This window comes from Peromyscus maniculatus, chromosome 10 (genome assembly GCF_049852395.1).
Source record: "Peromyscus maniculatus bairdii isolate BWxNUB_F1_BW_parent chromosome 10, HU_Pman_BW_mat_3.1, whole genome shotgun sequence".
In the NCBI taxonomy this organism is placed as follows: Eukaryota; Metazoa; Chordata; class Mammalia; order Rodentia; family Cricetidae; genus Peromyscus; species Peromyscus maniculatus.
Window position 1 is genome coordinate 60,381,894 of NC_134861.1, and position 144,179 is coordinate 60,526,072.

Sequence of the window (144,179 nt, forward strand, 5' to 3'; positions counted from 1 at the left end):
TGACTAAAACTTAAGCATCTGGAGAGCAAGGCTCCTGACCCCACAGGCAAAAGAGTCATCTGTGGCATTTAAAGTGTGCCAGGGAAGAGATAAAAGCCCGAAAATAAAATTGCCAAGTGCTGGCACTTGCTAACTTCTGAAAGCTGTTGGGTCCCTGTTTTAAATGAGGAAAAGGCCACAGGCTAGCGAATGTCCTGCCAGGCCATCAACAGCCTTGTTAAAAGTGCCACCTGGAAAGACAACTAGTAAGCTGACTGCCCCCAGGTGCCAAGACTCATGGGTACATCAAGCTAAGACCTCCAACAGACCTAGGCTTGGCTACAGACATGGCAGGGAACCCAGAACGTATCAGGGAAGTGATCCGTTTCTTTCTTTTGGACACCAAAAGCACCGACTCAGTCCTGGGAGTTTTGGGATGCCACCTCTCCTTTCTCTATTGTTGGGTACAGAGGACAGCCTTGCCCACCTCACCAGATTTAATTGCACTTTCAGAGTTACTTAATGTTTCTCATGTGCATACAGATGGGGCCCTGATCTTTGCCTTGTCCCTAATTCCAAAAAAAAAAATTCTCATGCACCACAAGCTTTTCTCTTCCCAGTTCCCTGCTCTAACTCACTGTTCAGCCAATGATACAGGACCACCACCGAACCGGAGTCCAGAGATCATCAAGTAAGAAACTGTAAAAGCTAAAAGGTATTTACACCCCCAGACCCAAAAGCGTCTGGGCGCTACAAAAAAGACTTTAATATAAACATCTATTACTGTGAGATGCTTTTAACAATTGATCCCGTCTCCTGGATGCTAAACTAGTAAAGGAAACAGGTGCTTTAAAATAATCTGTCTCTGATAAAGCTTAACATGTTTCAAAATCCATCTGAACAGGCCGGATCTACCAACATAAAATAGTAATGATTCTTTTCTCTCTAAGTTTTTTCTTTGTCACCAGTATCTTGTCAAACAGAAAGTTCCCAGGCACAGCCAAGAGGGATACATGTCTCCAGAGCAAACAGATGACAGACAACATCCCACAACTCCTGTCTACCTCGGAAGACTCCCCCAAGAGCCAACCAATGTCTAAAAGTCAGCTGGAAGCAGTTTTTGAAAGGACGATGCCCCTGCTTTTTTTTTTTTTTTTTTATAATAAGCAAAAATCTGGGATGTAAGGATTATGTCCTTAATTACGTCACCAGCCTGTGATAGCATCCCAGCCTAAAAAGCGGGAGTGCCCTCTGTGTGTTCTCTTTTCTACACTCTCTCCTTCCGTACTCCCCCCTCCACATGGTCCTCCTCCTCCTCCTCCTCCTCCTCCTCCTCCTCCTCTTCTTCTCTCTCTCTCTCTCTCTCTCTCTCCCTCCCTCCCTCCCTCCCCCTCCATCTCTCTCCCATATAAAGCTCTAGAAAGGTAACTGTGGCTCACGACTCTTCCTTCATCGATACATCCAGCACTCTGCTCCGTTGGCATGGCCGCCACATAACCAACACAGAAAGAGAAGCCTGAGGAAGGAGACCAGTCCCCACTGGGAAGAAGATCCTAGAAAAACCAGAAAAACGAACCTGTGTAACCCATAGTCCCATCCTGGACAAGGATGTCAGAGAACCATCCTAGAAAAGGACACAGAAAGGGATATTTGCTATGGCCTGAAATACACGTCCAAGGAGCTGGAGGCTCAGACATCCTCCAGTTAAGGCAATGTGGGAGTAAAATTCATCTGATGTCATTATGGGGCACCCCATAGCAACAAGAGATCTAGAAGGGCACCAGCATGCTTAGATAATCTCATGAGTGAAGACTGGATGCCTACTGCATAACACCATGTCGGTACAGAAAAAGCATACACACTCAGAAACCTACCTCATGATGACATTCCTACTCAAAGACATAAACACATTAAATGGGTGCTAGCAGGAGGGAGAGCGGGAAGGAAGGAGGTCCACAAAGCTAGAGAAGATCTAAGTGCAAGAGCTGCGTGTGCTTGGGTGTGGCTTGCGTGTAGATGCCGGGAGGTGTGTACCTGTCCCTGGCTGGCGTCCCAGAAGAATGGTTGTAGACAGCTGCACACACAGCCACCGTTATCCATACACGGTCACCCCACCTGTCCACCAGGTCCTCCGCTTCAGTCTGTGTCCTCACTTGTTTACTTCCCTGCGGAAATGAGGCTCCCCATCAGGGGGTGCACCTCCTGCAATCTTCATTCCCAGGTCCCAAGTGAGAATTAAAGTAACCCTTGGCTCCAGCGTGGCACCTAAATGCGACTTTCATTTAGTTCGACTCACTCAATTATGTGCAAAGTTTCGTAGAGCAGATATTTGATGAAGCAAAGGGCAGTAGTGGAGGAGAAAGGGTAGGGAGCTGAGATCCCTTCTCCGTGTCCCTGGGGCTACTCCACACAGCACAAGCGAGTGCACACAGCCGCAGGCTACCCAGGGCAGCCACAGCCACACAATTAACAAGTAGTCAACTGCTTGAGCCCAGGATCAACAAGAGACAGGTCAAAGGTCACACCTTGGTTTTTACCTCAACTTCATAAATTCTCAGCAAGTGCAAGCCATTTTTTTTAAAAAAGAGGATTGTGACCCGTGAAGGGAAAAGGAGAAAATTAGCCTTAAACACACCAGCCAGAAAGACCCACTGTTTCTAAATTGTTTTCCCTGATTTTTATATAAATCGTGTACACATACATATTTACAAAAGTTCCTACTAATGCATACATTTAGTTAGCTTCCCCACCCCTAACTATTCATTTAGACCCATATTAAGGAAGGCCTTACTATATGCCCTTCATCCAAATAAATCATGTTTTTTGATACAGCTGACCTGATTGTTTGGAATTACTATAGTTCATGTCACTAATCCCTGATGGAGGGGTATCCAGAGTGATTCCGGCTATCCACAACATAAGTAGTTAAAATCAACACACACACACACACACACACACACACACACACACACACACTTTGTTTGCTCTGGACAAATAACGTTTTTTTCCACGCCAAACGCAGATGGGCAATTCCCAGGCCAAAGAGAATAAACTTGGGCTTTGCTCCCTATTTCCAAGTTGGCCTTCTAAAAAGTTTGATTGATTCCTTTTGTGCTTGTTTTTAGTAACATCCCGCTCCCACCGATGACGTGGTCAGAGAATTCCTCCTAACTTAGAACCCGGGGATCCCACAGTGTAGCCCTGGGGACCCCTTCCTTAAGAACGTGGAGGGCTCTCCCGGTGCTTCAGGCAGGAAGGCAAGGGACCACCGAGCTGGGACAGCTGAGTTCCCTGCAGGTCCGGTTGCAGTTGGGCCGGCCCGGGGCGTGGGCGGGCGGCCCCGGGGCGGGGCAGCTCGGCCGGTCCCTCCCCTGCAGCCGCGTCCCCGCTGGTCCTGCCGACGTGGCGGGGCGGGACCCGGGGCTCCCGCGCGCACTCGGCGGCCAAGCGGTAAGAGCCCGGGGCGCCTTCTCCCCATCCCCTTCCCGGGCGGGCGGGGACCCAAGCACCGCGACCCCGGGTCCTCTGTGGGTCGTGAGAAGCCGTCGGCGGAGACGAGGTCCGGAGAAACCAGCCTGCTTGGGGACGAAGGTCGGGGGAGGCGCGGGCGGCGCGGCCGAGGGCCCTGCGTGGGTGCGGGCGTGTGAGTGTGTGTGTGTGAGTGTGTGTCGCTCGGTGTCCACGCTCATGCACACACCCACACGCCCGCACGCCGGGTCTGCACCCTCGTCCCGCCTGGAGCTCCGCGGAGCCGGCTGCCGGAGTCTTGGCACCAGCTAGTCTGAAAAGTTTCCCCAAGTGTCCCAAGTCGGGGGCGAGCGCGGTAGGGTGCTCCCAGGGCAAGGCACTGAGGGATCCGGTCCCTGCAAGGCAAAGGCCTCCGTCCCTAGAGTGTGCCTGCCCTCGCCCTCGGGAAACCAAGCTCAGGCCCTGGTCTCCATCCTGGTCCACCACCCCTCCCTGGCATGCCTGCTCTCCTGCCCAAGCAACACCGTAGGCTAGCACGCATGGATTCCCCTCTTGGGTTCCCTCTTCCCCACCCCTAAATACGGTCCCTCTACCTAGCCAGCTTGTCTTCTCCAAGGAATCTGGTGAGTATTTGCTAGTCAGCGCCCGGATCCCACCGGCTTTTCTTTTTCTTTTCTTTTTTTTTTTTTTGGTTTTTCGAGACAGGGTTTCTCTGCGTAGTTTTGCGCCTTTCCTGGAGCTCACTTGGTAGCCCAGGCTGGCCTCGAACTCACAGAGATCCGCCTGGCTCTGCCTCCCGAGTGCTGGGATTAAAGGCGTGCGCCACCACCGCCCGGCTTCCCACCGGCTTTTCTTAAAGGAGGACTTTCTGCGGGCTATTGGAGAACTCTCTGGGCCATACCAACCGTTTCCACCCTGAACCTCTGGATTGAAGCAGACGGCTTTTAAAATCATTACCCCTTGAACTCCGCCCTGGCACACCACAGCCCAAGCCAAGGGTCATTCTGAGAGGCGTCTCCAAGCTCCCTGGACTTCCTAGAGGCTCCTTCCTCCCCAACCCATATTCCTAAGCTCTCTTCATTTCTGCTATTAATGCTGAGCTGTTCTGATTAACTTCTTACATTGAAAGCTGTCAGCGAAGGAACGAAACCCTAAGGGTGGAATCTGAAGCACCAGCGAGCCAGTGCAGAAGGAATCTGAAGGGGGGCAGGGGGGACCTTCCTGAATCTCGGGGGTTCAGACGTGTTAGTAGCCGTTTCTTCCATCAGACTAGGCTTATGTGAAGCATCGTTTCTTTGAAGTCAGGTATCAAACGTGAAATATTTCGGTTCAGTAAATATTTGTGGGTCAGAGTGAAGCAAGGTCCTGTGGGTCACAGGCCCGAAGGATGATACAGAAGAGAGACCTCGAAAGGCAATAGAGAAATCGGTGAAGGTCTCAGCACGGGAACAGTTCATTGTTTGGAGGGTGTGGAGCAGACAAAGAACACTTTCAAAGTTAAGGGCGACACTGGATGTTGAGTAGCTAAGGGATTGGGAATTGGTCGTGACATCAGGGGAGGCAGCCAGCCTGGAGGTCTAGGAGCAGTGTGAGGAGTGAGGACCCGCGTGGGAAGGCAAAGGTGTAAGAAGTGTTGAGTTGCCAAGAGGTAGGGTGGCCTTGGATCATGAAGGGCCCCCGAATATCCCTAATATTTATTCATTTATTTATTTACGTGTGTATGGGCGTACATGTGTCTGCAAGCCATGTACATGCAGTGTCCATAGACCAGAAAAGGGAGTTAGATCCCCTGGGGCTGGAGTTACAGAGGGTTTTGAGCTGCATTGTGGATGCTGGAAATCCAACCCTCCTGGGTCCTCTGGAAGAGAAGCCAGTGCTCTTAACCACTGAGCCATCTCTCCAGCCCAGCTTTTGTTTTTGTTTTTTTGTTTTTGTTTGTTTGGAGACAGGGTTTCTCTGTGTAGCTTTGGAGCCTGTCCTGGATCTCACTCTGTAGACCAGGCTGGCCTCGAACTCACAGAGATCCACCTGGCTTCTGCCTCCCAAGTGCTGGGATTAAAGGCGTGTGCCACCCCCGCCCGGCCCGGCTTGGTTTTTAAACAAAACAAATATAGGTCTCTCCCGTGCTTCAGAAAATGCCTGTCAGGTGTAGAGACGGGCCTGGGTGCCGAGAGTGTGTGCTGTGGAAACCGGACAGGTCCGGGAGCCTCTCCTCTGTAGATTTACCCTGTCCTTCTCTGAGCCTCACTCAGAGAGGGAGATCTGGGACAGAGCATCAGGTTACCACATTTGCATCTCATCCCATGAGGCCATTTAAAAAATAAGTCACTGCGTTTTCGCCGCATTTTAATACCAAGAAAAGCATGAATGCTAAATGGCGCCATGAAGGCGGAGCTTTACTTTGAATAAATTTAGATTTATGAAAACCTGGAAGCCCTGTCCTGATGTTTCTCTGCAGTCAGGACTTGGGAACAAAGTTTCCAGATCATGTTATCCCACTCCAGCTTCACAGAGGAAGGAGCAGGAAGCCAGGGAGAATGAGCAAACTTCTTGTTTGCCTGCAAAGAGACACTGGAGCCAGACCCATAGGCCAATGCTCAGCCCTCTCCACTTCAAACAGTCTACCTAACTGTTCCTCCATGCAGCCACACACGTCTAGTCTCAGCCACACAGATGTGCATCCTGACTGTCTAGGCTCATTTCCGACCCTGGGTATTTGCCCATATTCCTGCCAGCCTGAATACTTACGCCAAAGCTGTGGTCAAGAGTCTCCCTTAACGATAGTTCAGGGGTATTGTTTATCTATTAGGCTATTTTTCATAGTTCTCTTTCCATTTTTCCTTTGTTCTGTTAATTTGATTTTCATTTTTTTTTTCATTGTTCGGAATCAAACCCGGTGCCTTGTGCGTGTTGGGTAAGCATTCTCCCACTGAGCCGCACTCCATCCCTGGATGGCTTTTTATGGTTTTGTTTTAGCCCCTCACACATTTCTCATTTCTGAAACGTTGTCCCCCTGCCCTCTGCACTTACTGGGGGCACTGTGATATAGCTGCTCCGATGGGCCTAGGAGCATTTTTGGTGATGCATAAATTTGCTCATGAAAAACTAACTTCTTCCCACCCTACAAAGGCTTCATTATGTGTCCCCCTTCCTCTCCTTGGAGCTTCCTGAAGCAGCCTCCTTGTTTGTGTGGGTCAAAGCCACGGACATGGCTGCAGCGATCAGCTTACCACACCAGAATCAGAAGAGACTCCCAACTGTGCAGATAGGAAGTGATGCGCCAATCCTGGACGGGTGGCTCTCACTACAGATGAGTCGTGAGGGCCACCCCAGTCCCTGCTCAGAAAGAGCTGTCCGTTCAGAGCACAGTTTCTGGTGGTGACAGACAGAAGGGCACAGTCTTAAAACGGATGACATGTCCCCCATCACAGTATCATCTAGAACCAGTGACGGGTCTATCAGAACGAACAGACAGAGGGCTTGGAATGTCGCTCAGTTGGTAGAGTGCCTTCCTAGTAAGGCCTGAAGTTCCATCCACCCCATCCACTGTAAAAACAGACGTGTTGGTGGATGTCTGTAATCTTACATTCTCGAGGCGACAGCAGGAGAATCAAAGGGTCAGGGTTATCCTTGGCTGCACAGCAAGACCAGGCCAGCCTAGGCTAAATGATATCCCGTCTTTAAAAAAAAAAAAGCAAAACAGAAAAAAAGGTGAAAAAGATTGTTTTGTTCTTTGTCTTGTTACGTAATAGAGAAAAATCAGACCTATAACAGAAATCAGAAATAAATTAATGTAAATAAATAAATAAAAAAAAAAGCCAATTAGGAATATAACTAGACATTAAAATAGGGCCCATCCTTATAACATTTCGGCCTTTCTGAAGTGTAGGCATTCTGTAAATTCATTTTAGCAACCCCCACTGAACTTGTGGATTATTCTTTGCCTATTTCCGAAGGTCTGGTGTTTGTTGGTTGAATACAACACGGACACCAGGAGACCTGTAATTGCAGCAGTTTTTCTGCACTTGAGAACTAACCAAAGGCAGTTTGGCCACCAGAGGCAGCTGAGGGCTGGGCTGCTGTCCTCTGCCGCTTCCCTGCAAGACTGGCATTCCCTTGAAGTCCTCCTGGGCTTCTGCTGGATGCCTGCATGTATGCTAGCAAGCAGGGTTGGTTCCACCTCCTGTTCCTGTAAGCCTGTGGTCCTTGCTCACCATCCTTTCAAGTCTTTGTTCTAGAGACAGGGCTGGGCCAGTGCTCGGCTAGCTTCAGGCTTCAGAGTTCTGCAGTCAGCTAGAAGCTCTAGAAAAACCCAACTCCAAAGGACCATGGACTGCTGATTTGGCATAATCTTAGGCCCTGGGCATGGAAGGACAGGGGACATCCATGCATCATTTCTGCCAGGAGCACATGTCTTAAGGACTTGCTATGTCATGTGGAAATGGATTTCTATATTTATGCAATTTGGCATACCCTAAAACATACAACCAAGAGGCTGGTGGCTGAGACCTCTCAAAGGGTAGACACCCAGTGATAAACTTTGAATGCCTACTAAAGACCTCTGGATATTGTGTCCCTAGATAGAGCAATATAGGTATTAGCCAGTCACTCAGGATATAAATTAAATTAAATTAAATTGATTAAATTAAAATTTATTAACATGCATGTAGTTCATATGGCATATGTCACAGTATGTTAGAATACTTGTAAGTGTTACAATAACACAAATAAGACAAATCACAGAAGTATCCATTGTGGTTTTCATTTGCCCATTAATGTTTATCATGGCCACATTTGTTCTCATATTCCTGCTAACAGAAAAGTTAAAATTGCTGTACATGGTGATACACACCCTTAATCCCAGCACTCAGGAGGCAGAAGCAGGCAGATCTCTGTGAGTTTGAGGCCAGTCTGGTCTACATAGTGAGTTCTAGGCCAGTCTACAAAATAAGACCCTGTCTCATAAAGAAAAAAAGAAGAAAAAAAAAGACTAGAAAAAAGTAAAGTAGATTGGTGCTTCTTAAATGGTCCAGACTAATAATAAGGGTGTTCAAGTTAGTTTACAAAGAAGTAAGCGTGTCAGAGTAGATAAAGCTGGCTGTAGTTGAAAAATAAAATAAAACAAACAAACAAAAAACCAGAGATAAAAATGATGTGGATGTGTGGAAGTGCTGTTTCTTCTGGAAAGATGGTCTCTGGAAGATCAGGCATGGAGACAAGTGTAAGAAAGAGACGTCTTTAGGCCCCCAGTCTGGGGCTGTGTAGCGTTCTCTGTATAGCCAGAATGGACAGGAAGTGTTTGCATATCGGTTTCTTTACAGCCACGTGGTTGGTGTTATGTCTGCAGTGATTTGCCATTATAGAGAAGCAATAATGGCATGTGAACAGAAAGGTTCATCTGTGTCCAATAAAATTGTATTTACCCACGCAGGGCAGGGCGAAGGGCAAGATTCAGCAGCAAGTTGTACTTGGCCAGCCTCTTACCCTAGGCCAGACCCAACTCACAAAGTTTTCATTATTGGCTTCTAAGTGACAATAGCTTTTCAAGTGTCCCTTGCTGGCCAGTCCATTCTAGCCTACTCCTGTGACCCAACGCAACAGCCCCCTCTCAGCACGGTGGCCTTGAGTCATCTTTACTGCTTCAACAAGGTTTTGGATGGATGTCTTGGCTGCCCACAGCCAACACTGACTGCCTTAGACCTCACACACCAGCTAGAGAGAAGTGAATAATCTTTGCCTTTCTCATCTGTAGACTTACTTATAGGAGTTTTGAAGTTCCAGTGCATACGTGGGTTTAAAAAGAGATATTCTAATCTAATTTTAGAGTTTATATTTAAAATTAAGTTTTCTTCCAAGGCTCATGGACTCATAGCTTAGTCCCTGTCTTGGCACTAAAGGGAGGTGGGAACTTCAGAAGTGGGGACCAGTAGAAGGGATTCCAGTCATCGGGAGTATGCCCTTGAAGGAGAGAGAGAGAGAGAGAGAGAGAGAGAGAGAGAGAGAGAGAGAGAGAGAGAGAGAGAGAGAGAGAGAGAGACCTCAGTTCTTCTATTTTGTTTCCTGACTATGAAATGAGAGGTTCAGGCCACAAAGTGACATCCATTCTTGTTATGATGTGTAACTTGGCTCAGAAGTTATGGGCTAACCAGACATAGACCAAACCCTCCCAAGATCTGAGTCAAAATAAAACTTTCATCTTCATAGGTTGATTATCTCAGGAATTTGTTATGGTGACAGATCTCATCTGAGACGTGAAGGAACATCTCATCATAGAGTCATTTAAAAACACCTGCCATAAGCACATGGGCATTCTCCACACAATCTTAAGTGTTGAGAATATTTCTTGAGCTTCCTAATATATGCAGAAAATGCATGTGTAAATTATTTTTAAAAAATCAAGATCCATGTCTTCACTGAATTTACAGTATAAGAACAATACTTCAAGTAACCATAATCAGATCATTGTAATTGTCCAAGATGAGGTAGAAGCAAAGCACTCTGGGAATTCAGAAGAAGCATTACATCTAGTTGGGAGCCACAAAGAATGAAGGATGTGATCATTTTACCTAGACCTTAAATATATAAGCAAAACAATGTAATTGGCCCAATTCAGAGAGAATAAACACTTAACAGACTTCTTATCTGATCAGTCAGCCATTACCAAAGCCCACAGAGTCACACATGTCATCTTAGACTTTCCTTTCCTGTGCTGTACATTATGGTAACTGCGTACAGCTCACCTGGCCTTTGGTGAGTCAACGCTGCCTTGGCAACCAGGCTACTCCGGGCCCAGTTAAATTCATTACATTTAATTCGTTCCAACTGAGCAGCAGTGTCTTCAGCCCCGAGGTCCGGTAAAAGGAGAAGAGCCCTGTCAAAGCCCTTCGAACGCGCTGGTGCCTCTCACCATTCTGTGTCTGACAGTGTTAGAGGAGGGCATGTCTTCTGGCCCTCCCCTTGTGGAGGGTTAGGTTTTCATCGCCGCTGGGCTGCAGTCTGTGGTGAACGTGTCTGCAGATCGTAGCATCTCACTTCATGTTTGGAAAGGAACAGTGGGAGCCGATCCTGATGGGATCGGAGCGTGGGGCCTCAGGTGGAGGCAGGAGGAGGGTATGGCTGCACCTCAGTGGAGCTGGGAATGGGGAGTCTCCGAGATGTAGGCAGGAAAGCCATATAATTAGACCCAGGAGGCAAGGACGGTGGATTTGGGGAATGGCCGAAGGGGAGAAGGAAACCCAGAGGGGAAATCATGAGCAGGTCCAAGATGAGGAACTGGCAATGAGTAAGAAGGAAAACGGCCGTGGCTTCTGAACACCACAGGCTCTGATGGGGTTCAATCTCAAGGTCAGTCGCTTCTCAAACTGTAATTCTGTCATTTACTGAAGGGGTGCCCTCTAAGCCTCGGTCTTCTGATCTGCAAAATGGAGCTTACCGTATCTAACTCACAGAAAGCAATACATTTGCATAGCCTGGCTACTGTAAGCACCCAGCAAATCATAGCTCTGGATGTTTTATATTCTCTCTTTTAATTTAAAATTTTAACTTTAGATTTTTATGCACGAGTACCTTATTTACATCATTTCCACCCCTGTCCCCCCTTCCAACTCCTCCCATGATCCCCATTCCCTCTAAATTCATGACCTCTTCAATGATGATTACATACTTGTGTACATATGTGTGTAAATATGCTGAATACAACCTGCTGAATCCATTCAGTGCTGCTCATATGAATATTTGATTACGGCTGACCACTTGGGTTTAGGTAACCAGTCAGGGGCCCATTCCTGAAGACCGAGTCTCCTCTCAGCAGCCATTAACTGCCTGTAGCTCTTCATTGAGGGGCGGAGCCTTGTGAGATTTCTCCCACCCACTCCCGCTTGTCAGCTGGTGTTGTCGTTAGGCAGGTCTTGATTGGGTGACTATCTTGTTAAGATTTCCTGGGTGCAGCCTCCCTGGCATACATGGCAGACACCACCTCACAGCAGCCGTCCTGGTCCTCTGGATCTTACAGTCTTTCCGCCCTCTCTTCCACAGTGTCCGGAGTCTGAGGTGTAAGAGTTGTGTTGTAAAGGTATTGACTGGGGCCAGGCACCCCACTGACCAGTTTTGGCTTTCTGAAATGATCTTCATTGGCTGCAAATAAGCATCTTTGATGAAGGGCAAGAACCCCTTACCTGTGGACATAAGGATACGTATTCAGAATGCAGCTGGAAATTATACTGGCTTAGGAAAATGGCAGGAGAGGTTCTCTTCAGGGTCCGTGGCTTTGATATACTATGTATTCTCAAAAGGGTGAAGGTTTCCTGGACAGCAGCACTGAGATTTTAAGCCTGTTGTTGGCAGAAACAGGATTTATTGTGAGAAACACACAAGACAGGGAAGCCCGCCATTAAGAATAAGACATGGAGAGATATCGAGTTGGCCACCAGAATTGCTTACCCTGGCATCGACCTTTCCCTGCGTCAGCATGTTAAGCTGTAATTCACAGATCATAAAAGCCACATTCTATGGAGTTGGCTGTTCTTAGGCATTCTGGTCGGTGGTCTTTGGTGTGTTAGCACACCTATCCAGACACCACCACTCTTGTCCCCTCCCAGGGGACCCTCATCTTCATCAGCTGTCACTTCTCATTCCCCTTTCCTTGAGCCCCTAAAACCGGCACTCTCCTGTGCCGTGTCTGTGGAGTGGGGCAGGAGTTTGAGAGCCACAGCAAGTGCTCACCTGTTACAAAGGACCGTGGTCACCAGGAGCCATGTGTGTCCCTAAGTCCTTCTTGTGTGTGTTTAATGATGTCGTAAAACTAATAGCACTTTTTAAACAAGTTCACGGATAGATACATGTTTTTCTTGAAAGAAAAGTTTCCTAATTATTTATTCATTCATTCGTTCATTTGTTGTGTGGAGGGGTCCCCACTTGCGGTAATTCGCTTGTGGAGCCAGAGGACCACTCACAGGAACAGACTTTCTGTTTTCATCGTGTGGGTCTGGGATCAAACTCAGGTGGTTACCAGCCATTCTTCGTTCTTTTCATTCTTATTTACTCCTTTGTTTTGTTTTGTTTGCTTTTTTGAGACACAGTCTCTCCATAGGTAGACCAGGCTGGCCTCAAAATCATTTCCCAGATCAGAAAACTGAGGCTTCAAGGGCACACATTCAGTAAGTGATAGAATGGAAGTTTGAGCCATGAGTGACCTGGAGACTGAGTCACATCAGAGCCTCTTCCAACAGACTCCACGACTCATACAACACACATTTACTCTCTTACGGTTTAGGGGTCCGGCATCAGACATGGATTTTCCCTGAGCTTAGAACAAGATATAGTGGCAGGTCTGTCCCTCCTAGACTCTGGAAGGCAAGAATGGTTTCCTTGCCTTCTTCAGCCTTTGGAAGCTGCTTCAACCTTGGCTTGTGGCACCTCCCTTTAGTCTCAAAGTACATCACTTCAATCTCTGTGGCTGTCATCATGTCACCTTCTTCTCCGCATGTCACTCTGCTTCTCCATCATGTCCACCCCTCTTCTGTTCACTCTGGAGAGGGCACTTGTGACTACAGTTAGGGCCACTCAAAGAAATAAAGACAGCCTTCCCATGCCTAGATCCTCATTAGCAACCAGAGTTCTTCTTGCAATGTAAGAGCACTCAACAAGGACCAGGGATAAAAGATAGATATCTTTATAAGCCATTATTCTGGCTACACAAGGTCACGTAGAGTTACTATGAAGAGAGCTTACCCCCACTTGGCATAATTGAATTGAATGGATGTTGCCAACACAAGTGTTTGTGATCCCCTTCGACAGATCTTAAAATGTCTGATGGCGCCAGTGACATCATAGCCAATGACGTCGGAGAGGATGCGGCCGAGATGCCCCCTAGTGACTCCCCAGCTGAAGATGCCGAAGTGCAGTGTGGTCTGGCTACCGTGACTTCAAATGAGCCGGCGCCAGCCGACCACGCAGGAGAGCAGGATGAGACCACAGCTGCATGTGCAGAGACTGTCCCTACGGGGCTTCTAGAGCAGTCCGAGGCCAGCGCTGCCGAGGAGAACCCCCTCGACGGAGAGGTGGCTGAGGACACGCTGGCTGAGTGCGTTGATTCCGTCAGCCTCGAGGGAGATGCCGGATCTGACATACCTCTGAAAGAGCAGAGCGATGAGGTAAGAGTCGCCATCTTTTAGCCTAAGCTCTCCCTGACACCCAGTCTCTGGCTGCTCACTGCTGCTAACAACACAATGTCACAGATTGGATAAATTACCAATAAGAGAGGTTTATCCTGATTCACAGCTCTACACCAGGGTTGAGGGGTTATATAAGATGATGGCCTTCGGGTTGGGGATTTAGCTCAGTGGTAGAGCGCTTGCCTAGCAAGTGCAAGGCCCTGGGTTCAGTCCTCAGCTCCAGAAAAAAAAAAAAAAAAATGGGGCTGGAGAGATGGCTCAGAGGTTAAGAGCACTGCTTGTTCTTCCAAAGGTCCTGAGTTCAATTCCCAGCAACCACATGTTGGCTCTCAACCATCTGTAATGAGATCTGGTGCCCTCTTCTGGCCTGCAGGGATATGTGCAGACAGAACACTGTATACATAATAAATAAATAAATCTTTAAAAAAAAAAAATGATGGCCTTATCGCTGGCAGTGTCCCAAGGTAGCTCAAGGCATCACTTGGCAAAAGATAGGTTGAGCACGAGACGCCTTGCCAACTGGTGATACCATATTCAACCCACCAAGCTCAGCACTTTATGCCAGACTCTGCCACCGAGACTTGAGAGTTCAAAATGCGCTGCGACACCGCATGTGTCCTTAAAGCATGCTGTGTGGTGGGAAGGAAGACATTCAGAAGAGGAAGTTGTGGGTCTGATATTTGTATTTTGTTAAGAATCCTGATAGCCATCAGTTACTGGACATAGCCTGTTTGCCAGGAGCTCTGCCAGCCACCTGATGTGCTGTGCGGTTCACTCCATGCAGCGGTTCAAAGCTAGGTACTTCTGACTTCCAGCTGATAGGTGAGGCACCTAAGCTCAAAGATGACAAGCAGCCGGTCCTGGGCTGCTCCGTGGGGAACGAAAGATAGTATAGTGTTAGCCTTAATGATTCCAGGTGACAAGGACCAGGAGCCTCTGGATAACCCCTGGAGTTCTACTGCATAACAAAAAGTCTACTGGGGAGACCTTCAGCGTTTAGATCACAAGTTTATCATCACTGGTCACCTTCCTGGGAACCAGAAGCAGAGCTCACTTGGTGCCCCTCCCCCCAGGGCCTGCCAGAGTATCCCTGTGGGTACCTCTTTTTTTTTTTTTTTTTTTTTTTTTTTGTAGGGAGAGGAGTTTTTGAGACAAGGTTATGCCATGTTCTCCAGGCTGGCTTCCAGTCCTCCTGAGTGCTGGAATTATAGGCATTCCTCATGTTACAACAACATGACCATCTAAGCTTGGTTTCCTGGTGCCTTCCCCTCCAAGCATGGCACAGAACAGAGGGCATTTATCATTGTAGAAGACGAACTATTTGGGTGGTCTAGAATGACGGTGTGTGAGAGGGTCGGGGTCCAGCTTTCACCAAGGGCTAGCCTTGTTAATCTCAAGGTGTGCACCTCAAGCCACTTAGAAGCGACTGAGTGGAATGTTCTGAGAATAGACATGAAACAGGGAACCAAGACGCCTGGCCATTCATTTACCAGTGTGTTATTAACTGTGTTAGTGTGGTCAAAAAACATCTATTCTCTTTGTCTCAATTTTTTTTTTCTCTGTAAAATGAAGACTTTTCACAGGAAGACTTTGGTGATTGCTCCCAGTGTTTTATGACTTGTGCTCAAGGTGTGGCTTCTCTTTATCTTCCTCAAAGGTTTGACTCTCAGACCTGCTCAAAGGTAGCATGAGCTTTGAGAGGGAGGAGGCTTTGGTTTCCTATCACCGGAAGCATCCAGCCGTTGGCATAGCAACAGGTTACCTACAGAGTTCCCTCTGTAGAGCCACACAATCACCAAACTACAAAACAACACCAAAAACCACCAAAAAACAAAAAAATCAGAGCGATCGCACAGTGTCTCAAGAAAGCTTACAGTTTTGTGTTAGGTTGCATTCATGGCTATCCATGGCTGTCCTCTGGTGCAGAGTGGACAGGCCTGGAGTTCTAACCCAAGCTAAACGGTCATTCTGTGGGGATGGTGTGGAGGACACTTGAGAACCAGCTGGGCATTTGGATCAGACATGGAAGATATACACTAAAGTTTACCCGAGACATTATGTACAAGGCCTTTGAAGCCAGCCATGACCTCCTCAAGGACCACAGACTCCCAGACCAGAGCTTCTCAACTCTAGTCAAGCATCCCAGCCACTAGGGATGCTTACAACATCCTTACTCCTGAGCCCCACCCTAACGGAGTCTGATTCACGGATGGGGCTCTGACGTATGCCTTTTACGGAGCCTCAGATACTTCTCATGTTTGTCTAGGACTGAAAATAATTGTTGCAGGCCAAAGAACCTTAAGGAAACTTTTAGTGACACCTTGAGTAAGTGATCTCTTGGTACCACTTCAGCTCTAAAATTCTGTGGTGCTAACCCAGCGCTTCAAAAGCATCTGAAGAGGATTGGGTGTTGGGCACAGTGATGGAGCATTTGACTAGCATGGGCATGGTCCTGGAATAGGATCCTCAGCATCAAAAAGCTGAAACTAAAGATAATGTCATTTGGAGAGAGCAAGCCAATTCATCCTTTCAGTGCTAGGTAGCTTTTGAAAATTAGTCTTTAGATAGCTATAACATTCCCAGAAATAAGAGTGGGACACACCTAAGCTCCAAACTGGTAAATTGTACACTATTAAGTAAGTACAACAGGAGATCCTGTTCTTCACCCAGAATAGAGCAAGGAGGAAGAGTGGGGATTCAAGCCAAGTCTTCCTAAGTCTGAACCCATCCTACATCCTTGTTTCTACTGCAAGAAAGAGATCGGAAACTGTAAGTAGCACTGCTGATAGACAGGTACACAGTGAGGGCATTGCTCAGTGGGCAGAGGCTTGCCCAGCATGCTTGAAGCTCAGGGTTCGACCCTAGGGTCAGAGGAAACTGGTAAACTCGGCAGGATGAAGAAGCAGGAGGATCAAGTTCAAGGTCATCCTGAGCTATAGTGAGGCCAGCCTAGGCAAGATGAGACCCTGTCAATAATAATAATAATAATAATAATAATAATAATAGCAATAACAGTAACAATAACGATAATAATATAGGTACAGTTTAAAAAAAACACATCATTGGTTAGGAAAGATTTGAAGAAACCACACCAAACCACTTACAAGAAATTCCACTGGGGGCTGGAGAGATGGTGTGGCAGTTAAGAACACTTGTTGCTCTTGCAGAGGACCCAGGTTCAGTTCTTAGCACCCACATGGTGTAACTCCAGCTGCAGGGGATATGATGCCTCTTCAGATCTCTTCTGGCACCAGACTGGAGCATCTCCCAGGTACCAGGTCCACACTTGATGCACAGACATACATGCAGACAAAATACTTATACATATAAAATAAAACTTTAAAAAAAAATCTACAAATTTCTCATTAAAAAAATGGCTCTGCTAATTCAGAATCCATGTACTGATGAATAAATTACACATTCCAACTCCAGACTTCTGATAACTGTAATGGATTGTTAGTGAAAATAACAGTTAAGAGACACCACTCCTATATAGTGCTCCTATTATATCTGCCTTCACAAGTGGCTTGGACAAACAGAGCGAAATGAGATGCAACGTGCTTTGAACATACCTTATAAAGCTCTACTGTACAGGAGCAGAGCTGAATGGCAACAAATATCCCACCCTTTCCCCTACACCACACACACACACACACACACACACACACACACACACACACACACACGCCCCTCCCCGCTGGCATCACAGGAACATTGGAAATGTGTGTCTTTCTTCATTTAAAGCATCCCACAGATGTCTAGATGGCTGTATTGAAGCTGTCCGTAGCCCATAGTTCTGGGTCCGAGGCTCTGCATGTGTCTGTGGGGCATCCCAAGCTTAGACAAAACCGAGGGATGAGGGCAATGCTTGTGTGCATACTGGTAGCCAGGAGGACAGAAAACAGAGAGGGCCTGGAGGTCAGTCCCAGGTCAGGTTTTCTTTTCTTTATTTTTGAGAATTTTATACATGTGCACAATAAAATACGATCACACCTACGCCCATTTCCACCTCTCTAATACACCCATTTCTCCCAATCCCCGTCCCTACTTCATGGAGTTTTAAATAACTTCCTGAGTTAGTTTTGTCCATTTGTTCACGGGTGTGGAGCCACCCACTGAAGCATGGGAAGTCTATCAGAGGCCGCACCCTCAAAAAAGAAGGGTCCGTAACCCCCAGCAGCTACTCACTACTAACAGATCTTCAGCAAGAGGTGCGGCCTGGAGGCCTCTTACTCCATCTATGCCGCAATTTTGCCTGGCTTCATCTTGTACAGGTAATCATAGCTGTTATGTACCCATGATTGCATTAACCGTATCGCATGTCCAGAAGACAGCACCCCTCAAAACTCTTCCTCAGAGTTCAGTTCTTACACTCTTTCTGCCTCTCTGATGTCCCCCAAGCCTTGGGGTCGGTGGGGTTAATATAGAGGGGTCATTGAGGGCGGAACACTGAGTCTCTTTCTCAGCACTTTGACCAGCTACATCTCTCTCTCTATCGACAGCTGTCCACTGCAGAGAGGCGCTTCTCTCCCAAGGTCGAGGGACTACAGGTAAAATCAGAACTGGAAGGGACGGGCTAAGGCCAAAGGAAGCAGGGTATGCTATGGAAGCCTACTCTCTCAAAATCAACTTAAAAAGGAAAGTGGAAGGATCGTAGGACACATGTGAAATGGAAGAGGAAGGGGAAACAATTTTAAGGATTAAGTAGGGGTGGGAGCCAGGGAATGGGGGAGAGGAAAGGGTAGTATTGGGTTAGGGAAAGCCAAAGATCTATTAAAAAAGCTTTACTGGTAAGCTAATTTCAAAATACAACTCAATAAAAAAGAATTTTAACAGAATTTTACCCTGTATAGCTGGACAGTTGCTCCCAGAAGACAGGTTATTAAATGAATATCACCGTTCAAGGCAGGCCCCTGAGCTATGACAATAACCATTGTCCTTGGCTGTCCACCGCCGTCACTACATGGTATGACTCTGTTGCTGAAGACATCACGCACTTTGGCTGGAGAACGTAGAGAAATGAACCTCAGACTTACTGGGGAAGCTTCTTTCCCGTTGGCCAGCTTTCGTAGTGCTGGAGGTTTCTATGCAAGCTGCTGGGGGAAAGATGACGTCAGTGGTCTGACTCAGCACTGTACCCTGATTGCTGCGGTCCTGACCTGACGGGCAAGATGTACTGCTGGTGCAGTAGTGGCATGGGAGTAACCAGAGTAACCAACCACTCTGATTTGCCATGAGGCCCGCTCCACAGGAAAGAATTTCAAGTCTGGTACTGTAATCCTAGTCAAAAGCTCATGGCTTGGGCAGTCATAGGCTCTAAGGCAGAACTTGCTATTATTTTGGTAATGATCATGCGATCTCATTGCCTTCAAAATATTTACGTTTATACCCCAGGGTCAGATTTTTAACCCTTCTGTGTGGAGGCAAATTTAGTCTCACTTCAGGAATTACCAGGAAAGTACATTCTACTCTCTCCCTGGTAATATCTTATCCTGAGTTCCTTAAGTTGATATTAGAAGTGACCGATTTTGTGCCTAATCTTCAAATGCTGGTCATTTGTTTTATTTGCCTTTTGTTGGATATTTACAGGCAGTCTTCTTGCAGTGACGAAAATAACTCTATCAAGCCAGATAAGAATAAACTCTTCTGAAAAAAAAAAAAATAGAAGCAGGCAGACAGGAAGGAAGTCCTTGAAATAGAAGTTCGTTTCCAAATTGGTTACTTGGCTACTGAACACAGGTTCCTTAGTAATGAAAGATTCTATTGGGAAATAGTCAAGCTCAAAAGCCTCCCTGAGCCTAAGGTTTCTAAGCCTGATAAAGGCTCATCAATCCCTTTAAAGAAGTTTCTGTAGGAAAAAACATCTTCTGGAACACATGAGATTTTCGTCACACTGTGCATAGATGTCTGCTTTAAGTGATCCGTTTGTGCATAGTTGCTGTGAATCTGGGTCTTACCAGTGTGCTCTCTTTGACCAGAGTGAGTGGAGTGACCAGGACAAGGCCAGAGAACAGGATGTGGCCAGCAGTCTACCTGGTGACGACTATAGCAGTTATTGAGTGAGGCTGTGCACAGACACCCAGCACAAACAACCTAAGGAGAGGGAATATTTACTCTGAGCCATAGTTTCAGAGGACTTGGGCCATGGTGACTTTGTCCAAACCTCACAGTGGTGAGAGCATATGACAGAGGACATGTCTCACCTTGTGGTAGACAGGAAGCAGAGATAAGGAAGGTCCCGGAAGAGGTTAGGACCAATCTAGCTCCCCAGGGTATCCTCCCAGTGACGTCCCACTTCATGATTGCCATCTAATAATGCCTTAATGTTATGAATCCACCAAGGATAAGTACACTCACGAGGTTGGTGCCCTCATGTGTGACTGTCTCTGAAAACACCATCAGACACACTCACAGACATGCTTTAGGCTATCTTTGTCCAATCATGTTGTCAACCAAGACTTTCCATCACACTGCTCTGAAGGATCACACCATTTATGCTCTCAAGGAAACTATCTATCTTCAGGACAGGTAGCCATGGAGCTAAGGCTTTCTGCATGATTTACTCAGGACGTCTGTGAGAAAGAGTCCCCATCCTCACTTGAACATCGGATGTTGGGATACCTCCTTTTACACCCTCTACCAGCTGCATGCCACCAGGAAGCTGAGAAATGTGGCATCTATAAGATTCTGCAGTCTAGCTAGGTCGGGCAGTCATATAGGAGCAATTATAGCTGCTGCATGAGGGAAGCCTTCAATGGAACATTTATTTAAATCAATCTTGGGGATCAGGTAAGTCTCACATCAGTTCTGAGAGGTTTGTCTTGGTTCAGAATGGTACTTGCAAGATTTGATGACATACCAGCCTCGAGACCCTTAAAAGACCCAGCCCAGGTCAAGTTTCTCTAGATTCTGGTGTGTGTGTGTGTGTGTGTGTGTGTGTGTGTGTGTGTGTGTGTGTGTGTAGTATGTACGGATGCACATGTGCATTACAGTGTGCACACATGTAGAGGCTAGAGGTTAACACTGAGTCCTTCATCTTTGTATTCCACCTTATTCTTTTTGAGACAAAATCTTTCACTGAATCCAGAGCTCACTGATTGGCTAGACTAGCTGGCTCAAAAGCTTTTCTTATGCCTGGACATATAACAGTGGGAAGACTCTCTTAAATATCTTTAACCATCTATAAATCTTGAATACCTTTCTTTTCAGATATTCCGGGTGCTAGTAAAAAGGACGCTGTGTTCACCAATTAAAATCCATTTCTGCAATTCAGAATGCTAATTAGTAAAGCATTAGATTGCTGAGAGCTGCTGGTAGCAATGGCTTTACCAGAGGCCACGGGAGTATACAGCAGGTGACAACTAGTGTTCAACAGGTCAACCCACCAGATGAATAACTCTCTGTTGGGGAACATCCCCACCTAGGCAAAGTCCGTGGGGTCACTGGCTGTGGAAACTGATTGTTTTCTGTCTGTAACTTTCTCATGTGCCACCACTCACCTCCCCAAAAGAACAGCCGTGGGGTTCTTTCCCCAGCCCATCCGTGTGTGGTTCACATCTTTGGGCACACTTACAGCTGTGGGTGATCAGGAAGATGATTTCTGTTTAAGCTGTGTAATTCTGATGGATAGAAAGAAGACACACTAGAATATTTTTCTTAATTGTCACAGGAAAATATCAGTATTCTCAGTCTCAAAGACAGCTAATTTTAGACTTCAGAACAAATTCAAAAGAGGCTAAGCTGCCCCTGCAGAAAATACACAAAGACCAGTTCCCAGGTGTTTATTGTTAAAGCAAGGTCAGGCTGTTTACATTGAGACATAACCCCCTCCAGTGATTGACTGCACCATCCCTGCCACTCAAGATTCTGCTAACTGTTACTGTTAGTGTTTAGTCCTGAACTTCAATGTCATTTTCTGTCTGGGAACCCTAACCAGCTCAGGCTACCTACTTGGCCAAGTGTTTCTCGCTGGCCAGTCAATGTGACCCTCCTAGCCTGAGAGAAACCGTGTGGTTCCTTATGTGTATCAGTTTGGCTCTGTCTCTGATTGTTTACTAAAGAAATGCCTTGTGACCCTGAAAGTGTAACTCATAATTGTGCTGAGTTTGGCTGTGGGGTGGGGGGTGGGGGCTGTGAAAAGCTATGGAAAGAACTGCTGTGAAAAGAGCTGTGCAGAGGGTGTGTGTGTGTGTGTGTGTGTGTGTGTGTGTGTGTGTGTGTGCTGAGTGAGGGATGTGAAGGAACTGTGTACAGAGCAGTGAGTAGTGAGTGAGTGAGTGAGTGTGTGTGTGTGTGTGTGTGTGTGTGTGTGTGCTGAGGAAGAGATGTGAAGAAACTGTGTACAGAGCAGTGAGTAGTGAGTGTGTGTGTGTGTGTGTGTGTGTGTGTGTGTGTGTGTGTGTGTGTGTTGAGTGAGGGATGTAGCAGAATGAGCAGAGAGAAAAGAGTGAGAGATAAAAGAAGTATGAGAGTAAGGTGAAAATGATGAGTGAGTAAAGAGTGAATAAATGATGGACTATGTGGAGGAATGTTAACAGAGTAGAGAGAAGAAATGTAATAGAAGAGAGCTATGGAGTTATATAAAAACGATGTAACTGTGCCAGAGAGGCATATGGCTGTGTGGAGAATTTACGTGGCGACAAAGAGATTTTTTTTCTGAGAGGATTTTTTAAAGATGAAGTAAAAGAGTAAGTTACCATCAGAAAACATGAATGTTTCCTTATTTACCCCTAAGACAGATAGAAACGTATTTCTAAATACCCTCAGGTAAAAAAGTTTCCCAAAGCCCTTGCTACTCTGAGGTCTTCTGTTCACAGCCCTGGAGCGGTTCTCAGGAGCTGGCCTCCCTGTGGACTGTGATATCAGGTGTTAATGGAGGCAGAGATAATAGAATTGCTTATTATGGCTGCCTCTGGAGCATGGCCTTCCTAATGAGGATGCCCTGCTGACCTGGACCATACATATTTGATTGGATTAACTTAATTGTAACTCAATCTAAGAAGCATACATAATATCATACTATGCATGTAAGAATGTTCTAAAAATAACTGAAATCGAAATACTAAATGCTGACCATAAATGAGTAATAATGAAAAGATAGGGCAAAGGCAGTGCTGTTGGATATAGTTTGAGATGGATCTCTGTGGTAGATTGAATGTAATTGGCCCCCATAATTTCACAGGGAGTGACACTATTAGGAGGTGTGGCTTTGTTGGAGTTCATACGGTTTTGTTGGAGGAAGTGTGTCACCGTGGGGGCAGGCTTTGAGGTTTCCTATGCTCAGGATACCACCCAGTGTCTCAGTCAACTTCCTGTGGCCTGCAAGCTGTAGGACTCTCAGCTACTTCTCCAGTACCATGTCTGTCTGCACACACCGTCCATGCTCCCCGCCATGATAATGGCCCGAACCTCTGAAACTGTAAGCCGATGCCTCAGTTAAATGTTTTCCCTTATAAGAGTTACTGTGGTCATGGTGTCTCTTCACAGCAATATAAACTCTAAGGAGGACAATTTCTAAGGGATAAGGTTAGAAGATCGGTTCTCAGCGTGGCGATGATGGAAAGCTGGACCTTTGGGAAGTAGGGCTCAATGGACATCCTTTAGATTCCTGGGGAAGCTGTCCTAAGAAGGGATTAAGGCACCTCTCATGAGACTCTTGAGCTCTCACAGGAATGAGTGGTTAAGGTATGAGCCTAAGCCCTGAGTTGTTCTCTGGCTTCCTGTTTTGAGAAGTAATTCCTTCCTCACATGCTCCCACTACTGGGGACACCATTGTCCTTGAGGTCCTCAGCAGAACTGAGCCAGTGCTGGAGCTTACCTTGAGATCTCCAGAACTGTGAACACCTTTTCCTCACAGAATGTGCCAGCCTCTGGTATTCTGTGGTAGTCAAAGAAAACTGAACTGGTACCGATGTAAGAAACCAGAGTGCTTTAAATCTAAAAAAAAACGGTTAAGCTTCAAATCCTCCTGGGAGGTCGACTAATCAAGGCTAGCGTGAGCCCTTAGCTCGACAACAAGGAAGCCGCTGTGACTTTGATGCAATGACTCCATAAAGTGGTGGCAGGAGGAGTCTTGCTGTGTGATATGGAGGAGTGGTGACAGTCGTAGGTACAGAAGATAGTCATCTCCCTGAAGGGGTGGAGAAGAAAGATGTGGAGCGTAAGCCAGAGAGGTTTGAAACCCCTTGTTTCTGCTGTGTTTCTGTGATGGAGACACTGTAGACATCATCAGATGTGAGAAGTCACCATATGGAGAAAAACAGAGGTAGGAGATGGCGAACCATCTGACTTCAGCCCCGAGGGGGCCAGGTGGAAAAGACAGTGGTCCCTGAGAGGACGACACTATTTCCATGGCAACAGAAAGGACAAAATCATTGTCAGTTGGCTTTGGTATCCTTAGATTTAGGTTTAGGTGTAAGCTGGTATGTATATTGTATATATAAAAAAGATCTGCTCAGATGCTTAGTTTGATCAGTTAGTGTTTAGTTTTATTAAGACTGCAATTTTAAACACTCAACTCTTCCTTGGTTCATCTCACAAATCATAATTCTGTATACAGGTCCAGCAAAACCGAGCAGTCACTTTCCAAGGAGGTTCGATTAATGTTTGCTCCTTCCCACCCCCCACCCCCCGTCCCCAAGTTGAATACATGCAAATATTTTAAATAGCAAAAATGTGATACATTCTATTTCCTTGTTAAGTACCTCATTTATCTATAGAATACAAAACCTTGCTGAGTACTTAATGGTTATAAAGCTATTAAATTTATAAAGTAGGCTTAAAGAACTAAATGTTAATGTAGTATTCCTAAATGTGGGACAATTTCAACCTGAAGTCTCTAATGTGATAATTCAGCTATTCATTGTAAATTGGTTTTCAAACCTTGTCACCCTGTTAAGGTCCATAAATATTAGTAGGACAGAAAAGGTCAAATGTGCACCAAAAAACATTAATAACATGGCTTTGGTGCCTTGGCCTTTTGACACTTAATTTTTAAATCTTCCCAGAGTTGAATTACATTTACTTATCAGGGAAGAAAATGACTTGGAACTAACTGAGGCCATTGTGGGCCAGACCTTCTGACAGGGCTGTGGTACCCAGAGAGCTTGCAACCTCCCTGCCACACTGAGGCTCTTCTTAGAGTATCTATGCCATGAGTTACAGAACTCGGGGAAGGCTTGGTCTCCTGGGTCCAATGGACGACATCTCTGGTACAAGATATACACAGTACCTGATTCCTCATCTGCCTTGGGGATGGGACATCCTGGTTGGTCTTTTACACTTAACATAGGAGTGTATATTTTCCATCTAAATGTGGATGGTCTTTGTATTTGATGGACTTCTCAGATTTTTTTTTCTAAAATTTATTTATTTATTTTATGTATATTAGTGCTCTATCTGCATGTATGCCCTTATGCCAGAAGAGGGCATCAGATCTCACTATAGAGGGTTGTGAGCCTCCATGTGGCTGCTGGGAATTGAACTCAGGACCTCTGGAAGAGCAACCAGTGCTCTTAACCATTGAGCCATCTCTCCAGGCTATGAGATTTTTTACTTTGTCTATGTATAGTTTTGAATACGTTCACCTAAAATAAATAATAGTTCATTGTTTTCCTAGAAATCGAACCCAGGGTTTCACACAAGCTAGGCGAATGCTTTGTGACTGAGCCACATTTGCAGCCAGAGTAAATGATGTCGTCACTTTGTTGGTGGTAATGATGGTGTTAGGGATGGAACTTGGGGCCTTACTCTGCCACTAAGCCACAGCTCCAACCTAAAAAGTACTTTTTTTAAAAAATGTTAAGTGGGATGCTAGGTATTTAAATGCCTTTTCTAATTAAGGAACTTTGAGATCCTTGGAATCTTGCATTGTTAAATATTCTTAGGACCACACAATGGTTGCTGTTGTTCAAAGGACCAACTAGGTTTTATTTTTTATTTATTTTATGTATATGGGTGGGTTTTTTTTTCTACATACATGTCTGTGTATCACCTGCATGCCTGGTGCCCACAGATTTCAGAAGAGGGTGTTGGATCCTCTGGGACTGAGTTATAGATGGTTATGAGTCACCATGTGAGTGCTGGCAATTAATTCCAGGTCCTCTGAAAGAGCAACCAGTGCTCTTTACCACTGAGCTATCTCTCCAGCCCTTCTAATGAGGTTTTAGATGTCCTTGATAAATCCAAGCCTGATTTGCTCCTACTAGACAAGGTCATTTTTCTGAATCTGTGAGAAGGAAAAAAAAGTGTAGAGAATTCTCATAGGATGATTTCTGCTTTCTGAGTTAGGCCATGATGGCCTCTGTTAAAGGAGGTGGAGATACATGGGTGAAGGGTGAGAAGAAAGCTTTATGGCAATATTTAACCATGTGAGATACGAGTTGACCCACTCTGCTTATCTTATTTTTACTTGAGTATGGATGTGTGTGTTTGCACATGCCCACATGCCATAGCACACATGGAGAGGTCAGAGAACTTTGTGGGGAAGGCTCTTTCCTTCTGTCCACATGTTGGTTCCAGGACTTGAACTCAGGTCACCAGGCCTGCATCTCATCTGAATGATCTCACTGAACCATCTCATCAGTCCTATGCTGCAATTTCATAGGCTTCTAAGTGTGTGGCATAATGGCCAGTTAGTGGAGACAATATTCATGATGACATATGTAATTCATGGTTAATATTTAGTTTATATTTTTTGTTCTGTGTGCACAGCTAGCCAGTTGAGGATTTTTCTATCGATTATAAACATCCCTTGTAACTCGTCAAGAAGCCCCGGCTCAATGTCAAGGACTCTAATGAAGCAGTTGAAGTGTCACTTATTACATGGCAATAATAATTTTGTTTGCTGGCCAATTACCAGCAGTCAGGGCACATTAAATACTGTAGACTTGAGTCAGCCGCTGTCACCCTACGTGTATTGTTCTTCCTAATCACGGGCAGTGGTTGGCCATATGAAAGAATGATGTTAGTCATCAGCTTACATCTGTCTTCCTGATGGCACAAGATTGCCCCTGGATTCCACTGCCAAATCAGGTGAGCAATGTAGGCACCACAAACGAGTTCGGACAGTCACGAGTCATGGGTGTTCTGCTCATGTTAACAGACCTCTCTCTGTTTCCAGACAGAAGGAAAAACTGACAGCCAGCTTGCAAATCTCTCTCCTTCACAGTCTTAAAGCTGGTGTTTCGTGTTGTTACTACCTCACATCCAGGGGGTGTTTATATGACTGGGACTCCACTCACAACTTTATATGACATAATTCTTTTGGTCTTCACAAAGCCTGTGAGGTTATTGGTTCTGAGATATATATGATATATGATATGTGTGTGTGTGTACATACATGTGCATATATATTCATTGAGTATACGCCATGTACAGTTTCATAAAAGTCTACGGTAGAATTGAGTATATTCTCCTACTTCCCATTTTGGGCTCTCCTCTGCCGTGTCTTGCATTTTGTAATGAATGAATGAGCATATAGAAGAACTTTAGCAACTCATTGCCCAGAATGGCAGAACCTCAATTCAAGCCCAAGCAATTTAATTCTGTGACCTTTTCTATTGCTCACATCTCCCTGCTGAATGGATGATGTTTGGTATTTACTGGGCACATCAGTTAGGAATGCATCGAGACACAAATAATTAAAATCCAACACATAGGGATTTACAGAACAGCGATGTATCTTTCTCCCGTAAAACAAAAGATGGAGACAAGCAGCTCCTGGCACTGGCCTAGTGCTCTGTCAGCATCAGGACCAGGGATGCTGTTTCCTTGACCTCTCCTTGAAGCAGCAAAAGCAACTGCTTCACTGTCAAAGCATCATTTCCACATTCAGGGCAGGAGAAAGAGTTGGCAACAGCTATCACTGAAAATTTATCACAAAAGCCAAAGCTTCCCCGGTTATACGTGTCTTTGGGCAACACTGGTCATGATAACACCAATCTACGGATTATATAGGCCTCCTCCTCTCCCTCCCTCCTATGAAAAAAAAGCTCTAATACTTTGCATGGTTGGCTCCCAATGTATTTCTTCTTCCTGTGCTTTCTATGGTCCATTTGTAGACAGTAAGAGAAAGCTGTGCTTCCGATAACTGCGTCAGGACTCACTGGATATGATTAACAGAATCTATTGCAGACCTAAGCGAGAAAATGGAAGAATAACAGTCAGTTATTCAACAAATATCATTAAGCACTCTTCTCGACCCTAGGGATGGATTCGTGACCAGAACAAGAAAGAAAGGGAAGGAGACAGTGAAAAGGGATCAAGAGGCAGGGAGGGAAGCAAAACTGAGGGAATCTTCTAGAACACAAAGATGGGCATGCAGCCGGTCCCAAGACGAGGAACCACAGATCTGAGATCCTTCAGCAGATCTATGCCACGGCCTGGGTGCATGTCCATGGCGCATACCTTGCTTTCCCTTTGCCAGCTCGGCAAACGGAATAGGGTGCCCACGTTGCTTGAAATTTCACACTCTGTTGAAACAACTCACACCGGTCCACAGTCTCCAGTCTGTAGTTCGGAAACCAGGGAGACGGAATGTGGCTGCACAGGCCAGGGACAGTTTCACCCCTGCAGGTGGGGGCTGGAGTGACAGGGTCACTGGAGGTCATTGGAGTGAAGTCAACAGCTTGAATACAAATATCCCACTGAGTCAATGCTGGACACCTCCAGCCACCAACCACACTACCGTTCCCTCCCACACCCCACGAGTCTGGAAGTTAACCGTCTTGTAAGGCACACTTATTTAGCTCTGTCAGAATGGGCTAAATCAGGGTCTTAAACGTTTTTGACGTTTTTGAACGTTTTTGAATCACTTTTGTGTTCTAATGTGTTCCATTTCCCTGCCCCCGACTCCACTCCCCTAATCTCTCTCCTCACCCCTGCCAGCCCTTGTCCCTGTCTTTCATGGAATGGCAGGAGCACAGCTCCCTTCTCACACTGGGCCAAGTCCACAGGAGCCAACACCTCCATTTCTCAGTTTGGTTCCAAAGTACATGCCGCAATGTGGGTCATGATACTCCTTTATGACCCATATAAACTGTAAGCCCGGGAGATACGGTTAACTTAGTGGTTTTTGTTCCCGAATCTTCTCTGCATCTCCGAATGAATGTGTTTCCATTCAGAGGCAAGCATCTGACCTGCTGCTAATTTGTTCTGCAGGCTGTGGACTCCACACCCCGGGCAGGAGGATGGGCAGGCTGGGGATCCTGGGGAAAGTCTTTGCTCTCATCCGCGTCAGCCACAGTAGGTAAGTGTCGGGTGTTGTAACAGAAGAGAGTTCAGAAGCTGGACGGGACAAGGGATGGTGGCTTTGTATGTATTGATGGAGTTTAACATTTGCCCGTGAGAATTCCATTTTCAGTGTCTCATGCTCTAAGAGCATCACGTACATTAATATGTTTGTTCCTTACAGTGACTGTGTGAGGAGATATTCTTACTCTCTCCATTTTACAGATAAAACACTGAACCACTAAGAGGCTAGGACATTGTTCAAGTCAGGATTGTTTGGGGTGGGATTTGGAAACCACATAATGTGGTTTAAAACCACTATCTTATATTATCCCTTGAAGTATAGATTTAAGATACAGATTATATATGCATATGTATGCACATATTTATGCATATACATAGATATAGATACACACAGGGTTTTTTTGTTGTTGTTGTTTTTAAGATTGAGTCTTACTGTATAGTCTAAGGCTGACCTTGAACTTGTGATTCTCCTGTCTCAGCCTCCTGAGTGCTGGGATTACATGTGTGCACCACCACACCCAGCTCACTCTGTTCTTAAAGCGGTGTGTTTATCATCCAACTCTAATAGTTGTTGCTTGCTTGTTTTATGTCATTTTGGTGTTCTGTTGTTTGAGAGATGGACTTGCCATGACCTGAATGTGTTTAGCTGAACCACTCTCTTATTCTCTAAAAGAACTTGAAGTATCTTGATAAAAAGCATTCCATAGCAGAGCATTACAATAAAAATAGAACAAAACATACAGGTAGGAAACACATATTCATATCCCAGGGCTGATAACGCTACAGTAACTGAGTACTGACCTTAACCTTGAGAGCCCTGGCTTCTACTACATTGTTTATTTCTAATTGAATGATAAAATTAGCTTGTTTAAGTAAATCTATTCTCCTGGACTTACATTTTATTTGGTGCCTGTCCTGGGTCTTGCTCTGTAGCCCAGGCTGGCCTTGAACACCCAGAGATCCGCCTGGCTCTGCCTCCTGAGTGCTGAGATTAAAGGCGTGTGCTGCCACCACCAGGCTCTATATTTGTTTTTAAATAAAAAGAAAAAATAATGGCTAGTGTCTTTCCCAGCTCAGGTTTCTTGGTATACTCTTACATCCTAAATTCTTTTGTTTTTCCTCCTTTTCTTTAAATTGAATTTTTTTCATACAGTATATTCTGATCATAGTTTCCCCTTCCTCACCTCCTAGTTCCTTCCTACCCATCCAACTCTGTGCCTTCTTTCTCTCTCTCTTTAGAAAACAAACGGGCAAACAAAACAAACCAACCAGAATAAAACAAACAGAAAACAAAACAAAACAAAAAGCACAAGAAATACCCATGCACAGCCCATAAAAACATAAAATTGGTAACCGTAATAAATAAGCAAAAGACCATTAAGAGACAATCTCCAGTCTCCAAAATACCTTGAGTTCATTTTGTGTTGCCTGTCTACTGCTGACCATGGGGCCTCCCTTAAGTGTGGTTTGTATTCTCAGCAAGACTTCACTGGAGAAAACTACATTTCCTTTGTGAGCAGTTGACAATTGGAGATAGCTTCTAGGTTAGGGATGGGGCTTTGTGTCCACTTCCCCTCTCAGCCCTGGGGCCTCATCTTGCTTGGATCTGTGTAGGCCCTGTGTATGCTACCACAATCTCTGTGAGTCGTGTGTGTATCAGTCCTGGTGTATCTGGAAGGCACTGTTCCTTGGTGTCTTACACCCCCACTGGGCCTTAGGTTTTTCTGCCTCTTTTTCCACATAGCTCCCTGAGCCTTAAGTGGAGGAATTTGGTGAAGACATCCCATTTCCCCCTTTTTGTTTAAAATAAAAAACAAAGGTTTTAATTAACATAGAACAACTATACACAATAAGTACAATAACTACATACAAATACATACAGGCAATAATTACATTAACAATGTCTAGTCCGTTATCATCTGACAAATTCAAAGAAGATACTCCATTGTCTGTCCTATCCTGGTGAGTCCAAAGTGCTGTACCTATTTCACTTTCTCTCCTACTTGCATTACCAACCCCAAACTATCTTTTTTTTTAAATTTTTTTTGAAGATTTATTTATTATGTATACAGTGTTCTGTCTGCCAGAAGAGGGCACCAGATCTCATTACAGATAGTTGTGAGCTACCATGTGGTTGCTGGGAATTGAACTCAGGACTTCTGGAAGAACAGTCAGTATCCTTAACCGCTGAGCCATCTCTACAGCCCCCAAAACTATCTTTTGATGATTCCCAAACTTATACACTTTACACATCTTATGTGAGTGTCTTTTCTTAATTTCTTAAAAAGGAAAACTAACACTCTAAAGTCTTCAACTCCATCACAGACCTAAGAAGGATATAATACTATCTGAGTAAACAGGAAATGCAGAGCAAGCAACTTCCAAAACTATAGAAATGACAAAAGCAGCTGTCTACCTAGACCGTCACCCAAGTTTCCTCTGCACCGTTGGGGCATCTATCTTTGGCCTATAGGCCTAGATTATCTGACAGACTTTTCTGTGAAGCAGGAACTTTGAAGAACTGTCCCTCCTAGTCTTGGCAAAGTTCGGCTGTCTTTTTCTTTTGTGTCCTCCTTGTCCAGTTTATACAGCATACTGTCAGCAGTCGAGGCAAAGGCAGTTCTTGCCCAAATGGCTAACTTTGCCAATGAAAGCAAACTTCATGTGGAGGTTCTTCAACACCCATCATCCTTTTATGAAGTTGATTGGTGCTGCCAGGAACAGACGTGACTCACTGTCACGAAAAGCCCTATGTTAACAAAACATTTTAAATACCATGTTCTGTAGGTCTTTGAAGTGTTTGAAGACCGTCTAGCTATCTAAAATGTATCTCTATGATCTTAAAAACATACCTAACATAATTACAAGCTTGGTTGTTATAGATGACTGACTAGTACTAATATTACTCGTCACCACTTGTTGTCACTGCCCCAGTGACTATAGAGGAAATGTCATTGAATGCTATTCCTAGATTGCTCTCAAGGCATATTTTATAGACTTCTGGTCAGTACATAGTGTAGATCTGCAATGGCCTGTCATAGCAATGGCCTCTCATAGTGACCTTTGTGTCTCTGTGGCCAAAATACCTGAGGATAACTTAAAGGGAGGAACCACGCATTGGCTCAGGGTTTCAGAGGTCCACTCTGTGGTCACCTGCCTCAGTGTTTCTGCACCCAGTGTGAGGTTAAACACCATGGTGGCAGGAGCCAGTGACAGAGGACATTCTCCCCATCACCTCATAGAAGACAGGAGGCGGACAAAGGGGAATTCAGGAGGGAGACAGAACAGGACAGAGTTCCAAAGACACACTCCGTGAGACTTATTTCCTTGACATAGCCCCCTTTTATCACCTCCCAGCAATGATGTTATTTTGTGAATTCGTTCATGGTCTAATCCATCAATCTTCTCTGGGAAACACCACGAAAGACACATCCAAAGGCATCCACTATTTGTCTAGGTGTTTTCTTAATCCAGCAAAGTTGATAATCAGAATTAACCATCACAGAGCCCAAACAACAGCAACATATACTGTTTTTTTTCTGTCCTTGAATCTGTTTATGTGCTGTGTTTACATGGATTGATTTCTGTGGGTTGAACCATTTTGAGATCACTAATACCTTAAACATAGATAAATTTCTTCAAAGTCCTGACGTAAGAACTAAGTTAAACAGCATGAGAGGAGATGGTGTGAGGGGTCCCCAGGCTGGAATCGGAAAGCAGTGGTCGGGAGCTGGATTCCTAGAAGACGATGGAAAATCACAGCCGGAAGTGGAGGTTGGAGTGGAACCATCTGTGAACAGGGATTCTGTAAAGTTATGGATTCCACACTGCTCAGCCCATCAGGCTCCAACAGATGACTCCAAACCCGTGGTCACACAGACAGCCCTGGTTAATCTCAGTGGGACACGCCCACCCACACCAGCCCACCCACCCATACACACACACACACACACACACACACACACACACACACACACAGACGTGAATGGGTGAGAGAGATTTGTGGGGAAGGTGGAGGGTGGACAGGAATGGTAGGACATCGGAGGTGAGGTTAGTCAGTAAGTGTGCGAAGTGTACATATGTAAAATTGTAAAAAGTTGAAAGATTAAGAAATAGAAAAACTTTTTTTTTTTAAAGTTATGGGTTTCTGCCTGAGCTGCTGACTCAGTGTTGAGGGGTAACTTCCATGACATTCAGAGAGAATGTCAATCCCAGGGCTTTGTAGCACTAACAGTTTATCATCATGGGGCAACGAAACTTATTAGGAAGCAAGGCACTCACAGCCACAGAGAAGCTCTTGAAGGTTTATAAATTGCCTGCAGAAAGTCAAGAAAGAAAATAACCACATTCAACTGTGATTGATTTCCACTCAAAGCCTCATGTTACCCCCAGGGTAATTCAGTTACAGACAGGCAGCAAAACACAGTCCTTCACATAGGGCTGGCTACAGGACTAGAAACAAAGCAGAGCTCACAAAGGCAGAAACTCTGCAGTACAGCCGTCGGAAGTCTTTAGAGTTGTCGGGAAAGTGAACAGAGAATAGAAACATTTGGAAGGAGGTGCCTTCTTGGAATCAACACTGATTCCCAACCACGCGTGCTAGGATGGGAGACTCAGTCTCGGGGACTTCCGACCTGTCTCGGGAAGTCACTGACTCAGGAGCTGCACCTTGTAGGTGCTCTTTGTGACACCCAGGTTCTCTGTTTGAAAAGGAGAGGCCGGGGGAACTTGAGAAAGCCTAAGGTCCCTTCCCACGTTCCATCTCGTGGCTACCTGCAGAAGGAATTCCGTATGTGTAGCCACTGTGCCCAGTGGAAACACACAGCGCACTGATTGATCTTTGTCTTCTCTACATTGTTCTAGCTTGTCTTGTGGCTTATTACTTTGATGCTAAGGGAAGAGGAAGTGAGAAGAAGCTATTGTCCCAATGTATATGTGAAATCAAATATTTCTCAGCCAACAGTTCTTTTCGGGAGGACCCTCCCTCTTAAGAGGCATCTGCGTCACTCACAAACTGTGTCACAGTCTAGGAAGACTTAATCATCTGCCACTCATGCCTGTGGGAAAATTCATAAAATGCAATAAAAAATCTTTGTCATTCCATGTAGAAACCAAAATGGGGGAATGCCAAAACTACAGAAAAATGACCAAAAAATTGCTAATATTGGTAACTTCAAAATGATATTATGAAAATTAGCTATAACTTCCCACAAGCACATTGTAGACATAGCTTACCTTTAGAATGTATTGCTAAGAGTAAAGTGATGGCCCCATTGTCAGAATAAGAGCTAACAGTGCCAAGACATAAAAATTTCAGAGTCAAAGCTCTACAGAACGGAGCAATTTATTCCCAGATCCGCTGAAGGCCTAAACGCTTATTTGAAAAGTTGGTTGTGACAGTTTCAGGACTCTAAACATCTAAGGCAAGACTATCTGGTTGGGTGACAAAGGGAAGCATCTGATCATATTAAGGTGTTTATTTTCTCAAAATCCCTGTTCTTCTTCCCATCCCTGCCCAAGTTGCAGTTTTTTACATTCTAATGACATCCTCTGCCAGACCTGTCCAAATAGCATCCGTGTTCATTACAAAGAATGGCAAACTCATCAGAACTGTGCTACTGTGGAAACTCCCCTCTGTACAAATTATCATTGACTGCAGGGGAATCTTTATCTATGTATCTGCCTATCTATCTATCTATCTATCTATCTATCTATCTATCTATCTATCTATCTATCTGTCTATGTATCTATCTATCTTGAAGTGATGCTGAGGATATAAAAATTCCTAAGGGTTAGGAATTTTAGAGAACTCTCTATCGGCCAGGGTTCTCTAGAGTAACAGAACTTATAGAATGGACGTGAATATATATGGAAATTTATTAGAGTGACTTACAGACTGTGGTCCAGCTAGTCCAACAATGGCTGTCTACCAATGGAAGGCCTAAGAATCCAGTAGTTGTTCAATCCATGAGGCTGGTCATCTCAACTGGTCTTCTCAATCCCAAAGAAGTAGGCTCTAATGCCAGTGAAGGGATGGACTAGCTTCCCTCTTCCATGTCCTTTATATAGGCTGCCAGCAGAAGGTGTGGCCCAGATTAAAGGCGGATCTTCCCACCTGAAAAGTTCTTACTTAGAAGTGAGTCTTCTAACTTCAAAGGATTTAAGAAAAAAATCCCTCACAGGTGTGCTCAACCATTTGGGTTTTAGCTCATTCTAGATGTTGTCAAGTTGACAACCAAGAATAGCCATCACAGGGGAATCCATGAAAAGGGGGATGGCATTAATGCTACCGTTTTCCACAGTGCTTTGCAATCTCTGTATTAGGAACAAAGTTGACGGATTTCTGGTGGACTTTGATGTGAATGTTGTTAGCTCAGTAGCACTTATTGCCAATCCTGACCCTAGGGTAGGGGTGTATGTGAGCATTTGACTATAGAGAACCTTGGTCATCATTTTGGAGAGGGAAGAGTTTTCCAGAAGGAGAGTTGATTGGCATCTTTTAAAGCTGCATTTAGTTTGCTTTAGTTGATCATAGCAGCCTCAACTGTGTGTGTTTCTAAAACAAACTACGTTCTGTTACTTGTTACAAGAAGAGGACTTAGGAAGGAAATGAAACTGGTGTGTGGTATCACCCCATACCTCACGGCCCCAAGCCAACCGCAACCCCACATCATACAGCACAGGGGTGATTCCAGACTACAAGCCCCAGCCCTGCCTGCAAGGCACAGCTGGGACAAGACAGGGTGAGGTTACACTGTGAAGGTGAACTTCACCTTGCTCTGTGGTCACGGTGAGGTAAGTCAAATTCCAAATCAAAATGTTTTAGAGGAGAAAGCTCTCGTTCAAGGCCCTGACTCCCGAGGAGTTAGAGAATCAAGGTCAAAATGGCCCCCCACTATGACTCACACAGAAAACTTCCTCAGTTTAATGTCAGGTGTACACATGTTAGTCCTGGTATCAGATGGACTGGGTTTGAATCCTACCTCCCACCCACCAACTTGGGGACCTTTGGCCGGTGATGTCATCTTGACAGGCCCCAGTTTTCTCGGTTATGGAAGGGGTGTAACACCATCTCCTAACACACTGTTATTAAGAATAGTAGATAATGTGCTAGTCTGAACTTTTTAGTACAGTGTCTGGGATACCCTAAAGGTTCAGGAAATGTCCACAGTGGAGGGATTTCCCGCATTACAGGAAAGGACATAATATAATCCTCCTGGTAGAGAAAGCATGGCAGCAGAGACACGGGAGGTGAATTACTGAATGATCATCAGCTGAGAAACGGAGGAGCCCAAGTTCCTAGGTTGACGTCAGTGTAGATTGCTTTTCTTGAGCGTGTAAATACAGGTGACTGAAATACCAGCCGGCCGTCGACTGTTTATAAGTGATGCTGTCCTAGGACTCTCCTGCAGGCCTGTTTTGATTTGGGTTTGTTGTTTTTCTTTTGGCTTTGGTTGTTTGTTTTGCTTTCCAACGCTCACCTACTGCAGCACGAAAACCAGACCCAGTTCCAGCTCCAGCCTCAGAGCCTTGGGATTCCGGGACTGTCCATGTTTTAGGATGTTTAGAGTTCGTAGTGACGTGACGTTAATCCACAAACTACACTAAGCAGTGTCATATACATTTGCTGGTAGACTCCAGCCACTGTCTCTGGAAATGGAGTCATCGAAGTACCAGCGGGTCTGTTATGATTTCCTTATTCCGGGCACTAGATGTCACACTAAGTCAAGCTTTAGAAGTGACTCGGCTAAGTAGGGTGTGGCAATCTCCTTACCTATGAAAGAATTCGAGCTTTTAGGTAAATGTGAAGCTTAACTTTGAATTTCTAGCAGAATTCAGAAAATATTTTCTTTTACTCACACACCAAAAAAAAAAAAATTAGAACTGTTAATCAGAAAATAGATAATAGCTTCTTGGCATCTCTGTTCGATTGATTAAATACATCTTGCTCACATGCACATAAAAACTGTTTCATTCCAAAAACAAAGGGATTTTTCTAGAGACAGTTTATGCACACTTATATGTGGTCATTGGTGAGGCTCCCCCCACCACACACACTTTGTTGTTTTTGTGTTGAGACAGTGTATCATGTGGCCCAGACAGGTCTTGAACTTGTTAAGTAGCTGAGGCTGGTCTTGAACTCTTGATTCTCCTATCTCTGCCTTCCAAATTCTGGGACTACAAACTGATAGTCCTTTGTGTTTTGAGATGGTGAGAAACTGTTCTTCCCAACAAAGAAACAGACAAGATTCTAACCTGCCAGGAACAGAGAAGGCCAAGGAGGCAATGATGAATGTCAGGCTTACTGAGCTCACACAGAAGGCTGTGTCGTCCCCCCCCCACACACACACTCTGAAGCTCACTTACACTGGTTTTGACTTTCAGAAATGTATAGCTGTGCATCGTGGGTGCAGATTTGCCTGTGCAAATTTTCCTTTTGGAAAATATGTAGGTTTTTGTTGTTGTTGTTGTTTATTTCATTAAAAACAAAACAAAAACAAAACCACGACCTTAAGGAATCGGAAGTCAATGACTTGAATGTTTGCTGAAATTTCGATGAAATTCTATTGACATGTTTGGAATTCATTGGAGGCTAGAAAGAATTAATTCAAGCCAGATTGAAAGCTTATAATTAAGTCTTAGGCTTAGCAGTTTGTTTTTTCAAGTAACTCAGTAATGAGTCTGAGCTGTGTTTAATTATCTGCATGAGTGTAGGCACATATTTCTATTGTAATTAAAGTTGTAAATCATGTTTCCTAGGTTTTCAGGGTCTGTAGGTAATATATGATGACAAATCACTTTCACTGGAATGAACCAGTAAATATCATCGTCTTGTGTTGAGGTTGCTTTGATAAGTCAGGTTATAATTGATAAAAGAGCACTTTGTGTGTATGATGTGTTTGTATGTGGGTGTGCATGTGTGAGTATGTGCAGAGGCCAGAGTTAGTCTCAGACGCCATTCTTCAAGGATGCTGTCCACCTTGCCTTTTGGGACAGCATGGCTCACTTTGCCTGAAATTTACTCATTCAATTAGAATGTCTGGCCATCAGGCCCCAGGGGTCTACCTGCCTCTGCCTCCCTCATTCTGAGACTATAAGCTTCATGGCACCACACCCAGATTTTTTTTTTTTTTTTTTGATTTTTCGAGACAGGGTTTCTCTGTGTAGCTTTGCACCTTTCCTAGATCTCACTCTGTAGACCAGGCTGGTCTCGAACTCACAGAGATCCACCTGCCTCTGCCTCCCGAGTGCTGGGATTAAAGGCGTGCGCCACCACCGCCCAGCCGACACCCAGATTTTTACATGCATGGGTTGTAGGCATTGACATCAGGTCCAAACTACTAGTCCTTGGATTCGCCTGTGTCTTCCTCTAACTCTGGAGATGGATGAATGGTCATTTGAACTGGTTTTTTTTTTTTTTTTTTTTGGTGATTTGTGATTCTGACTGGCTCTGTTCAGCTGTGGAGTCTCCTCTGACTTGGCACTTTGCTCCTAGGTGTTATGATTACCACTGCCTTGGGTTTGTACAACCCAGGGTCCCTGGAGACATCCTTCCATTCTTCTCACATGCCAAGGAAGGGGACAGGCACTCACATGGAGATAGCAGGGCTGTCTTTCCTTCTAGATCTCCAACAGCCATGAGGTCCATAGTGAGCTACTCACGTTTTGGTTGCTGCATCCTGTCTGGAAATACAGAAAGGCTAGAGCCCATCTGAGTGGAGGATGTCAGGCTGTCTTTGGATGCAATGGGGACAAGACTTTCCTACAAAGTCAAGGGTTGGTTTTTGCTCAGTGGATGGGAAGGTCTGCTCTGTATTCATCAAGGGCTTACTGAATCCCAACTGCTCCAGTGTCTTGGAAATAAAGGACTGTCCCTTTTTGGAAATACAGGTGTTACCTGTCCAGTGGAGTAAAATCAGTGACCTTCAGTCTGGTTTGCACTATTAATTACTGCTTCCTGGCTTTCTCACTGACTGACTTTTTTGAGTTAGAGCCTTCAGGTCAGCTCCAGATCTTCCAAGGTGCACGTTTAAGTAAATGTAGTGTTTGTTTGCTTGCTTGCTTGTTTTGATTTGGGGGCTTTGTTTATTTTGTTTTGTTTTGTTTTGAGACGAGATCTTGCTAAGTAGTTCACACTGGCTCGTCTCAAACTTCCATCCTCCTGCCTCAGCCTCCAGAGTGATGGGATCATAGGCATGTGCCACCATGCCTCGGTTCACACCTAGAAATGTACTGAAGTTCGTCTGACTTCAATTCAGCCAGTGTTAGCTGAGCACCTGCTATGTGCCGGGACTTCAAAAAACAACCATATGATGACAACCATGACAAACACGAATGACAGATCAGCCAGCCACGTGACACTTAAAAAGCATGAGGAAGACAAGACAGCCATGCCATTCAAAGATGCTGGCTTGAGTTTGGAATGTCAATGTGAAAGACAGCCAGTGTGAGGTGCAGAAGGGAGAAGGGTCTGGAAACACAGTAAGGAAACTGAGTCACTACAGGACGGTGGCTTCTTTCAGGTCATTCAGCCTTGACCAGGCTGAGCTCATCTTTGGGCCCTACTCCAGGGAATCTAAATACCCTGCTGTTGAGTGTCTTGTTTCATTCAGGGTGGACACCCACCAGGCCAGATGTTTTGTGAGATCAACCTAGGGGTGATAGACTGTGTGGCCTTCTAATGTGTCTGTGAACTATATATTTATTTCCCTACAGGTCATGGATTAACAGCTGTCAAAGAAAAGGCCGGGGCGACCCTCCGAATCCACAGTGTCAATTCCGGATCTCCTGAAGGGGCACCCACTGATGCCGGAGATGGATTCTCTGAAAGTGAGTGGTGTGTTCACCTAGTGTTTGGGGGGATTTTATTATGCCGTGTGCACAATTGCACAGTGGGAAAGAGCCCAAGTTCAGATCAGCAAAACACACTCTAACAGGGGCCTTCTTCTCTCTTGCCGTGACAGATGTGACTCCAGATCAGGACCCCGCCGGAGGCTCCCACCCTTCTCCTCCACCAGGGGCGGCAGGGTCGAGGGGCATGCTGTCAGCCCTCACCCACGTGGTTCAAAACACGGTGAGTCCCTGGCTGCTTCCTGTTTTCCCTAGTGGCTCACTCGTTTTGATCTCTCCATCTCGTGACCCAGATACATGAGAGAAAAAAAGGCAGTCTTGCTCACAGCTTTGGAGTACGGTTTGTTATGCTTTCTGCCACAGAGTAGGTTTAACCTTGGATCTGAAATAATAAGGGCGAGATGAAATGCGGCCCGTGTTTAAAAGAAGAGGTTTAGAAGGGACATTTTTTTTTGTTCCCGATCTGATTTAACAGTGTCCTTTCCAGCTGCTGCAAGGACGGCCTCTGGGTGGGGGAAGGAACCCAGAGCTGGGACAGCTGTTCTTCCTGGATCGTGGCTGAATTTCCTTAAAATTACGTCTACATACAAAGGACTAGCAACAAGTCTGGAGGAATAGTCCAGATCCCTACCCTGGCAGATCCCTACCCTGGCAGATCCCTACCCTGGCAGATCCCTGCCCTGGCAGATCCCTGCCCTGCCAGATCCCTACCCTGCCAGATCCCTACCCTGCCAGATCCCTACCCTGGCAGATCTCTACCCTGCCAGATCCCTGCCCTGCCAGATCCCTACCCTGCCAGATCCCTACCCTGGCAGATCTCTACCCTGCCAGATCCCTGCCCTGCCAGATCCCTACCCTGGCAGATCCCTACCCTGGCAGATCCCTACCCTGGCAGATCCCTACCCTGGCAGATCTCTACCCTGGCAGATCCCTGCCCTGCCAGATCCCTGCCCTGCCAGATCCCTACCCTGCCAGATCCCTACCCTGCCAGATCCCTACCCTGGCAGATCTCTACCCTGCCAGATCCCTGCCCTGCCAGATCCCTACCCTGCCAGATCCCTACCCTGGCAGATCTCTACCCTGCCAGATCCCTGCCCTGCCAGATCCCTACCCTGGCAGATCCCTACCCTGGCAGATCCCTACCCTGGCAGATCCCTACCCTGGCAGATCTCTACCCTGGCAGATCCCTGCCCTGCCAGATCCCTGCCCTGCCAGATCCCTACCCTGCCAGATCCCTGCCCTGCCAGATCCCTACCCTGCCAGATCCCTGCAGTTCCCACTGTGCCTTTCCCTGTAGGACCCTAAATGGATCCCAGCAAGTCCTACCCTTCCTGTTTATTTTTACACTTTCATTTAGGATTAAGTTGATTTTTTAAAAGCCAGCTATATAACCATCTCACTCTCTTTGTTTGTTTGTTTGTTTTTTTCGAGACAGAATTTTTCTTGTAGCTTTGGAGCCTGTCCTAGATCTCGCTCTGTAGACCAGGCTGGCCTTGAACTCACAGAGATCCGCCTGCCTCTGCCTCCCGAGTGCTGAGATTAAAGGCGTGCGCCACCGCCGCCCGGCACCATCTCACTCTTAAAGGAAGCTTGCTTCCGACAACAAAACACTGATTTGGATCGAAAGAAAGCAGAGGCACCCAGAGTGGGATGAAGGAGCTAGGTGGTCCTCAGAGTCAGGGGAAAAAAAGATTCAGTGTACTATCTAGAACAAACTAACTGGATTTTCTAGAAATCTGGCTCATGTCCTTTTTCAGTCATTTACCCATTTGTGATTTTAAAGAGAGATGATTGCTCTCACTGTGTACCAGAAACCTCACCAGACTCTGGCCATGAGCTGATGCCAGATCTTGCCGTAGTAAGTCAATTCAACCATGCACTAGGGGAGAGGAGGGGGCTGTAGATGAGCAGGGAAGGTTATTTTACCCAGATGTCGGGGCGAAAGTATGCCAGGAATAAAGAAAATGACCGTCCTGTGCTTGCTCCTTGGACTGGGCGGGAAGAAGGAGACATACCAAGAATGTTTTAGGAGTCATCCAGCGAAGCAGTTCAAGGGCACCCATGAGAGTGGGCGCAGCTCACTCAGTAACTCTGTCGTAAAAAAATGAACTCATGGCTTGTCGCCTCCCTTGTTTTTAAATTAAATTTTTAAAAATTATTTATTATCGTGTATGCATATGATGGGGGCGGGGCACCTGTACCATGGTACTCAGAGGAACATCCAAGGAAGACTTTGTGGAGTCCCGTTCTCTCCTTCCACTTCATGAGTGTTCTGGGGATGGGGCTCGGTCATCAGGTTCGCCCAGTGACCGCCTTTACCCGCCGAGCCATCTTGCCAGCCCTGAGCAACCCACTCTTGAGTGCACCGTCCACATCCTCGGCTCCCTTTCTGTGCTCCCCTGGACCTGCTTGGCCTCCTTCCCACAGTCTTTACTTTCTGGCAGCCAGGATGCAGAGAAGGAGGAAGGGACTGAGGACCAAATATAACCTTTAAGGTCACACACAACACACACACACACACACACACACACACACACACACACACACACACCTCCCCCAGTGGCCTAGTTCCGCCAGCTAAGCTCCTCCTCCTGAAGTTTCTAGAACTTCCTAAATTAACGCTCGTAGCTGAGGACCAAGGATGCTCATGAGCTGTTGGGGGACACTTTATATCGAACCCAAAGCATCCTTCAAAGTATCTGCGTTTAAAATCTGTTCCGTAGCATGGATACTGATTCGGTCCCTGATCTGAAAACACATTCTAAATGCCGGAAATGGAAATGTCTGATAAAGTATATCCAGTAAGCTTGAAAACTGCCATTTAAGTAATTATGGGGATTGAAAAGCATAGGTAGATGATTTACAAAACAAAATCTAACATTTCCATGTAAGGTGAGAAAGACACAGATGTTTGCAGATTGGGGCTAGAGTTGTATGGTTGTAATTACATCTGGAGGCTTCAAAGCGATGTGGTTCGAATTCACTTGAGCAGTGTGTGTGAGTCTCGGGTGTTTTCATTTCTGTTAAAAGGGAAACAGTGGCTGGCAAAGGGATTTTTCCAGAGTGATACCTGGCTGATAGAACAGTTTCTGTGGCTGGAAGTACATGGAAGGCAAGCTGTCTTCCTTCATTAATGTACTAATTATAGTTGGTGTTCGCCGGTTTCTGAAAGTGCGCTGGAGCTGTCTGAAACAGCCCGAGGGTCCGCCGCTTCAGGACCCTGGATTAAAAAATCATCTAAATTAGCCTGAGTATTTGACATTTTAATAACCCACCCTAAATAATTCTGTTATGTATGCTAAAATTCTTTCAAATGAACACTGCAATGGGGCCATCCGTGAATTTTATGTCTTAGATACATATCTGTTGATACACTCAGAGCTACTGACATGAATTCCTAATGTGCACTGTTTTTTTTTCTCCTAAGTATCATTTTTTTTTTAATAACACCATATGCTCTACAAATTATACCGCACATGGTTTTTCAAGAAAAAGAAAACAGGATTTAAACAGATGATCAATCTCACAGTGTGAAAAACTTGTGGCTTTCTATTGATTTTAATATTTGAAGAGAGTGCCGGGGACATGGGAACTGTGGGCCACCACAAAACAGCAAGCTGTCGAAAAACCTAGTCTCACGTGGTTTTTCTCATTTGCAGGGCAAAAGCGTCTTAAGCGGAGGTCTGGATGCTCTGGAATTCATCGGGAAGAAAACCATGAATGTCCTGGCGGAAAGCGACCCAGGGTTTAAGCGGACCAAGACACTGATGGAGAGAACCGTCTCCTTGTCTCAGGTTGGACTAGACCTATTGACTTTCTCCTTTTGGCCAATAAAGTCAAAGCACGGGTTCAAAGTTAAGTGGCACAAAAAAGTAGAAAGAAAGCTGAGTTCCTGACCCGGTCCACTGAAATCCTCATGGGAGGCAAGCATTGTTAATGGTCCTTGTGCACACTGTCGGTTATCACACAGATGTAGTGATAAATAAGCATTTGGGTATAGGAGTATGCATGTTGCTCTGCATATAGATGGAACATATGTGTGCGCTCTCTCTCTCTCTCTCTCTCCAGCCAAAGGGCAGCATATTGATCACGCTTGCATACTTTATTTAATAATCTGCTGAAGATTTTTCCATGTATGCCATTGAAGTACCCCAGTTCTGCCACTTATCAGCTGTACAACCTTGTGGGTTTGGGGGACAAACCCATCTCTCTGCCTCAGTTTATCCCCTGCGCAATGAGGTGACAGCAATACCTCCTGATAACTTCGTTGTGGCATGAGCTAGAACAGAACCTGATAAAGACGCGTATGTGTACACACATGTATAACTTCTAGGTAAGACGATGGCGATGTTGGAGCGAGTGAGGCCGAGTCTAAAAACTGGCAAACTCTAGGTACGTTTGCTGTCAAATGAAAGAGGGGGCCTGAGTTAATGTAACAAACTACCACAATGTTTGAGCCACACTCCTGATTTTTGTCACAGCTACAGGCTATGACAGATTGTACTGCACATGGAAACGCGTTACCCAGCCCCCATAAGGGCCAGCCACCATGAGACCTGTCACAGAGGAGAGCGGAACGGCAATGGCTGCAGATGTTGGCATGCCGTGGTGGGCGTTTGCAGGGCTGTTAATGAGCTGGGGGAAAGGCTGTGGCAGCATTTGGAGAGGTGATGGGAACCGGCCTGGGCTTAGAGAGGACCGCTGTGGTTGCTATGGTGAAAACCGAGTGGTGGAGGGAGAGCCTAGGGCAGGGAAGCCATTCAGTAGGTGGATCAGTCTTGTGCCTCGAAGAAGTAGATCGCCAGGTGGGCTGAGGTGTTCAGGGATTTGCTATATGAGAAAAAAAAAAAAAAAAAAAAAACAGGGAACTTCTGAAGCCTGGGAGGACCGTCCAAGCAGGTTCATGTCAGAACCCAGCGAAGGCGGACCAAAGGGTAGACTGGGTGGAAGTGTGCCAGATTGCCATACAGCCTAAGGAACTTGGCCAGGGCCATGGGGGAACCCTCTGGATGATATCAGGAGGACCCTACCCTGCTCCCCATCAATGCCCCGAGACCAGGGCGGCAGCTGAGTTTTATTACCAGTATCACACCTTCCCAGCGATGGTTTCACTGGGTTATTTTGAAAACTTTAAAAGCCAGAGCCATACTAATTTAGTCTTCAAGATTGACAGGAGAGAGAATTCCTTCCACGGCCTGGTGGGTTCTTGGCTAACAACCTCAAGAACCCAGAAGGAAAATGAGTCTGCCTGTTTTATTGGCACATAGTCAACATCGAGCTCTGTTCTTGGATGCTCTTCCCCTGTGACCTTGTGGCATTGGCCCATGTACTTATGGGGCTCTTTATGCCGATTTTAAAGGACTCCATAAACTTAATGTCCTTGTAAACTTAATGAGAAATCAAATAAAAGATGCCTAGCATCAAAGCAAGCAAGTGCAGAATGTTGTTAATAATGAATAGACTTGGGTCCATTCTGTCGTCTTTGTGTTTAAACCGCAGACTAACCGGGGGTGGGGGGGGGGGGAGTGGGATGGTCTTTGTAGCATGCCCAAGGTCTGGGTTCCACCCCCAACACTGCAAATATGGGTGAAAGGAGTGGAGAGGAAGGGAGGTGAAGGGAGAGGAGAAGAAAGATGAAAAGAAGGGAGGGAAGGAGAGACAGAAGTTATTAATGGGAACAGAAAGCCAGCCCAAGCATCTATACGCCATCGATTTCTAGTCCGTGTCCACTGATGAATACATCGTGAGTTTGTGTTTACTAACTCTTCTCATTGAAGACGTCTCAGGCTTCATCCACGGGAAATTTTTTTAAAATGTCACAGAGGAAACTCAAACCAGCCTCTTTCCTCTTTTGAAATCTGCCTGGGTGCAGAATTCTCAATAAGGTCGCAAAAGAATCGGCCTTTCCCCGCGTCAGGTCCAAAAGAAACTCCGGACAAATGGCGAACTGTGGTGCTGTCAGCATCCGGAAGTGTCTGCTGGCCTCCGCACTGGCTCAGTACCGGTGGCTCCTCCCAGCTGTTCTCGCCCTCCCACCGCACCCCTGTACCCTGCACTTTCTCAGCCTGCCGGCTTCCCTTACTCCTGCTTCTCATTCCTGTACAACCCAGCCATTTCTGCCGTGCTGGTTTTTTGCTCTTTGCTTCCTCTTTCATGGCCCCCTCTCTCTTGGTTCTCTCTGACCTCTTGTCTCATGGTCCTCTGGGCCCTTTCTCCTCTGCTCTCCCCCCTCTCTTCCCTTCCTCTCTCGCTCTCCCCCGCTCTCTCCTGTTGTGGCTGGGTTCAATCTACAGGCCACATTTAGTCTGTTACTCTCTCTCCCTGCTCTGGACTCTGCCACATGCCTCTGGCTGATCTCTCTCTCATAGCTACAATAAAAACCTTCTCCTCAACCATCCCTTGGAGCGGTCATGTCCTCACTTCATACATCCAGTGCATTGAAAACTGTCAGTATAGAAAGTCTGGGCACTTGGGGAAGAATCGACTGCATGTGGGAAAGATGTCAGTGGGAAGCCGAGGAAGCCTTGTGTGTGTGCATCCTGTCCCTCTAACTCCTAGGCACAGACGCCTTGCCTTGGCTCAGCCCCCAAATGAAACAGAACATGTAAACATTAATAAACAGGATCAATCTAGTATCCATTTAACATTCTTTTAAAGTGTATTTAAAGATTTATTTATTTTTAAGATTTATTTATTACATATACAGTCTGCATATATTCCTGAACAATAGAAGAGGGCACCAGATCTCATTACAGATGGTTGTGAGCCACCATGTGGTTGCTGGGAATTGAACTCAGGACCTCTGGATGAGTCGTCAGTGCTCTTAACCTCTGAGCCATCTTTCTAGCCCTAAAATGTATTTAAATAAAATATAATTACATCCTCTTCCCCCTTCCTTTTCGTTCCTCCAACCCTTCCCATGTACCTCCTCTCTCAAATTCATGGCCTCTGTTTCCTTAACGTGTGTGTGTGTGTGTGTGTGTGTGTGTGTGTGTGTGTGTGTATTCCCTTAATTACTGTAATATAATTAATTATATGTGTGTATGCATATATATATATATATATATATATATATATATATATATTTCTGAATGTGTAAACACAACCTGCTTAGTCTGTATAAAGTTACGTGTATGCATGTATTTTCAGGCTGATGATTTGGCATTGGAGAACCAGTCTGGGGGCTCTTCCCTGGGGAAGACTGTTTCTCCCGCTCTCAGCGCTCCTTAGTCACCTGAAGTTTCTTGCACAGGGACGAGGCCCCGCTGTGAGCTTCCCTTCTTTCAGATTCGCACGTCTACTGGTGCTGTCTTTGTTCATGTCTTGTTTAGGCAGCCGTGAGGATTAGACTTCATGGGGACCTGCAAAACTCCTCCCCAAGGGGGACTAGTTTTTATGGTATGAGAAGGCACCATGCAAGCTTCCAAGGAGCAAGAGCAACCCCCAGTCCTACCCAGCTGTGATGCCTATGGACTAAACAGTGGCCAGCACCGGAAAGGGGTGCAATAATAGCACATATACCTGGGCAGTAATCAACAGCTTTCTAATGGGACCCAGTGCGCTCTCAACCACAGGGAAATTATACCTAGTATTGGCAACCAACCCAACCACCTAGAGTTAGTGAGGTCATGGAGGCGAACCTACTTACAAAGAGGTATTTACGAGGCGTCCTTTTGAGACATTCCAAATGATGGAGGCGATTTCTTTCAGGTCGTGTCTGTCTGCCCCATCACCTCTGTGTCTTGCACAGGAAGGCAACATGGCCAGATCTGTCTAGTGCATGAACATTGTGTCTCTGCAGATGTTGAGAGAGGCCAAGGAGAAGGAGAAGCAGAGGCTGGCACAGCAGCTCACGGTGGAGAGGACCGCTCACTATGGGCTGCTTTTTGATGAATATCAAGGTTTGTCACACCTGGAAGCCCTGGAGATTCTGTCCAATGAGAGTGAGAGCAAGGTACGGACACATGGGTCGTTGGAATGACATTGTTTGGTGATATGTTTCCTGAGCATGGGGCTGTGGGGGGGGGGGTGGGCAGGACAACAACCAGGAAGAGGCACAAAGATCTGTTTTCTCACCTCCCGACTTACGCTAAGGTCTCACCTGCTGTACAGCCTGCTTACAGTTTCCTCTCTGCCCTATACTAACCTACTCATCCCAGAAGGCTCAGCAAATCAAGAGTCCTCACTACCCCTCCTCATGGCAGAAAAGGCTGCTCTAAAACTTGCCTGCCAGGCTTTCCTTCCTTTTGGTGACCTTACTCCCAGATCAGAGATCCCTCATCAACCCGTGCCTTTAGTCTACCCAGTGAAGACAGAATGGCTTGTGCTTCTGTTCAACTGTGGGCATTGGGTGTGTGTTGCTTTGTGAGTTACAGCGTTACTTATTTGGATACCTTTATCAGATTATCTGGGCCATAAGAGGCAAGCCGTCCTTCCGAGAACTGTTTGAAAACGGTCCCATTTTGAAACCTAAATTACCAAACAGATGGCCTTATACATTCACACGTGACCCCAGGAAGACAGAACAATTTGCTATGCATTGGAGCAAGGCTAGGCTATGTGAGACACTGTCTTAAAGACGCCAGCAGGCCTGGAGGGATGGCTCAACAGGCCAAGACATGTGCAGCCAAGCCTGACTACCTGAGTTCAAGCTCCAGGACGTACAAGGTTAGAAAGAGAACTGATTCCCTCCTGCAAGATGTCCTCTGACCTCCGTGTGCACAGACAAATAGGATAAAAAAAAAAATTAAACTATCAAAAAAAAAAACAAGCAAGCAAAACACTATTGAAGGATGATTTAAAAAAAAAATGAAGCAGAAAGACAAAAATCATGACTCTCATACCGATACAAAATGAGCACCTGATAAAGATCTTATTTAGCTCATTAATTAAGTGAGGAAAATAGGCAGGTGTTCTCACCATCTGTAAAGAAAGCCAGAGAAAGAATGTTGAATCACAGTCGTGAATAGACACAAGCTTTCCACCCAGTGGGGCAGACTGCCCTCCGCTTGCAAAATCCGTCTAAACTTCGTCCCCGAGTCTGCAGAGAAATGGCTTGGCTTGGCCATCAGCCATCCACAATTTACACAGTTGTAAGATTGCTCCCCTACCTTCAGAATCTCATAATCCGGTTTAAAAAAAAAAAAAGGCAATTTCCCACCAAAGCACAAGATTCTCAGTGAAAGCTGAGTCTGGAATCAGCCTGTATGTGGTCATACATCCAAATGAGGCTGTGGGGTTTTGGACCTCTCTTATTGCACACCGCTTGAAAGGACAACGATGATAAAGCCCACCTCGTGGGGTTTCTAAAGGGATTCAGGGAGATAACCTATGGAAGAACTCACAGCAGTGTGCCTGGTACAAAGAAGATGCTCAGGGAAGGCTAGCTGCTGTTTTGTGCATCCATGTGTATAAGTAAACACCCTGTCGATGGCATTGTATTTTACATGCACTCTCATGCTGTAGATATCCGTTGTTATTATGGTTTGCAATACTACAAGAGGAGACCGGCCCCTACCTGATACTATAGAGAGGTTGCATTCTAGTCGATTCCATCACAGGCCTCAGCGGCAAAACAACCCTTAGCTTCTCCATACAATCCTCCTGCCTCATGCCTCTCGAGTGCTGAGATTACAGGTGTGAACTACATGAGGTCCTATCCATGATGAGTTAGCCCTGTTGCTCTGGAGCGTATATTGAGACAGCACAGTCGGGTGAAGACACACCACTTACTCAGGCTCAGGAAGCAATAGAGAGGAAGAGGCCAAGGCCATGGCCTCACAGCCCCCTCTAACACCTCTACCTGCCCCCCACCCCCAAAGGCTCCACCACCTTCCAGTAGCTCCAAGCTAAGGTGCAAGCCTTTAACACAGGGGCCTTTGGGAACATCCTAGAGGGGACCATATCTTCTCTTTGTACATCGTTCCTACAAGCTTTGCTTTCTTCCCCCAGCCTGATTTCTGTGACATTCAGTGAGGAGTGCAGAACTTTTAAGAAGTTCTGTCTGGTACTGTCATAAGCAGTCCTACAATTCTATGTGAAAACCAGCAGAAGTTAATTTTTTTTTTCACTCCTGTGACAATCCAGAGTGGGGTACCTGGTCAGCAAGCAGCTTCCTGTACTCAGGGATTAAAGCACCCAGGCCCTCAACAAGAATACAAATGGAAGCCCTAATGACATACAATGGCTACCACAGAGATGTATTTATAGCATAGTGACTGTGGGCAATGGAAATGCACAGACTTATTGCTGAAAGCATAAACTTGGAACATTCTCACCACAAACACGGTGTGAGGCAGTGTGTTCATAGATGCAATCACTGGCATGATACACTCATGTACACATGTGTGTACACACACGTCAGATCGCCACATTGTGCCCCACAGATACAAGGAGGGGCCTGGTGGCTTGGGCCTGAATCCCAGCTACTGAGGAGGCTGGGGCAGAGTGATTTCAAGTTCAAGGCTTGTCTGGCTTACAGAGTGAATTCAAGGCCAGCCTTGGCAACCTAAGGAGACTCTGTCTCAGATTAAAAAGTGAATAAAAAATTTTTTTTTAATGACTGAGGATAAAGCTCAGGAATAGATCATGCACAAGGCACTGGGTTCAGTCCCTAGCACTGAAAAATAATGATTTAAATTCAATTTAAATTTAAAAATAAGGGCCAGCAGGACGGCACATCGGGGGGAAGGCTCTTGCCACCAGTACTGATGACCTGAGTTTGATCCCTGGAACTCACATGGTGGAGGGAGAAAATCTCTGCTCTACACACACATACACACATATACACACACGGGGTCCTGAGTTCAAGTCTCAACCACCTCAAAAACAGACAATTAGAGAAAAAAACTCCCAGATGGCTTGCTAAAATTTAACTCTCAATAAACACGTCCTGTGAAACAGTCAGGACACCCCTAAACTAAGAAAGCATTCATTGTGTGTCTGAAGTACAAATTTAACTAAGTTGCCTACGTTTGTCTGGCGACCTTACCCGTAACCCATCCTTAAAAGTTAAAGAATCTCTGAAACAAACGATTGAAGCAATCAGTCTTCTTTCCCCCTTGACACACTTTCCTCCCGACCTGGAAGGCTGAGGTCCCCCTTGGAATTCTCAGTCTCCCCAAATTCCTATCCCATCCTCCACTCTGCCCCTTCAGTCTCCAGCTGTCTCTGACCTCAAACCGCTGTGCATAGGTAGGGGGGACATGGTTGTTCCAGCTCCACCCTCAGCCCCTTGCAAGCAGCCACCTCTAAGTCACCTGCTGGGTTCACACCGACCTCCTTTGCACAGCCTGGGACAGAGGCCCACCCAGTAACCTGGAGAGTGGAAGGGGACTCCCCTGTGTCCAAGTCTAATTAGGAGTGTTGCATGTCACCATCCTCTAGTGCTTTATGGTCTTCTGACTCCCATCAACCCAAGGAAGTAGAGAGGACACACTCCCATTGGAAAGCTGTGGACAAGAAAGGACGCTCATTATGTCCACTCTTACTTCATTGGCCGAGACTCGGGCACCACAAGAGAAAGGAAAGGAAGAATCGGTGCTGAAGAGGTGGCTCAGTGTGGAAAAGTGCCCGCTACACAGTCATGAGGATTGGAGTTCAGACCCTGCCATCACATGACGGCCTAACCACCCATGCACCCACCGCGGCATGCACACCCGCAGCACACCGTCCGTCATCATGCACACACACAATAATAAATGAGTCAGATAAGACAGACCTGGCAGTGCAATACATGATACATGGGAAGAACCCATCATTTCGTTTCCGTTACACTCAGTTGCATTTTTTTCTTTTCATGGACGAGGGCTGTAAGACACCCTGTGTACCCCTGTGTGACCTGAACAATACTCTACCTAACGCCAAGCAGTCGGTTGGCATTCCTCGAGTGTTGAAGGATGCATGATCATTTATTATTTATTCTTGAATCCCACCACAATTCAGTGCACGTCACTGTGGCAGAATGGAGTAAACTCAGAGGTGGAAACAGAAGCCTGTGAGTGAAATGAAGCATCTCGGAAGGCCAAGTCAAGAAGGACTGGCCGGGAGCCATAGAGCAGGGCACATTTACCTGCCGAACTGCGTGGCTAATGGGTTTTGTGACGATTTCCTGCCAAGCTTCCTCCCAGAGCCTTGGACAGGTGCACAGCACCCCGTGATGTGCGTAAACACCCGGGAAAATGGGGTCTGTCAGCCTGGATGCCGGGCCTGACTCCTAGGCTGGTGTGCTGATCTACAACCATATGAACAACGAAACTTATTCCGGGGAGGACTGAGTTCTTCTGCTGGTGCTCCCTCCCCCCAGAGCAAGGATCTGACTTGCAGAATGAAAAAACAAAAACTTACAGTTTTGCAGTTATACCTCAGTTTTTAATATGATATCCCATGCCCTGTGACCAGTTTGGAAATTCAAATTAATCTTCAGAGGATGGTTGGCCATCTGTACTTGTTTTGACATGTATGCAGAGGGTACTATCGAAAAAGAGAGATGGCGAAGGTGAGCAGGGGTGACGTCAGTCCAAGCAGAGCGTCCTCTCCCAAGCTCTCCATGAACAGCTCCTTACCTCCCCCAAGGCAGGGTGACAGTTCCCTCTTCGGTGACCCTGCTGTGCCCTTCCCCACACTCATGGCTGATACTGGTTGACGTGGGCTTCCTTCCTCTACACCAGTGGTTCTCAGTCTTCCCAATGCTGTGACCCTTTAACACAGCTCCTCATGTTGGGGTGACCCCCAGCCATAAAACTATTTCACCTCTGCTTCGTAACTGTAATTTTGTGACTGTTATGAATTATCATGTAAATATCTGATATGCAGGATGTCTGATATGCGACCCCCAAAGGGGCCGAGACCCACAGGTTTGAGAAACTTCTCTAGACACTTAGCCCTCAGAAAAGGAAAATGTGTTTTGGGCATTTTTGTAAACTCAGGGCAAGTCATGTCTAATAAGTACGTGTGTGTGTGTGTGTGTGTGTGTGTGTGTGTGTGTGTGTGTGTGTGTGTGTGTGTGTTAGATATTTCATTTATGGAGCACCACAGTGTCTTAAGTCAGTTCTTTTGCTGGAGTGTTCAAAGTGACCTTGTAAGGTAGATATAAACAGTCCCCGTTTCATAGATAAAGCCAAGGCATCAGAATATACATTACACAAGGTCGACAATTAGCAAGTGAGGAACTGATATTTGAGCTGTGTGGCGGCCAAAGTGTGTCTTAACCACTCTGATGAATGAGTTCCTGCTGCCATTGACCTGTGCCAGTCTCTTGATGGTGGTTCTTTATTGAACAAGGGATCCCAAGGAAGTGTGGGTCCCGCTTTAGGAACAACATAACCAGTCCTGTGTGGTGGCTCGTGCCTAGAGCAGTAATTAAGAAGCTGAGGCAAGAGGAGCTCGAGTTCGAGACCAGCCTGGACCATAAAGTCAGTTCACGGCCGGTCTGGACGAGATGCTGTGATGTAACAGGAGTAGCAATAACAAAAGACTGGGAAGACGGAGGCCTGGGAAGCTGATGCTGTGGATGGAGTAGAGCCAGCCCTTTCTTACCTCCCACACTGCTGCTCACTCACTTAGGCCTTGGGAAAACTGGAGACAGGCAGGTGGACCTCTGTGAGTTCAAGGCCAGCCTGGTCTGTGTTCATGAGAAGAAATGATGACAGGTACGCTGACCTGTTTGTTTGTTTGTTTGTTTGTTTGTTTCAGGTTCAGTCATTTTTAGCCTCGCTGGATGGAGAAAAGCTAGAACTCTTGAAAAATGACCTAATTTCTATCAAAGACATCTTTGTAGCCAAAGAATCAGAGGGTGAAGCAAGTCCAGAAGAACAAGGTAAAGGGAAATAAACAGCAAGATAAACTGGTGGTCTGGGTCTTAGGATGGAGCCGCTGAGACCAGCCCTTAGGACAGGGTGAGGTTGTCTTAATTCAGGGGCTCCCCTAGATGCCCTGTGCAGCTGTCGTGGGGACCTGGGCTGATCACAGTGACGTATTTGCTGAGCAGGAGCCCCGTCCTTCCTCTGGGGTCCAGCGTGGTCCCTGGCACATCACCGGCACATAATAAATGCAAAAGGTCAAGCGAATAGAGCAAGGTTTGCTGGACCTAAACAATTACAGTATATGTTGCGCCTTCTAATCCCGTGTGTGGATGCTGTGTAGTGTGTGGTTGACGACCAGGGTGCCTAGGTCTTGCAATGGATTTCTTTGCGTATCTTTATCATTCCTTTTAATTCCTGTGTGTACGAGTTGTGTATTTTGCACATGACCCACAATGCATCTGAACAATACAGTTCTTGCTGTGGGAGGCTGGTAGCCTAGCAGCACAGCACGCCTGCCTAGCCGTATGAGACCCCGAGTTCAGTTCCCAGCACCACACAAGAAGTACAGTTCTGACCATGCTTGTGCCATTTTCTCCAAGTGCCCCACCCAGGATGAGGTGTTTCAAGTTGAAGATCATGGAGTGAGCGAGGTGTACACATCTCAACAGTCTTTCCCCCTGTCTTAGCTACTTTTATATTGCTGTGAGGAGACACCATAACTAAGGCGATTTACAAAAGAAGGCATTTAATTACAGTTTCTTTTTTTTTTTTTTAAAGATTTATTTCATTTATCATGTACACAGTGTTCTGTCCGCATGTATCCCTGCAGGCCAGAAGAGGGCACCAGATCTCATTATAGATGGTTGTGAGCCACCATGTGGTTGCTGGGAATTGAACTTAGGACCTCTGGAAGAACAGCCAGTGTTTTTAACCTCTGAGCCATCTCTCCCTAATTACAGTTTCAAAGGGTCGGTCCATGACCATTATGGTGGCGAACATGAAGGCAAGCAGACAGGCATGGTGCTGGAGTAGTAGCTAAGAACTTACATCCTGATCTTCAGACAAAGAGAGAGAAGGGGGGCGGGGCTACAGATCTTGGCATACAGAACTGCTCAAAATACGTCAGCTGGTACCGTAGTTATTTATTTAGTGTGTCAACACAATACCAGGAAGGTTGGGAAGTCAGAGCAAGCTGCAGCTTTTATTCATTAGTGTGCCTGTCATTCCCCCACCAGGCAGAGTCGTTCGTGATCATAAGCATTCACACTGTCACGGTCAAGTCACAGGAACGTTTTGTCCCCAGGTGCATTATGTACCTTTAATCAAAGCTCAAACCTAAGGGCTCATGCGCTTGAGCCTTGAGGCTCAGGGACAATTATTCTGTGCATTCAGAAATGTGTTTAATCACGGTTTCCCCCTTAACCCCACACCCCGACCTTCTGTGTCTTCACCTTAATGAGATTTATACTCGTTGCATTAAAAAAAAAAAAAAACAATTATACTGAAGTGTAGAAAGGGGCCAATACCAAAGAGGCGACTGAAAATAATCTTTTTGAGCGTTTGTATGTTCCTATGAAAGTCACCAAAGATGGTAACCTTGTCATTTTTCTCATAAAAAAAACCCCTAAAATATGAGCTGTCAAAGGAGCTGCAACTCACATTGGGGACCCAAGATGAACCTACAGATGCCCCCTTCCAGCACTAACCATCACCCCAGTCAGGCTGTCCTTCAAGCTCATGATACTTGAGTTAGAAAGTGGTCCTGATGGATGTGTCATTCAGAAAGGATTTTTTTTTTTTTTAAATGGACCCCAGGGCTGAGGAGAGGGCTCAGGGCTCAGCCAATAAGGTGCTTGCCTTTCAAGTGTAAGGACTGCGTTTGAATTCCCAGCACCCATATAATAAGCAAAAGCCAGAATCAGTGGCATACTTCTGTAATCTCAGCTCTGGAGAGGTGGGAAGCAGAGGCAGGCTTGTGGGCCAGCTAGTCTGGCCTCTGCCTTTTTGGTGAAGTTCCTGGCCACTGAGAGACCTGGCCTCAAACAATATGTGAAAGACGCCTGAGGACTGAACCAGTGTTGTCCTCTGGACTCCCCACACATGCTATGCATGCACATACCCACACCTCCAGATGCACTCACACCCACATGGACACACATACACACACACACACACACACACACACACACACACACACACAGAACTCCATATTTTCACTGACATCAGAGACATCATTGCTAATTCAAAGTGAAATAGTATTATGTTGCTCATCAGTGCTGATGCTTAGAGAGGAACCTTGGTTCCTTACTGCTAAAAGAAAGTGTTGCTCCAGGCGGTGTGATATGTTCTCATTTAAATATAGAGCCTCATTCAGTAAATTGAGATTTTTGGATTTCACACACAGACACGCAAACACGCACGTGCACACAGGTGCACACGCACACACGCACACACACTGAAGTGCTGAGTATTGTGTTTTAAGAAAATTGAGGGCTAGGAGGGGAAAAATGGTAAATTTGTCTCTCTGTTCATGACAAAAGCCTATTATCACCCGTAACAGATCCATTTTCCCCAAAGGGCATCTCCAGGTGATCAAAACACTATTAATTTTCATTAACTGAATCTAATAAATAAATGTCATTCAGACACTTAATGAGGCACGGGGAGAGAATAACAGAGGCGTTGTTGTAGAATCAACCCCATCATATGGCGTGTGACAGCTCCAGGAAGATGGAGGGGTTACCCCCCCAAAAAAAAATGACAGAAAGGAATCTTATCTGTTGAATGTTAAAAAAAAAAAAAAATCCAAGAGCACAATTCTGCCAGAAATGTAAGCATTTTCACCAGGTTCTGCTCTTCTGTTCTGTCTTTTTCTTACAAATGCACTTATATTCCTGAAAGCCTCTAACAACTAAATAATTTATTTGGTAGTCTCAGAAAGCATAATAATAAACTGTCATCTTCTAGATAAATTTAATATCGGGCTCCTGCACACTGAATAAGACTGGTTTGCAGATTTGTCTTTCTGGCGTGATGTAGTCTCACCACACGACCATGGTTCTCTAATTTGCTTTACCGTGGCTGTGAGGAGATGTTAAAAGTCCAATTTCTGTTTTTATTGCCTTGGGGAAGTTCTCTTGGCCATGTATACAGACCGAGAATAGCAGTAATAGTCCTTGTTGCAACATTTATTATCATCTGCTTTTACCTATTTCTAGTGATTTCCCCCCGAGCGCCCCCACCCCAATACATGCTAAAAGTTACTGGTCTCTAGTTAGTAGAGTTGATGCACATTTCAAAGCTGGAGCCTCCTGAAGTACTTGTGTTCTGATTTACTGTCCATTCTCTCCAAATGGGTTTAATCTCGTGTGTGCACGTCAGTGTGGTGCATGACAATTCATTTACATAGTTTTCCATTTTTACAGAACAGCTCAGCACTGTTGTATTTGGCTCTTATAGTAACTAAAAAGGGAAGGATGGCGTTGGGGCCGTAGCTCAGCGATAGAACGCTTGCTTAGCGTGAGAAAGTTCCTGGATTTGATCCCTAGCAACCCTCCCACATTACAAAGAAAGATTTTTAAAAAGGACTAAGGGTGAGTTTTATTATCCCTAGTTGACGGGGTGGGGGTTGTTGGAGGGGACAGGGGGTGGTAAGCTGAAGAAGTCTGGTGGCTGCTTTCGGGGCCCGAGGCTAAGGAACAGGGTGGCTTAGAACCCAGCTGCGGGTCTCAGCCAAGGGCCCCTGCTCCGCATCACAGCCTCTCACTGAGGGAGACCAGGCAGTTCCAGGATGAGGCCTTGCCCACCTGCTTTCAGTGGACTCTCCCTTCCTCCCTCCCTTCCTCCCTCCCTCTCCATCCTCTCTCTCCACACCTTCCCTTCCAACCTCCTCTTACTTGGCTAATGGCGTCTTGTTCTCGCTTCTCTTCGCGCGTCATCGCTGTGGGAAGCTTTCTCCGCACTCCTCCTCCAAGAACAATACTATAGCTTCAAAAGAGCACCTAGTCTCCTGGTTCCAGCGTTTCCCCTGTTACTTCATCACGAGCTAAGGCAGTTGTTGCTGTCTGCTCCCCGGGACTTGCACCTCGCTGGCTGGCCTGCCTCCTGTCCCCTGAACCTGACAGGCGCATTCCCTGCCACTGCCAGGCTGCTGGGACACTCCTCCCCTGACCTCTGCAGGTGGGGGCTGCACCCCCCAACTCCATCTTTGCCATTTTAATTACTATAGGAACCAAATACAACATCAGTGAGCTGTTGGCAAAAGATGGAAAATTTGTGTAAATAAATTATTCTGTACCACGCTGACACGAACACGCAGAGATGAAATGTGTCTGGTGGGACTTGACGCGACATCAGAACACAAATGCTTCAGGGGTCTCCAGCTTTGAAACGGCCATCGGTTCTTCATAGCTCCCTTCCTGTCCTGATCCGTCCAGGCTTCCATAGCAAGTAGCACCGTGCACCTTACTAGCAACAGGAACTTGTCGCTCATAGTTTAGGGGGAACTCTAAGATCCACGTGCTGGCAGATCTGGTGTCTCGTGACACAGGCAGCATCCACTAGCTGTGTCCTCCCAATGGGAGTGGTGGCCAGCTCTCTGGGGACCCTTAAACAGGACCCTGATCTATTCATGAGAATGCCATGCTCATGACCTAAAACCCCAGCTGCTAATACCACCACCCCTGGTGATTCGGTGTCAACCTATGAGTTAGGGAGACACAAGCATTCAGACTCTAGCTCTTGCAGAGGACCTGGGTTCAGTTCCCAGCACCAACTGGACTCACAGCCATCCATCCAACCTCCTCCTCTGCCCTCCACTGACCTCAGTGGACACCAGGCATGCATGTGGTACGCACACATACATGCAAGCAAGCACTCATACACATGAAAATAAAATAACTCTTTAAAAATGTTGTAATTAAATTTCAAAGTTCTGGCTACCCCTGTCTTTCTGCCATGGTTTATATTTCTCCGTAAAACTCACCACTTGACATAACTGTCCTGTTTATCCATTTGTTTATTGGCCCGTCTCCCTTGTGAAACTACAGATCATAACAAGCAGATCAAAGAGAAACATTCTGAACAGACCCACAGGCCACCCTGGCTATCTTTATGAGCTACCCATTAACCGTTTTTCTATAAAACTGAAACCAGCAAATCCAGGCAAGTGTTAGGTATAATATTTTTCACATGACTTAGCCTTCCCCAAAGGCACGCCTGGGCTCTGGCGTAGGCCTGGGTACCTTCTCCATGGAGGGGTTTGCGCACATGCAATCAGGCCAGACTACTGATGCTTTTATTCTCCCCCAAAGGAGCTAATAAGCCCATTATGGAATGAGTATTTCAGCACCGACTGGAAGCTTTGAGATGGCATTGTATTGAAGTTATAAATGAGAAAAGGGAGACTGCGGCTTTCAAAGAGCTCTGTTGCCCACCAGGAATATTTATTTTCACTTTAAGAAATATAATTATCCTATATAACAAATATTCATGATTACTGTATTATAGATCATATGATACATCAATAGATTATCAAGTCAGATAACATTTTCCTTAGCGCTTACTGTGTTCTAGACACCGTGTTAGCAATGAGTTAAACTCTTCTCTGTCCTTAGATAGCTTCCAGTCCGAGAGAACAGATCGTTAAGAAGTATTATAGTGCGACACAGGTGTCCTGGGGAACCTTGGGAAAGTTCTCCAGAGAGCTGGTGTTACATCAGAGCACACACCCCACTGAGAATTCTGCTCACTCAGCCCTGCAACCCGTCCTCAGCAGGGCTCCCTGGGCATCACCAGAGCTAGAGTGTGGAGCCTAGCAACCCTCGGAGTACCAGGCATCAGAGGCCTGACTGACACACGCCATACATCTGTCCACCCATTCTTTCAACAACTAGCTATGGGCCACTAGAGCCGTGGTCCCAAGACACGCTAGGTCTCTCCCCGTGTCCTCTGTAGCCTCTGAGCCAGCCTAGGGGTGCCCTGGTGCCAGAGGCCTGCAGCTAGGCCTCGGCAGCGCTCTCCAGGCAGCCCATCGATTCCTTACTGTGCTCACCCATGGAAGACGTGACATCCATCTTCCCAGACAGCCCCAGGGCACACGGCCACAGCCTCTCCTGAGTCAGGAGAGCTGCCACATTCTGAAGGGTGAAAAGTGAATAAATCATGCTTCTGACTTCTGTCGTGTTCTGTTTCTAGGCCTAGAAGAAAAGGGCGAAGAATTTGCTAGCATGCTTACGGAACTCCTGTTTGAACTACACGTGGCCGCCACACCTGACAAACTCAATAAGGTCAGAACCAACCCCTCCCGTGCCGTTGGTTTGAGCAGGGGCTGGGGAGATCAGGTCTCGGTGGTAAGATTCCACAGATCCACACAAAATGGAAAAAACGCTGAACCCCTATGGTACAGGGGGCGGGAGGGGAGCCTGAGGTCGGTAATTAGTATCTGAGGAGGCAACGCCATGCATGCAGGACTTCTGAGACCTGCGTTCTGTGATTTCACTAGTAATTATCTCGTGACCTTGAGAAAGTCGGTTACCCCCTCACAGGGAAATGGGATTTTCTGTCAGAGGACGGTTATCTTCAAAGTGAGGTGAAGGGGAATCACCAGGGGACTTTTCCAGACTCTGCTCCCAGCCCTGCCTCTTAAAGAGCCACGCTGGTTTTAGAGAGAGGAGATTCATACCTCTCCTCCCATCGGGAGGGAGCTGCTGCTGCTCCAACATGTCTCAGGACCGTCCATCTTTGGCATTCCAGCTTCCTCTAGCACATTCCTCACAGTGCACATTACAAGTTAGTACAGGGTCTTGCCGTGGGATTTCTTAAGCAGACACTGACCATTAATTATCCAAAGCTACATAATTTTTTTTCGTCTCTCCTTTTCCTCTTTCCTCTTACCTTACTTAGCAGAGGTTGCATAGGCACTCACCTATTATAACACGTGAAGGAAGGGCAGAATGAGGTACAGAGGTGGCGAGATGAGTAATGTCTTTCTCTCTGTTAGGGGTCACCGATCGGGCAGGTCAGGGACTTCAACACTGGGAAATTACCTCATTCATCTCCTTGCAGCGCCCGCCACTGCTTGGAAGGGGGTGTGGGGACTTCTGGGTTGTGTGGGTCAGCCTTTCTCCCTAAAAGAGGACTTTTTAGGGTGTCTCTCCTCTAATCTCTTCAAGTGTCCCCCACCATTCTGACGTGTTAGACTTTGACACAGAGGCTTTAAGGTAAGTCCATTTAGCATAAGATGAGCGACAGCGTGTACTTAAGCAGACAGCTTGAAGGAGCCAATGAGCTCCGGCCGAGTCCGCCTCTTCTCTGAATTCTGGAAGCCGCATACAAGGCTGGAGAGATGGTTTCTGCAGCTTCCAGGTAGCCACGGTTTTGTAGGTCACGGGTTGCTCATGTTGCCCTCCAGGTCCCTCCAGGCCTCTGCTCCCCCTAGAGGCTGGAGGCTCTGCAGTGAATCAGAAGTAAAGCCGCCGTGGTTCTTCCTTCCATCACTATACGTTGTTTTCCGAGATGATTGGGAAAACCACCACATGAGGAAGTTCGCTTTCCGCCATGACCCTTCACTAATTTCCAGCCTATACGAGAAAAACTACAGCCCGTCTTTGATCGCTGACCATGAGACATGAGGAACACACGGTTCCAGAGTGTCTGTCATTTTTATTCTCATCTGAATAGCATTTTAAAAGGCACCTTTTAGGAGCTGGAGAGATGGCTCAGCGGTTAAGAGCACTGACCGCTCTTCCAAAGGACCTGGGTTCAGTTCCCAGCACCCACATGGAAGCTCACAACTGTAACTCCAAGATCTGATACCCTCACACAGACATACATGCAGGCAAGACACCAATGCACATCAAATAAAAATGAATAATTACTTTTTAATGCCCTTTTAAAAGTTCTCAGGCCCTTCAGTGTTCTCTATATACTTCCCATTCTGCCCTCTTCTCCTAGTTTACAGTTCTACAAACAACAAGGTTGCCCTCTAAGGAGCTTAAGGAATGGCCCCACACATCCACCCTGGAGGGTCCGGCTTGAAATGACTTGGTTTTCATGTTCCCATGGTAAATGTATTGTTTGGTTGGGGTCATTGCAGGCCATGAAGAAAGCCCATGACTGGGTGGAAGAGGATCAAAGCCTGGTGCAAATCGACGTGGCCAAAAGATCAGAGGAGGAAGAGACGAAGGACGAAAAGGAAGGGCGAGCCGAAGAACCCGAAGAAAACAAAATGGGGGAGAAAGGAACTAAAACTGTAGAGGTAAATCCATTCCACGTCACCCATACTCGTCAATGGTAATTGCTTTTTTGTTTTGTTTTGTTTTGTTTTGTTTTGTTTTGTTTTGTTTTTCGAGACAGGATTTCTAACTGTGTAGTTTTTTTTGGTGCCTGTCCTGGATCTCACTTGGTAGCCCAGGCTGGCCTCGAACTCACAAAGATCCGCCTGGCTCTGCCTCCCGAGTGCTGGGATTAAAGGCATGTGCCACCACTGCCCGGCTGTCAATGGTAATTTCTGAGCAGCCCCGTTTCAAGTGAGGATAGCCATTTTCCGTTTACACCGTGTCCTGCATTCTCGAACGTAAGAGTGCAAGGAACACTCCAGCCTCTCTGTTCCAAGACAACGTATGGCTGAGCTTTCCGTACGTTTTGTAGCTTTTCTCCATAACTTCGTAATTTTAAAGCAGAAAGCTCTTCCAGAGCATAATTGATTTATCTTTACAGTAAATCTCCATCTTGTATGCAAATGTGTTACTATAAATTGTCTTTATGTTCCCTCACTAATGGGGTAATTGAAGCTCTTTTCTCCTGCAAACCTTGTATTGCGGTGGCTTCTTCTCTGCAGTTTAATTTGTAGGTGTAGACTGTATGTCCTGCCCGTGCCCCAGAAGTCATCTGCAATAACTGCTCTTTCTGCCGGATTCTAATTTTAAAGCGACTAAGGTTGATCACTCCAAGGGAACATGTTCACTGAAGTGCTTCTGTTCATCTTTCCTTCACTAATCTAACTCACCATCTGCCTATCATGTGCCCAGTGTCTCTCTGACTATTGAGGACACAAGTGTGACTGGGCTTGTCTTACCCCTGGGGACCTGGCAGCACACACAGACACAGACACAGACACACACACACACACACATATTGTATGCATGCTTTGTCTCTGTGCAGAGGCCAGAGGTTGACTTTTCTAATCCTTTTCACTCACTCTCCACCTTATTTATTTATTTAATTTTTTTTGAGTCAAGGTCTCACACTGAACCTGGAGCTTACCGTTGTCTATGGCCAATGAGGCCCAGGGATCAGCCTGTCTCCATCCTTCAGTCCCAGGGTTGAAGGTGTGCAGTATTTATGTGGGTGCTGAGGATCCAAACTCAGCTCCTCATGCTAATGCAGAAGCTTTTTACTGTCTAAACCATCACCCCGCCCTTTGAGTTACGGACGGACACAGGATTACATCATCCAGGGATCAGGGTGTAGCTCAGTATTACAGTACGTGCTTAGCATCACGTCCTTTTTTTTTTTTTTTTTTTTTTCAGTGTGACAGGAACTTTTGAAAAGAGGCTGATTAGTGACTAAGTCTCTTGCGTGCGTTCATTTCAGGAAGTGTACATGCTGTCCATCGAAAGCCTGGCTGAGGTAACGGCGCGCTGTATCGAGCAGCTCCATAAAGTTGCAGAGCTGATTCTTCATGGCCAAGAAGAGGAAAAACCAGCCCAGGACCAAGCAAAAGTTCTGATAAAGTTAATGCCACTTTTAATTCTTACTTTTTAAAGTGCATGTGCGCATGCTGGTGCATGGGTGTGCGTGTGTATGTATGTGTGTGTGTATATACGTGTGTGCGTGTGTGTGTGTGTGTGTGTGTGTACATGTGTGTGTATACATGTGTGCATGTGTGTGTGTGTGCCATTCAAAATGCACATATGCACATACTCCAAGCAACTAAAGATTTATATTTTCATGTCAACTGTTCTGTTACTCTATGGTCATTTTAAAATATAAGGACTCCCTTAGGAAATGTATTATGCAGCAATAAATAGTAATAATAATATAACATAGGAGTTGTTTATGAGATTTAAGAGGAGACACACTAAGCCAGGCAATAAAGGCACATTGCCTTTAATCTCAGCACTCAGGAGGCAGAGGCAGGTGGATCTCTGTGAGTCTGGTCTACAGAGTGAGTTTCAGGACAGCCAGGGCTACACAGGGAAACCCTGTCTTGAAAAGAAAAAGAAAAAGGAAGAACACTAAATCATCCAGAGTTGTGAACAAGAGCCAAGTATTCAAAGCACAGAACATTGAGAGAATTTCTTCTTTCATGCTACACCCACAGAGAAAGGATACTCTAATGTAACTCCTCAGCACAAAAGTAGGCAGACACACACCACCCTTTTCAGAGATTTTACCTGCCCTGTATAGTCTGTTTTCTGGGCATGACAACCACTAATGCAAGCTAGTTCTCTGCAGGCTTCATTTCTGCATTATACATTGTAGTTTATGTTCTTTGATAAACAGTTGTTGTTGTTATTAGTTTATCTAGTGTTATGCAAACACAAATATACAAAAGTTTATACATACACACACACACACATGAAAACAGAGTGTGGAATCTTCTTGAAAATAGAAAACAGAGCTAAAAATAAGTTATTAACTATTATGTGTATAATTATATATATTATGACATGGAATTTTAGCTGATGTCCAAATACCCCATGCCATTATTATTGAAAAAAGGGAGCCAAAGTAGCCCCCAAGAAAATACATCAGGACACACACACACACACACACACACACACACACACACACACACCTCACTCACTATCCGCATTCACCTTGCCAGCTCGCTAATTTTACTACATCTGACAAGGCAAATTATGTATTTAGAAAGAAATTATATATTATGCAACAATTCTAGAGAGATCATGTACTTTTTAGCATATGGAAGGAAAAGAGAACAGCAAAACAGGAAGATTCTGAAATGCTGAGGACAGTATCCAGGTATTGTTTTGTCTTTGCCGTGTGGATTGAATGGAGGAGGACTGAGGCTCAGAAGTCCCAGGCATGAATTCTTGCTCTTAGCACCTCTCGGCTCCCTGCCCTGTTTGACCCCCAGCTGACCAGTTCAGTCAGTGAGTGCCCTTCCACCCTCTGCCCAAGAACACACTGTATGGTTCTCTGCCATCTCCTGGCCTTGCCCATGGGACTTCCTACAAACAAATTTCAGATGGATGGATGCCTCCACATAGTTCGTCAAGCCTGATACTTAGGCCTGGGGGTGTAGTTTAGTGGCAAGGCTGGACTAATGCATGGGAGGTCCTAGGTCTACTCCACAGCAACATACAGGAGTTGGGGACTGAGAAGATGGCCGGTTCAGGAAACTGCTTGCTGTGTTCACCTGAGGAGCTGACTCCAATCCCCAGCACCCTTACAAAAAGCCAGATGAGGCTGCAGACACCTGTCATCTCAGAGCTGGAGAGGTGGAGAGAGAGGACCCCCCAGGGCTGAACCTGCGAGTTTTCATGTTCAATGAGAGATCTTGTCTCAGAAAATAAGGTCGGATGCAGCTGGATGCAGTGGCACATGCCTTTAGTCCCAGCACTCAGGAGGCAGAGGCAGGTAGATCTCTGAGTTCGGGGCCAGCCTGGTCTACAGAGCGAGTTCCAGGACAGCCAGGGCTGCACAGAGAAACCCTGTCTTGAAAATCCAATAAATAGGTAAAGAAGGTTGGGAAGATTTAGGAAGGCTCAGATGTTAACTCTGGCCTCTACACACATGGAAACACACACCTCCTTCCCCCAACATGTGGCGTATGCACCCATATATACACAAAGAAAACTCTGAATACGTATGTTAGATAGAGTCCCTATCTATCAAAAAAGAAAACAAACCTTTCACTGACTTTAGCAGCTCTTGTAACATGTAAGACTTTTTAATCTGGAGCTATCGTTTTTTCTAATAGCATTTTAATCACCATTAAATCACACACTCGGGCTGGAGAGATAACTTCATGGTTAAGAGCACTGGCTGTTCTTCCAGAGGACCTGGGTTCAATTCCCAGCACCCACATGGCAGCTCAGAACTGTCTGTAATTCCAGTTCCTGGGGACACGACACCCATAGCAAAACACCAATGTACACAAAAATAAAAATAAATCACACACTCTAATTGTTAGGACAAAATCAGACAGAACACACATTGTTTGGCAATTATATTGTTTTCAATTTTTGTCATCTGTGGTGTTAGGATAAACATTCTTACTAATTTTGTCTTTCTTGCTTTATTTTCTTGGAGTAAAGACTTAGAAGTAGAATGGTCAAGGTAAAGTTCAAATTTCCAGATGTCCTAAAGACATTTTTTAGGGGATCATAATTTTGAGGCATGTAGTAAAAACGTAATCAGGATACAGAGAGAGGCTGGATATGATAGAGCATGCCCATATACCCAGCTCTCTGTAGGCTGAGGCAGGAGGATCTCCTGTAATTCAAGGTAGGTCAGTATGGGCCACATCATGACACACTGCTTGCTAAAAGGGGAGGGGTCGAGTGCTCACTTAGTATATCCAAGACCCTGGATTGTTCCCTAGCGCCAAAAGGTGTGTGTGCGCGCGCGTGCGTCCGTGCGTCCGTGCGCGTGCATGTGCGTGTGTGCATGTGTAAAATACCTGAGTTTTAATCCCCCTTTTTCAGTTGCTTCTGTATGTCCCATGCAGGTTACTTGGCAGGCTCAGTTTAGTCATTAGGTAACATGTGATTAAGTGCCTCGGTGAGCATCCATTATTTTAAAATGACCCAGATACTGGAGGAAAGCCACCTGGCCTGAATTTCCAGTCCTATGAAAATGATGCTCAAGCTTGATATTTCCCTGCACATGGCTTTGACTCTAAAAAGAGGGCACATTAATTAGAGGATTATTCCTTAATTAAACTGGAAAGAAAACCGTGACCTGCGGAAGGTGTTGAGGAGAGCTGCTCATTTCTGTAGAGTGACTTCGAACTTACGTGCTGTCCTTTTGATGTCATGCTGAGTTCACGTCAATCATTGTCTCGAGGGTTAAGTTACCGTAGTTTATTGAAAACCCCCAAACTTCTTTTTCCTTATTTCAGATTAACCACAGCGATGTGCAATGAAGTAGCCTCCTTATCAAAGAAGTTTACAAATTCTTTAACCACTGTCGGGGTAAGAATACAGTTTGGACCATTTTCTTACTTTTCTTAGGGAAGTGGAGCTTTGAGGAGAAGCCAGGAACATGACACCTTTGGAGATAACGCCATACGTAGATCTGTGTCGTGTGGTTTGCTAAAATCAGGCTGAGGTCGCCTCTCTAAACACCATCAGCCTAGGGCTCTCCTCTGTCTGGGCTGTGGACTTCAGTCTGCTGTCTGTCTGGGCTGTGGACTTCAGTCTTCTGTCTCTCTGTCTGGACTCCAGTTGCTGTCTGTCTGTCTGGGCTGTGGACTTCAGTCTGCTGTCTCTCTGTCTGGACTTCAGTTGCTGTCTGTCTGTCTGGGCTGTGGACTCCAGTCTGCTGACTGTCTGTCTGGTCTCCAGTCTTCTGTCTGTCTGTCTAGACTTTTGTCTGTCTGGACTCCAGTCTTCTGTCTGTCTGTCTGTCTGGGCTGTGGACTCCAGTCTGCTGTCTGTCTGTCTGGGCTGTGAACTCCAGTCTGCTGACTGTCTGTCTGGTCTCCAGTCTTCTGTCTGTCTGTCTGGACTCCAGTCTGCTGATTATCTGTCTGGACTCCAGTCTTCTGTCTGTCTGTCTGGACTCCAGTCTTCTGTCTCTCTGTCTGGACTCCAGTCTTCTGTCTGTCTGTCTGTCTGGACTCCAGTCTTCTCTCTCTCTCTGTCTGGACTCCAGTCTGCTGTTTCAGACATCTGAGCTGTGGAGTGAATGGTCAGATCTCTGTGGACCTCATTTTATTCATATACCAGAAGAATGGGTGTCAAATGAAGGTTCCTTTCCATTGCTTATTATCTAGGATTTCACTACTCAAGAATCTCTTTTAATAAATTAAATTTAAATATTATCACTCATTATTGCCTTCTCATAAGTCACATATGATAAGAGTTTCAAAAGAAAAACAGAATGTCAATTAACATCTAAGCGTTTATGTTCTCAAGGTAATAGCTTTGAAAAACTCTGCATTTATTTCAATATGTGGTTTCTGATTACATAGCCAGGTTGTCTTTTTCTGTCCTTTTCTGTCCCAGGTAGTCCTCGTGGGCTGGGAAGATGGCTTAGTAGATAGAGAAGTTGATGTGTGAGGAGGAGAATCTGAGTTCAGATCCCCAGAACCTACCTGTAATTCAGTACTCTGGGGGTAGACTAGGGCTCCCCACCCAGGGCAAGATGATTAGCTAGGGTAACCAAATTGGCTAGCTCCAGGTTCAGCAAGAGACCCTGTCTCAGTAAATAAAGTAGAGCGTGATTGAGGAAGACCCGACATTAACCTCTGACCTCCACACATATGTGCACACACATGCACGCCCACGCTCACATGCATGCAAACGTGTGTGATTCCCCCCTCCACACTACACATATGCACATGGGGGAGAAATCAGTCACATTATAAAGCCCTACCTTTGGGGACGAGAGGGGACCATTCCTCCTTAACTTTCCTCCTTCCCTTTAAAGTCCCGGATGCAAGCTCTGATCCTTCCCAGAGACACAGGAGACAGGTTCTAGTTAGGGTATTTCTGATTGCAATGTACAGTTTTCTGAGGATGACTGGAAGTCTGAAACCAGGGTTATGCTCTCTTTTAGGCCTCTAGGGGTGGGTTATAAATTGCTCAGATAAATGGGGTCTTTATGGACAGAAGGCAGTCGAAGGCTGTGAACAGCTTTGGGGATCCAATGATAGAACTCATCCACGCTCTCTGAAACACTGCTGAAGTATGTTTCTCTTTTCACATCCCTTTTTCCTGGGTGAGAGGTTTCAGGAAGACCCTTAGCGTGGGTCAGATGGTCAGATGTCCACCTTGGTGTCACTCAGCAGTGGCTGGGGACAAGCTTGTGTCCTGCAGACTACTAGCTGCTGTGGTGTTACTGCACTTTAGGTCAAGAGCAGTCCTTCAAAGAAATCTGTCCCCAGGCTTCCGTAAGTGACTCTATGAATGGAGGGTGAGCTACAGGCCACCAATCTGTACTGCTGCCAGGAGTCTGTTTGCTTGGCGGATCATGGTCCTATCTAACTGTAGGCTTTCAGCAGCGGTGTGTCGTTGTCTGTAAGCAGAATGATGGAGAGGCGGAAGCCACTGGTATGACAGGCTGGATGAAGCGCACTCCTATAGTCCAAGTTACTTGATGCCGAGCTTTGGTGGGAATGCTGGGTTTACACAGGGCTGGCCTCATCCATTCAGGTCCCCAGCCTCTGCTGTTCCATTTCCTCACATTCTGCAGCTCACTAGCAGAGGAACCTAAGTCCCAGGGAAGTGACCGTATTCGCCCGGGGCCTCTTCATTGATCTCACAGCTCCCCACAGCAGTCTATGGAGCATCAGACAGATAACCAACTGTTTGGTGTCCCGGGGGTGTCTGTGGGTTTTATATGGTGTGTGATAAACAGGCTTCCCTCCTGGAGTGGTAATGTTTGTGATGGTGTTCTCCTCTCCATGTACCGTATCACACTCTAAAGTAATGCTTCCAAAACCTTACCATGCACATCAACTACCTGGAGACCTCCTTCAGATGCAGATTCTTGGTCAGTCTATGTGAGCTGAAGACAGGGACTCTGCATTGTTAATAAGCCCTAGGTGACCAAGCCAAGGTCTGTTCCTGAGCCAGGGTCTCCACGTTTCCAGCAGGTGGGTGTATGCTTGGACTCATAATTGTATACAGATACAAACACAGGTACAGACATTTGGGGTTTTGCAAAAATCAGCAGATGTGTTGTCCATTTGGAGACGGTGAAAGCTACGTCTGAAAATGGAGCTTACAGGCATGGCATCGGCATGGCATCACCACGACAAAGCCCATCTGCAGCTATGACGAATCGTTTGCATCTGTCATTGTCTCTGTCCTCCCAAACAGCCATTTTTCATAACTTGAAGCTAATGAGTGTGCAGTGCTCTCCAGACTCCGTTTAAATTGCCCACACATCTCATTGATTCTGAAAACCAATGTCATTTTACTGCCCTCGTTTTGATGATCTCTTAGAGGTTTATCGATAATCACATAAACATGAAAGCAAATCCTGTGATGGATTTTTCTGGTTGCTTACTACAATGAGTGCCTTTTTAAAAGAGGTTCTTCTCCCCCACCTCCCACAAGGCTCCATTGTGGTTTCCTCAGCAAGGCATTACCCTCTGTAGGGGAACGCCAATGAAGGGAGGCTTCTCTGCGAAGAAATATTTAATTCATATGCTTTTGTTTGCCTCAGAGCCTCCCAGGTACAGTGAGGGAGGGCAGCCCGCTACGATTGCCCCAGTCTTGATTCATTGTTGGAGAAGGTTGGGCAGTTTTGATAGGGAAGAGTGCTGATTGACAGCCGAATACTATACCTAAGGATAATGAGCGTCTCTGCCTTCTGGGGCACCTGAGATAGGGGTTTGTTCTCCATGCTTTACACACCCGTGTGCTTTTCAAACCTGATTCTGCAGATGTATTTGGAAGTTACAGTTAAGGATGTTTTTACTTTGTTGCTCTTCTGGTAGATAACGTAGACCCAAAATTCGTGTCTGCAGCTGACGTGGAGGAGGAAGGAAAGAGAGAATAAAGAAAGGACAGACAGACTGGACTACTAGGATAAATAAGTGAGGGACTTAACCTGCCTGGGAATTTTGAGAAAGCCAAAATATGAAACTAAAATTTAAAAAAAAAAAAAAAAACTGCTCAGGGCCGGGAGAGATGACTCAGTAGTTAAAAGCATGTGCTACTTTTACAGAGGACGCGAGTTCAGTTCCCAGCACCCACATAGAGCAGATCATAACTGCCTATAATTACAGCTCCAGGGAATCTGATGCCCTCTTCTGGCCCCTGAGGGCAGATGCACTCACATGCACATATCCCACACCAACATATACACACATACACATAATGAAAAATAAATAGAATAAAATTCCTAAGAATAAAAATCTCAGTAAGCTATATGGATACTTAATTAAAATGTGCATCGAGGCATGATACATGTCTGTAATCCCAGCCCCTGGAAGCATGAGGCAGGAGGATCATGAGTTGGAGGCTAATCTGGGCTACATATAAAGACCAAAAAGACTTTTCAAACACAATAATCAAAATCATGGCCAACTCGCTATCAACGTTCCAAGTGTAGCTGGTCTGGGTGTAGGATGGTGTCAGGCAAATTGTGCACATAGAAGACAGGATCCAATCAGCTACAAATTTCCAGCAATTTAACAGATCTGAGTTTACTTTTCTAGTAACGTGAACTTACACAAATCGCTCAGCCTTCAGGATTGCTATTTCTTCATCTAGCACCTACGCTTATCACAGCCCCAACCCCCTCCTAGGATCGCTGGTAGAATTAGAGATCACAGGTGCAGGAAGGTGTAGACACGGGTCTCCAGTAAGCACACACGTCTCTCCTTCCTCTCCTAAGACATCCCTCTACCAAGCGGCATCTTACATGTGATGTGCTAAGCCTTACGGGATGAGCCCCTAATCTGTCAATTTCTTACTTTCAATTTCACAGAGCAACAAGAAGGCGGAAGTCCTTAACCCCATGATCAATAGTGTGTTTTTAGAGGTAAGTAGTCCCCAGAGAGAAAAGTACTCCGAATCAAAGCAGATGTTGCAGCTGTGTTCTTTCTTCTCTCTCCCAGTCAGCAAGCGTTATCAAAATTCAAATCTTATCACCAACAGTCTCACAGTCTGTGCGTGTGTGTGTGCGTGTGTGTGTGTGTGTGTGTGTGTGTGTGTGTGTGTGTGTGTGTGCATCCTTGTAGCTCAGCCAGCTGTAAAGCCTCTGGCGGAGCAGCAATGCCTAATTTTCAAGAATTCCTGGTTTATAATAAAAGAAAATGCTAAGCTTGCAGGTTATTTCCTGCCACTGATTCCCCCCCAGCAGAGGCAGATCTCTGCTGCCAAGTTTGGCACTGTGATTATTGGCTACAGTGGAGGATCATTGCCTCCTGGTGATTCTCGTTAAAAAACGGGGCACTTCCCTTCGTTCACGATAACCTTTGGTGTAGCTGAAACTGAGTCCCAGGTTAGCGAAGATGCCACAGAATGTCTGCCCACTCAGCGGCAAGGGTAGGATGGCCCATGGTGCTCACCCCCTGACCTGCCTGCTCACTTCACTGGGCCAGCAACACAGATGGGGAGGCTGTCCCAGCACCGGCTGGGGCTCGGCCAAAAAAAAAAAAAAACCCAGCGATGTAAGAGAGAAGCAGCCCAAGGTGCCTTCTTCCTGGTAGAGCGTGGGCACGCGTTCTGCCTGTGGCCAGTGGAGGGGGAATCTCCCGATGGACACCAGACTGTAAAACACTTGCAGTGGGTAGCCGCAGGGCCGTGCAAGCAGATGCAGAGCCTGGGCAGTGCACACATCACCTCCCCTCTTAGATGCCACCTGAAGGCTTTGGCGGTCACAAAGCACCAGGAATGCTAAGAACTGATGGCTGTATTGCTGGGAACTGTGCCCCACTGGTAAGCAAAGCTGTCAATGGAGAAAAATGAACAAAGTGGTGGCAGCGAGCATCGTCGCGCAGGACACAGCCGTACCGTGGAGTGGAACCGGCCAGAAGGGGCAGGGACTATAGGGACAAATGCAGTGGAACAGACACAGCTAATAAACCCCCTGGAAGTCAAAGACAGAGTATACAGTCTAAGAAAATCTGCCTTCTGGAAAGCCGGGTGTAGTGCTGTATACCAGCAGTCCCAGCTCTCCGAGATCTGAGGCAGGAGGATGGTGAGTTCAAGGCCAACACAAGCTGCGTAGTGAGACTCTGTCTCAGTTCTCAGTCTCCTACCCCAAATCTCTGTCCTGGCTTCCAGATTAAAAGTGCGCATTAGCACATTAATTTCCCTTTTGTGTGCACCACAGATATGAGACCCAAGACTCACTGGCCCAGAAGAAATGTTCATGTTCTAGATACACTAAACTTCACCCAATTCACCATGTTTACAATAATCCCCCAGTGCACTCTGTGCAGAGCTTTCTATAAATTGTCTATGGTTTAGACTCTAATCTCCTTTGTCCTGTGATTTCAGGGCCATAGGGTTGACCGGAGAAAGAGTGGATCGTACTGGCCATACTGGGCCATGATGGATCTACACGCACTCACATCCCTTAAAAGCCTGTGGAAATGCCGGGCGGTGGTAGCGCACGCCTTTAATCCCAGCACTCGGGAGGCAGAGACAGGCAGATCTCTGTGAGTTCGAGGCCAGCCTGGTCTACAGAGCGAGTTCCAGGAAAGGCGCAAAGCTACACAGAGAAACCCTGTCTCGAAAAACCAAAAAAAAAAAAAAAAAGCCTGTGGAAATGATTTATCTCATTTTGAATGAAAGTCCCTTTATTAACTTACATAATTAAGACCCAGGCATACTCCATCCAAAGCGATGTGTTGACATTTGCTACACGCACGACCATTCTAAGAATTTCTCGACGGTGTAGTCTGATGGTGTTCCCTCTCCTCAGATGAAAGAGAATGTTGTCAGACTGTGACAGCCGTCGAAACTGGACTATGAAAATATCCCTCAGCTCCATTTTCCCTTCCTGCAGGGCTGCAATAGCACCACGTACATCCAGGACGCCCTCCAGCTGCTGCTGCCGGTGTTACAGGTCTCCCACATCCACACCAGCTGTTTGAAGGCCGAGACCCAGCGAGACGACAGCTAGTGCAGTGGCAGCCGATTCTCTTCACTACATACCGTTTAAAGGCGATGGTCTTCACCAACACAGGAGACCCCCCCCCCCAATCTGAGGACACTACAAGCAACTTTGCACAGTTTTGCAAATACAGAGAGTTAACATTTCTCTTAATGTATATTGTTGTTGTTATTGATAATTATATTTTCAGTATATTAACTTAAATTTATACTTGTTATATTGAAATTACCCTTCAGTTTACAGTTCATTCACAAATACGTGTTTTCCTGGTCAAACATGCTATATTTAGAAATTCATAGGGAGACCCTAGGTTTTTGTGCATCTTTGAAATGTCTACCTTTGAGTGCCCTATTTTTCTAAGACGTGGCTTTAAGTCAGTTCTTATGCTGAACTGCATTTTGTTGCATAAATGTCACAAGCAAAAACAGCACTACTTATTTGGTTTTTAAAAAGGACATAAATATATTTTTGTAGTCAACCATTTTGTGACAAGATTTATTGAGCATCTACTATGTGCTTACCATAAAGGAATAGGACCTCACTCCATTAGAGACATGTTCTGAAAGGTGATTTATAATAACCCTTAACATATTTTAGGATATTAAGGTGTTTTCTAAACTGTAAAATGCTTGAAGAACCAAGTAAATTGGTGGCTACTTAAAATGTGCTACCCCTTCAATTTATTACCATTCTTTAAACCTCTTTGACCTTTTTTTTAAACACCAAAATTACCTCTAGGGTGATAATATGTATGAAAAGGGGTATGAAAAAATATTTATTTCTGAGACAGGATCTCACTATGTAGGCCAGGCTGACCTCAGACTCACAAAGATCTGCCTGCCTCTGCCTCCCAAGTACTGGGATTAAAGGTGTACAGAACCATGCCTGCCTGGCCTGAAGATATATTTTAGTTTAGGGTAGATGATGGCAAAATTAGAAAAGCTTGGATGCTTTTCAATGAAAAATAAAAGGGGTTTTGAGCATAGTAGACGCCCAGACCTGCGTTCCAAAAATACCTTCTAAACCGATCACACACGCTGTGGTGGTGAAGGGTAGAAAATACTGATGCGCATTGGCCAGGTGCTATGTTGATTCAGGGAGATGCCGCAGAGACCTTGCAGTCAGCAGTGGTGGTGACATTGGGCTCTTTCTGAGCCGCACCTGTTCTTGGCAAGTTGGGATTCTGTGGCGTGCTTCTGTTCCAGACCCTCACTGACATCCGTACCAACAGTGTCCAAAATAGTCACGTCAGTGGCTCTCCCAGGGCAAATGAGGCGTGTAGTCTTAAGAGGGAGAACGTCCCTTTGCTTTCTTTATTTCTGTGATAAAATCAACTGTCTCTGTTCCCTCAGGCCAAGTCGGTGTTTGAATATTCTCAGTAGCATTTTTGTGTGCCTGTGTCTTGTTTTTCAGCTGTCCGTCTCCTGAAACAACCAAATAAAAACATAAGGACAGTTTACTTGCAACCTAGAAAAATAAAACTCCCTTTGAAAAATCAAGTAAAAGGTTCATTTCTCCTTTTCTGACATCTGGCATGTTGCTGATATTAAGTATGTTGGAGATTAACTGATAATGATGTCACATTTACCTTTATGACTTCTGAAATTCTTATGTATAGAGCGGAAGAAAAATCTAGATTTGTAAATTTTTTTTTTTTTTTTTTTGCATCGGATGGGTCGGTACATTAACTAGAAATATAAAAGAAAAGCTAATGCTTTCAAAGGAACTCTATTCCCAGACACAGTCTCTCGGCCCTCAGCGCTGCAGTGGTGGCTCAGCAGGCAGAGTGTTGAGAAAACACAAGCACCTGGGTTTGGGTCCCCAGCGCCCATGTGAAATCTGGGTGCACACCTATAATCCCAGTGGCGGGTGGTGGAGCCAGGAGGACCCCCGGGGCTCACTGCCAGCCAGTCTAACTGATTGGTGAGCTCCCGCTTCAGTGAGAGTCCAGGTCTCAAAAGAAAATAACATGAGCAGTAGAGGCAGACGGCCAAGGTAGACCTGTGGCACAAAGACCTGCACAAATATGCGTGTACACCACACATATACCTGAAAGAGAAGTTCAAAACACTCGGTGGCGTGGCTGGAAGTTTTCCTGTGTCCCGCCCAGTCTGCAGCCACTCAGACCTAAGTAAACACACAGAAGCTTATATTAATTATAACTGCTTGGCCATTAGCTCAGGCTTACTACTGACTAGCTCTTACACTTAAACTCAGCCCATTTCTGTTAATCTATATATCACCACGTGTTCCATGGCTTTACCTGTGTGCCATTACATGCTGCTCCCTGGATGGCAGGCTGGCGTCTTCTGACTCAGCCTTCCTCCTCCCAGAATTTCCTTGTCTGTTTATCCTGCCTGGCTACTGGCCAATCAGCATTTTATTTATCAACCAATCAGAGCAACACATTCATAGCATACAGAGCAACATCACCCATCATGGTAGTGCACGCCTATAATCCTAGCACTCAGGAGGTAAGGCAGGAAGATCGAAAGTTCAAGGTCATCCTCGGCTACATAGCAAGTTCCAGGCCAGCCTGGGCTACATGAGACCCCATCTTTAAAACACTGCCTAAACATCCATTTAGTGTACAGCAAAAGTTTTAATTATAAAACAAAATAAAAAAAAAACTTTAAAATAATAGATAACTATTTCTTAAAGTAAGCAACATTATTGACATGTCCTTTATTTATCTTTAATGAAAAAAATAACCAAGTTGCCAAGTGGAGACACGAACTGAAAGTATTCCCTGATCCATGGTCTGTGAATTAAACTGTTGAAGAGAGATAATCGTTGACTGTAGACCCATTGTCTAGGATTCCTCTCTCGTTACTGTTTTGTCTTCACCACCACTTTGAAATAATAGCTGCTTTGCTTTGCTGTCAAAACACATGATCCAGACCTGGGGAAATGTGAGTCTGTTATTGAATGAATGATTTAGCAGGCTTACCATGGAACTTCAGTATTCAGTAATACTTTACATAAACTGAATTCATTGCACCGCACACAATTACCCTGAACAAGCAATGCCAGATTTTGCATCAAGTACAAAATAAATTCTGATCTAAATATTGAATATAGCCCTGCGTCTGTGCCTTATTAAATAAAAAGCATCCAAACCGTGTTTCAAATTCAAAGCAAAAAGCATTCAAGAAAAATTGCTTTGGGGTATCGATACTTTTAGATCTGAAGGACAGAGTCCCAAATCTTAAAGGACAGGCCTAAGTTAGCATTCTCTCCCACTGAGAACAGGAGTATGTGCTATTTCTGGGTCTCACACAAGCTCAGAGTTAAAGGAGCAGCGTGACTCGCTGAAGCCGTGACGAAAGGAAGCCCTACACATCAACAAAGGAACGGCACACCCCAGATGCAGAGCAAGAGGGACCAGGAGTGGGTGCACACTTGTGCATCCCTGCAAAGGAATGGCACCCCCCAGATGCAGAGCAAAAGGAACCAGGAGTGTGTTCACACTTAAGCATCCCTGCAAAGCAACAGCACACCTCAGAGGCAGAGCCAGAGAGACCAGGAGTGTGTTCACACTTTTGTGTCCCTGTGCCCATAATACCCAGCAGAAGCTACTTAAGGAAAAAACAGTTTTCTTTGGGTGCAATTTCAAAAGATTTCAGTCCATCCTGATGGAGGAAATAGAGTGAAACTGGGCAGGGTGTGGCTGTGGAGCATGTGGTGGAGGCTGCCCATGTCACTGCAGATCAAGGGAGTTGAGAGTCTCCTTCAAAGGCCCCTAATGGCATGCTTTCACCAGCCAGCTCTTCCCCTCCACACACCACACCTAAAGCCTCCAAGGCCTCCCTCACAAAATGAACAAACAAAAACCACGCCACCAACCGGGAAACAAACACAGGTCTGGGGTGGGAGGCAGATTTCAGATTCAACCCAAAAGAAGGAAGCATCAACAATGTTCTGGCTGAAGGGACGCACAAATGACCGGATAGAGCCCCAGGGCAGGAAGCAAATGTCTTCTTGTGCTGTGTAGGAATCCCCTGCCCCAAGGTGCTTATCATTCCAGGGAGGCACCTTCTGCGCAGGCTGCCCACACGGTACCTGCTTGAGAAACAAAAGCAGACAGAGTCCGTTCAAATTTACAATTTTTTGAAAATTATCATGGCATTTCTCTTTGTCCTAAAATGAAAAGCGCTGTGTGTGTGTGTGTGTGCTCACACGTGCTCACAGGCACACACGTGCTCACATGCACACACATGCTGAACAGATGAGGTTGGTCATGCTATACTCCTTCCAATGGTATTTAATTTTAGAAAAGTAATTACTCTACAGGACCAAACTGGGGTTTTTGTTTGTTTGTTTTGCTTTTTGATAATGTAAGAAATTGCCCTTTGATCCTCGTCTCAAGCATGCCCTGCATTCTGATGTTTAGATCCGGGCTTCAACTTGGCTTCTTAAATTACCATGCCTGTACAGGCACTTCAGGAAAGATCATGCTGAAAATCCATCTTAGAAAATGGCGATTGGGTTCCGGTTTTGTAGTTGATTAGAATTCATAATGCCACAGGAATAGCTTCAGACTGGCCGTGCTTCACATGAAAGACAATAAATGAGGTGCTTAGCTGTGTGGTTTATCTTCAGAGCTATCTCATCCCATAGACAGGTTTGTGTTTGCTTTCTGTATATTCACCCACACTGAGTGATCTTCCAGAATATCTGCCACTAAACAGGTCAGAAGAAAGACCTCATTTTCTTCATTTCTTATCTTCCACCCTAAACATAAGGAGTTATTGCACGCTTTGAATGCACAGGTTCTATGGTCAAATTATGACAACCCAATCAGTGAGGATGTATTGACGTTGTTTCTACTATTTTTAGTGTCTGGGGGTCATCATAGATTGGGTAAAGAGACTAACTGCAGAGGGTTAGAATTTTGTGTTGAGATCTGAACTAAATTTACCTTTGTCTGGATCACAGAGGATTTCTCTCTCGGCATGAGCTGCTAGCCAAAGAGCAATAGGATTATGTCAGCCCGCAGTGAGCGCAGCTCACCTGACGGGCCTGCCTCTTGCATTAGTCTCAAAGGACGTTTAACCTGAAAAGAATAATTCGTGGATGTCTTCAGCGCCTTCACTGAGTGTAGACATTTGGAGTGATTCTGAGCTGATCTGTCTTCCTGCCCTTCGTGTTCCACAAGCAGGCTTCTCGGATGCTATTTGGAAGAAAAAGCCAGTATAGACGCCAAGGCCAGATGGGTGAAACCTTGGCACAAAGCAAAGCCAAGCTCTGCCTTTGAGTCCTTGCCATCTTTATCCTGTTTCTCTAGCAGGGTTTTTTTTTTTTTTTTAACAGCCATTAAATACACAGCTTCCAGGACCAGTTTTTTAACGCTCTCTTTTCCCCATTTATGAGAAAACCATCCGCTAGGAACTTCAACCGTGATCAGTAGCGTGTACATACCGTATGCTGGGCTGTGTGCTCAGTGCTTACTACATGGTTCCATTACGTATTCACAGTCACCCAATTGGGCAGATACGGATTACAATCTCTGCCACAAGAACAAAACCACTGAGATCCAGACAAGTTACGTAACTGACCCAGAGCTGCATGAGTAACGACAGAGCCGGGATTCGAACCCAGGTCGGTCTGACCTCACCAGCTAGCATTTTGAACTACTGTCTGGAACCACGCAAGGAAAGAGGAAGGTCTTAGGGAGATCTGAATGCTCAGGTTCACAGGCTTAACTCTCTGAAGCCCTGGATCGGCATACAACTGAGAGCTTTAACTGTCGGCTTTGCTCGTTTTCACGTAGCCGAGAACAAACAGGAACTAGAGAGACCAGATTGGAGCATGGGCAGTTATTTGGTCCCTGGGTGGCTCTCACCACAGGTTTTTTTTTTTTTTTTTTAAATCCTTTCACAGACATTTAAACCAAGCAGCTTAGCTGTCCTGTCTCCCAGGTGCCCTTGACAACATGAAAACCTCTCCATCTCCTCTTCCCTCCCTGCCCCCTTCTCCAGTGCCAGGGAAGCCAGTCTGGAATCAACACGATTCCTGGGCACTGAATGGCTACTGGCTTCCGGGACCGTGGCAGTTTTAATGCTCTCCCTGCCTTGGAGATCACAGCCTTGTCTAGACAAGCTTTACGCTGTATCTCCAATCCTGAGTTCCGTAAGATTTTGAGAAACATCCTAAAAAAGAAAAGGCTGGCTGATCCCTCCTGCCCCTGCCCTTGGCACTGCTGCCAGACACCATGGCGGCGGCGGCGGCGGCGGCGGCGGCGGCGGCGGCGGCGGCGGCGGCGGCGGCGGCGGCGGCGGTGATGGGGGGCGGTGATGTTGATGACTGATGAAATGACAGCGGCCAGCTTGTTACTTCCGGTGTTTCAGACACCTGACAGGAGCCCTCGGCCGCCCATCTCGTCTAATCCCACACACCAGTCTCCTAAAATAGCTGCTATTATTACCAGACCCATTTACAGATGAAAAGCTCAAGTCAGAGAGGTAAAAAAATAAATAAAAATAAGCTGCCTCTGATTATCCAAGTAGTAACTGCAGGGATTTCTAGCCCAGCCGTATAAAAAAAGATAGACAGAGCCCGAGGACAAGTCGATTCTTGACAATAAAACAGAACATTTGTTGCTTGGTTTTCCCATTGGCTGAGCTCTGCTTCTAATGACCCCCGAATGCCCCTCTGTATCCCAGAGTCACAAGCAGAGCAATTGTTCTACACTGCCCCTGCCAGTGCCTTGGAGCCCAGGAGATGGCAAGCCACCTACCTGTCCCATTCTCCTTCATTGTCCTCATGGTGTGAGCCTCATGTTGAGTGGCCCATTGTTCACGGAATGTTCAGATTGTCTGAACATTGTTCAGATTGTCTTTTGATGACAGAGAAGCTGCTACACGCAAGTCTGCCACCTTTGGACAAGGTGAGGAGTCGGGGGCGTGTTCCCTGCTGGGAACGGATACAGGACAAGAAGGCAGATGGACTCTGAGACACACTCTGCCCTTTCTCTGTCGGTAAAGAGGCATTCGGTACTAGCGAGCCTCTTGGGGATGTTTTCCCACTGCATGGCCTCATGCACCCTCCGTCATTTTTTCAGGTCTCTGTTCAAAAGCCTCCTGTGGGCACACGCCTGTAATCCCAGCAATCAGGAGGTATAGACTGGAGGATCAGGGGCTAAGATCATCCTCGGCTGCAGAGAGAGTTCAAGGCCGGCCAGGGCTACATGAGACCTTGTTTGGAAACAATGACAACAAAGCCTTTCGAATGAAGCCCCTTCCCTGCTCGCTCTTTTTCCCGTTAGGGTGTATTCACGTCACATCCTTTGTCATACCTTCGTCTACTCTCTTCCACTGGATGTGGGTCCCACACGTGAGCATCTCTCATGGCTTTGCTCTCTGTCATATTCCCAGCACCCTACTTCGCACTTAATTGGCCTTCAGTGAGTTTTACTTTGAAGAATTCACCCTTGGAGGCACCTGTCAAGACTTCAAAGTAGGATTAACTGTAGTGAAAATTAGGTTAACTGTGGAATGTTGTGAAACTATTAAAAAAAAAAAAAGAATCAGAAGAGTGAGATGGCTTTTTGTACCGTTGAGAGCTGGGTGGACAAGAAGCTTTAGGTTACTTATGTAAAATAACATGTACATGTGTTCAAAACATATTGCACATAACACACAAAACTATAGATAAAAAGCCATGAACAGTGCTAGAACCACAGGTCCAAGGGAATGGGACAAGTGGATGGGTGTAAGTGTTTTACCCAATGTATGTCTGTGCATCACATGCATGTCTGGTGTTGGAGGATGTCAAAAGAGGCATTAGATCCCCTGAGAGTGGAGTTACAGACAGCTATGAACTACCATGTGGGTTCTGGGATTGAACCTGGGTCCTCTGGAAGAGCAGACAATGCTATTAACCACTGAGCCACCTCTCCATCCCCAAGTCATTAAAACGCTTTAATAAAAATGTATTAATGGTTGAATTATATAAGTACATTTAAAAATCAAAACAAGAGTCTAAATAAATTGTTTCTCATGGGGAGATGAAATGATAGATTCTCGCCAGATACGAATACCAAGAAATACACATTAATTTTCATGAGAAGAGACAAAAAGTATCTGGGGGCGTCTATGTCTTGAGTTTCTTATATGTTTTCAGGACAGATGTTGGTAACTACGCAATCTCCCCTTGATTTTCTCAGGCTAGTGCAAACAGTATTCTAAATGCCTAACATCTAAAGATAGTGATGATTTAAACAGAAAAACGTTGAGCTCTGTCTCATTGGGAAAAGACTCCAACGGCTTCAGCCAGATTTTCTCTCCAATCATCCTTCTCAACCTCAATGGTTCTGGGACCCATCACGACTACAGAAACTTCTGGAGAGAAATGCCAGGCAAATGAATTGAGTCTGTGGTTTGGAGTTACTAGCTTGATGCCCAGATGCAGATCATATTTGCAAGAGACAGTTTACAATCTGCTCATCTCCACAAATGTAGCACAAGGGCATTTAAATCCCAGTGTCTGCAACTTCTGTCTCTGTCTCTCTCTCTCTCTCTCTCTCTCTCTCTCTCTCTCTCTCTCTCTCTCTCTCCAAATTGATGGGAAAGCTGTAGACACAATGTGTCAGGGTTGAATGGATCCCAGTCTCTGCTCTGCTCCACGGCTCCATTTCACCCAAGGGAGAACAATAAAAAGGAAGCACACGATGAACCAGAGTCCTAATGACCGCCCAGAACTGGAACACAGGTTTGTAAGGTCCTTGGCAGGGTCCAAACCATTTGGTGCATATAAGGAGGTATGGGATGATTTTGGCCATTCTGTGCCTTTTAAAGTACTTTGGTAACTATTTAAGGCTTGGAAGTACTTTTCCACTTTATTGTCAAAGTAAAATCACCCATCACTACAATGGAAGTCATGTTCCCAACCTACCCGGTTCACTGGCTCAATGGTGCTCTGAATGATTGCCAAGGGGTCTTGGTCTATTTTGCAGTCTATGAGGTCCTAGCAAGGCCAGACAGATCAGATAGAATTGCTACAATTCAATTCCTAATTATCCATCAGACTTTCATTGCTATCAACAAAAATCAGACAGAAACAACTTCAAGTAGGGAAGACTTATGTGGGCTCGTGGTTTCAAGGGTCCTTAGGGTGTTGGCCCTACACACTGAGGCCGAACATCATGGCTCCAGGACAGTGAGGCAGGGCAGAACTGTTCATTTTGTGGCTGCCAGGAAGCCGAGGAAGGGAGAATGGCAGCTCTCAGCTGGCCCTGCCCTCCTCCGTCCTCTTCTTTTATTCTAGCCGAACCACTACCCCACAGCTTTGTGCTGCTCACACTCAGGTGAGTCTTTACCTTTCAGAAACACTACCCCAGATGCCTTCCAAAAGTGTGCTTCACCGATTTTAAATCCAGTCCAGTGGACAGTTCTACCCATCACGGCGGGCAGCCCCTCCGCGTCTCTTTTAAAACCACATGATGGTCTCTGGCAAAAAATGTAGACCGAAGTTCCCCAAGAGAAGCCATGCACAACATAACACAATTGCTTGCTGAAGAGCGCCCGGTCTGCCGCTCCGGCTGGTCATTTCCACCTGAATCTGCTGCAGAGACGGAAGTCGGCCCAGTCGCTGCCAGGGCATCGGTACCAAGTGGGAATACGCATCAAGTGGTCTGAAATTGGCAAGCTTAAAGAATGAAAGGCTCATTGATTTTTTTAAGAGCAGGAATAAAGCCCTCCACGTATCACATCCAAATGTTACCTCTTTAGTAGTCCCACTTTAAAGCTGAAACTGAAACAAATTGCGAGATAAAGTTCGGGAGAATATCTATTGATTTTTATGGACCTGTGCTGTCATTCCTTTAATTACAGATCTATCCAGTCAGTCCACAGACGTGTTTTGAAAGTATTTTTATGGAGCTGGGGAGATGGTTCAGTGGGTCAGAGCTCATAACTGCTCTTACAGAGGCGCGGAGCTCAGTTCCCAGCTCCCACACTGGGCAGCTCACAACTGCCTGTAATGCCCGGTCCCAGAGATGCAACACCCTCTACAGGTACCTGCAGTCATGTGCACACACAAACACAAAGACACATAGCTAAAAACAAAAATAAAATTTCTGAAAATAGCTGGTGGTGGTGGTAGTGGTGGTGGTGGTGCATGCCTTTAATCCCAGCACTCGGGAGGCAGAGCCAGGTGGATCTTTGTGAGTTTGAGGCCAGCCTGGTCTACACAGTGAGTTCCAGGAAAGGCTCCAGAGACAGAGAAACCCTATCTCGGAAAAAAAAAATTCTAAAAATATTTTAACATTCTTTGACAATTTCATACATGTATATAATGTATTTTAATCATAATCATCCCCATTATTTACATCCTTATTATCCCCCTCCCACTCTCTCCAAATTCTTACCTTTTACTAACAGTTCCTATAATACTTTGGTGTCTTTTTATTATTTTTTAATTACTGTGTTTAATTAAGGCTGTTTGCATCAGCTTGGGCATAGAGTTATTTACTGGACCACAGGGAACTTGCTAGTGACTGCACCATAGGGGGAAAGGTCTCCTTCCTCTGGCAGCCCTTAACTGCTCGTAGCTCCTCAGTTAGGGGTGGAGTCACGTAAGCCCCCGCCCCCCCACCTGTGATGGAGTGTTACCAGCTCAACCTTGTGCCGGTCTTGAGTCTACAAACATTTATTGCACGTGTTATGCATTTCCCCAAGTTAAGCGGGGTTTCATTTGAAATTTCTCTTATACTTCTCTTATCCAAAATTAAGTTCTTGGTCTGAGCAAAGAAATCTGCTGGACAATGCACGGCCTCCACAGCCACCACCACCAATGTGCTGATGACACCCAGATTCCTACCTGGAACCCAAACCCAAATTCCTATCAGACATCGGTATTTGGGTATCCCACTGGACTTAATCTAAAGATGGCCAAGTCGAATTCATCATCTACTCGGTCTCATAGTTTGTCCTAGTTGGATGCCTAGTGTTCCATTTTCCAGAACCCTTGCTACTAGATGGGTGCTGTTCCTCACTCTGATGACCAAGTGCTGATCACTCTGATGACCAAGTGCTGATCACTCTGATCACCAAGTGCTGATCACTCTGATCACCAAGAGTTCCAAGTGCTGTCGTCACTTGCTTCTTATTTTTGCATTACCTTCCACCTTCCACCCTATTGCTTCAAGCTTGCTTCACTTTTTCTTCACACACACACACACACACACACACACACACACACACACACACACACATACACCGTGAACCAAGGTAATAGACGCCTGCTGGTCTCCGTACAGGGCTTAGACCCCTTCTAATCCATCCATTACAGCAGTATCAACACATACTAAGGGTACCAATCTGACTTTCTCTGATTAAAGTCTCCGTGGGCTCGTGCCAGGATTCAGGAGCATTCCCGTACACATTGATATTGGCAGCCTGGACCCTGCCAATCTAACAAACACTTACGTCAATTGCTCCCACAAGACTCAAATGATAGGAAACCTGCAGAAGTCCTCACCAGTTACGCATTGCACTATACTGCCTCTCCCTTCCCTGCAGTACATTGTAACCCATGCAGCTGCTGCCATGCCATGCCCGGACCCTTCAAGAAACCCATTTGAATCAAAAGATCCAATCGTATTGACGTCACCGACCGATGCACTCCCCAAAGCAGGACAGTATCTTCAGCGTGAATGGAATTGTATTTATATGGCTGTATTTTTCTAAATCTGGCTATAGTGTGACCCTGGTAGGCTAGATGGAATTCCCTGAGCCTTCCAGTGTCTCAATACTCTTACATCATTGATTTAAAAATTGGTATTCAGGGACAAGTGGGAAGAAAACAAATATAATTCCCCTAGGATATATGTTTCCGTCACCAGTAAGAAACGTATCTGCCCATAACTGCAGAGCCTTCCCATGCCCTTCAGATTGTTGTCGTGCACTGGGGCTCTCAGAGAGCTGGGTTTAAGGAACATCTTTGGCCCGGGTTGCGCAGGGAAACCGTGTTCAGGTGCCCCGGCCGACAGCAGAGGGGTGGGGATTTTCTCTCAAAGTAATCTGGCTCCCCTGCAGTCCAGTCACCCTGGGTGTAATAAATCATTCCTTCAGCTGTGCGCGGCACTTCAAGCCTGCCTGCTTAATCTTTAATTGGCCAAGCCATTACAAGCCCAAATTATACCACATAAAAAGTATTGCAATAGATCACAATATTGTCAAGTTTTCCCCTAAAGAACTCTGACATTCTCAAGCGTAACAAAAGACCACATCTCCCCTATACATTAATTACTGCGGTGTCCTTGGAATAGGGAGTAGCATAGTAATCATTTACAAAGGGAACACACTTCTGTCTTCTGAATGTTAGAAGCCCACCTATGTGCTCATGGTGTGTGTGTGTGTGTGTGTGTGTGTGTGTGTGTGTGTGTGTGTGTGTGTACACCTAAGCCTGGCTGAAAGATCCCATTTTTTTGTGTGTGTGTGTACCACATGATTTTTTTCCTTAATTATTTCCTTAATGCATCTGTGACGGCAGTGTGTGTATGCACGTTTGCCTGTGTGGGGGCACATGTGAGGAGTCTTTCTCGGAGTTCACTGGATAGCACATGGCATCGGGAATCTTTCTAGACCGTCCTCCACCTTAGTCATTGGGGCAGGGTCTATTCAGTGGAACCCAGAACCTACCATTCCAGCTAAGCCACACTAGCCAGCTTGCCTTGGGGATCTCCTGTCCCTGTCCTCTGAGCCCTGGACCTGCAGGTGGGCCGCCATGCCCACCGGGTATTTACCCGTGTGCTAGAGATCTGGACTCTGATCCTTAAGCTGCTGCTGCAAGGGTCTCACTGGCTAAGCTGTCCTCCCAGCTCCTTCTCACCCTCCTCCCAGCTCCTTCTCACCCTCCTCCCAGCTCCTTCTCACCCTCCTCCCTCCCACGTCCACCACGTGCAGGCGTGGTTTCTTTCCCCTTGACCAGCTCATCCTTTGAGGATCCTTTACCTTACCCATGTCCCCTCCTCCAGCAAACCCGTCCTCGCTTCTGCTACCTCAATTTAGGTGTTCCTGGAGTTCCCTGCTCATAAGCAAACACTGGGTCATTTTTGTGTCAGGTATTTGTGCTGGGTACTCTAATATAGTCCCTCAAGAAGCGAAGATCTAGGGCTGGAGAGATGGTCCGGTAGTTCAGTTATGGTACACATACTTGTTGTTCATGCAGAAGACCCAGGTTCGATTCCCAGCACCCATATGGTGGCTCACAACCATCCACAACTCCAGTTCCAGGGGCTCCAACATCTGTCCTCTAGGGCATTGCATGCACGTGGTACACAGCCATATGTGCACACAAAGCACTCACACAAAATAATAAATTTTTTTTTAAAAAGAACCTAAGATCCAAGGTGGGGAGGCTAAGATCTAGCCACCCCGTTTCAATTTACAAAAGCCCCAATTACTGACTTTTTAATTTTAATTTTTTTTTTTTGAGACAGAGTGTCTCTCTACATAGCCCTAGCTATGGACTCTCTATGTAGACCAGGCTGGTCCTGAACTCACAGAGATCTACCTGTCTCTGCCTCCTGAGTGCTGGGATTATAGGAGTGTGCCACCACAGCTGACTAGCCATCCCTCTTCAAACTATGTTAGTAGCCTGGGTTACTTATTCTTTATTTGACTGCCTGCAAAAGATAGGTCTTATATTAACAAGTGAATGGCTAAATAAAAGGCCTCCTCTTCAGTAATAGTTCAACAATCAAAAGAAACCCCACTTAAGATTTTAGTATGTAATAAATTTTTCACTAGAAAGAAAAAAAATACTGGGCCTGGAGAGATGGATCAGCAGTTAAGAACACTAGTCACTCCTGCAGAGGACCTGGGTTAGGTTCCCAGTACTCACATAATGACTCACAACCATCCCTAACTCCACCTCCAGGGATCTGACTCTCTCTTGGACACCAGGCATGCAAGTAAGTACACATACAGGCAAAACATGCACGCACGTAAAATAAAATAAAATCTATTAAGTAACCAGATCGGAACGTTAGGGTGAGGAAAGACATTCCATGACGCTCAGCTACGGTGGTGATGGTGGTGGTGGTGGTGGTGGTGGTGGTGGTGGTGGTGGTGGTGGTAGGAAGCGAATGGTTGGGGAAGACGGGATGTCACATTGGCTTTGCCAGGGTTCAGGTGAACCAGTTTGGATGGCTACACAGCCATGGCTCACGCAGCTTGCTCCTCAGGGGTCTTCCTACTATTCCCCTACCCCATGCACGCTGTCCCAACCTGCAGTCTCCAGAAAGCAGCCATGGGAGTGTTGTCTCCAACACAGTTTCTGGCCCTAGCAAGCTGGGGAGGCGGCTCAGTCACTGAAGAGCTCTCCCCAAGAGCATGAGGACCTGAAACCACAGAAAACGCCAGGTGCGATGGCCCGGGATGCTTGTGATCCCAGGGCTGAGGAGGTGCCCAGCACCCACAGAGAGTGGCCCACAACCTTCTGGGACTCCAGTTCCTGGGGATCCAGTGCCCTCGTCCGGCTTTCATGGGTCACATACACACATAAAATACACACACAGACACAGACACACACATGCACTGACACCTGCACCAATACATGCATGCACCCATGTGGACACACACATACAGACACACATACATTTCTAGCACAAACAGGCAGCATTGTAAGGGGTGTCTCTGCCTGCTACGGTTTAATTATTGTGTTAAAAGGCACCAATTACCGAAGCCTAGAAAGCCTTCCTTCTAAACTTAGTCTCTTGAAGCTGAAGTAAACAACGTTTTTTTCCTACTGAAATTTTCACTCTGAATAAAAAATAAAACGAGGAGAAAAAAAAATCACACTGACACTCAGCCCGGCAGTTGTTTTATTTTGACACGGCGGAACTCTGTACTATTAAACTGCTTAAAGAAGTCTGAAGATGGGAGTGGAGCTTGGCGCAGAGCCTGGCCTAGCAGGCGAGGCCCTGGTTCAACCAATTCCCCGGCTCCCACCCCGACTCCCACCCCGGCTCCCACCCCGACTCCCACCCCCGGCTCCCACCCCGGCTCCCACCCCGGCTCCCACCCCCGACTCCCACCCCGGCTCCCACCCCCGGCTCCCACCCCGGCTCCCACCCCCGACTCCCACCTCCCGGCTCCCACCCCGACTCCCACCCCCGGCTCCCACCCCCGGCTCCCACCCCGGCTCCCACCCCGGCTCCCACCCCCGGCTCCCACCCCCGGCTCCCACCCCGACTCCCACCCCCGGCTCCCATTCTGACTCCCACCCCGACTCCCACCCCGACTCCCACTCCCGGCTCCCACTCCCGGCTCCCACTCCCGGCTCCCACCCCGACTCCCACTCCCGGCTCCCGTGCCGGCTCCCATTCCGACTCCCACCCCGGCTCCCACGTTGGCTCCCACCTCCCGGCTCCCACCCCCGGCTCCCACCCCGGCTCCCACCCCCGGCTCCCACCCCCGGCTCCCACCCTGACTCCCACCCCCGGCTCCCATTCTGACTCCCACCCCCGGCTCCCATTCCGACTCCCACCCCCGGCTCCCACCCCGGCTCCCATCCCCGACTCCCACCCCCGGCTCCCACCCCGGCTCCCACCCCGACTCCCACTCCCGGCTCCCACCCCGGCTCCCACCCCCGGCTCCCACCCCGGCTCCCACCCCCGGCTCCCACCCCGGCTCCCACCCCCGGCTCCCACCCCGACTCCCACCCCGACTCCCACTCCCGGCTCCCACGCCGCCTCCCACCCCGGCTCCCACCCCCGGCTCCCACCCCGACTCCCACTCCCGGCTCCCACCCCCGGCTCCCACCCCCGGCTCCCATTCCGACCCCCACCCCGACTCCCACCCACAGCAAGGGAGAGAAAGGAGGCTACGCTGTCTGTTGGCCCAAATAAAAATTGAGTAGAGGTATTTCCTGTCTTTCTCTAGCAAGATTCAAGTCGAACATTGTGTTTTAAACTCTTTAAGAAGAAAGGGGACTTTCAAAAGCTCCGGGTCCTTTTTTTATTTTGACATTACTTGGATAGTTTGCATTGTAATTGATATCTTTCATCTCAGAGGACCTTGAGATGAGTTCAAACAATTTCTTTGAAAAAAGTCCAATTAGCAGGTTGCTTACGGATCTTATTTTATGAAGATCTGATCCAGCCCCCCCTCACCCCCCACCAAAAAAAAAAATCCCTAAGAACCTGTGGTTGTTGTGATTTCTCCTAACTACCACCTAAGTGAGGCCTTTGAGGTCTGGTTACGTGGGTAGACATAAGAGAAGGCTATGGTAGAGAACTGTTGTGGGCTAGATCTCCCGAACAACCTTCCAACCAAAGAGACAAATAACCAGAAAGTCTTCTGCAAAGGCGTTTATCCGTACTTTTTGTTCCTAAGAAAAAAAGACCACTTTAGCTCCCTAGGGAAAGTGTCTGTGGTTGAAAGGACGGACTCGAAGAGCTGAGAGTGTAGCTCAGTGGGTAGGGCACTTGCCTAGCATGAGTGAGGCCCTGGGTTTGACCCTAGCACAGGAAGAAGAAAACACAGCTGGTTGTATTCAAATCGCAACTCTTTATAGCTTGCTGGGAGCATCCGCGAGGGACTTAGCTCTTGGCCTTTTCTTTCCTTATGAAGGGGACTGTCTTACTCAGTGTCCCATGGCTGTGAAGAGACACCATGACCACAGCGACTCTGAGAAAGGAAAGAATTTAACTGGGGCTGGCTTACAGGTTCAGAGGTTTAGTCCATTATCATCATCATCATCATCATCATCATCATCATCATCGCAAGGAGCGTGGTAGCACACAGGCAGACATGGCATTGGAGAAGTTGAGAGTTCTACATCTGGATCCACAGGACTCAGGAAGAGAAAAAGAATCTGGGCTTGGCTAGAGCACATGAACCGACAAAGCCCACCCCCAGTGCATTACTCCAATAAGGCCACACCTCCTAATCCCTCTCAAGTAGTGCCACTCCCTAACGACCAAGCATTCAAATGTATGAGCCAGTGGGGGCCATTCCTATTCAAACCACCACAGGGAGGGTTGACAGAGAGACTCCCCTCGTACCCGTGTAGGGAAACATGAATGAATTCAAGCATGTGTAGTGCTTCACATCATTTCTGGCATGTCTGAAGTCCTGTAGTTCCGACTCCCTTCGTAAATCTCACTCTAACCCGGGGCAGCCATGGCAATGCTCACCTGAGCTGTGCCTGGCCGAGCACCCCTGAAAACACTGAGCAGCAATGGACTTGGACTTCGTATGACAGGATTGAAGAAGTTCCTCCCCAGGCACACAGCTGGAAGAGGCCAGCTGCTAGTTGTAAACTTTGGAAAGCCCAGCCCATAGGCTTCCCTGGAGCTAACCACGTCCTTCCCAAATTCGAATGATGAGCATTTGCAAAGAGCCAGAGTGCAGCTCCATATAAGGACAGGCAGGGACATTGGCTTTGTCGGCTGCCAGATCCCTGAAAAGACAACCTAGAATCAGTCTTACACTACCCAAAGCAAACTGTCAGTTGTGGCGATATCACAACTTCTAAGTCATTATCCTCTATTAAATATTGCAGTTTCAAAGACAAAGGGATAAAGGAAGAGGCTATGCTTTATGTTTAAAAGGGCTTTCTAATAAAATCAGTCCTACACCAGGTCTGAGGGAAGGAGACCATGTCTTTTCCTTCAGTTCTGTTCCTGCTTGGAGACTTCAATGTCCTGTGCTGGAAAAAGAGGGTGTTGAACTTAGGTTACTGTATTCTCGCAGCTCCAGCAGCCTGCGGCTTTATAAAGCAATAAAGATCTTGGAAGTATATGACAGGCCACAGAAAGCAACTCTAGAAACAGAAACAGGAAAGGACCTCTAAGGAAGGACATGGCCAGCGTCTCAAATGACAACATGACCTTTCCATAGTATGGGAAGGTTTTATGGTGGAGATGAGGGAGAGAACAACCAGAGGCATCTGGAGGAGTCCAGAGCACAGGAAGAAACAGACTGACCACGGCCAGCTGAGCACAGCTGGCAGACTGGACACAGCAATCTGCGAGAGGAGAGAATAGCGAAGGATAGAGAACAGAGACTGATAAGTAAAAATCCCCCCAGGAGCAAGTAACTTCACCGATGCAGTAAGTCCCAAATTAGTAAATCCAGGTTCAATCTGAGCAAAACATCCCCCCTGGTGGTCCCAGGAAAGAGGTGAAACCGCGAGAGGAAACCCCAAGAGGAAGTCTATGGGCCGGACCTTAAACACCCTCCAGGGGTGGAGCCGCTGCTTGGCGGGCTTTCTTCCGGTGGTGGGGTCTGGAGAGGGCAGCTCCAGGGAGCTGCTGATTGGCCCGCTGAGGGCAGGGGTTGGAATACCACACACCCCCATTCCCCATACCCTACTCACCCCCATCCCCGTAACCCCCACCGCCCCCCACCCCCGCAAGCTGGAGATCCCCAACAGAGACAGCAAAGTGAGAATAGCTGAGTTATAAGATGGGAAGTAGCTGGGGGAAGGAAGGGCCGGGAGACTGGTGTGGAGGTTCGGAGATGTAGAACAAGCACTTGTGAGCAGGAACTGAGGGAGCCTGGAGACTAGCGTGGACCTTGATGGTCTGAAAAGTGCCACAGATATGTGTGAATTGTGTCCCTTTTGCCAGAGATAAAGGAAATGACTCCTTTTGGCACACAGGAACTGGAAGTTCCTGAAGGATTCTGGCTTTTATCTAACCACCAGAGATCCTCCTGGAACCCAGGTTGAGATTGTTTCTGGATATTTGGACTGTCTTGCAGAGTCTGGGGAATTGGAGTTTCCTTTGGACCTGACATCCTGGAGCTCCCAGAGACTGAAGTCATTTCAGTGGAGCCTTCCATGGTTTGAAGGATCTTAGGTAATAACCCACAAAACTACACTGTTCCAGCAAGCAATATCATCTCCCCAGACCTGTCCAGTAATAGTCATAATTCTCAGGAGGACAAAAATCATGTGGATGATGATGATGATGGTGTGCATGTATGTGTGCTATACATTTGTGTGTTCACATGTGTGTGAGCAAACGTGTGTGTGTGTGTGTGTGTGTGTGTGTGTGTGCGTGCATGTGGGAGGGCAGAAGCCAGGAGTTGGTGCTGATGTCTTTATCAATTTATCTCCTCTCATATATTGACGCACACTTTCACTTGAATCCAGAGCTTACTGGTTGACTAGTCTCGCTACCCAGCTTGCTCTAGGGCTCCTGTCTCTGCCTTTGGAACAAAGATGATAGGCAGGCTGCCACATCTGCTCAAATGGACATGGATAGCAGCTATAAAAATCCCAGGCTCCTTAATTGCATGGCAAGCTCTTTGCCCATGGAGCCATCTCGCCAGGCCTGATTTTTGAAGTATTATTATTTTTTTATGCCTGCCTGATCATGCATGCTACATCTTTTCTTTCATTTCACAGGAACCTCTGGACTAACCATTCTACCTTTACTAATATATGTAATTCTCATTGCATACGTATATAATTCACAGAGGAATTTTTTAAAGCATCATTTAGATACTTTTAGATCATTTAGACCTCTAAGTCTATCTGATAACATGTCATATTTAGATGCATTTGTTTGCCATGTATGAGTGTATTAGATGGCTATTAAATTAAAATAAATAAGCAAAACCACAGTTTGGGCAGGCAGATTAGAACCAGAATCTGGAAGTGCTTCTCCCTGTCCCCAGATCACAGCCAGATTTTTAAAATGCAAACATGCTTTCACATCACTTATCCTAAGCTTGCCACCTGTCCTGGTGTTTTTCTGTCAGCTTGAGAAGAGGAAGCTCAACTGGAAAAAATGCCTCCACCTGATTGGCCTGTAGGCAGGTCTGCGGAGTGTTGTCTTGATGAATGATTGATGTGGGAGGGCAGGGCCACCGCTGGGCAGGTGGTCCTGAGATGTATAAGGAAACAGATTGAGCAAGCCAGTAAGCAGCGTTTCTCCATGGCCTCTACTTCAGATCCTGCCTCTCAGTTCCTGCCTTGAGTTCCTGCCCTGACTTCCCTCAGTGATGGACAGCAACTGTGGGCTGATCTGGCTGGCTTTATTATAGTACTTTCAAGCACAATTTGTTCCTGTTGATCTCTCCCTTCCATTCTTCCCCAGCCCCTTGCATCCCTCCACCTCAGCAGCATTTTTTTTATTCTTTAATGCCACATGTATTCTACGACCCTATCCCCTTCCTCAACATTTCTTTTTTCTATTTTAGTGGTTCCCTTTCCAGTCTCATGCCATGCCCCCATACATACATACATACATACATACATACATACATACAAACAGGTAGGATCCATATGAGAAAAAAACATGTATTTGTCTTCCTGGGCCCGGATTACCTCAGTTAATATACTATTTTCCAGATCTATCCATTTTCCTGAGATCTTCATTTTTCTTCATGACTGGGTACAATTCCATATGATGAATTCTTACGTACAGCACCCCTGATCATGTTTATTAAAGGACGTCGTCGTGTTAGAAGACCCTGGTGTGTAAATCTGCAATCCTATCCCCTTATAAGTAACCATTTAATGACTTTGCAACTCAGTTATCGTCAGCCAGAATGGGGACTTCAGGTAAGGAATAGAGCAGGAAGAAGTGAGTCCCCGTCACTGGGTCATGGCTCCCCCTCTCTCACAGTTTAGCAAAGAAGTCTGGGTCATAGACAGCTATAGTTCAGAGAAGGTCTAAACTGTGTGCGAAGTCCATGGCGTGAGTTCAGTCAAACTCATAACACACTAAAGGCCAGGGTCAGTGTTAGCCATAGGAAGCCATGAATTATGAAGCCGTCAAGGACCACGGGTTTATTTTAGCTAGCCTTAGTTGAGTGGAGATGGAAGCAGACTCCTCAGGCTCTGGGAGATGTCCAGGCAGCAATCACCATCCGAAGCATCCTGCAAGACACGTTCTACCCAGATCCTTGCTCTCCCAGGAGAGCGGCTGCAATGGTGAGCTTGACTGCAGCCTCCTCTCTCAGGCAGTCTTCCACCTGCCCTGCTCCCTCTGGCTGCCTCTGCCTGAAATACATGGAGGAGGAACACGAGGAGGCCGCCCTGAGGAGGAAGGCAGATGAGTGAGCTTTGTCCGTCCGTCTGTCCGAGCTCCCTGGGGAAAACAGCTCCTGTCTCCATATGTCCTTGTGAACTGGGGGGCATGTGGCTCACGTCAGCACTTGGTGAGAGCTTCATAAATGGTTCTTCACCCATTTATGAATGTATGAAGACCCTACTGTGAACTAAATACTATACCAGCCGGCCCGGAAGCTCCAGTGCGCAGACTCAGGTATGTTCCCTGCCCTCGTGTGGCCTCTCATCTAAAGGGAAAGCCAGATATGAATAACTACAAAAACAATTGCAAATAATAGCCAGGAAAAGGAGGGTGTGGAGGAATATATACACCTAGGAGGGCTGATGATTCTGAGACATCCGAGGAAGCCACCTTCCTGAGAAGCGGCTTCCGACAACCGGAAGCAATTCTGTCAGCTCGAATCTTTGCAGGATGCCAGCACAATGACCTGCTCTTCCGTGTGTCTAGCAGTGTGCCCCGTGGGCAGGGTACCAGCTCTCTACACCTTTGCGCAGCTTTCACTGTTTGTTAAAGTAATATTGAGTGTAAGTTAGGGAACTAGCTTTCTGAAAGCTACCACAATCTAACAGAACCCGAAGCTTAATGTATGCCTGTTGCAAGCCAAGTTCCCATTGATTCCCAAGTCATTTGTCAGGGCATAATAGGGAATGTGAAGAGAAACAGTAATTTGACTCCTCAGAAACTGTAGAATATCCATACTTCACCATGTGGGGAGCCAAAACTCCTGCAGAAAAACCTGAGACCCAAGCTGACTCATCCATTAATTAGGGATACCCAGACAGAGTAAGATGAGCTGAGTTCCATTTGCCAAATCTCCAGTCCTTAAGTTTTAAAGTTAACATTTTAGTTTGTGATCTCGAAATGAAGAATAACAAGTTCTTATATAAACATTCCCCTTAGTTGCTTATGTAAAAAGAGATGAAAATGTGCCAATGAGAGGGTTCAGTGGGCAAGGGCGCCTGCTACCAAGCCTGCCAACCAGAGCATGTTCTCTATCTATCTATCTATCTATCTATCTATCTATCTATCTATCTATCTATCTATCCATCCATCCATCCATCCATCCATCCATCCATCCATCCATCTATCTATCTATCTATCTATCTATCTATCTATCTATCTATCTATCTATCTATCTCTTTCCCCTGCCAATCTAAGTCCAAGCTCATGAGCTCCATCTAACAAAAATTAACAAGAGAATATATACTAACTTATTTAAATAAATCGTATTTGGCCCAACAGTCTTTACATAAAAACGACAACCCAAAGAATGAGTGTGTGTATGTGTGTGTGCATGCATACATGTGCTTATGTGTATGTAGGAACACAAGCTCATGCGTGTGCACACAGAGACCAGAGGTCAACGGCAGGTGTTGTCTTCTGTTATATCTACCTTATCATCGTCATCATTAATAATATTTATTTTGTGTATATATTGTGTACACACATGCCACTTTGCACATTTGGAGATCAGAGGACAACCTGAGGGAGTCTGTTTTCTCCTGACACCGCATGGGTCCCAGGGATCAAACTTGGGTCTTCAGGCTCGACAGAAAGCAACCTGCCTGCCAAGTCATCTTACCAGCCCTCCACCAGGTCTTCTGAGACAGCGTCCCTCACCGAGTCTGGAGCTGGTCATTTTGGCTAAATGACAACCTCCCCAGGATCCCTTTGTCTCCACTACCTAGTGCTGGTGTTACAGATCTGTAACCAGCTTGTGTGCGTGCGTGCGTGCGTGCGTGCGCGCGCGCGCGCGCGCGCGCGTGTGTGTGTGTGTGTGTGTGTGTGTGTGTGTGTGTGTGTGTGTGCTGAGGATCAGAACTTGGCTCTTCATGTTTACATAGCAAACGCCTTACCCACTGAGCCATCTCCCCAGCCCGAGACACGAGTGTGTTTGGTGAAGGATAGAGAATGACAGAGAACATGGAGGGCGAAAGTTGTGAGCTATAATGATGATTAGCAGGCATGGGACTTCGTGAGGCCTGTTTGTTCCAGTTCTACAGCTGCCCTGAATCTCTGGAGATAAGGATGCTGCTTACTTATGCTTGGGAATGAGAGAACCACCTCTCCCATGGGGTCTTGGACTCCATTCCTGAGGAGAGTCAGGAAAAGATTTATTTTACCTGTCTCATAGGAGATAGATAGGTCAGGAGAACTCAGGATGGCTTCCTCACTTCTGCTGTTCAGATACACAACTTGAGTCACATAATCATATCGGAAGACCACATTCCATCTTAACTCTGGGAAAAACTGGTTTACATTTCAATATGAAGAGCTGACCTCTTGTCTACGCGTGCTTCTTATTGAAACTGATACCTATGATTTATTCATGATATCCATGGTGGCTATAACAAATATGAGAGCCAAAAGAATCAGAGGAAACATTTGCTATCAAATTTAAATACTCAATTTTAATTCCATTAAAGTTCTTTTTATTTTATTTTAGTATCCTTGAATTAAAAAAAACAGTCTTATGCCAAAAGGAGGCAAGATTTATAAATGCAAATAAACATGTGAACAAATAGACAGGCCCTCTTAAGTAATTTACCAAATTGGAACTGTCCATCTGTGTAGGAAAAACCATCCTGCACCTGCAACATGACCCAATGAGAGGATTTTCATTCTTGGTCATTCTTGGTTCCTCAAGATGAAGTCCTCAGGTCCACACTGAGCACGATAATGATGGGTGCTAGAGGTAAGCACTCTCTTGCCCTCCCATGGGCTCCATAAGTTTGTCCTTGGTTCACAGCAGCTCCTGACACACTCCTGTCACCTTGATCTCGTGGGCCAGAGAGACACTCTCCAGTTGGTTCTCATCAGTCAGGGTCTCATCGCTGCTCTTCACCTAGCCGTTCTTCCTCAGCGGACCCAAACTCTTCAAAGTCTTTGGTCCAGATTGTCCAAGGATAGCCTGAAAGGTTTTTTTTTTCATGCAAACAAATATTATTCACCTAAACAGTTTCTTACGTATTGTCTAAAATTAGAATTAGTAGAGAACAATTTTAAATCATTCATTTCAAACACTGTATCCTATGATATGAAATACCTTCCTCTGTCACTAACTGGGGACTCTCTCCACTACTGTGTTATACAACGATGCCCCTGGTGTATCCCTACAAGGATGGCACTGGAGTGACGAGAAACTTGCAAGCGTAAGGCAGAGGAAAGCTAGGGATTCCTCTCGCCTCTGCTACCACAGGACCTTTGGCATCTTCTCAGTGGAAAGAGGAGACTGGTGCAGGTCTCTGTCGGTTGAGACATGGACATTACGCCCATGGTAATGGGGGGACAGCACTTCCACTCCACATGTTTACTTAGGATCTAGCAAAAGCTGGGCTTCTTGTCCTCTGACTGGCGGCTCCACCGTCCCCTGTCACTGGGATTGTAGCTCCTCGACTCTCATTTCCCCACTAACAGCCATGTTACTTTTGCCAATGAGTAGAGTTCTTGACATCAAGTTCATATTTGAGCAAATAACCAAAGTGGCGCATGTTTATCCATCCGTGAGCTTGAATAGTCCCGGCATGGGGAGCAGCGCGGGAGGAATCAGACACCGCGCTCAGGAGTGTTTTCTCGGCACACTCATTAATCAAACCTGGGGATTTCTAGCCAACCGCAGACCCTGCCAGACTTTCTTCTTGAACACAAACTGCAGGTACTGTTTCCACTTTGCATACTGACCATTTGGGCGGAATCTTTAATTACCTCTCCAGATCTGCTCTTTACTTCCTTCTACCTGCTCGGTGGCCTTCCAGAAGGCTGCACAAGCCACCTCGGCTTGGCTTAGTCTCTCTGTCTCTGGTTGGCCTTGGCCAGTGGAGATCACCGGCACAGCTGAGAAAAGGAAGGCCAGGGTTTGTGTTGTTGCTGTTCTGTTTGTTTGTTTTGTTTTGTTTTGTTTTTCTTTCTCTCTCTCTTCAGGGCTACCAAAGGCTACAGTATCCTTTGATCCAGGTCAAACCTCTTATCAGACAATCTTCCTACACAAACATTCTCTCCCCCCTGCCCCTGGAGTTTCCACACCTTCTCTTAATAGACCCTTTACTAAACTCTTCTTGACTTACTCAATTTGAATAAAACACCGTTTTCTTGCTGGAGCCTGGGCTGATAACCTCTCAAGTACTATGAAGTCTTAGAGACAAGGCCCGCCATGACGAAGCCCGATGGGAAGGTACCCAGAGTCACCACTTTCCTCTATGTTTCTGTTGTCGTCTTTCCATACCGAACATGGCCGCATGTCACTGTAGCCGCTTAAGACATATTTGCCGAATGACGGGAGAGCATCTCGAAGACACTTCTGAGCATCGTTTTCGATTAGAACATAGCCAATCAAGGCACATTCATCTAGAGTATCAGATGCTAAGTTTGAACTTTTATTTCAATGACTAGGTGGATGGGTTCAACTGCACAAATCCCATGCTCCCTTTTCTCATGCTCTGGCTGATTTGGGGCTCGACTCCAAGACAAGCGAAGCCAAGGGACGAGCTGACATTTCAGGGACAGCTGAACAGACTGAGAGATTAGTCTAATAGACCAAGAGATTAGTTTGCTGATCCTTCCTAAATCTTGGAGAAAATGGGCACTTTGGCTAGTGTCGCCTGATTCCAGTGGGCTGGCTTCTCAAGTCTATCACTTCTGTGCCCGCCGCCCAGACAGAAATGCGGATGAGGGTCAAGCAGAGTTCCCTGAACCCATTCGTGTTTATCATGCACCAGTCAAATCGTCAATAAGGTCGAGCATCACTCACCGTGGGTATTGATCTCGCTGGGGCGCTGCAGAAGTGACTTCAAGTTCTGGTATTGGGGGGAGCACCTCCACGACCTGCGCTGAGGGCAGCCCTCGAGTGGACTCTGCAGTTCAAGACAGAGAGCTGTGTCAGTCACTAGCAAGGCAACAAGAAATTGTAATATGGACGTGTTAGGCGAGAACCCTGCCCTCCATTTTAAAAGGGTTTGGGCAGTTTCTATCACTCATTCAATGTCCTTCAGATGGTTCTGATACTTTAAACCCACTTCACTCATTCCGTGTGGGCCTTCATTTCTTCCTTCAGCTTCTCACCCCGTTTCCTGATAACGCAATCTGAGGCAGAGCTGAAATCACCAATAAAGTCAGCATTTGTTCCACATTTAGTCTTCTAAAGGGTAAAATGACCAGACTTCCCCAACCAAGAGAGTCAGATGAGATCTGGAACAGTCTCTACCTGGGCCCAGAGCCCCCATCTCTCTGTTTTCTCCTCCCAGAACCCTTGCACTTGGAGCCCTGAGCATCTTTGATTTTATTTCCTGGACAGTAAATATCAACCACGTCTAGGGTACCACCTCTGTCGGCCCAACCTCACACCAGCGTTCCCAGAAACTGTGATTAGCTTCTATTACTGGGTGAAGGTGAAGATGTTTTACAGATGTAACCAGCATCCCAAACTGTTTTGGTTTTGAGCTGACCAAAAGGGAGGTTATCTTGAGTGGGTCTGATCCTGATTTCATAATAAAGAAGAGACCTGGTCTTCTCAGATCAAGATCCCAAGATCAGAAAGATTCTAGCTGGATTAAAGAAGCAGACAGTCGTGGGGGACAGTCGGTGACATGAAGGGGCTGTGATCGGCCTTGGTACACAGCCAGCAAGAAGCCAAGGTCCTCAGCACACCGAAGTAAGAAAGTGAATTCTGCCAGGCACGAACTTGCGGATGAGACTGCGGCATGGCTGACCTCTTGTTCAGCTTTGGGAGTCTGAGCTGAGCCACACTCATCTAAGGAGTGCTCAGCTTCCAACCGGCAGAAGCAGAGACAACACACACATATTGTGTTAATCCATTAATTTTCTAGTAACTGGTTACACGGTAGAAACTAATATACCAACAGATCTCAGCCTAAATGTCACCAGAGGCAATGATTAAAAGTACAGGTTCTCAGGCTCTGTCCCAGATCTGTTGGATTTGAATCTCCCTTCCTAGAAGCCAGGGAGCCTGGATGTTCTAGACTTCCAAAATGACTTGGGTTTCGCATGGAAGCTTTCAGAATCAATTTTCTGTGCAAATAATTGCTTAGACAACCCTAGACAAGGCATCTTGGGCCTTCTGTAATTTGAAATCTGGAGACTGCTCTTCTTAAAGGTTATAGCAAAAGAGCCTATTCATAAAATGAAGTAATTATCGTGGAGAATGAATAAAGTTCTTCCGGCTGGAGAGCCAGCCGCTCATCGCCTGCTTGTGGATTCAGTTTGTGGATGTTTTATAGCACGGTATAACCATAACGTAGTATGAAAAGCTATTACCTGTCAAAATGACGGCTAGTCTGGAACATTCTCCAGTGGTACGTTATCTTTGGTTTCCCCTGGTGTCCAAAGTCATGCAACTCACATGCTAATAGCAAAACTTCTAAAGATTGATTTTTAAAATATCCAAAGTCAGATTAATGTGTGCCATTTTAGTACCTTCTTCAGAATGGCTAAGACAGGTGAAAATTTTCCTCTCCCACTGCACTGGAAAACAGAATTTCTTTCAAATACTATTAATTCACCGACTCTAGTTAAGGCAACACAAGCTGTCAGAAATATTTAAAACATTACATTCTTTTCAGGAATTTGTCAATTCACCCAAATACTTGACGTTTTCCAGGAACCTCCAAAGAGCTTTAAAAAATTTAAAAGAATCCCAGTGTGGATTTCAGCCTGACCGAGCCTCACAAACAGAATGGATTTGTAGAGGAAGGCCCTTATCACACTGCCTGTGTCGATCGATGTCCAGGCTGCCCTGAAATGTGATGCTTCCTCCCCCCCGGCCCCAAGGACTTTTTTCAAAGGTCTTTTACATCTGGGACATCTGGGATCTAACCACTGCATCCTTCCAATGTCATTTTGTATTCCTTCCATATAACCAGCAAGGTGTTTTCACATCCCTTTGTTCCTGGTGTGTTTCCTGTCCAACACCAGGTTTATCTCCCACAGGAGAGCATATCTAAGCTTTCTTCTCTTGGTTGGGAAGCCTGTTTTCCCCATCAATTTTTTTTTATATGCTCAGTTACATTTTACTTTTTGTGTATGTGAAAGGAGGGTGGAGGTGGGCGCTTGTGTGTGTGCAGGAGCATGGATGTGCGTGCACAAGCGAACATGCATGTATGCATAAAGAGGTCAGGCACGGAATTCCTCCTCAGGCCCTCTCCATCCTGTGCTGCTGTTTTGTTTTGAAAAAGGGTCTTTCACTTGCCTGGGGCTCACCCAATGAGTCCAGGCTGCCTGGCCAGTGAGCCCCAGGGACCTGTCTATCTCTGTCACCGTAGCCAGCCTTTTCTATAGGTCCTGGCTATTCTTGAATTCGGGTCCTCCTTCTTTGCTAACGTTTTGGTAACTGGCTTACTTAATTTTGTTGGGATTGTTTATTTGTCTTGGAAAGTGTCAGTTAAGCCCACATTGTAAGACAAAGGCTGGGTTGGAATGGGGTGTTCATGGTGGGTAGCAAGGGGGGCCTGAGGGTCCAGGTGGAGGACATGTTCAGAGCATATGTTCTGCAATCTGTTCTTCCAGAGCTGGTATAAATGGCTGTCACATAAAGGCACTCGATGAGTGCCTATCATAAATCATTCTATTCCAGCTGTGGACTCTTCACGCGCATGAGTTTCCTCCTACAAAGAGAGCCATCCTTTCTATTTTGATCTGGTCTATAACCAAGCACATAGCTATAACCTTCCCTGCTTTATGAACCCAACCTGCATCTTAAGAGTCATCAATATTATGGGTAAAGCAGGTAAAAACTAAATTGTTGTGTGATCTTGCTTAGTTGCAAAAACATCTGGAATCATTTATCTTCTTCCCTACTACAGGAAATTGAAACCTGCGGTCTTTATTATCCTGGCCGTAAACACGCTGGGAACTGTAACTTTACATTGCCATTAGCTTTATTTGGGGGTACTATGAATTGGGCCATTCCCCCACTTTTGACTCTCATTAAGTCTCTTTCACAGTAAAAGTCCATGTGCTCTTCTCTGTTACCTAGAGCCCGCCCACATTAACTGCAGGAAAGAAAACGCTTTTAACCCATGATGAAACATCTCATGTGAGGACTCCCACTGTCACACACGCTGCTACAGCTTTCTAGAGGGAACATGTTTCATCTCCATTTCCAGGGTTGGATGTACAGAGCAAGAAGAGCTTTGATATGAACCAGCCTGATCCCCAGGTCGTCGCTCCTGTTGAAGACTGTGTTACAGAGTGCACTGTTTGGAAAGAACTGATTAAATCCTGACTCTGCTAGGCACTACCTATAAACCAGTAACTTCCATCATTTATCATAAAATCCCATCGCCTTTGCTTCATCAACATTTAGTTACTTTAACCAGTAAACCAGTTACTTAAACTCTCCGAGATTCGGTTTTCTCATTAGAGGGAGAGTGAAACGCTTATGAAATTAAGCACATTGATTTGTGTGAAAGTACGGCACAGATATCAGCACAGTGCTTGATACGACAAGGGTTTCTCTTATCTAAGACAGCCTGGAATAGATGCTCCTTAACTGTGCTGGGGATCCTGTGGAGGAAGAACTCTGCCTAGAGTACCAATGTTTGCTGTGATGGTTGGTGGGCGGTCGGAGGTGAGTAAAACTTCGTTAGAGAATTCAAGGAGAAGAGCTTTGAGTTTCGACAATTTCACCATTTGAGGCAAGATGTGGAATGAATGACTCTGCCTCCCCTTCGGGCAGCTGGATGGAGCGGAAGCAATGATGTCAGAAACCTGGGGGAGATGTTACAGAATGGCTGCCCAGAAAACAGGTGGACATCTCACGGGTCATCTCAAGAACACAGAAGGCAATGGCTGGCGAGATGGCAATGCCTGGCGAGATGGCAATGGCTGGCGAGATGGCAATGGCTGGCGAGATGGCAATGGCTGGCGAGATGGCAATGGCTGGCGAGATGGCAATGGCTGGCGAGATGCCTCAGCAATTAAGAGCCCTTGCTGCCCTCATAGCTGACCCAGGTTAGGTTCCCAGCGTTCACATTAGATGGCTCACGACAACTTGTAACTCCAGTTTCAGGGGATCTGATGCCCCCTCCTGGCCTCCACAAGCATTGCATGAACATGGTGTACCTACAGAAAAGTAGGCGCACACAAATAAATAAAATTAAATTTTAAAACTTTTTAAAAAAGAACTCAGAAATCCAAAGAGATGATAATCCTTCTCTCCCAGATGCTCTTCCTTGGGTGTGTGATCCAGGGAAAGATGCAAAGCCGCCATCTGGCCAAATGGCACATCCAACAGTAGAGCTACCAGGAAGCTCTTTCTTGCCATCCCGTTTCCAGGCTATGACTTGGGCTATATTGTTTGCCTTCTTGACCTCCTAAACTCCTGTTTATCTTCTTGTATCAGATTCCTTCATTTTGCTAAGGCTTCTACAGGCAACTTGCTAATTACCCAATCAATTGTCTTTTGCAGTCATCAAAAGACTTCGCAGTGTTTGCAATCCCATTCTTTACATCCAAATGACCTTCCTATGGCCTTGGTCTTGATTTCTCTATATAATCAAACCATCGATCATTGTTTCCAGAGGATTTTGTTGTTGATGATGTTGTTAGTTTTTTGTACTGCTAGAGACTAAATCTAGGATCCCTCTCACACTAGGCAAAAGCTGTAGCCCCTAGAGATCCATTTTAAGGCTACCATGGTGGTTTGAATAAGAATATCTCCCATAGAACATATTTAAACATTCAGTGCCTAGTTGGTAGTGCCCTTTGGGGGATGTCTAGGCAGCATGGCCTTGTTGGAGGAAGTGAGTTCTTAGAGGCAGGCTTTGAGAGTTTAAAAACTCGCACCATTTCCAGTTTGCTCCTTCTGCTTCGTGCTTTGGGCTCAAAGATGTGAGCTCTCAGGCTCCTGCTTCCGCTGCTGTGCCTCCCTACCCCCATAATGGACTCTTAACCCTCTAGAACCATAAGCAGAAATAAATTCTTCCTTTTGCTAAGTTGTTTCTGGTCCTGTTTATCACAGCAACAAAACATAACTAATATTTCTCAAGATGCCTTCCTCAAGTGTTGGAGGGGTAGTGCTCACTCCTCTTCCAAAGGCCCTGGATTTGGGTCTAGAACCCATATCAGGCAGCTCACAACCACCTGTAACTCTAGCTCTTGGTGACCCAACACCCTTGTCTGTACTCTGTAGACAAACGTGTGCATGTGCTCGTACACACACACACACACACACACACACACACATCTCTGTTAAAATGCCCTTCTTAAAATGGTCATTGTTTCTCATTGTCTTCCATATCCTTAGCAATTCTACCAAATTTGCTGTCCCTGATTTCGGTGAAGGAGAATTATGTTCCTTCTGATCATTCTTGCCCTGTGCATTCATGTTCGTCTTTCCCATCCTTAAGATTCATTTCTTTTCCAATTTTTAATTTTGTTTCTGGCATTTTTTCAAGACAGGGTTTCACTATGTAGCTCTGGTTGTCCTGGAACTCATTATGTAGACCAGTCTGACTCTGAACTCACAGAGATCAGGCTGACTCTGCCTCCCGTGTGCTGGGATTAGGTGTACGCCATTACACCTGGGAAGATTCATTCTTGCTCACCCACCCCCTTTCTGTCCCTGTTTCTCCCTAGGCCTGTGCTGTCTCATGAACTTTTATCATAAATGAATGGTATTCCAAAAGCTATGCTACAGAGAGGGATACAGGGATAGGCAAGGCAGAGTCATCTCCCATGTGATGATAAGTGAACAAATAACAAGTTAAGGAAATTAATACCGAACCAGACCACAGAAGTTGTCATGACTCTCAGGCGAGGAGGGAGGTATCAGAGACACACTTCTTCCACATGGCTCTACTAGGTGGCAGACTCTGTACAGGATAGGATCATGGCGAGTTCTCCTTGTTTGTTTTATAGACGGCGGATGATTTGGGGGTGGATGAGCCTCTCTGCATCTCAGTGTGCGTGGTGGTTGTATGACGGCACTGATTTTGTAGTTTATGAACCACAAAGCCATCCTGGTCTGAGTGCCTGGCACCCACAGCAGGCTCTGTTGAATGCGACACACGGGCCTTGCTTTTTGGAATTCCTTTTCTTTTCTTCATGTACTGTGTTTCCAGCAACTCCTGCCGGCCCATTCCCCTCTGCCTCTCGAGCAGCTGCCTGTGATCCATCAGGACAAAGAGCAGCCTCAAAAACAGCGCTGGGGGAGACATGATTTTCTCTCCACTTCGCTCTCAGAAAGAACAGCTTAGAATGGGGAAGGGGGGTTATTTAGGTTAAAGGAACACAAATAAGAAGGACCTACCTCTTTTCCTCTTTTCCTTTTGAAGATGCTAAGCCTCAAAAGGATTCTCGGTTTTTTTTTTTTTTTTTAAGATCATCACCCTGGGTCTGCCCTGAGCATTACCACAATAAGCCTGGTAATAAAGCCAGAGGGTTTTTAGTGAGAGCCATTTCAGAGAAGGCAGACCTGAGACAGCTTTTTTGGGTGCAGGAAAACCACAGGCTCATAAATATAACTTGCGAGGCTCATCTGGTCACTAGCCAGGCCTTAAAATTTGTGACTCCCACGATTATCTGAGGTGACAGGGGAACAATTGACTTGCTCTCAGACAAGACTGCTGTACTCAGAATTACGGGTAGAAAACAGAAATGGCCAGGCTTCCTCAGGCAACCACAAAACTCAGCAGAGCTGGGGTGAACCATTCCTGGGGTACGAGCAGGTACACTCGACAAGCGAGACGAACAAAGAATCATTTTCTCACTTTAAAAAAAAAATTATTTTTCTCCTTAAAACAACTCTGTTTTTTTTAATATCATTAATTAAACAAAATTTTTTTGTGAACCACATGAAATTTCCATTAACTTGACTCCTAGACAGCTGGTGTTAAGTATTTTCTAACTAATGCTTACTACTAACCATGACTTAATAATTGGCTGATACCAATGAGGAAGACTAAAATATTTAAAATTGAGATCTTTAGGTGCACCCACTGTAATTTGCTCCCAGACTAAGGGTCTGTGTGACTACCTATTTCAGTAGGGAGCCTCGGGCACCCAGTGCCCAGTGAAAGGCTGGTTGGGTCTCTAGGTGGCTGCTGTCCTCTGCAGTGGAAGGCAGGGGATTGTCACACTTCCTCTCACGTTTGAAGAGAGTTTGCACACCAGAGCTGAAGCTTCCTGTTGGGCAAGCTTCTCACCAAGGGCAAAGGGGCTGTTCACCCACTGGAGACAAAGAATGTGAGGAACATCACTCGATTCTGGGTTTCTCAAGGAGTCAAAAATACTCTTTCTTGCCAGGCGTATGAGCATAATCCTACCATGGGGGCACTGAGACAGGGGAACTATAAGCTTGAGGCCAGCCTGGGCTACAGAGTAAGACCTCGTCTGACAGAGAAAAAGAGAGAGAATCGCCAGGAACCGTCACACAGACTGGAAGAGATTAAAATGAACACTAATTGCAAGCCAGGCCTGTGACAACACAGACCTATACTACTGAGGCGGGAGGGTCACAGGTTTGAGCCTCACCTCAGCTGTACAGTAAATTCAAGGCTAGCCTGAGCAATTTAGTGAGATCTCGCCTGAAATTTTAAAAGAAGGGGGGGTGGCTGAGGGAGCATAGTTCAGTGGTGTACAGGGCGGCCTAGGATGCCCTAGGTTGGATTTCCAGTTTTTACAAAATCCTTTCTCTTTGGTGAAGAAGATGACCTCCCTCCCCCCGCCCCCGCCCCTCCATGCCGTGGTTTTTCTTCTTAGTGTGCCTTGACAGCGGGAATTCTAAAGGAGGCCCCGCAATTAGAAAGAGATGAAGTTGGAACCAGAGCATCTGCGCTCACAGCCCTCCGCTGCTCTAATTAGGATCCCCTTACTCTCTCTCTCTCTCTCTGCTTCTCCGGAGAGGACAGGGGGCTTTTTAATTGAGGCTATTACAAGTTCTCTTTACACAACGACGCCCCACGAAGTGAAGGCCTCAGCAGAAGCTCTGCCCACTCTACAATTACTTCTTGCAATTCTGAGAAATAATGGTATCTTGTCTCCTTTAAAAATAAATCCCCGGCGCATCCCCCCACGGCGGTCTCTCCCTTGCCTACTCACACGAGTTGCTTCTTGCCAATTAGGCAAACTTTCCATTATTTAAGGAGGCAGCTTTGATCATAACTGTCCCCTGATCGTGAGATGTACTTAGCTGGATTTCATTTGCCCACAGTTCCTTTATTCTAAATTCAAGGCTACTTAAAATGAACTCGGGTCCCGAGTTTGCTCCATGCTGAGAGGGCGCAGCTTTGGAATCCCAATCCCGGCCATTTGATGCTGCAGAACTCACCTGGGATAACCCTCACATTCAGCGCGCTCAGCTTCGCCGAGTCACTTCCTCTTAAGAGCAAGGCTGTAGATTTGGATTTATGACCTATTCCAAGAAAAGAAATGAAAGATTTAGATGACAAACGAGCACATTCTGCCAGCTGTGGCGGTCTAGGTCTCTAATTGCAGCACTTGGGAAGCTGAGGCAGGAGGATTGTGAGTTTGAAGGCAGCCTGGACTACATAGTGGCCCCTGTCCCACTCCCTTCCAAAATCACATTCTTGTGTTGCCTGTGCTAGTTCAAAGGGTTGTCAAGGAGGCAGAATAGTTCACAAGGGGGCCTGGAGCAGCGGGTACCAAGGGCTTTTATCGTGACGTCTTCTTTCACTAGCAAACACAGGGGCATGTGGGCACAGGGCTTTAACCCTGACACTCTGAAGAAAGAGTCAGATACATCTCTGTGAGTTCAAGGCCAACCAGAGCAACATAGTGAGTCCCTGTCTCAAAACAAACAAACAAAAAAAGCACATAACAATAACAATAAAAAACCACAGACTCTTTCTAAAAGTAATGGTTTCTCCACTACCATAAATACTGTTATGTCCATCTGCTCATGAAAAGCACCAGCCCGTATTTACAAAATACTATTTTTATCTATAGGAACAAGATATGCAGAATCATATCCCTATAGATAGGAAGCATTGCAGATCAACCATATCTAGTGGCATGAGTACTGTGATATTTTTATTGCTCTATATGCTTCAACTCGCAAGGAAAACCTTTGAAAGCCATCACATTTGTCATCTGGACAGACGTTTGAAAAGATTTAAGGTACTTCCCACGTCTTTCTAGGCATTTTCCTACCTTGTATCTTTCTTTCTTAATCTTCATTCACATATGAAAAATGGTTTAAGGAACATGGAACTATGAATTATTTTCAACTACCACACATGTGCTCAAAATAACAAAAATTTCAATGCCTAGCATATACCAAGTCTTTACTTTGGCATTTATTAACTGTGTCGATTTGGACCAAACTGCTAAATCACCTGAGTTTGGAAGTTTTCCTCCTTTACATGCAAAAAACAAAAATAATAGTCCTTTTTACATAGTGTTCTGACTTCATTCGGTGCCTATGACAAATACCAAGAACAAAACAGGGTAAGGTTTTATTTGTCTTCTACTTCTGGGTCACAGTCTAGCCTTGAGGCGAATCAAGGGAGTCCTGCTTACTGTTCTGCATGGTGTCACTTCCCCACCAGGGGACTCACTTCACAGCCAGGAAGTCAGCAGGAACCACAGAGGCTGCTGCTTACTAGCTGGCTTGCAGAGTGGCTTATACTCAGCTAGCTTTCCCATACACTTCAGGACCACCTGCTTGGGGATGCTGCTGCCCATGGTGGGCTTGGCCCTCTTACATCAATTATGAATCATGACACCACCACCACTCCACAGACATGCCCAAAGTCCAATCAGATCTGGGCAACCTTGAGACTCCCTTCTGAGGTTATTTTTGGCTGTGTCAAGCTGACAGTTAAGGCCTTCCAGGACACATGCTTTGATCATCTAGTGAAAATTGTCATTATACAAATATACAACATGGCCATGCCATTAACCATGACACCACAGGCCTTGATTACTAACGTATCAGAGATAAGACTTGATCTGAAACTACTCTTAAAAATCCCTGCAACCAAGTCTTAACCCAAAGAATCAATGGCACCCCTGTTTGTCTGTAGGTGAACATTACTTATAACAACCTTGCCTGTCAAAGAACGTAAGAATCTAAGAAGTGAACATGCCCAGTCATACTACAATCCTTCATTGAGATCCAGCTGTGCCAACCAAAAAAAAAAAGACAAAGCCAGGCAGTGGTGGCACACACCTTTAATCCCAGCACTCAGGAGGCAGAGGCAGACAGATCTCTGTGAGTTTGAGGCCAGCCTGGTCTACAAGTCGAGTTCCAAGACCGCCAGGGTTATTACAGAGGAACCCGTCTCAAAAAAACAGAGAAAGAGAGAGAGAGAACTAGCTATACCCTGACACTGTTCAACTCCTTGCATGATCTCTTTATTTCAGCCTTTACCCCAGCTCCATGTGGTAGAGGCAAGTACCCTGTAGGGCAGTTGAGGAAAGCCATGTTTAGTGACGGTAACTCACTCAAAGCTATAGGAGGTAATCTGAGGATCCAACTTGAGTCTCTATGTCTTCAAAGCCTATTATCATGGTGATGCTTTTTATAATATCTTTCAGAGATCAACTACTTACCAAAAAACTGTCGATCAAGTCTGACATGCAGTCAGTGTATGCACCCATACACTTACAACCCATTCTGATAGGTGAGTGCCCAGGTCATACTCAGTGTTAGAGCCATTTAACATTGGCCCTACCGTTCTAACTGAAAAGACTCCTTTTAGTTCTGCCCCACCCAAACTTTACTAACAGTCACAGTGTCACCTAGAGACCACTCTGCTCAGGATTTCTAACTCTGCAAGTGTCACCACGTCATCTTCGGCCTCTCTCTGCCCTCGCTTCCACTAAGCCCTCCCAGACACCATCCCGACAACTCCTCCTTTCCATCCTGCTCTTCTTCTTGCCCATTTGCCCATCCATGTAGGAGAAAGGCCCATGAATGGTGGTGCCACCGTCTTCTCTATACTTTCAATCTTTTAGATTATCTGGAACCAGCATTTGCACGTAGTTGGCACACAGTAAGTGGCCAACCTAACTAAAAAGAAAATGTGGGCTGAACAGGTGTTTGTACATGTTTCCCTGGGCAAAGCCATGTGACAATGGGTTTATGCTTTTTGCTCTTTTGAGGAGCCTATCATCCAGCTCCCAAATAAATCACACATGGAGGCTTATTCTTAATTATAAATGCCCGGCCTTAGCTTGGCTTGTTTCTTGCCAGCTTTTCTTAAATTATCCCATCTACCTTTTGCCTCTGGGCTTTTCCTGTTCTCTCATTTCTGTAAATCTTACTCTTACTCCATGGCTCACTGTGTAGCTGGGTGGCCCCTGGAGTCTTAGTCGTCGACGTCGACGTCGTCGTCGTCGTCATCATCATCGTCATCGACATTGTCATCGTCCTTGTCCTCGTCATCCTTCTCCTCTTCCTCCGACTACTTCTTTCTACCTCTTCTCCCAGATTTCTCCTATTTATTCTCTCTGCCTGCCAACCCCACCTACCCTTTCTCCTGCTTTGCTATTGGCCATTCAGCTCTTTATTAGACCATCAGGTGTTTTAGACAGGCACAGTAACACAGCTTTACAGAGTTAAACAAATGCAACATAACAAAAGTAGCACACCTTCATATTCCACTACTGGTTTATTTCTTAGTACTTACTCTGCCACCTCTGCACTCTCCTGTGGTCCTCAAGTATTTTGTGGATGATGAGGATGATGCCGACCATAAAAACTAACAGCACTAAAATGTACCAAGTGATCTTCACAGAACAAGTGACAGCTGTAAAAAAAATTTTTTTAAATTAGTCACTATAAAAATCAATAAAGGCGGCAAGCATAGGCACTCGTCAGCCCTCCTAAGTTCTACCCCTAAAAGTCACATGGAGAAAGGACAGAACCAACTCCTGCAAGTCGTCCTTTGACCTCCTCGTGTGCCATGGCACACACAAAGAAATATATATAAAATAAAAAAATTCAATGCAATGAGATATCGCATCATGATATAGCGCATCAGATAAGAGGCCGAGTGGTGGGGTATGCCTTTAACGGAAAAGCTATTTGCTGCTTTAACTGTAATAGGGACACTTGCTGTCCTGAACACTTTTCCAATATATTAAATGAAGCTACTAAATGAGGAAATTGGCCAAGTAGCTCCCAGGGATCCATTTAATACAAAATCCTGGCATTTAATTTCACTTCCAGGTGATGCCAATATCAATTTTCTTATTGTACATCAAGAGCGCCACAAAGTAGCCTTAGACTCAGAGCTGTGTGCGATTAATCATCTTGGTCATGGGCCACACAGCCCCCAAACATGCCCTCAAATTAACAAAGGTGCGGCAAGAGCAAGGGAGATGGGGAGCAATGGGAAGGCTGAGACAGAGAACCGGGCTGAGCTGATGAGCGGCCAGGGAGATGCGCGATCAGCCCTGGTTTCTGCCAATGTTACAGCCTGGATGGAAAATGCCCCCAGACACTCCTGTGATTGAATCGTCGGTCCTGGTCCCCAGCTGATCGTATCATTTGAGGAGGTTACACCTTATATATCGATGTTTGCTGTAAGCATAATTTAAAAATATTAATTACCTTTAAAATGATTCAGCTTTAGGAAAGCATTCTAAAGTGATGGGGAAAGCTTCCATTCTTTTGGGGTACCAAAATGCCCCAGCAAACAGTTCTGTCGTGGCACCTGCAGCTCCAGGGGGCCGCTTGTTTCTGTGTGAGTCCTTCCTCTGGTTTTAGGTTCATCTGACTCTGGGCCCCCATCCAGGCATGGTGCTTGACATGCAGAAGGCACTCATTAAATGACTATATCATAAAATGCCTTCTAATAATAGATTTTATGAGTGAGGTGAGGGCACACTGCTTAGCAGAAAATATTAACTGTGGGGTTCAGACCAGGGTGCAAGGAACTTAATAAGCCTTGAGCAGAATTTAAATGTCTGAGCTTCCCCTCAGAAACAGCCAGTGGACCCCCAAGAGCCTACTCTGCACAGCATCACATCAGAGAGCTCTGTTCACCCAGGCTGCATCAGCTCTGAGAGGATGTGTTAACCTGGCCCAAAGGCAACTTTAATAGGGCATCATGTGTGGACATTCACCTTCTAAGAGAACTCCCACCTCTGAGTACTGAGGTGTACTGGCTTTCCATGGAGCACAGACACCAGGCATGCTGCGGGTATCCTAGGAGACAGGACCCTTCTAGTGTTCCTCAGATCACAACCCAGACATGTCGCCTCTGTCTCAGGTTATGGCTGAGTCCCATGGAAACACATTTTGAAAGAAAAGCAAATGGTATTGTTTCAGCCATGGAACTCTTCAGCTATTTGACCACTGGTGACTTTCACAGCCCTTTCTTAATTCTACGCATGGATGCCCAGCTTCTCCTTTCCCCTCTGATCCTTTCAAACTTACATTTCACAGCCATTTCTAGGCTCATGGAAATGTGAGTACAATTGCTCATGTTTCCCATGATCCCACAAGTGTGGTTTAGAGAATCTTCCCTGGTTGGCTCTTCTCCTGCGGTTGTGGAATTCCCGGGGTGGGTTCCAGGGGTACAGGTAGTGTTGTATTCCCTCGGGGTGTCAACTAGAAGAGCGACGGTGACGTTGAAATGCTCACAAGGGGAGGGAACGTCATTTGCCTTCACCTCCATTGACCCCCTCATGATAAGACCTAGAAAGAGGTGCAGAAGGGTTATTTGCAGAGTGTCCAATAAGAAAACACAATCCAGAGCGAAGTCTCACGGGGGCTGTCAGCACTGCAGTCGGATATGACCTGACACCTGTCAGTGGGACTTCCATAACCAAGATAAATCAACTACCATTGAAGGCTGTGGGGACGTTGGAGTCCTTGTCCTGATAGCGTGGGCGGGGGGATGATCCATTCTGTTCGGGAAATAGTAAATAAGTTCCTCCCAAACTGAACCATCTAAACACCATTTACTCCAGCAAGCTCACTTTCTGGCACATACCCAAAAGAGCTGAAATCAGGATCTCCAAGACATAGTGGTTATTCCCACAGTCTCAATAGCTAAAATAGGGAAGCCACCTGAATGTCTGTTGAGACAAATGCATAAAGAAAAAGTGAGGTCTGGAGAGATGGCTCAGCGGTTAGGAGGACTGACTGCTCTTCCAGAGGACCCGGGTTCAATTCCCAGCACCCACATGGCAAATCACCTCCTCTGTAACTCCAGTCCCAGGGGATCCAATGCCTTCTTCTGGCCTCTGTAGGCACAGATAAAAACAAAACACTTACATAAATAAAAAAATTAAATAAAATAAATAAATAAATAAATAAATAAATAAATAAATAAATAAATGCTTTTTAAAAAGAAGATCTTCACTCTTGTAGGTGACTATGTGAAGAGGGAGACCTCAGCTGTCCCCAGCTGCTCTGGTTCCCCTGGAATGTTGCATCTACTCACTAACTGCCACAGCATGAAATACCCCAAGCCTGAAAAAGTCCATCTGTATTCACTCCGAGTTTCTCATCCAGAGGGAGGTTGAGGAAGGGAGGGAGAGAGGAAGCAGGACAAGAGAAGAGAAAAGAGAAGGGGATTGCTGCATTTCAAGCCACTGTCCATGGGGTGATTTGTTTACGCAGCCGGAGTGACTGGGACACATTTCAAAGCCCTCTTCACTTATGTCTGAGGCAGCAGAGCAGCGACGTCTACCAGCCACCTGCTTTTAAAAGGCTTCCTAGTCTCCCATCATTGTAGAGGTATTGCCCCGACTTGTTTTCTGTAGACTCGAGGCAGAATCTTTGGATGGTTGTAAGACTATAGGAGTAAGAATGTCGCCCAAAGTCAGTGCCGAGAAATCATGTTCCTCTTCTCAAAGAATGAAAAAAGGTTCAGTAACTAGTGAGACAGGAGCACTCCTGCTGAATAGGCGATGATGATGATGATGATGATGATGATGATGATGATGATGAAGATGATGATGGTGGTGGTGGTGGTAGTGGTAAAATGATCCTGAGGCTTGAGGCCACCAGCATATTTTACAACTGTAAAAGAATTGCTAGTTTCTCAGTGATCGATTGGATTCAGTTCAACTAACTACATCAAATATGTGGATCTCATAACACACACGCCCTTTTTGCTTTCTGTTGCTGTGATTAAACACCATGACCAAAAGCAACTTGGGTGTATTTAGCTTACAGGTTACAGTCTATCACTGGGAGAAGCCAGGGCTGGAGCTCAAAGCAGGAACCTGCAGGCAAACATGAAGCAGAGACCAGGGAGGAATATCGCTTACTGGCTGGATCCCCCTGGCTTGCTCAGTTACCCTTCCTATATAGCTCAGACTACCCAAGCAGGGACCATACCACCCACCATGGGCTGGGCCTGCCACATCAGTTAGTAATTAAGAAAATGCCTCACAGACATGGCCACAGGCCAATCTGAGCGGGGCAATTCTTCAGTTGAGGTTCCCTCTTCCCATGTGACCAGGTTTATATCAAGTTGATAGTGGAAGCTATGATGACATGCAATGCCCCATTAGGCGCTGCAGAGAATATATTGTTATCCTTTTGTTTGATCCTTCCTTCCTTCAATAAATATTTATTGAGTATCTACTATGATTTACGTCAGGCATGATGCCAAAAGGAGGGATGCGGTAGTAAACAAAGGCAAAGACATTACCCTCAAGAGGCCCATTGAAGAGCCAGACAAAAATGACAACTCATACTCAGTGGGCGAATGCTTAGGTATTTACTTAGAATTGCTTTTTAAACAATCACTATCTTCGAAAAGAACATCAGCTATCCTTTTAGCTAGCAAATGCATATGAACTACACTGGCATTCTGATGGATTTTATGAACAAGCATTTTGTTTTCAGTAAATTAAACTAGAATTGATCAACATTACAAAGCCCTGTGAAATCTCTCATCAAAGGACACACCACCGAGTGTTCCAGTGCCACTAGACGTTAAAACAGAATGCTTGTGATGGGGATGGGGAATGGTGGTGTGTGTACACAGTACATTCAGCATGCAGATGCCTACGAAGGCCCGAAGACAACCTGGATGTCATTCCTCAGGTGCCTTTGCCTTCTGTCTGAGGCAGGGGCTTTCATTGACCTAGAACTTCACCAAGTAGCCTCAGCTGTCTGGCCACTGATCTTCCAGAGATCTGCCTGTCTCTGCCTCCCACCTCAGCATCTCTGGGATTACAAGCAGGCTCTCCAGCGTTCCAGCATTTCCTTTATTTTTCTTTAATATTTATTATGCATCTCTGTTCACATATGTATACATAAGTGCAGTGCCTACAGAGACCATAAGAGTGTGTCAGATCCCCCAGAGCTAGAGTTACAAGTAGTTGTGAGATGTTTGAAGTGAATGCTGGTCCTTCGAAAGGTCTCAACTGCTGAGCCATCTCTCCAACCTCTGTGCCCACTTGCTTTTTTTTTTTTCTTTCTTCTTCTTCTTCTTCTCCTCCTCCTCCTCCACCTCCCCCTTCTTCTTCTGGGGGTTGGTTTTTTGAGACAGGGTTTCTCTGTGTATCCCTGGCTGTCCTGAAACTCACTCGGTATACCAGGCTGGCCCCGAACTCAGAGATCTGTCTGCATCTGTCTCTGCCTCCGCAGCACTAGGATTAAAGACGTGCGCCACCACTGTCCAGCCTCATGCCCAGTTTTTATGTAGGTTCTGGTGTTCAAACTCAGTTCTTTACATTGTAGGGTGAGAAATGCTTTAGCAACTGAGCTAGCTCTCCAGCCCTGGGATGTTTTTTTCAGAATGACTTCATTTAGACTTAGCAAATGTTACTCTATTCCTTCATGTTTACCTTTTGATGTTTGTTCCTGAGAAGTGAAATCTCCGTTGGATCTGCAAACCAAACACAAGGAGCACATCGGAAATCCACTTGTGATGCCTTGGCAAATCTCAGCGAAGCTTTGGGAACTGGAGTGGTTTGGAAAGATTCCCATAACGGTCTGTGCTTCCTCTGCCGGTTGCAGAGAAGCCACAGAAGAAAAATTGAAGGAGGGAAGCGGATAGGTGAGATTGGGTAGCAAACAGACTTCCCAGCAGGCGAGCTCTTGTGTTCTTTCTGCAAAGAAAACAAAAAACAAAAAGCTCTCTTTAGCTGTGGATTTTGAGGTTTTGACATTTAAATAAACATAAAGTAAGCTCTTCATTGTTCAGGCAGATGATGGTCTGTCTGTGACAATGTTTGTTCTTACATGAATTAATATCTATTCCATTGAAGCATTTTGTTTTTAAACTTATTAATTTTCATAGAACAAATATCCATGTAGGGAAGTAACTAGAAACAACAGGATTTTAGTCACCCTCTGTTCTGGAATTTCTTAAAGTGTATGTGTGTGTATGTGTGTGTGTGTGTGTGTGTGTGTGTGTGTGTGTCTATGTGTCTGTGTGTCTGTGTGTCTGAGTGTGGTGTGTGTGTGTCTGTGTGTGTGTGTATGTGTGTCTGTGTGTGGTGTATGTGTGTGTCTATGTGTGTCTATGTGTGGGTGTGGTGTATGTGTGTGTCTGTGTGTGGTGTATGTGTGTGTCTGTGTGTGTCTATGAGTGTCTATGTGTGTCTGAGTGTGGTGTCTGTGTGTGGTGTCTGTGTGTGTCTGTGTGTGTGGTGTGTGTGTGTGTGTGGTGTGTGTCTGTGTGTCTGTGTGTCTGAGTGTGGTGTGTGTGTGTCTGTGTGTGTGTCTATGTGTGTCTGGGCGTGGTGTATGTCATGTGTGTGTCCGTGAAGGCCAGAAGAATGCATAGGAAACCCTGGAAAAGTTAGAGCTGCCCGACATGGGCCCTGGGAGCTTAACTTGGGTCCTCTGTAAGAACAGTAAGTAAACAGTCTCAACCACCAACCAATCTCTACAGCCACTGGGGAAAAATTGACAGATAAATCTTCAGTTTTTCTGAATCTATCCATTTTAAAATAGTCAACTGCATGGATCTGAAGAAGGGAGAGAAAATTCTGTGTTTGTTTCCTAAGTCTGCTAGAGCAAGGTGCCACAACCTTGGCTGTTGAAAATAATAATTAAAAAAAAAAAAAAAAAACAAACAAACTCTCTCCCGGTATGAGAAGCCAGAAGTTCAATGTTAATGTCACTAGTCAGAAATCCCAAAGTCTACAAGCTTTGAAGTCTCTAGAAGAGTCTTCTTGAGTCTCTTCTAACCTCTGGTGGTTGCCTGCATTCCTTGGCTTCTGTACAGACACCACTGTCTCTGTAATCACAGTGTTTTCTCCTGTGTCCCTGCTTCCTTCTCTCCTGGCTCTGTCAGAGTTCCCTTTGACTCTGTGTGTCAGTCAGGGTCCTCTAGAATAACAGAACTGACAGAATGTTGCTGATAGAATGACTGTGTGTGTGTGTGTGTGTGTGTGTGTGTGTGTGTGTACTGATAGAATGTATACATACACAGATACAGAACTGATAAATGACTATATATGAACTGATAGAATGTATACATACACAGATACAGAACTGATAGAATGACTATGTATGTGTATATATGTATGTATGTATGTATGTATGTATGTATGTATGTATGTAAGGTTTGTTAGAGTGGCTCACAGGCTGTGGTCCAGCTAGTCCAACAATGTTTACTGATGGGGAGTCCAAGAATCCAGCAGCTGTTCAGTCCACAAGGCTGGATGCCTCAGCTCATCTTCAGTATATGCCAGCATCCCAATGGAGTAGGCTCTAATGACAGGGAAGGAACGAACTTGCCAGTGAGAGCAGGAGCGAGCAGGCAGAGAGAGCAAGCTTCCTTCTTCCAGGCCCTTTATATAGGCAGATTTAAGGTGGCTCTTCCCACCCCAGAAGGTCCAGACTTAGGGTGGGTTTTCCCTAAACTTTTTTCAATCAAGAAAAGTCCCTCATAGGTATGCTCAGCAGCTTAGGCTTTGGTTGATTTCAGACACAGTCCACTTGACAACTAAGAATGGCCGTCATAGCCTCTTTCTTATCAGGACATTTGTGATTAAATATCATGCCCACTTGCATGACTCAGGATATCTCATATCAAAATTGTTAAGCACATTTGTAAGCACCGTTTCCTTACAAGATAGCATTTGCAGGATTTAACACTTAACCCTTGTTGTCTATTATTTGGCCTCCCAGAAAGTCTCTAGAACAGTGGTTCTCAATCTTCCTAATGCTGGGACCCTTTTATAGAGTTCCTCGTGCTATGGTGACCCCAAGCATAAAATTATTTTCATTGCTACTTCATAACTGTAATTTTGCTACTGTAAGTGAATCATAATGTAAACATCTGTGTTTTCTTGTGGTCTTAGGTGATTCCTGTGAAAGGGTCATTGGACCCACAAAGGGGCCAAGCCCCACAGGTTGAGAACCATTGTTTAGAATGTTTTGTTCCCAGCCATGGATGAACAGTTCTTCTCTGCCATGTGTTTCTGTTAGGACACAGTTCCTCACCACTGTGGATTGTTTAAATGCAGGCCTTTGGGGCTGGAGAGACGGTCCAGCCATTAAGAGCTAAACTGAAGAGCTAACTGACTACTCTTCCAAAGGACCTGGGTTCAGTTCTCAGCATCCACATGGTGACTCACAATCATCTGTAGTACCAGTTCCAGAGGACCTGACATCCTCTTCTGGCCTCTCTGGGTACCAGGCATGCACGTGGTACACGCACATACATGAAGGCAAAACATCCATATGCATAAGATAAAGTAAAAACTTCAAAATGTTAAATATAATCCTGTATTCCAGATTAAAAATTTAAAAATGTGGAGGGGCCAAGCTAACCTGCACCCACATGGCAGCTCACAACTGTCTGCAACTCCAGTTCCAGGGGATCTGACACCCTCACACAGACATGCATGCAGGCAAAACACCAATGCACACAAAATAAAAGTCAATAAATAAATAAATTTAAATGTACCCGTTGCCTGGGGTGGAGCTTCTCTGTGACTGAATCAATATAAACAAATCCAAGCTCATGGTGTAATTGAGAAGGATCATTTGACAGTGAGGAACAATAAGGAGTAGGCAACGCATCTTCCAGTGATTCACACACCGACAGCTGTTTTTTATATGTGAAATCCCTGACATGGCCAAGCCCACCTTTCTGTGGCTTCTTCAACTTCTCTCTAAAATGTAGTTTAGGATTTCTAAGTAACATAGAGTACAAGGAAACAACTACCGTGCTTTTTTAAAAGGACTGCTTTTAACTCAACACCTTGGCTCAGACTTGAAAGGAAGCCAAATTAGTGACTGATATTAAAGGCATTTTTTAATTAGTGAAGCTTGTATTTTAATAGTAATTCCATAAGCATTTGATTATTAGTGATTTTTAATATACGTCCTAGCCCTCTATATTTAAAAATATTTCTCTAATCATTCACATGTAGTTTCCAACTGTGAAGAAATTTCAAAACTGAGTTGCTAATAAAGATTTTTCTCAGAGGAACCGAATTGTATTCAAATAAATTTTATCTCGTGTAATATACTTATAATAAAAATTGTAATGAGTTTGTAACTACAACATAATTTTGCCTTCAGTAACAATGCCAAAGGAGGAAAACGGAACTGTACCCACTGATCAAGCGCGCGCATTTATAGTTTTTCTCAGTATTACTAAAACACATGAAAAACATATTTCCTGTCACCTTCCCATCTTGCTCACTGGCACTTTGATCTTGTGAAATTTTTAGCTTCTTGAATTTATATGGCTATGACATGACCTAGAAAGGAGAGTGAGAAATTCTTGCTGTCAATATTGCAGTCTTCTTATTCAATAAGCAACCAGCCGGGCTTCCTAGAATCGAAGATATGCCTTTTATATTTGGATATCGGGTCACTTTATGAGGTTTTAAAACCTCAATCTTTAAATAATTCTATTGGAAAAGGAATAAATAGAGGACACAACCTTTCTTGGTATAATTTTAAGAAATAAATCATTCTCCCCAAACGCTTTAGTCATCAGCCGGGCTATATCCTCATCTCCATAAACTTTGTGAACTTAACTACCTCCATTAATATTTCTGGAGTCAGATGTCTACCTGCCCACTCTGAGAGATGCAAATGCACCCCAGGATTACTTCAGTGCCAAGTTGGCACCTTCTCTGAGGAAGCATGCAGAATCCTAAATAGAGCTAGGAAAACCCATGACAGAATAGGACAGAGGTCCAGGTCAATTATTTTCTCCTTTTCAAAGACAAGCAAACCGGAATACTAAAGAATTGTATTCCTCCTCCTTTAATTTTTACAGTAAGAACATATCACACATATATTTGTACAAGATGTCTCATGCAAGATGCTTTCATTAAAGAATAAAAATAACACCAAGCTGTGGTGGTGCAAGTGTTGGTGGCGCACACTTTTAATCCCAGCACTCGGGAGGTAGAGGCAGGTGGATATCTGAGTTCAAGGCCAGCCTGGTCTACAGAGCAAGTTCCAGCACAGCCAGGGCTACACAGAGAAACTGTGTCTCCCCCCCCCCCCAAAATTAAGAATGGAAATAAGTAAATATTAGTATCACAGTCCCCAAGTTAAGAAACAGGCTGTTGCTAACACCTTCAGAGCATTCTCACTACCCGCTGCACCACAGGATATTTTGGAAGCATGCAAATGTATAGCATTATAATATGTACTCTTCTGTGGTTTGCTTTTTTTCTTAATGTGTTTTAGTCATGATAGTTTTACACAACTGTAGTTAATTTGTTGTGTCTTATGAATGAATATATTACATAATTCATCCATCTCTTTGACAGTGAACATTTGGGCTGTTTCCATTTTCAGCTGTTCAAAATAATGCTGCTCTGAAGTATAACTAACTTTCATACATTACTGATAGGGATATAAAAATAGCACTGCTGCATTGGGGGACAGACTTCCATTTTCCATGAGTTAAATATACACTCACCATATGGACCCCAAATTTCGCTCCTAGGAATCTATACACACAAATAAAAACATACCCACTCGGTAGGATGCTTCTGTTTCACCGGCACGTGAGTTTTTATGGTAGCTTTCGGGTGTTATAAGAGTCCAGAACTGAAAACAATCCTCATTTCCAGCAAAGAGTGAAATCTAAAAACAACTCCCGACATCACGATGGAATGTCACTCAGTGACCAAGAGAAGGAACTACAAGTAGCAACACGGGTGAATCATAGCAGTGTTTTGTTTTTTTTGGTTTTTTTTTTTGTTGTTGTTTTTTGTTTTGCCAATAACATACGCCACACAAGTGACTATGCACCGCATGATTCTGTTTATATGGGATTTGGGGAAAATGCACAATAGTGGTCGTCGAGGGGCTCTTATGGGATGGAGCCAGACAGGACTTCTTGGAGAGATGGAAAGGCATGTCTTACTTGTGGTTAAGATGTGGTAATTAAATTGGTGAATACACCTGTCACACTCTATCTCACAAATATGTTCTCTTCTCCATAGCTGTGTTGATTGTTGTCAGTTCAGATTTTTTTTCCAGTTTGATGCAATTCCACTTGTCTATCTTTAAATCTGTGTTCCCTGGGCTTTTGAGGGCATTTCTGAAAGTCATGACAGGGACTGATCAAATCTGTTAGAAGAATCTTCTAACAGCTGGACAGTCTTGGGTTTTACGATGTTTGTTGTTGTTGCTTTTACAATGTTTTTAATCTGTTTTGAGTTGGTTGCGTGTGCGGTGTGGGATAAAGGTCCAAATGTACTCTCCTATCATTCATATTTTTGGTGCTTTCTCTTATCTACTAGAACAACAAAGTATTTATTTTATGCTCTATCTCCTAATTCTAATATTACCGTTCTTCAAAGATCTGATTCTGCTGTCTGTTGTTTCTGTTGATTCTTGTCTGTTGAGTCTTCATGTGTTTTGTGATTTTTTTTTTTTTGGTGAATATCTTGTTTTCTTTGGTATTTTATTGAGAATTATATGCGGACTGGTTTGAAGAATTTTTTCTTCCACAGAATATTGGTGTTTGCCTCTGCTGGGTATCTAATGGTGCCATTGATCCAAAAGGCCTTCAGTTCACTTCTTGCATTGGACTTTCTACACCTCACACATAATGGACCTCAATATCCACATCATGGCTAGCTATGTGTAAATTCTCGATAAGGTTTCTTTTTTTTTTCTTACTTCAACCAAAGTGGAAGCAAAATAATTTCCCCACAGCCAGACATTTTCCCCATTGCTTGCCAGATGACTAATCTAGGCTGTCTTGTTTCCCTAATTCCTTAGTTGTTTTTCAGGTAGCAAATTGTCAGTAAACTTTGTAAGAAACAGATGGATTATGTCAGAGTATATGATTCTTGCAACTTCATGATACTCATTGAAAGCCCAGTAAATAGTATTTTTGCTACTGGAAACATTGCTGATATAATCTCTTTGGGAAAGAGATTTATATTTAGCACCATCTTATAAAATTAAATAAACCCTATAGGGGAACCCATGGCTGATATGTAGAACTGAATGGTATTGTAAAATAAAATAAATAAAATTTTAAAAAATCAAATAAACCCAACAATAGAAGTCAAAGAAACCATCTTGCCTTTGACTACTGACAATGTACTGTTTGTATCGCCTTAAAACTCATATGCTGAACTATAGTCCTGATATATTTATATTTGGAGGTGTAGTCTGTAGAGGTGATTAATTCATGAAAGTAGAATTCTGAAGAGTAGGATTTGTGCCCTATAAAAAGAGGCCAAAGAGATAACTGGCTTGTTGGGAAATATTATTTTAAGGTGTGTTATTTTTGTTTATGTTGAATTTGTTTAATTCTGTGAAGCTGTGTTACTATGCCTGTCTAAAACATCTGATGGTATAATAAAGAACTGAATGGCCAATAGCAAGGCAGGAGAAAGGATAGGCAGGGCTGGCAGGTAGAGAGGATATATAGAAAGAGAAATCTGGGAGGAGAGGAGAAGAAAAGAGGTGGAGGAAAGATCAAGGAGCCAGAGAAGGTAGAGGACTCCAGGGGCCAGCCACCCAGCTACACAGCAAGCCATGGGGTAAGAGTAAGATTTACAGAAGTAAAAGCCCAGAGGCAAAAGATAGACTGGATAATTTAAGGACAGCTGGCAAGAAACAAGCCAAGCTAAGGCCAGGCATTCATCATTAAGAATAAAGCCTCAATATGTGATCTGGGAGCTGAGTGGCGCCCCCCCCCCAAATGAGCTAAAAAACAAACAACATTTTGGCATTCCAATGTGAGGTGTATTTCCATGTAGAGTCTAAGAAAGCTGGAAGAAATGAAGAAGAAGGAGAAGAAAAAGAAGAAGAAGCCACATAAGATGGGAAATACACAGATAGTTTGGATCCTGTCTGTTATTGTGTTGATTTTGAATTTTTGACTGTTGAGAAGCAAAAGACAGCTGCTAGGACACACGGGAGTGTGAACTGGACTGCTAATTGAACCAATCTACACACTTCAGGGCTATCTTAACTTTAAAAAAGAAAATCAAAAAATATATTTTTCAAATGAAAATAAAAAATGCTTTGGAGTTTTGTTCGCACAGGAAATGAGAGGCTATGGATTCCTTCAGGGTTAATATGAATCAGGTTTGATCAGACCTCTGAAACTTGACAGATGATATCTATCATCAAAGGTTACTACTGCTGGTCTTCCCAGGCCTTGGTCATTAATCTCAAATTTTCTCTCTGGGACCCTAAAGTTGTGTTACTGTGCCTTTTAAAAATACCTGATGGTCTAATAAAGAACTGACTGACCAATAGCAAGGCAGGAGAAAGGAGAGGCAGGGCTGGCAGGCAGAGAGTATATACAGAAGGGAGAAAAGAGATGGAGGAGGGAAAAGATCTAGCAGCCAGAGAAGGAGGACTCCAGGGTCCAGCCACTCAGCTACACAGCGAGCCACGGAGTAAGAATAAGAATTACAGAAGTAAGAGAATGGGAAAAGCACAGAGGCAAGAGGTAGACGGGATAAGTTAAGGAAAGCTGGCTATAAACTAAGCCAAGCTAAGGCCAGGCACTCATAATTAAGAATAAACCTCTGTGTGATTTATTTGGGGGCTGGGTGGAGGGCCCCCCAAAAAGAGTAATAAAACAAACAACAAACAGCTTCTTCCAGAGTAGCTGGCTCAGGAGCAGAATGTGAATTCTGGCTTCACCTCCTATCTTGCCAGGAATGCTGGGATTACAGACAGGCGCCAGCATGCCTGGCATTTACATGGGTTCAGGGAATTTGCACTGAGGTCGTCAGTCTTGTTTGGTAAACGTTTCCCCTGCTGAGTCATCTCTCTGGCTCTAGTCTTGGTTTCTCAGAAAACTGCCATACACATTTCCAAAGGGGCTGCACCAGTTTACACTCCCATGAGCTGGGCGCAAGGATTCCTCTGGCATCACTACATCCTCCCCAGCACTTATTACCATTCGTTTTCTTGATGGTGGGTGAGTCATGCTGGCTGTCCTGAGGTAGACCCTCAGCATAGCTTTGTCTGTATTTCCTGATGGCTGAGGATGCTGAACACAAGTGTTTATTGGTCATTTGATACTCTTCTGTTTGGAGCTCTCTGTCCAATACATTTACCTGTTTATTGATTGGATTTGTGTGTGTATGTGTGTGTAGAGTTCATTTCAGATTCTATATGTTTATCCCTATGCCAGATGTATAGTTGACAACGATCTTCTCCTATTCTGTAGACTGTGTTCACTCTTCTGGGCCGAAGCTTTTCAGCTTCATGCAATCAGGATGCCAGTGTGGCTGGGTTCGAGTAAGAGCCCTCTTTTGAGTTATACACTGTCTATATCGCCTGCATTTTCATGGGGGCATAAAGGGAGCAAGTGTTGTTAGTTTTTTAGTTCTTTTTTGGGGGGGCCTACCACCCAGCTCCCATATAAATCACATATGGAGACTTATTCTTAATTATGAATGCCTGGCCTTAGTTTGGCTTTTTCTTGCCAGCTTTTCTTAACTTAAATTATCTGTCTACCTTTTGCCTCTGGGCTTTTCCCATTCTCTTACTTCTATAAATCTTACTCTTATTCAGTGGCTTGAGGTTTAGCTGGGTGGCTGGCCCCTGGAGTCCTCCTCCTCCTCTGGCTTCTTGATCTCTCCTCCATCTCTCTTCTTCTCCTCTCTTCTCAGATTTCTCCTTCTATATATCCTCTCTACCTGCCAGCCCTGCCTATCCTTTCTCCTGCCTTGCTATTGGCTGTTCAGCTCTTTATTAGATCATCAGGTATTTTAAAAAGGCACAGTAACACAGCTTTATAGAGTTAAGCAAATGCAATATAAACAAAAGTAACACCCCTTAAAATAATATTTTACTACAGGAAGCAGTGCATCAGCAAAACAAGAGAGACTCTGCCTTACACAAGGCAGGAGGTGTGGATGGACTCTCAACGTTGTCCTCTGGCCTCTACGTGTGTATCATGGTACACACGTCTCACTACCACCATCAACACACACACACACACACACACACACACACACACACACACACACACCTTTCCCTGCCCCCCAAAAAAACACCCACTAAAAATAGAACTACCATTTGACCCAGCTATAACAGTTCTGGAGATATACCTGAAGGAATGGGTCAGTATACCAGAAAGATATTGTGCATCTACGTTTATTGATGCACCAATCATAACAGCCAGTCTAGATACCCCTCACCAGAAAAATGGGTATAGAAAATGTGATACATATACACAACAGAGGTCTCTTCAGCTATAAAGAAGAATTCCCAAAGAAACGGATGGAATTGGAAATCATGTTAAGCAAAATAACACATGCTCAGAAGGAGAAATACCGCATTTCCTCTCTGTCCTAGAGACTCTGGATTCTAATATGTGTATGTGGGACATGAAGGTCCGAGGGAGACTGTGATGAGCAGGCAGAAGTCTAAAGGGTGAATGAGAGGGACAAGTGACGTTAAGAGGGAAGGACAAGAACAGTGGGGGTGAGAGAGATATAAGCAAAGCAGCGATTTATCTTTATGAATAAAAATAATTTTTAAAGAAAATGCCATTATTTTCTACAAAAACAACAAAAATGGGTACACCAAGAAAGCATTTGCCACTCGGCCCCCAACGCATAATGAGACAGCCAGCCAGAGGCATCCCAGGTGAGGGTCGCTGGTGTCACAGCTCAGCCAATAAAGCCAAGTTTTCGGAAATGACGGACACATTTGATTTCAGCGCGTTTGTTAGCACACGTTGCCTAAAATATGTACAGAATGGTAACAAGTCCTCTTGTAGCATCTTAAAACCACAGCGATTCAGAAAATTCAGTAGTGTCAGGACAAAGTTTATCCATCCACCCTTTGTCCTTCTTTATGGAGATTTTCAGACTAGTGTGTCTTAAGAATAATGCTTCACCATGGCTGAGGGGTGTGTGTGTGTGTGCACTCACACATAACGAAGATCAAACCTAGAGCCTCATACATGCCAAATACATGTTCTACCACTGCACTATATTCCCAGTCGTTGAGTTGAAATATTGAATCAGTTAAAAGTAAGTTATATGTAAAAACATTTTTTAAATATACCTTATATATGTACCTGATATATGTAAATGCACATATTTGTTAAGATGTTTATGAATTTTGAGCCAAAGGTCTGGGGAAAGACTCAGTCATTAAAGTGTCTTCCACACAAGCATGAGGACCTGACTCTGGATCCCCAGCACACTTACAAAAACCAGGCATGGTGGTACACATCTGTAACCTAGGATTGGAGGTTGGAAACAGTATCCCTAGAGGTTACTAGAAAATCAGTCAAGTCAATTCATAAGCTCAGGTTCAATGACAGACAGTGTCTAAAGTAGTCAAGGTAGAGAGCAGTAGAGGAGATGTCTGGCATTGGCCTCTTCCCTCCACAGACACTATACACACACATACATGTACACTCAGGCACGCACGCACGCACGCACGCACGCACGCCTTAAATTATGAGCCAGATGCAATAGTGAACACCTGTAGTCCCAGCACTTGGGAGGCTAAAGTAGGAGAATTGTTTGAGCATAAGAGTTTGAGAACATATCCTGGGCAATACAATGAGACCTCTGCCAACTTAAAATTTAAATAGGCATATGTCCTAAACCCTATTGGGAATAATTGACTCAATTTTTATGAAGGAGTCAATAAGAAGAAAATCAAGTACCCTGTCTAAGAGCAAGAATGATATTTCATTCCTCGCAGCTCCCTCAAGACACTGCCTTTAATAACAGAGACATAAATATAGTGAAGACATGCTGTGGACTTGAGGCTTTGTCCTATAAATTCATAAGACAAGGTTTTTCATCCTTGGTTTTCCTCAGTTTTACTGTTCGTTCTATTACCATTTCCACCAGAAAGTGGAACATGGAAGAGAAAAATGAAAGCTAGTGAACTTTCTATGCGAGTTTGACTCGTCAAAGTAAGCACCATCCAAACAGCTGGATGCAATTAGACTAGCAGTGTTTTCATCCACACTGTTCCTGTCCTGCTCTCTGCAAATCTCTGCAATGCCCCGCCGTGTCAGCTCTTATAAAGTTTTGAGATATTGATATGAGAACACTTTATTTGAAAATCAGTAAGAATCGTGACTTCTCTTTGAAAGAGCTTCTGCAGGCATGAAGAATGGTGGGGGATTATTTGAACTCTGCCAAGTTATTATTTTTCTTGGCAGCTGGAAACAGAAGAAACCTCTTCCCAGTGTAGGCCTGGAAACAACATTAATGTTCCCATAACACCCTTTTACAACTCATTTTACTCTTTATAGGGTGGTACTTAATTGCTTGACAGCTGGTACTCTTCATGACTGAAGACTCCTTAAGAGTCTGCCTTTCTTTTAGGTAGCCTCACCTTCCCCGCACAGAAGACACTGTGGATAAGGGAAACAATCCATTAAAGATCATTAGAGTCAACCTAAGGTTTAACCAAGAATCCCTTTAAAATTTGTGTGTTTGTGTACTGTGTGCATGCCTGGTAGCTGTGGAGTCCAGAAGAGAGTGTAGGGTTCCTTGGGACTGGAGATACAGACTGTTGTGAGCTGCCATGTGGGTGCTGAGAATTGAACCCAAGTCTTCTAGAAATGTTAAGGACTTGTGCTTTTAAGCATTGAGCCATCTCTGTTGTAGAATATTATTTTAAGATGTGTTACAATGGGTTATGCTGTGGAATATTTGTTTAATGATGCAAAGATGTGTTGCATTCTTTTATGTTGCTTTTGTTTAACTATGAAGCTGTGTTACTGCACCTGTCTAAAACACCTGATGGTCTAATAAAGAGCTGAACGGTCAATAGCCAGGCAGGAGAAAGGATAGCCAGGGCTGGCAGGCAGAGAGAATAAATAGAAGAAGAAATCTGGGAGGAAAAGAAGAGCAAGAAAAGAAGGGGCCAGCCACACAGCCACACGACACAGAATAAGAAGGAAGAAAAGAAATACAGAAATAGAGAAAGAAAAAAGCCCAGAGGCAAAAGGTAGACAGATGCTGGCAAGAAACAAGCCAAGCTAAGGCCAGCCATTTGTAAGTAATAATAAGCCTCCACATATGATTTATTTGGGAGCTGGGTGGTGAGCTTCCAAAGAGAAAAGAATCAAAGAATGAAAAACAATCAACAAAACATCTCTCCAGCCCTCTCCCCCAGGCTCCCTCTTAAACGTTACATCCAACAAAAGCAGATCAGCAGTGATGTAGTTGGGAGCAACCTTGTTTCCTCAGCTGCGAGAAATGGAATCAAAATACACTCACCCCATCTGCATCTCCATTCTCTACATACGGTTTAAGTGGGTCAAGCTGCTCATCAACTGCTGTGTGCTGGCTGCCTCTTAAACTAACTGGGGATTTCAGGACATTGCTGGAGAATAGGCTATCTTGCCAATGCAGCCTTGTAAGTGGCAAAGCAATATTTAAGAGGTTCTCCTTCTTAAAATTAGACCAAATAACCAACACTACATAATTGTAATAATTGAAGATTCCTACTAATAATTAATCCAATATTTGGATGAATTCTTGATAATAAATGATTAGATATGGTGCTGTATTTCCCACTTGGGGCTTTAGAGAGTTTATTGTTTTGAAATCAAATGTATTAAACTTCATGTATACACTGTTCCACCCTGAGATTACTTCTGAGTTCACTTGACATGATAAGGACAGGGTATCTGTGAGTAATTCATTAGTTAAATCATTTTATCATATTTATCCTAGAAATTAAAGTGAATAGAGCAATACAATATAAAGAAAAGACACTAGTACTTAACAGGCTAAGACTAGCTTTGAGAATCTCAAGATTCATTTTTCTTCTTTGAGAATAATCTCACTTCATCATCTAAATAATTGTACCAAATTCTTTATGATATGCACTGATTGACCATTCAATTCATTTCATAAGATAACTCATATTGGTATTAAAAACTAACATCAATGATCAGGAGTGGTGGCTCATGCCATTAATCCCAGCACTTGGGAACCAGACACAGCCGGTTCTCTGTGAGTTCGAGGCCCACCTCGTCTACATAGCAAGTTCCAGGACGGCCAAAACTACATAGAAAGACCCTATCCCAAACAAAACAACACAAAACAAAATTAAGGGGAAAAAAATTACATTCATGTCTCCTGAGTTTAATCAATACAAGGCTACATCTGTTTAGGTTACAGCAATAATCCTGATGACCCTCAGACCATTACAAAGCATAATTATTACACTTTCACACGTGTGAAACAGTTTACCCAATAACAGCATTTTGTTTGTGGTGGCTTTGAGCAAAATCTCTTCCACCAACGAAAGACACCAGGAGAGGAGAATGGTTCGCAAACATTTTTGTTTGCCGTTCCACAATAAGGGATTCTTTGAAACCAAAAATATCCAAATAATTTCATCATCCTGTTCTCAGACCAGGAAACGGAAGTAGCTCTCTCTGGTTTGGGAAGGCGGAAAAGCATCATGGCGGCTGAGAGAGCGGACTTCGTAAGCGGCACGCGTCAGCATGAAGGACTCACGCGTCGCCATCGGCCAAGGAGGTGCAGCTGATGTGAACTTTGTAAACGCTTCCTTCTGTTTCCAAATTCAAAGGCCCTCTAGTACTCCCAACATGCTGCTCTCTGAATTCCTGTGCTCTGGACTCCTGATGTCACACTCCAGCAGGAACTCACAGTCAGAACAGTGTCTCTGCCTTCCTCCTCCCCACAATCGGTAGTGAGCTTCTAGAACTGCTACCTCTCACAAAGCACTAACCAACGCAGCAGTGTGTGCCAATTACCTGATTTTCATTAGAGTCAGACTGATTTTTCAAAGTAATAGGTACATAAACACAGAGAAGGCCTGGCTTAGATAGCTACTAAACGGGTTTTTACTCTCAGCCCAAAATATCTTAAAAATAGGTTTACTTTATTCTATTTTCTGTAGGACACATTTTCAGCCAGTGAAAATAAGCATCAAAGATATACACTATGCTTGCTTAATCTGAGCAATATAAAAAAAAAACCAAACCAAAAGAAAAAAATTTTAAATTCAATCATTCTTAAAATTGCAGTTGCAGTGTTTATTTAGCAAAAATATTTTTATCTGGCTACTTAGCATCATTTAATATGCAACATTAAATAATCATTGCAGTATGTCATCAAATATAATTAGCAAAAGTATTTTTATCTGAATACTGAGCTTTTCATATATGCAACAATAAATATTCATTGCAGCAAGCTATCAAATATATGTCTTTCTCTAGTTTTAATAAATTTATATAATTTCAATTTAGTAATAGAACAGTGTTTTCTTTTTTTCTTATTAAATGCTAAAGAGCACAACTATCACTTAAACATCCACAATAACGTTTTCCAACCTTTTAATGATACATAAATAGTTCAAATCTGCTTGTCCTTTGCTTCTCTATCCTAGAGTTTTGACAATCATGTAATAGTTCTTTAAAGGGCTCTCAGAGTGGGTTTTTCCCCATTTACGATGCTCACAAGCGCACACATAACTGCTTGTATTTGTACCGATCGGGTTTTTATTGTATATTGAAAATACTAAAATTACTACCATTTTTTCCAAAATCACCGGTAAATTAACTTGTGAGCCAATGAACTCGATCATTTTAAAACAAACAAATGTCATTTTTCTTAGAAAATAGTTCCAGAATGTAAAAGCAGACATACAACTATTCCAAAGGAAGGAAACAGTTTCAAAGAATAAACTCACGTAACGGTATCATCTTAAGTCCTGTGTCTGGAATCTAAATACAGGTTTTAAATATTTCTTTTCATTTTCGATTGTGACCATAACTAAGTCCTAAGGTCACTGTGCTAGACAACTAAAATGGGGATCTCATTTTACTTAGAGGTATTTCAGACCTTGAACTTCAGCTCACACAGCATGCACCCAAAAAGATCTAGTCTGTCACCAGGAGCCGACAGTTTGCTCTGAAGTAAGAAAGGAGATCTCGGCTGCAATGATTTACTTACCTTTTGGTGTCTTGAAAAATTCCGGCAGGACTAAAATGAAGGTGACCACGATTGCCACAAATAGTTTAAAGAGAGCGGTTTCTGTCATGTCTACTCACATGACACAAATGTGTTTCCATCCAGTAGCTTGATAGTATGTTGCTTCCTGCTTTGAGTTTCATCTCTATTCTACTTCAAGTTCCTGAGATTCACCTCACATTCACTTCCGTTTGGGTCAGACTTTAAAAAAAAAAAAAAAAAAAAAGGTACCCGGAACTGAGTGAGACTTCTTCATTTTGAGTCACTCTGCCTAATACAGCCACCCTCTAACAAGCACTTTTGAACTCTCTGCCAAACAAGGAGGACAAGTAAACGATCTTAAGAAGCAAAGGGGGTCTGGCTTCATCCAAATTTGAAGCTGTTTTCCATGTTTTACCAATGTGTAAGAATAAATGTAAGCCTACCACATAATAACCAAAAATAGAAGAACCAACGTCAGTGGCGTCCAGGTTTATGAACATCCTTCGCTCATTTACTGATGAAAGGACAGTTGATCTCGCTGAAATACCAGATGCTGTGTTGGAGGCTGGGGTCTGGAAGACAGTAAACAGCACAGGCTATGAGCATAAACTAAAGGCTTGTGAAAAGTGGGGCTCGGCTTTCCTGCGGGCTCCACAAGTGGTTAGAATGTAACTTGTTATGTCTATAAACACTGTGTTTACTATGACACAACCCACATTTCTGTTCTCCTTGCTGAAGAACAAACTCCTTCAAGGAGGATAATCCCGGAGAAAGAAATAGTTTGCTTTAGAATGCAAATGAAGGATAGGGAAAATCATGATGAATAAGGCATACGTGCCAGAGAATGTTTTTACTTAGACAATGCACGTAGTTAGCATTTCCATTGTTATCCCCCACTACCCGTTAAAATAATAATGTATCAAATACTTCTAATCATTTTCTCCCTGCTTGGTCCCTCTATCCCCGTAACCATTCATTTCTGCTTATCCTATGCTTGGTTCTCACTCGCTCACTCCCAGGCTTTAAGGACCAACAGGTGGGTAGGGAGTAAGATGTAAGGGATAAAGGCCGTGCTGTGAATATGCTCTACAAATCAACTGACTTGTCTTCCGATTGGATACTAAGTAAGATTGGTGTACACATGGGAATCCAGGCTTGGGGGACTTTAAGACCTGAGCAGCAGAAATAGGTGTAAAACTCCCAAGCGTGCACTTTATTTTAAGAACAGCATTACCAAAAAAAAAAAAAAAAAAAAAAAAAAAAAGGCCGGGCGGTGGTGGCGCACGCCTTTAATCCCAGCACTCGGGAGGCAGAGGCAGGCGAATCTCTGTGAGTTCGAGGCCAGCCTGGGCTACCAAGTGAGTTCCAGGAAAGGCGCAAAGCTACACAGAGAAACCCTGTCTCGAAAAACCAAAAAAAAAAAAAAGAACAGCATCAAGGATTATCATGTGAACACTAGCTGGTAAGAGTGAAGTTAAGTACCAGCTAGATTCCTCAGGACTCCATAAGGATGTGTAGTCTTCAGCCATAGGGTCTTATTGCCGAGTTGTGGAGGATAACCAATAGCATTAGCAACAGCCTGTCATGTTTGTGGGGTCTGTGCGATCCCTTTGGCTAATAATTTGAGAAGATGTAACTCATTCCTGCTGCTGGGGGTTTTATCTGGTAGCATATGCTGTCAGGTTGAGGTATTGGTCCCCCTGCCCCATAATATGCTAACTCCGTTTAAACTCCTTTATACCTGTATAGGAAGCGTCTGCACTAACAGGTTTCTGTATGATTTTCAAGAGGTCTTTACAATCAGTGGTCCTTGTCCCATCCCCTCCTTTACCCTGCCCTCCCAACCCTCCCCATCAATCCTCCGATTCTAGTTTCCGCTTTAGCCGTTCATAACACTCTATTCCATTTACCCTTCCTCGGCTATCTTAATATCTGTTCTTTCCCTTTGAAATGTTGTAATAATACCTTGGTTCACTCAGTAATTCTTATACCCCTATAAAAATTATTGATTCCATGGTTTTCGTTGTTGTAATATTTCTGCCAGGTCTGTATCCGTCACTTTCTGTAGCTGCGTCAAAGTATCTGAGCAAAATGACTTAAGGGAAGAAAGACTATGTGGGCTTCCGTATTGAGAGGCTGCAGTGCGTGGTCATGTGACTCCATTGCTGCTGGGTCTCTGCATGGTGAGGCAAAATACGGTGGAAAACGTGGTAGAGCAAAGCAGCTCACCTCATGGTGGACAGGATGCCTAGGAACAGGGGACCAGACAAAAATATGCCCATGAAGAGCATTCCCCAGCAATCTGCTTCCTGCTAGAGCCCCCTTAATAATCCACTCAGTAAGAATTCCATGGCTTAATGGATTACACCAGAGCTTGTGTGGTCCATTCATTTATCAAAAATCCTTTCAGCTGGCAGCCAAGCCTTAAACATGTGAGCCTTCATGAAACATTTTTAGAATCCGAATCAAACCATTCTGACATAATGCATAATGACATTCCCATGTGTGCGAGTGTATACACACACACACACACACACACACACACACACACACACACACACCAACACCACTACCGTGACTGCTGCTGCCATCACCACCCTGCTCCACACCACTCAATCTGGTTATCATATTTTTAGACACTTTAATGTCAATTTTCTTGAAGGGCCCTTTGTCCTGGCTGCGATCATGTGCTCTGCACCTGGCTTCTCTGGTGGTGTCCAGATGGTGGATATCAGGAGAGCAACAGAAGGACCATAAATCCCAGGCCACAGGCTGACTGCTCTGAGGATACAGGGGATCAGAATCTTCCAGCCAGACTGTAAGACATTTGTGTTATCTTTGACTTAGCAAATATTAAGAAAAACAATGTCACTGTGTGTGGTCATTCTCTTAGACTGCTAATCCAATTGTAACTTTTTTTTTACATTTAGTGTGTGTGTGTGTGTGTAAGAGAGAGAATGAGCCCGTGTGCCAGTGCCTTGACATGCCTGTGGAGAGGCACAGGACAACTTTCAGGAGTCCATTCTCTCCTTACAGAGTGTGGATCTTGGGGATCAAGCTCAGGTCGTCGTGTTTAATGGTCTGAGAAATATTAAATATGAGTCATCTCTAACAAATACTGCAGAAGTTGTGTTTTGGACAAGGAATTCAAGTCTTTCTCTCTTGCACACTCTAAGACTTCTATGCCAATGTTTTCACCTCCTCTGCCAGTAAAACCTTTGTTTGCACAAAGGCTCCTGCTGCATTCCAGGAATTTGGTGGCCGGGAGGTGGGACCCTTTTCTCCTTGGAGCAATGGCCCCCTTACCTCTTCCTCTTTCATTCCCTGTGAACCAACTCTGTTTCATACTAGCCAATCCAATATGACTGCAAGGTCAGACCCCCGCCAATGGGAAAAGACACAGTCACCACCTGAGTTAGAATAAAACCCAAGTCTACTTTCTGTCAGTGTGCCACTGATCTTCCCTTCTGAACACACCCTGCTGGTCAAGAGTAAGGTTTGCCTTGTGCAGGCGCTTCAGTTGGAGTGGTGAGCCCTTTTTTTTTTTTTTGGCTTGACCCGCTGGTCTTGCGGTAGGCATTGCTATAAATGTTTCAAATCATTCTGGCTATAAATGTTTCAAATCATTCTGTCAACAGTTACTAACTGCTTGAAGTGTTAGCAGAGCGATGGCCAAAAGCAAATTCCAAATATCCAGTGGGTGTTTGGTAGGTCAGACACAAAGAAAAATCTCAGTGGGACGTCAGGAACACAGGTACACAGCGAAAGCAGCTTGGCCAGTGTCTTAGCCACTGTTCGACTGCTGTGGAGAGACACCATGACCAAGGCAACTCTTACAAAATAAAGCATTTAATTGGAGGCTTGCTTATAGTTTCAGAGGCTTAGTCTGTTATCATCATGGCGGGGGGGGCGTGGTGACAGGTGTGCCTGGTGCTGGAGCAGTAGATGAAAGCTACCTCCTGATTTACAAACAAGAGAGAGAAAGACTGGGCCTAGCATGTGCTTTTGAAACCTCAAAGCCTACCCCACAATGACACACCTCCTCCAGCAAGGCCACACCTACTTCAACAAGGCCACACCCCCTAATCCTTCTAATCCTGTCAAACAGTTCCACCCCTCGGTGACCAAGCATTCAAAGATATGAGCCTATGGGGACCATTCTCATTCAAACCACCACAGCGAGGCAAATTCTTTTTGTGCAAAGGCTGCAGGAAGGCATAAATGGAGCTTGTTGGGGAATATTATTTTAAGGTGTGTTACTTTTGTTTATGTTGCAATTGTTTACTCTGTGAAATATGTTCCTGGGCCTGTCTAAAACATCTGATGGTCAAAAAAAGAGCTGAATGGCCAATAGTGAGGGAGGAGAAAGGATAGGCGGGGCTGGCAGGCAGAGAGAATAAGATAGAAGGAGAAATCTGGGAGGAAAAAAAGAAGAAGGAGCAAGAGAAGGAAAAGAACTCCAGGGGCCAGCCACCCAGCTACACAGCAAGCCAAAGAGTAAGATTTACAGAAGTAAGAGAATGGGAAAAGCCCAGAGACAAAAGGCAGAAGGGATAATTTAAAGTTAAGGAAGGCTGGCTAGAAGCAAGCCAAGCTAAGGCCGGGCATTTATAATTAAGAATGAGCCTCCATGAGTGATTTATTTGGGAGCTGGGTGGAGGGCCTCCCCAAAAGAACAACAACAGGAGCTAACAATCACACCAGAACAAGCACTTGGTTTTTATTCTAATGTAGGTGGTGACTATGTTCCATACCCACCCCAGTAATTGGCCGGGGTCCAACCTCAAAATCTTTCACAGTTGGCTGACTTTAAAAGAGTTGGTGCAGGGAGTTGGAGAGGTGGTTCAGCAGTTAAGACCACTAGTTTTTCTTGCAGAGGACCTGGGTTCAGTTCCTAGCATCCACATAGCAACTCATAAACACCAGTAGCTTAAGTTCTGGGTGATACAACGCCCTCTTCTGGCCTCCTCAGGCACTAGGGACACATGTAGCTCACAGACACAAATGCAGGCAAAACACCTACACATGTAAAATAATAAAAGAATTTAAAAAAAAAAAAGGAAAAGAAAAAAATTGGTGCAATGCAATGAGAGAAAAGTTGGCCACTTCAGTCCATCAAGTTCTGGGAATGTATTCCAGTCTTTGTATAAACAATGTTTTACCAGGGGATGGAGAATAAAAGATTTGCATAAAGGTTTTTACAAGGGGGGAGAAATTTATAGAATATTGGCTCTCAGCAGACTAGCTACTTTTGACAGAGGAAAAAAAAATATTTTTTCCTCACAATTATTTTTCAGAAGTTCAATGTCAAGGGTTTAAAAAAAAAATGGGTCAAAATGTCTTGCTTCTTCTGACTGTCGTAATTCATCCATTAAAATATTTCACAGCTGAAATTCCTAAATACATCAAGTACCTCATAATACATTTGCATTTTAAATACCAGAAATCACTCAAATTTAAGAATTAAGCTACAATTTCTTATAATTAATTCCGTTTCAAGTGAGAGTGCCTGAGAAACAAGCAGCCATGCTAAACTTGGAATCTATTTGACTTCTTCTGTTCTGAAGAAAAAAACTGAAGCAATAAACTAAGGGTGACCATTGCGTGCCTGCAACTAAAACAGTTGGGAGGTAGAGAGGCAAGAGCAAGGCCATCCTCAGCTACTTATCAAGTTAAAAGCTAGCCTGGGCTACAGGATACCCATCTCAAAAGACTAGATAAATGAACAAATAGATAAACAAACAAATAAAAAGAAATGAAGCATCAAAAAGTTGGAAAGATGACTCTGTACTAGACAGGCTCTGAGTGGCCTTTGTTTTGCTTTGGTTTGTTGAGTGTCTGCATCCATCCTGGCTCAGCGGGTACAGGCGCTTGCTGCTGTGTGAGCCTGGTGACCTGAGTTTTGTCCCTGGAACCCACATACAGGTGACAAGAGAGAATCAACTCCACAGGAGGTCTTCCAGCCTCCACACATTCATTATGGCACGCACACACCTACATCCATACAACAACAATAAAGTTTTTGAAAAAGAATCTTGCGTACGTATGCTGGCCAGTAACTAGAGTACTCGGAGTGACTTGTTGAAACTTTATAGACTTGTGACAAACGTTTAAGCTTGAAGTGTTTGACTGTGCTTCGTTATTGTAACTCAATGGCTTTGGCTCCTGGAACCGTAAGGTGCTGCCTGGCCACTTGGCTGTACCTGTGTGAAACACACTCTCACATCTATGCGTTCCTCTCAGTCACCTAAAAGTGAAAACACTATAGAAGTGGATTTTGTTGTTGTTTGGTTTTTATGAGATAGTGTCCATCTCTAGATCTGTGGCTGACCTGGAACTCCCTATGTAGACCAGGCTGGCCTTGAATTTACAGAGATCCACCCTTCTCTTCCTCCTGAGTGCTGGGATTAAAGGTGTGTCTCTCTATTCCCTGCCCTTATAGGGAAGTTATTTTTAAAGCCGGAATTCATTTAGAATGGTCCATTGATTTCATTTCACTGTAGTCTAATTATATTATTAGAACAAAAAATTTATTTTTATAAATAGCACCATAATGTGAAAATTCACAAATGTAAATCTTAGGAGTCTGACTATAGAGTAGAATATCTAAGACAAAAAGTATAAAGGTTTTTGAAGTTCTCAATTCATACAGCCAATGATTGCCCAGAAAATTTTCAAGAACATATACTCTACTAACTGTATATGAAAGTATTATACAGCACCAAGGTTCAACAATGGCCACCTTATTCTTCTAGCTTTTGCCTATTTGAAAAAGTAATGTTTTAATTTGCATCTATTTGCTAATAATTCTGAATATTTTTTTTTCTTTTCTCTCTCTCTTTTTTTGTTTTGTTTTGTTTCGGGTTTTTTCTTTTTTTTTTTTTTGGTTTTTTTGAGACAGGGTTTCTCTGTGTAGTTTTGCGCCTTTCCTGGAGCTCACTTGGTAGCCCAGGCTGGCCTCGAACTCACAGCGATCCACCTGGCTCTGCCTCCCGAGTGCTGGGATTAAAGGCGTGCGCCACCACCGCCCGGCTTGTTTCGGGTTTTTTCATTTTTTTAAGACATGGTTTCTCTGTGTAACCTTAGCTGTCTTGGAACTCACAGAGATCCACCTGCCTCTGCCTCCTGAATGCTGGGATTAAAGGCGTGCACCTGCTTGAATATTTCTTACACTTGCTAGGGATTTTAATTTCTTAGGATCTGCCTGTTTAAGCATTCACACCTTTATTAACTTACAGGCCTTTGTCTCTACTGGAGAGGGAAGAACCAGGGCACAGTCACAAACAAATCAAAGAAAAACCCAACTTCCAGCTGTGTAAATAGCTGCATGGCTAATGTCTGGGACCCACTCAGGATCTTCTGGGGCCCTCCAAGGGCTGGGATAGCCATCTGTAGCACACATAGCTTGTCTTCTAAACTTATGCCTCCGAGATTCCATAGTTGGGGCTGTCCTTGGTAACCACCCCTTGGTTACTGGCATCTCTAAAATACTGGGGTCTTCGGCTGCACCTGGGCTGTACTTTCACCAACAGCCCCTCCTGGGCTCTCTTCATGCCAAGCCTCGACTTCTCTGCATGACCCCTTCAGTCCTGAGCCTTCAACTGCCACTGAGGCTGCACCTTCACCAGCGGCCTCTCCTGGACTCTCACAGTTGCAAGCCTCAGCTGCTCTCCACCATTCCTTCATACTTTCCATACCTCCTAGGTGATGCTTACACTACGAAGTTCAGCTGTCAGCGCAAGGCACAATCTTGCCGCCTCTGGAACACAGCTTCTGTGTGCTGACTCTCAGGAAACACTTCCCAGAAGATTTCATCTCAGTGATGCTGGGCTCTTCTTAATCACTGCCAGCTTCTCAGTTCCACCGACCAGCATCAATTATCCCAGCAAAGCAAGTTTCACATTAGTGGTTCTGGTATCTTGTTAATCACAGCCCTAGCTTACCAGAACCACAGATTCTTAACTCGAAATATGCAATGGCCCTGATAGAGTCCTTGAGTGGCTCTCAAACTTCCCTCTGGAACTTCACAAGCCAAGCCTCCATCCTCTGTATTTTCTCTTAAAATCCTTATCCCCCACACTCCCACAGAACAGCTCACCAAGCTTTGAACACTCAATGGCTTTTCCAGCCCAAATTTCCAAAGTCCTTCCACAATCCTCCCCCAAAACAATATGGTCATGTCAGTCACACCCCATTATCCTGGTACTAATTTTTGTCTTAGTTAGGGCCACAATGGCTATGATGAAAATGCCATGAACAAAAGCATGTTTGGGAGGAAATGGTTTATTTGGCTTACACTTCCACATTACAGTCCATCAGTGAAGGAAGTCAGGACAGGAACTCAAACAGGGCAGGGACTTGGAGACTGGATCTGATGCCCAGGTCATGGAGGGTGTTGCTGACTGGCCTGATCATCATGCCTTGCTTAGCATGCTTTCTTATAGAATCTAGGACTAGCAGTCCACAGGGATGGTACCAACTCACAATGGGCTGGGCTCTTCCCCATCAATCACTAATCTAGAAAATACTCTACGGCCAGATCTTAGGGAGGCATTTTCTCAACTGAGGTTTCCTCCTTTCAGATGACTCTAGCTTGTGTCAAATCGACATAAAACGAGCCAGCGCATGGCAAGTGGCAGGAAGCCACCAAGAAGCAACACAGAAGATGTTTCAAGGCCCATGTTGAAAAAGAGTTTGCAAACAGGTCAGACATTTCTAAATTCAACAGCGCATGTGCAACTGACGCAGCCAAAGTAACAGAACTGTTGGGTCCAAAGCAGGCCCCCCAAAAGGCAGGTCTGCTGACAGTGTCCTAAGAGACCAGCCTGGGCACAACCCAGGCAGGATTCTTACTGAGTAAACTGAAGGGTGGTTATTGGGTAAATGAAAGCCTAAACTCAGAAATCCTGTGCGGTGTCAGGAAAGCTACGACTTCCCTTAACCTACCCCAGTGGTCAGCTACCTGGGGTAAAGGGCATCCAGTTCCTGAATAGCCAGAAAAGCCTGGAACAGTTCAAAGCTCCCATGCTAACTTCCAGGCTGTAACAGCCAGCATGCCGCCTCCTGCTTGCTACCTTCTCAATGAAAATTGACAAGACTTTTTGCTCTGGGTGCTGCCTCCACTCTCTGAGGCAGTCCAGTAGTTTCTTCTCCAGTATGCTGAGTTTTTTTTCTACCCACAGAGTGGTCCATTTCAGTGGTTTCACTGTGCCTTGCTTACAAGAATGAGTGCAGAGGATGGACTAGAACTCTGGAAGGTCCTCATGAAAACTTAACATAAAGCCTGTGTCTTAGTTAGGGTTTCTATTGCTGTGAAAAGACACCATGACCATGGCAACTCTTAGAAAGAAAATCATTCCATTGGGGTGGCTCGCTTAGAGTTCAGAGGTTCAGTCCATTGTCATCATGGCGGGGAGCATGGTGGCATGCAGGCAGACATGGTGCTGGAGGAGAAGCTGAGAGTCCTACATCTTGCAAGCAACAGGAAGTCAACTGAGACACTGGGCAGTTATCCTGAGCATAGGAAACCTCAAAGCTTGCCCACAGTTACACGCTTCCTCCAACAAGGCCACACCCACTCCAACAACACCACACCTCTTAATAGTGAGTGCCACTCCCTGTGAGATTATGGGGACCAATTACATTCAAACTACCACAGCCTGCTTAGACATTTCTAAAACTAAGAGTCCTTAGAAATCTCCATAGCTGGCTTTGAGAGAAAAAGCTACTTAAGTCCGAGTTGTCCTGTCTGGCCAGCCTGTGACCAGGAACTGCTAAGGAGTCCAGGGTTCTGATTCTGGGTAAGTTTGAAAACAAAGAGCTTCAGTGGATTCTTGGTGACATTCAGGTGTAGCTCACCTTTCAGTGTTACTTGCCAGACATTACTCTGCTGTCTAGAGAAATTACAATCCTCCCGAATCTGCCTTACACACAGTTCTGCTGCTGAAATGGTTGGGCTGCTTTTAGGGAGACAGCCAAGCCTGGGGTCGGTGTGGGCTGCTGTTCCAAACCTGACAGTTAGATGTAATGACTGTGTAATCTTGTGGTAGGCCTCACAGTGGCTGTTGCAGCTGAGGGTGAAGTAGTGTGTAAGCCATACTGCTGACTACCTCATACTGTGGTTCTTGGGGCCCATGTAATTTTTTTTATTCCTACCATTTCATATTTTAGAACGTTTGTGGGTTTTTGAAACAAAACTCAGTAAAGTTGAATAGAGAAAGAGCTTCTAACCCAGCTACAAAAGGAAGAAGGAATTCCAGGCCAGAGTCATCAGGAGATTCTTAAGGGACAGGTGTGCTAAATATCATGCAAGACTTTTGGCCTCACTGTGCCTGGCCCGAGAGTCAGGAAGCACCATGGATAGCAGTAACACTTGGGGACAACGGTCCTGAGGTGTGGTGCCTTTAGTCCCGGGGTAGACAGATGCTTTGTCTTCTCCTCTTTCTAACCTTCGGGATGCGGATTCAGACTGACCCTGAAACATCCAGTTTGTCGTTCTCAATTTAGGATTTTTCCTCCATCAGCCAGACTTGAAGGTCTGCTCTGGTCTTCTCCATGGGACATCCAATCCAGACCCAGGGCTCTGCTCAGCAGCAGGTGTTCTGTGGAGGAAGGGGCTGGAAGGAGGGAGTGTTCCATTTCCTGAGCCAGTGCCATGAAAGTGTTCACCCAGAGGCTGGCTGTGAAGGGCATGGCTAGTTGAATATTCTGGCTTTGAACAGCCTTATGGTGCTGTATTTGAATTTGAATTCTCTGGCGTTATCTATTATTATGTGAAATAAATGCCAGTATATGCTTTATGTGAACAATATTTTCCATTTCTCTCCTCTAGTGGAAACCATTCCCAATGTTTTCCCTATATTCTGTGGGAAGATCTTTTTAGCAACAATCAACGACATTTATTGAACATTTACTATGTACTACCACAGTGTTGCATGCTTTGTATAAACAACCACATTCAACCCCCTGGCAACTCCCTGAGGCAGTTCCTATAATTAGTCTTTCATAGACAGAGCGATATAGAGAAGTCAAGTAACTCGCTCAATGGCACATTGCTAAGGGTCAGGCTGAGCTTCAGACACAGAGAGTCCTACTTCAGACTTAATGCACACCTTCGTCCTCAGCCTGGAAGGATCGCTTCTAAGATAGCAACAGCTCAGGGCTGGAAAGATGGCCCAGCCGTTAAGAGCATGTACCCCTCCTCCAGAGGAGGAGAGTTCGATTCCCAGCACCTATATTAGACAGCTCACAACTGCCTATAACTCCAGCTCTGGGGGCAATCCAGCACCTCTGTTGTACTTCAGCATCTGTGCGTGCGCGCGCACATGATTACAGCCCTTACTTCAAGCCTGACTGCCCATTCACCCAGAGTTTCTGGCCAGTGGCCTGACTGATAATTCTCTGCTGTGGAGAACCATACTTCACATTCTGTGGTCTTCAGCAGATTCCGGTAGCTGTCCTCTCTGTCCCAGTTTTGACAATAAAAATCCCCAGAGACATCACCATAGCCCCTGGGGGGACAAAACAGCTCCCAGTTGAAAACGGCTGCAGTAAACACTTCGTGTCCATTAAGTCATCTACTGCCGGAAACAACCCCAGGAAAGGAAAATGTTGCTGCCGTTGTCCTCACTCCAGGCTGGTTCTGTTCTGGTTCATCTCACCATCCAGGTGAATTTAAAGAAACAATCCATCATCCTGATTGTCTTCTAATTGTATAACCAGCTACTTTGGCAACAGACAAAAGCTTCAATGAACACATTTTGTAAGGAAAACAATCTCTTCCTAACGAGGCCTCTCTGAGTCTGGAGAGGGTCCCAGGAATCTCTATTCTCTTCATTCACATGGCACTTCATTCAACAAATGTTGACTGAATACTCAGTTTGCTGTGTGAACCTTAGGGCCTCGGTGGCAGAAGGGCAAAACCCTTGCTTTACTTCCTCGTGCAAAGGAACGTGCAAATGAAAGACAGAAATCAGGCAGATAATGAAAATAACTTGTTTTCAGACAATGTTCCATGCTCTGAAAAAATAAAAAGACAAAACAGGTAAAATATGAGGGGAGAATGAGCCAGTAGAGGATGGGATGGGTACAGGTTCGCTATATGAGGATGCTTAGGAGGCCTTGTAGGGTGAAAGGGGCCAAGGGGAAAAAACACCCTGACCCTAACTTGACCCCAAGACCAGGACTTGAAATCGCACCAATCCCTGAGCTTGTCCAGAATCAGACCACAAAAATTCACCAATCCCAAGCCACTCTGGAAAGCTCCAACCCCACCCCCATCCCACCCACCCCCAAAAAACCCTATATAAGCTCTGTACCCTGCTCAGTTTGAACTGCTTCTCACCCTAGAGACAGTCACTCTTCTGGATTCTTCCTTCCCAATAAATCTCTTGAGTGAGGTTTGTTGTTCAGTGTGACCCTTTCACTGGAGCAGAGGAGAGCCCAGCTGTAACAACTATTTCTGGAGCTGGAGTGGAGCTGAGCTGTAACACTTTCACTGGGGAAACTGTCCCCTGGTGGAGCAGAGCTGTAACACTTCTCTGGAGCAAAGCCAAGCAGAGCTGTAAC

The 144,179-nt window shown here is 45.3% G+C and overlaps 2 protein-coding genes across 2 annotated transcripts; one reads left to right on the plus strand and one right to left on the minus strand.

The window, feature by feature from the left end:
- The first annotated feature begins 3,300 nt into the window (after positions 1-3,300).
- Fam114a1 (family with sequence similarity 114 member A1) lies at positions 3,301-74,802 on the plus strand. Its single transcript, XM_006974599.4, has 14 exons — positions 3,301-3,429; positions 13,243-13,598; positions 28,779-28,866; positions 39,588-39,701; positions 39,836-39,945; positions 43,382-43,516; positions 47,524-47,676; positions 53,415-53,538; positions 59,720-59,811; positions 61,620-61,781; positions 63,119-63,258; positions 66,618-66,690; positions 71,162-71,215; positions 73,190-74,802. The coding sequence occupies exons 2-14, from the start codon at positions 13,251-13,253 to the stop codon at positions 73,304-73,306; spliced, it is 1,710 nt and encodes a 569-aa protein (XP_006974661.1). The 5' UTR covers positions 3,301-3,429; positions 13,243-13,250; the 3' UTR covers positions 73,307-74,802.
- Positions 74,803-96,790: 21,988 nt separating this feature from the next.
- On the minus strand, positions 96,791-131,803 carry Tmem156 (transmembrane protein 156). The gene is made up of 7 exons (XM_015993437.3): positions 131,613-131,803; positions 116,070-116,333; positions 112,696-112,956; positions 110,942-111,061; positions 107,617-107,700; positions 99,082-99,184; positions 96,791-97,245 (listed from the first exon to the last, which is right to left on the minus strand). Exons 1-7 carry the CDS (start codon positions 131,698-131,700, stop codon positions 97,212-97,214), a joined length of 954 nt encoding a protein of 317 aa, XP_015848923.1. The 5' UTR covers positions 131,701-131,803; the 3' UTR covers positions 96,791-97,211.
- Between the last annotated feature and the right edge of the window lie 12,376 nt (positions 131,804-144,179).

Coding starts and splice junctions, on each gene's coding strand:
- Fam114a1 (XM_006974599.4), top strand. CDS start 13,251: ATGTCTGATGGCGCCAGTGACATCATAGCCAATGACGTCGGAGAGGAT. Junction 39,946..43,381: donor CCCACGTGGTTCAAAACACG/GTGAGTCCCTGG, acceptor TCTCATTTGCAG/GGCAAAAGCGTCTTAAGCGG. Junction 71,216..73,189: donor TCAATAGTGTGTTTTTAGAG/GTAAGTAGTCCC, acceptor CCCTTCCTGCAG/GGCTGCAATAGCACCACGTA.
- Tmem156 (XM_015993437.3), bottom strand. CDS start 131,700: ATGACAGAAACCGCTCTCTTTAAACTATTTGTGGCAATCGTGGTCACC. Junction 112,957..116,069: donor TCAGGAACAAACATCAAAAG/GTAAACATGAAG, acceptor ACCTCTTTCTAG/GTCTTATCATGAGGGGGTCA. Junction 111,062..112,695: donor CCTAGAAATGGCTGTGAAAT/GTAAGTTTGAAA, acceptor TTTTTTTTACAG/CTGTCACTTGTTCTGTGAAG.